This window comes from Trichogramma pretiosum, unplaced genomic scaffold, assembly GCF_000599845.2.
Source record: "Trichogramma pretiosum strain Unisexual culture from Peru unplaced genomic scaffold, Tpre_2.0 scaffold16, whole genome shotgun sequence".
Taxonomy (NCBI): domain Eukaryota; kingdom Metazoa; phylum Arthropoda; class Insecta; order Hymenoptera; family Trichogrammatidae; genus Trichogramma; species Trichogramma pretiosum.
This window is the reverse complement of record NW_019641647.1, coordinates 2,088,183-2,226,632: the sequence shown is the minus strand read 5'-3', so window position 1 is coordinate 2,226,632 and position 138,450 is coordinate 2,088,183. Positions and strand designations below refer to the sequence as shown.

The following is a 138,450-nucleotide window of genomic DNA, read 5'->3' as shown; positions in this document are numbered from 1 at the left end:
TTATTATAAAACGAAAAAGATAAAGTATATCTATTTTACACTATGCGCATAGTTGATGCACCAAAGCTGCAGCTGCGGGTTACGTTTATTATACGTATTTGAAAAGTAGCCCGCACACGGGCGCAGGTGAGCTGCCAACTCTTTCGTTATAATGTCACCCTTGCTTGAAAGGAAGTCCGATGCGCGTTCAAGCTAATGGTCTAGAATGAATTATGCGATTTAACTGAGGAAGAGAAAGATTTCTTGGGCGCTTAGCCCATAAATTAGCAAACTTACATAGTGTATAGCAGCAGGAACAGCAGTCGAGACACGACATTTATTGTGTGATATGAGTCGAGGGTCCTTTTTTTAATGTTCGCTTTATTTTTTATTTATTTATATATTTTTTTATTGTTTTATTTTCCATTATATTTTAGTGTATTTTGTTTACAATTACTAGAAACATCGATGGCTGTGTAACTAATCATTCACATGATATAATCCGATGGTATTTAAATCTGTGTCGACATTATAAGCTTTTTGGCTTTGTACTTATTACGACGAGTATTACATCATTTTATTCGACATTATAACGGTGTTTACACGCTCCGATTGATTAAATTTTTTTCTCTCCCCTTTCACCCATTTGAATTTTCTCACTTGGCTTACACGCAGTAAATCTCGACTTTCCATCTATTGAATAAGTGACCGTGGGTTGCCACGAGCGATTCCTCTTTCTCGTCCTGGCGTTACATGAGCGATCACGATGAGCGAATGTCCCACACATAGAAAACAGGAGGAAAAAAGGCATTAATCAGCGAAATAAGAGCGTCAGCTCTAGCCACTGACCCATAAATCTCTCGAGAAATCATTACTCCCTCTTGGCAATTTAACCCATATAAGCGGACATACATATCGCGTAAAAACGGGCAACATTTCGTCTCAAAAGAAATCGATTTTCGATCAATTGTACCGGCACTCGTATGCTCATATATTGGTATTATACATACCCTCGAGAAAAGCATGGAGTTAAAATCACAAAGTCGCGCAAGACGCAAGCGTGCTTTGCTCTTTTTCAAACTCGTACAAACGTTTCTTTTTCATTTTTTTTGCTTCTTTTTCTTTACACATATTATAAAGAAAGTGAATCGAGTGAACGGCTTTTACTTTCCGCATGATGCACTTTTTGCCTTGACCGTATTCGCTCACGGCTGATTGGGCAAGCGAATGTCAGACTCGGCCTTTTTCTTTCTTTTTGGCGAACGTGCGAGAAATTAAGTACGGATGTGCGTTGGCAGTGAAAATATCGCCAAATTTTTAATTAGCCGACAATTTTATTATATTATTCTCGAGAGGACGTTGTGCGCACGCGTGACGCTTCGTTTATATTTACATTACGTCTTGGACGATTTCTCAAGATGTAATATCTCGGAGCGATATGCCCACATGATATTATACAACGCTCGGACATTTTTATCGAATTTAAAGCGACTCGTAAATAGATGATAAAGCAGCTTCTTTGCGTGTAACGTATGATACATATTTTATTAATAATTCATGCCACAAGGCTCGAGTTTACACCTTTTTTGCCAGTTTCTCGTCCGATTCTCTTCCGCAGCTTTATATGTAGAATAGCGTAATCGGCTATATCAAGCGATGCGACACTCCCACGCGCGCATCCGTTCGCCGATACGAGCTTCATTGCCTACTGTTCAATGCGTAATCCAATAAATCGACGTAACGGCTTGGACCGCAGAGTTAATTTTAAAAAATTGCACATCAAGGCATGCGCATCGGGGAAAAAATAAGGTGAGACAAATGATTACAGCTTAGCTGCATATATTTACATCGTTGTATAATTGCTCAACATCGAAACAATAATCACCTCGACATTCATCACGCGAGTCTGCGACCCACACCCAAAAAACAAGTCTCTATAAAATTCCAGGGCCATGCAGCGGTATACACATACGAATGTGTATACTTCCCACTCTGCAATTCAGACTACCACCTTTACTCGTATTATATATCATTCGCAAATTAACTACCATAAAACTTGGCCATGCAGCAGCAGCAGCTCCACGCGTATTTTAATAATACAGATGTATACCGCCGAGAGGGAGAGAGAGAGAGAGAGAGGCGAAAATACAGAGTTGTGCAGTGTCCGATTGGCAATGAAAATGTTATGTTTATTCGCGGGTAGCTTAGTCGCAACTTGGTCGTGGAGCAGAAGCACCTGCTCGTGAGTCGCGATGCCGCATGTATGCTAATACCTTATAAAGTGCTTTGTAGAGCTCACATGGGCGGTCCAGTGATGCGCGCGACTTAATTTATCGATCCGATCATAGCTGCCTCTGTTTGTGTTGTCCTTCCTCCTTTTTTCTGCCTCTCGTTTTTTTCTTTCGCTAGTAACAAAACACCAGTATCACAGAGAATGAAAAATTGGACTGATTTGAAAATTTATTAGTGCATATGAGCTATTGCCACACCTGTGCTTGTGACTTGCCTGACGTATACTTTTATAACAGTACTTTTCCCACTCTTATAGATTCAACTGGAATTAATATATCGTTTCTTAATTCCATCGATTCAGTGAAAAATTTGTTCGATATGCTTCGATGCTGACACGTATGTATACGAACACACGCATTGTTGGATTAATCAGTGCTATAAAACAACACTGATATGTCCAAGTTAATCAAAGAGCTGTGAAGTCTGTCAATTTACTAATGATTAAAGCTTCTTGATTGAAAATACAGAGCAATCAAAGTTAATTTAGATATTAATTTTTAGCTGTCCTATATATCATTAACCTTTTCTACGATTAATTTCTAATCAATTAACGATTGTAAAATTTTATTAATTATTCAACGTATATCAATTATCATCACAACGTCTAAGTTCGTTCAGGATATTTTTAAGCGTTTGAAGATTCTAAATGAGAAAAAAAATTTCTTTAAGAATGTGCAATCTGCATTTTTATTTTTAAATTCGAGTATTGTTACTCGACGTAAGTACAAGCATCTGCCAGAGCTCTCGAAATCTTTTTTATTAGCATCTGTCGAACTCTTTTTATTTCGATTGCACCTTCTCCGACGATAATCGTAATAAACTTCGTCAAGTGTAATATCTTCGTGAAAAAAGTTACACATACATAAATACAGGATAAATAGGAAACCAGTGACATAAAAAGCTACATTTTATACAGCCGCTATAATTCTTGTCAACAGCTGCACGTCTGGCTCTTTCTCGCGTGCAATCATCTCATTGCTCGCGTAACATAGTCGAATAGTTGCCGCGTTTATAAATAAATACCAGGCCCACAAGTCAGACTCTGCTCTGTACAAGTGAGGTATCTCGTTGCATTTTATTGATGATCTGTGTCGAGCTTGAAACAGACACGTCTAGTTTGTTAGAAAGTATTAGCACGCGAGCCTGAATGGGATCGTAGCCTGAGTCAGAGGCTAATGTCAACGTATGACATTTAATTAGTGATATAGGGACTGATCGCGGAAATGATTAAGACTGGGAAATTTTCCGAGACTCTATGATTAAGTTATCATTAGAAATAATAATTATTTGTACGACTCGATCATGGACTATATTTCGTGTTAAAAAATCGACCATTCAAGTCACCGCGCTCTCTTTTTATGCATGAAATAAACTCTCCCTTACTGTTTTTTTTTCTCGAAGCAAATACCTTAATGAACGACCCGTGAAAAATCGTCAAAGAAAGGCGTGGAGAAAGCTTAATGGATCAAAAACTACGCGATAGAAAAAATAGGGAGATCACAATATGAAGTTGAGTTTGGGGGTGGGAGTTAGTCGAGGGAAGTGGAAAAAGCAATCTCCCCGCTAGATAATGTTAGAAAAGTTTTTACCCCATCGAATGTCCACGCGTCACCCTGCATGTACACGAATTTTACGTGCGTTTGCGTGACACGTGGGAGAAGCGAGAACTGATAGAAAGGGTGTAAAGCTGGGGGTGGCGCTTATTTGTCCAAAAACGGGGAGTTGCGAACGTATGTGCCATGATTAGAAATTTTGGATGAATCCATAGAAACGGCAATTATATCGTATCGATCTTTGCTAATTTTCAGTTGAATACGGCAAAACCAAAATAATTTATTAATTATTCGTGACAGCAGTAGATATCTCGTTGGATTGACTAACGGCAGCCTAGAGAGTCCAAATGGTTTTTCTGAAAAAGAGAGAAAAATAGAGAATTGAAAAGTACTGGATAAAAAAGCAGGCGAATAATAGGCCTGCATCGGAAAAAAGAAAAAAAGCAAAAATTTCGACTGAAAGGTGAACGACACACACGAAACAGAGCTGTCAATCGAGTGCACATGCGGCCTCTATTCGATATATAAATTGAATGCGAGAGCATAATGCCACGCTCGACGCTAGACGTCTGCACTTCAGTAGCGCTTGGTCGTAGTGAGCTGCAGCCAATAATAACAATGATGAATGAAAAAGAAGGAAAAAAAATGAAGCGGCGCTCGAAGCTGCTGGCTCAAATCGCGGAAAAAGGGAGACACGTTTCGTCCAACTGATTTTTCGGATTAATTTTCCTACGCACAGGCGCGTGCAACCTCATCGAGCCGATGCCTCGTGCAACCAAGTTGAGACCAAGTGAGATGTATTCATCAAAAGAGATGAAAAAATGAATGTCTGCAACAATTGTGCAAAGCAGCACTTTGCTCGAAGCAGAGAATGCATTTAGAGGCATGCTACGAGGCGCACGACACGAGGCTGCACTGGCAGCGAGAAAAAATAAAAGACACTGTCCGATCGAGTGGAACAATGAGTGTAAGGACGAGCTCCGGGCACTTTTAGTCTATAGGTATACAATAGGATTTGCGCGCATCGCGCCGTATTGTGCGCTCACTTGCTGGACGCTCCTTTGAAGACTGTACGCGCCAGTTTTGCCGTAGCAACATATATATACAGTCATCGAAAAGCTTGGCCTTGATTCGCGTTCGAGAGAGAGAGAGAGAGAGAGAGAAAGAGAGAGAGAGAGAGTGAGTTGAAAAAAAGGCTCTATTGGCAATAAAAGGGGTCCAAGGCCGACACCAGCTGGTTATATACGAGCTGCTGTTGCGAGCTCTTCTATTCGCCACATGGCTGGCGCGAATTAGCCCTATTATTGCTATGTGTATAGGCGCGCACGCGTCTCTGGCTCTCTCAATATGTATGTAGAGAAACGATCGGTGCGCGATAGTATAAAGCAGCCACAGACGTCGATTATAATTAGACGATCGGATAATGAGGTATATTGGCACACGCCAATGTGCGATGCGTTATATGCTGCGGCGCTGCAGCAGCAGTCCCGTCTATCCACGCAAGTCTATCCGCTCATTGTTTGGCCTCGGTCTCGCCTCCTAAGTTACTCGCTAGTTCTTATAATACGCCTGTTATAAAGGATGCACGTTACTGCAAATAGGATGTGTGCCCTGCGTATATCGAGGCAAGGTCGTAGAACAAAAAAAAATTAGCCAACGTTAGCGGTTTAGCTGAATGGACGATTTCCAACAACTGCATCAGTCCAAAAAAAACCCTAACAGCCACCGTACATAATTAAGACTTGAGCTTTTTTCGACTGTATCGACCAACTTGTACTAGTGTAGCAATCACGCGCTCGGCAGCTTATTATTGATGTCAACGCCGCAGCACGTCTCCCATACAATTCATGTGTGCCTATTATAATCTGATAAAATATAAACGTTAGCGTATAGTATCGCACTCCTTGTTTCTTTTTTCAACTCAGCAAGAGGCCTACGATTGAATTTTTCATAGCTATTATGTAATGTGTAATATATACTGCGCGAGCAACGAGCCGTAAAACGCAAATACGATCGAAATCTATAATGTCCGCATCATTTTGTGCAGGTCGATAGTTGAGAGCCTCGTCGTTCCATCGGCGTGGATTCCAAAAAGTAGATCGAATTAGCGATGCGGTTTGCCAAGAGCTAATCTAATCTTCGTGTTGTTAAGTACCAACTATACCATGGTCACATATATATATATATATACAATAGTCACTCGTTCGAAATGAGCTTAATATAGCCATAAAAAAAAGTCCCCCTCCCCCTTCTTTCTCTCTCTCTCTTTCTATAATTATACAACAACGAAGAAATCGTTGAATAGCTACTTTCGTTATCGATACAGCTTGCTCCTTGTCATCGATCGTATGTTTTTGACTTTTGGGGAAAAAATGAAAGAAAATAATGTGCCTGACGATATTCTCTCTCAACCGTTGATTGATTTTTTTTCTACCAAATTATACGCATGAGAAAAAGTATGACTTAATTGCAGCTTTTGTAAGCCAATAGTAGCTAGCAAGGGGTATATTGTACGTGTTGTGAACAAAGCCTTTTAAAAATTATTACCCGAGCTCAGCAAGCACTACCCGACTAGATCCTTTATTGACTATTGAGAAAAATTTATTGGGAGCAAAGGAGTCGATAAACATGTAATTTTTTTTTTTTTTTTTTTTTTTGAAAACAAATTTACTCATAAAGTAAAGGACACTTTCGACAATTTATTTAATTTTATCCAACCGTCTTGTACGTCAAATGCAGATAGAAAGTTTCTCGTTCGAAATTTGTCGTTAAAATCCCAACGTATTCCTTCGACCCTATGTACAAATGAAACAAAATTATAAGAAAATTTCAAGAATCCTGAGCATGATCGACTTTTAAGACGTTATTGTGCTTCTAATATTCAGTCATGCAGTAGGACCACTCAAAAAAGTCATCCAATAGTAATCTCTACCGTATGCGCTCACGAAATCTTGACGAAACATCTCTTGCGAATCTGTCAACGAGATACTGAATGAATAATTTCATTTCATTTTAGGCGAAAGTTCGAAAAGCAGTACAAATATATGTTGACACGTATCACTTCATGAATTCTCGGACGCAACATATGTACACAGGGGTTTTCTCCATCTTGATGGACTTTATTATAAATCCAAACGACGAATGCAATTTCGATTACAGCTGGAGAGCGACCCTCAAGCTACAGAGAGTTGATCGCCTGTCGTGTATCAATTTGAATGCCTATACCTATCTAAACCTGCCAAAAAAACACGACAAGACCAACTTCATTATCTACCATCGTTAGGTTCCCGAACTTTTCTAACGGTCAGTCATTATTATATATAATGTAGTATATTTTTTCCATACTTTGGTATAAAAAAATGTAACGTACAAAATGATGGATATTCAACCACTTACACTTCAATCGATTTTCAAGTACAAGTTGTTTTTCGTCGAAAGATGCGTTCGCGTTTTTTTACATTTCAACGAATTTTCAAAGTTGCACATCATCTAATTATAACAAATGAGTTTAAACCCTTTCATTGAAGTTAAAGAAAAAGACATTTATGGCCAAAGTATTCGATCGTTTACCCCGAGAAACTTTCTACGATTAAATGCATCACGAGCGTTTTGTGTCGCACGAATTTGACTGTTGATTGGACTGCGAGAGCAGACAACGAAACTAAAGGCGCTGAAAGAGCTCAACTCTGACTCTTATTTTCGTTGCATCGTAACTCCTGTCATCGACACATACCGTAGGCATATACTCTGATCAGAGCATCCGCTGCTTCGATATTCGCGGCCCTGCAGAAGACATGTCAGACTTTGAAAGTTTTTCAGTGCGTAGTGATTCTTTTGTTTTAATGAGAAAACACGCGTTAAATGATGTTAGATGTTCAGATGTATACAATACTCGCCTTTAATTAACTTTCAATAAAATCAAGAAGATCATTTTCCATGACTCTTCAATTTTCGACTGGAGCATACTCACAACTTCATAAGTGTAATACTCGATCGTCTACGTACAGTTCAACTGGTTCTCACAGTAAATTTGATTTGATTAACTACTCGATTAATTCAACACCTCGAATTATGTACTTTTCTTCGTCGATATTCACTTATGCGGTTGTCTTTTCACACAATGGCGCTCATTATAATGCGTCACCAATCAATCATTTTTTGAAACGGAAAATCAGAAAAGCACTCGATTTAATGAGGTAAATCAATGCAACTTGAATGTCAGGTGTTACCAAATTCTAACTGGTGGGAGTGTAAAAGGATTTCCAAAAAAATCGAAACAAGAAAAATGGTAATTATATAATAATTTGATGTATTTCGTTTCTGAAATGTAATGTGAAGGAAGAAAAATACAAATGAGCATGATACATGGTATATTTTTTAAAATTGCTCATATCCCCGCAGTACTCGATTGAATATTAGTCAACCTTTTCTCTTCACCTGTGCTTTTGGAATCAAGATGCATCCACAAGAGATTCTGAAAAGTAAAGAAGGGGAAATCTTACACGTGCTTAAATCTGTTTTACTTGTAGACTACTCTGCGCAGTTGTCTCTCTCTATCTCTTTGCTCCATACAATGTAACCCATTCATTCAAGCTCTTTGAAAAGGGTTGCGGCTGACTAATACATTGTGCGAACGAGCAAGAGGGAGAGACAGGTAAGAGAGACGATGTGCTTGCTATTTTTTAAAAGGCTGAGTAACGATTACCAATAAGCGTGCGGGGAACCCTTTGTCGGAAGCGACGGAAATTAAAGGAGAGGCGCCAGCGACTCGTCATTCAACACTGCCTTTCTACAGGTGTAGTGCATGTAACTTGTATGTTCATATAGCTATATCCATTTCTGTAAAGTGTATACGTTGGAGATTAATTTGTGCGCGTGGGTAGTCGGTCGGGCCCGCGCCTAAATAATTGATATTAATGCGTCGCCCGAAACATTATTTGCGTACTTTTACTTTTCCCGAGCACACGACACCTCTCGCTTGTATTTTCATGGCTAGCGATTTACATACATTTATTTATACACGCGTATATATACAAGTGTACCGTGTCAAGCGGTAGTAAAAATAAGTCGTACACATCCTGTTTTTCACTGCAAGCCAATCCGAGTCTGTTTCTATCTCTATCTCTCTCTCTCTCTCTCTCTCTCACGCCAGAGACATGTATTCAGAAAGCATCTCGTTTCACTGCTCAAAAGGATTTCCAATTGCTCAAGTACGCCCCAACTCATTAGTTTAGTATATTAGTAGATATAAGTGCATAAACGGCAAGCCTCGGCACGTACAAATATATAGGCCGGAAAAGCTAAACAGATCCACTTGGGTCGCATGGTCGATAAGTCGCCTTTAAAAAAAGTCTACAGTAGTCAAGTCAAGTACAAACTCAACTCGTTCGTATGTTTAAGCCGGCGCATCGGCGCGACATCGCTCGCGACACATCGGGTTCAATGTGAAAGTTGCGCCAATGACAAGGCATTCGTATCTTCGTAATCGTCAAGTATCTACATTATTTTCCGCACAAGCGTGTGCTCGTGTTTACTTTCTTCGTATATTTATACGGAGTCGTGTCGCCGAGTGAGTAAGCATCGTTGGCGCAGACTCTCGAGGCGGTCGAGTTTTTTCTTCTTCTTCTTTTTCCCTCCTTTTTTTTCTCTCGCTTCGAGGTAAGCGCAGACACGCGTTTCGCGCGTAAGCGAACGGGCCCCAGTCCGATTGCAGGTGAGAGCCTGTGCAGCTCGCGTAAGCCCATCGCACTATTGTACATCAGGTATACTTGCCGTCGCTTTATGTACACATGGATATATTGGCGTCGATGAGCTATATACGGCTTACTTTACACATTTATCGAAAACTAATGTACAATTCATTTATACGAATTTTCGAGCTCGGGCTCAGTTAGAAGGAAACATATAGAGCTATAATATATTATTATGTAGTTTATATACGAGTATGAAGTTGAAATTGACAAGTTTAGCGATAGAGAAAAAGGTTGCACGTGATGTGGCCTGCGCCGCGTGTATCTGCAACGCAAAGAGCTGTGCTATCGCTTCTAACGAGTATATTATTAATTAATAGTTCTCGGTATTAGCCGTGATTTCTCGAAAATAAGTTTATATTCGAGTTCTTGGCGAACGACCGCACTTTTACGGTGGCGTACGATTAGGTAGTTGCCGATAATAACTGCTTACCGTTGGCGTATCGTGTGCAGCGCATAAAGCATATATAGGCGCGATATACACGTCAGAGCACGGGGCATTTGTCATGCGCTTAATGATGGGATGGGTAGGACGCGCGAGCGTCCCCGATCGAGGCCCAAAATAAAAAAGTTATGCGTTCGCAGGGCGTCGAGTGCCGCGCATCGCTGGCCTTACAATTATTTTAATCAAACCCTATCGAGATCGTAACTCACGCGTCCGACACACGCTGACTTACATAACTATACACATACGCGTAATATCCTTTGGGTCGCGTTGTCCAGCTCAAATGACTCTCGGATCGATTGAAATAGGACGGATACTTTCGGATCCGCTTACGGTTAACCCATCTCGTTGTATTCGACCAGTCTCGTATATGCAACGAGCCATATATCTTGTCGACGCCCCCCCGTGCAGCGACCAATTGTCCATCTCCAACAACATGTGAACTTGAAGAACCCAATACTCGTCTCTTCATACCTCGTGCTTCAGATTCTTAATTTTTGTCACTTTTTCAAGGTAATTACCATTGTTATGTAAGTAAGCCGAAAGGAAGTCCAAGTTAAGTATGTAATTATCAAGATAAGCTTACAATTTAATAATAGTCGCACGACTAGTATTGATTTGCTGGAAATTCTTCTTTTTTTTTTTTGAAACGGGAAACTGCAACGCCCACAGTTTTAACCCGACGCGGGTCTTTTGTCGGTCGAGACACGCATGTGTGTGTGTGTGTGTGTTGTGCGTGGGTGCGTGCCAGAGAGCGACACTTTTCGATAGCGTTGTGCTCGTCGCGCGCATATCATTATTTTATGCGAGGTCAGAGCGTAACGTGTGTATTACGAGTCGAAGCCCTTCCAAGCGGCTCGAGGTGAGCCAAGCACGAGTAGTGGGGCTCATTGCTATTAGTCTCGAAACGTACCCCGTCCCCACCGCGATCGAGTCTGGCTTTCGCGATGTATAGAGCTTGCGCGGAGGGCTCGTGAGCGGGAGCAGTGAATGGCAGGCGGCACTGCTTACTGATGTAGCCCCAGCATGCACGTGTGTAGCTCGTACTTGTATTGCCTTGCGTGTACTGGTGGTGCGCACACGCGCACGCGGAATCGTCGTTTTCTTTAGGCGCGCACGCACACCATAGCCCAGAGCGTAGCCCAAAGAAGCCTACGCACGGGAGAGGGGATGGAGCGAATTTTTAGAGTGGGAAATGGAGCTTTAGTAGTCGGAGAATCGGCCCCAGTGACTTCAGTTTCGGGCTTGAACCACCCGAGTTAACATCGCGAGCCAGAGCCTCTAAGACTTGGTACGAGATTTTTTTTGTTTTGCGTCGTTTTGCTTTTTCGTGCACTCATGAATTAGCGGACACATACTGCAGCAGTGTTTTATTTTTTCCATTATTTCATTTTTACTTTGCGCCGTGGTCCACGTGTGTCTCCTTGGTTATGCATATTTCTTTTATCAACCCAAGCCGACCGTAATTTTACACCCCTGTGCTTTTTGTGTATGAAAAATTTGTGTCGAAAAAAGTGTGCCCGTTTTTCGCTTGCGAACAATTTATTTTCGCCCAAGATTCGATTGATTTTCACGAATCTCGCAGTAGTGTGAGCCAGAACGACCAAGTGTGACAACAACACAGCACGACGCTTCAAAGTTGATCGCTGCTTATCTCACATGCGAGCTAACTACTGCATCGGCTTATCGAGCGAGTTAACTACTTTTCTCTTCCTGTGATCGATGACTCTCATGGAGTGCGTTGCCAAAACTAACGCTCACGTTTCGTTGGACGAATCATACCACAGGAAACTGGCCATCGAGGAGTTTATTCAGAAATCCCTGGCCTTTAAGAGTGAGTAAAATTATCTCATCGTTTAATCGACTCGATTGAGCTTTTCAGCGAGCTTTTTCTTACCCACTTGTAAATTTACATTATTTAACTGATTGTCATACATGTAAACAAACATAAAAAGTTCAAAATTATCGAGCCAATGACGTAAAGGTGTTTATGCGAAACGACCGTGCTTGACATGTATATTCATCTCTAAAGCTGTTCATTTATATAGAAGGTTTACAAATAAAATCTCGAGTCCGTCGGAGAAACGATTATCGATTCCTATCGCATGTCGTATGCAAGCAAGAAATATAGCATCGAAAAAAGAGAAAGAGAGTAGCATTGAAAAAAGGCAAAAAAGTCGCGCAGCGAGGGTCGTTTGGTCGATTTTTTTTCGTACACCCCGTCGGAGTCGGTATACGTATACATTATACAACGACGATCATGTATTGCGATTTACAAGAGAGCGCGCGTGCCTCAACGAGCCGCCCTATGATCATTTTTTTAGTTTTTTTTTTTTTTTTTTTCATTACGTCGTTTCCCCAATGAAAAAACAAGAAAAAAAATCTCAGTTTGCAGAATTCGTACGTTGAGGACTGAAGCAACGTTTCATTTCTTCAATTTTTATTCCTTCTGTTTGGAGGCTTTCGCGCGCTCGAAAGTCCAATTGCGCAGAACATCCTACACGCTTAGTAAGAAAAAGTTCATTTTTCGGACGAAGCGAACGAGGAAAAAAGTCGATAAGGGCGCCGTTCGCGCAAAGACGCTTGACTTCGTGAGAAGGGGTTGTAGAAAATGGGAATTATAAGGCCAAAGGGGAAGTGCGCGCGGGCAACCAATTAGGGCTGTGCTCGTCCGCGAGAGCTTCGTCGTCGTCTTCGAACGCACACAACGTTAAGGGAACATAAGCGAGGGAGGCAAAGCTCGGCGTGTTGCCCAGGAAACGCTCTTGTACTTTCCTTTCCTATCTTTCTCTCTCTTATTCGATCTGCGCTCTAGTACATGTAAACAGTGGCGTACGTGAAATCGCTTATGATAATTGCGCTACTCCTTTCAAAATTCCCGGCAACGACGTAGGCTAATAAAATAAATCCTGATGCAAGCGCTAAAATATATTTGCTTGTTTCTTTTTTTTTTCGTTTATTTCGGACGCACCCACTACATTAACGCGCTCAAATGTCAAAAATAACGGAAACAATAAACAAGCTGAGAGTAAAAGTGAGCAAGAAACTTGGCGACCTTCGTGAATTCGCGTGGGTGTGCAACATCACAAATGAATGAAATCTTGTACTCGTGAATGGAATTGCTCCGGGTAACAAGAGGAGGAGGAGGAGGAGGAGGAGGAGGAGGAAAAGTAGAGTCGAACGAGCGAGAGAGAGAGAAAGAGTAGCAGGAGGAGTTAGATAAAAGCTCACGTGTGCAACTCTCTTGCATTTAGTACGAAGCGAAGGGAAAGCTTTGATAGTTTTTCCGAGTCAAGTCTGATTTCTCTCGAGCAGAGGTCCAGTCGAACATACTTCTTCTTTCCATATTCGGTTATATTTCCGAGAGGCACAGATTGGTGGCAAGGTCGAAACTTGCGCAATGCTCCCGCCTCACAAAAACCGGACATTCAGCTTCCGGCTGCGTACCGGGCGTCTGGCCAGTAATTTGCATATCGATCGATTCGTTAATCCGTATTTTATTCGCTCGCATCCGATCTTGTATTACACATGACACGCGTATTACCACACACTCGCCTCGATGTAACAAACAAATTCAAATATCCAATTTAAAATAAGCCGTGTAAAAAATAACGTCTGTCCTTTTTTTGCCCTCAGATTTGTCTGGTATGAGCGGCATACAGCAGGAGTCGTTGGAGCGAGGCATGCCAGCGCCCAATTCGCCACCGCTCAAACCCGAGCTGGCTACGACGGCCAACTTGTTCAACGATCCAAACTTCGCCAGCCTAGCCAACCAGATGCTTTCCCAGCACTACTTCAATCAAACTCTAATGAGCATACCGAACCTCAACGCCGCTCTGGGCAATCCGCTCCTGTTCCAGCAGTACCAGCGATACCATCAGGCTATCGCTGCTTTAACGATTCCGGCGGCGATGCCCTCGCCACCCGTGCCTATGCAGCAGCCCACGAGCCCCGTTTCACCGGCGCTCAGCAGCGCTTCTGCCAGCAGTGCTCTAGCCATCCATAACAACAACAACAACAGCAACATCAATAACAATGACAACAGCATCAGTAACAACAACAACAACAACAACAACAACAACAGCAACATTAACAATAACAACGAAGTAGTCAGCAGCAGCTGCGCCGATAAATTAAGAAAAGTCAAGCCGAAAAAGCGAGCGGCCAAGGTGGCGAAAGTCGAAGTCGCCGCGGCGAACGGCACCGAAGTTGCCGTTGCGGAGATCAAAGCACCGGGCAAGGACCGAAATTTCACTTGCCAAGTTTGCTTCCGGAGCTTCGGCTACAAGCACGTCCTGCAAAATCACGAGCGAACGCACACCGGCGAGAAGCCCTTCGAGTGCCTCGAGTGTCACAAAAGGTGCGCCAACGCCGCCAACTTTTCTCTTCGCTCGACTCGCGCGACTCGCTCGAAACTAATAGTTTTTCCCGCTTTCTCCTTGCAGATTCACCCGCGACCATCATTTGAAGACGCACATGCGCTTGCACACGGGCGAGAAGCCGTATCACTGCACCCATTGCGATCGGCAATTCGTGCAAGTGGCCAATCTCCGGCGACACTTGCGCGTACACACGGGCGAGCGACCCTACGCCTGCGAGCTTTGCAAGGCCAAGTTCTCCGACAGCAACCAGCTCAAGTCGCACATGCTCATACACAAGGACGAGAAGCCCTTCAAGTGCGATCACTGCGAGACCAACTTCCGTCGCAAGCACCACCTGGACGTGCACAAGTGCAAAGCCCTCGCGAGCGCCAGAGCCGCCCCCGGCTCCCGAGTAGCCGCCGCCGTGAGCCCGCCCTTGGCAGCCTTCTCCGCGAGCAGCGCCAGCAGCAGCAGCAGCGGTTCGGCCTGCAGCGGACGCCTGTCGCGCGTCGGCTCCTTGTCGCCTTGCAGCCTGGATCTCGACGACGAGGCGATGCTCCAGGAGAAGCCGCCGCTGACGCAAGGCCACCATCAGCCGCCGGCTACGTACCTTCGACCTAAGCAGCTGGCCTCCTCGATGATGCAAGACGTGCCTTTCTCGACTGCGAGCGTGAATCTGACCTCGGCAGCACCCGTTAACTTGGCTTTCCAGACCCCCATGCAGACCGAGCCCGAGGACCTATCGATTCGCGGCACTGGTCGAAGCAGCGATGAGACTTCGATAAGGCCCGATTCTCGCGCTAGCTCGTCGTCGCCGTTTTCCTTCGTTCAACGAGACGAGGATGTAAAGATGGAGAATATGACCGACCTGTCTGCCAGGTGAAAAGCGGCCATTTGCGAATAGTAGTTTTTTTTTTTCAAATAATAATATCTTTGTACATAACATTAGCTGGTACTCCCGCGTGTAAAAAAATTATATATATTTATTAATATAGGTGAAAATGAACCGGTGTGTAGATAAAGTAAGTGCGTGCCATTTTTCGAGCCCGACAGATTGCTCGGGTTTATTACTTTTAACGATTAGCCATGCACGAGAATAAGTTTATTGTCCGCGTCGCGCGTCTTTATATTGAAATTTAATATATTGATGAGCGGTGCAGTGCTGATAATAAAAGTTCCGGCAATCCTTTTTGTATTATAGATATTAAAGAGACATTTAAATTATTAACTATGAAATTATATTAACGGATATAGTTGTGCTATTGTAAAGAAGAAAGGGAGAGAAAATATTATTGATAACAGAAGCCATATTTTTTCAATGACGAATACACATTCGTAAACAGTGAAACTGAGAATAGTATGCGTGAATGTTGACTGGTATACAAGTTCCTCTGACAGTTGAAAGCTACGGATCGAATCAACGCCTTGGCCTCTTGCAATACTTGCCTGTCGCCCTCTGTCCGTTTGCGAACTGTGCTTTTTTTGTTAATTATTATTTACATTTGTTTTGTTTTGTTTTGTGTCCATTCCATTTGTATATAATAGATTAAAAATTACATGTAATGTACTATTTACATTACTTGCATAATTTTCTTTTTATATTTGTAAATAATACAATTATATGCAATTAAATTAGCATTTGAATTCATTGCTGGTAGTAAGCGATACAGAAACGTTGCCTATGCAGCTCAAATGACTATGATTTGTCATTAAACAATGATCTTTATTATGAATATTACAGTGCGAACTGCATGGCAATTAATATTTCACGTCATCCTTCCACAGTACATTTTTTTCGACGGACAGAGTATTTGTAAATATGTAGCATAAATATTTTTTTAGCTCGATAAGGCCTATTGTTTTTTACCATTTAAAACTAAGAATTTTGTTAATCATGCCAATTCATCTATTTCATATCGCCAAATATTTGTATGATTTTTTAAATTCAATTAACCAAACGCAATGAAATCGATTAAGCACTAATTTCCGGTTTCTGTGATTTTTATCATTATGAACGTTAACCAAAATTAGACGTTGAATCTGCGTGTAATTTGGATAATTATAGTCTTATTAATTTCAAAAGAAAATAACAATAATAGGATAAATAATCAAAATCTATATACCAAATTTCTTGTGATGGAAAGGTGGATGCATATTTTTGTTACAATTTCAAACGAGTCAAAAATACACTTCGATTTGTTTATAAATATTATGATTTGTTTTTGTTTATTTTATATATTATGATTTTCCTTATATTTTATTCCTTATTTCCTTTTTCTTTCGAGAGCGATAAAAATTATAATCAAGATTTCCTGGATGTGTCCTTTTTCACACATTGACCGAACTTTCATAACAAGTCATCCGTGTTTTGCGAATCAAAAATTAGTGTGAATTACTAATCTCTTAATTAATGTAATTATTCACACCCACGAGTTCGTTTCTCTTTTGACTCTAATCCAATTTAATTTTCCGAATATCTGATCAGAATTTTAATACTGAACTTCGCTGGGTGATATCAGTATTAGAATCCCATCGAATGCGAGCGTGAAAGATGAAAGGTAAATCAATCAAAGAATAAGCAGGATTCGTATTGTACAGAATTTTTAAGTAATATATAGTGAATAGGCCTGTGAAATATTGAAAACAAAACTTAAAAATGCAACTCAATTCATTTCCCGTAACGCTTACGCAATACACTCCTGACCACTTGAACCTTTTCTAGGATTGAATTACTATCATTTTCCATATTACCATTTCTTTTCTCGAATTTATTAATTTTTGAGTCGAGAAAATTCTTGCATGTGAGTAATACTCATTGTACACTGAACAAGCACAAGAAATTATCCAGTCAAATTTTCACGGTACATCGGTGTAACGGTGAAACCACAGAACGAAAAACAACCGCAATACCGCCCTCGACAAATTCACCTCTTTTTTGAAAAATCTCACACGACTGCGAGCGAGTACGCGTACCGCTAGATCTCGAGTTTCAGGATTTTTTCTTCCATCTTTTCTTCGGCTCGAATATAATTACGCGTTTCCTGAAGCCTGCACATGCATAACACAAGAGTTCACGACGAGAAAATTCGTGTGTGGGTATGTTGCGGGCTCGCGTGTTTGCGAGGGAGATTTTTGAATGGCCGAACTGGGCACGCACGCATCGGAATCCGCACAATTGCGCGCACAATGGCCCAACATGTGAGACGTACCGTAAGAAATCGTAAGAATCGGCGCCTCAGCATCTTCCATGCATGTATGTGTGTGTACAACGTACCTTTCCCAAATTCTCTTGTGACCGCGTCAATTATTTATCTCTGTATTTTCTTCTTTCCTGTACGCCTACACAGCAGCATCGACATTTAACCTGCTATAGTTCGAATACATCTGTGAATAGTTTTGATTCGTGTACCGATCCTCTACAATATTATTCGAGAAATTATGAATCGCCATGAGCTCGAAAAAAAGGAATTATAATGCGAGAAGAAGCAATTCTTTTGAAATAGTTTTTGATAAGAACGATAAATAACTAGCTCCAATTAACAGATGAGTCGCAAAGAAGGCGTATGCATAGGCTATTTTCATTTCACTTTCACGTTTATAGTCGTATTTTTTTCATGCTTAGCCACTGTGACATCATAGCTGTCACATGGCTCATCGATTTCGATTAAGATTGCGTCTCGCCTCCACTCGGATTTCTCTGTACGATTTTCTATATACATATACGCGCGCGCGCGTGTAATCCATATCTGAGCGCAGCTCGCAAAATGTATAAAGTAGTGTATAAACGTCGAAAAAAATGTTTTTTCTCTTTTCTCTCTGTCTCTCGGTCTGTCGAAAGCGAAGAATGAAAAAGGTATATAGCTCGCGGCTCGTTTGTTCCGCGCTGCGTGCCCCATGGTTCGTGTTTATCCGGCGTGCAGCGCTGCAATGCTGTATGTATGTACGTAACGTGCGTACATATAAGTAGGCATGTACAGCCGATCGATGGGCGCGCGAGCGCGATTCATTCACCTTTTTTTCTTTGCTGGCTCGATACATCTCTCGAAAGTCCATTAAAAAATCTTGAAGAAGCTATAATGCCCAAGCTCGTGGATACACATATCGATGTTTTTCAAAAGGATCGAGATTATAGCGTTTACTTTGGCTATGCGCCGTGTACTCTGCAGCGTCGAGCGAGCGAGCCCATCGAAATAGCGACGAGATAGGCCCACACACGTGCTCGCGTAAACAAAGATTTTATACGTCGACGCGGGCTCGATCGAACGCCTTTGACTGTACTGTGCGCGATCCTCGTTTCCAAGGTTCATTGAACCACTCTTGTACACCACACTTTTCATTGTCCTTGTTTTGATTTTTTCATGTACATATTTTTCTTTCAACTCGTTAGCCACTCTAGCGTAATCGCTCCGAGATACCTACTTATCACATAATAGGTCAAACAGCCAACATAGGCATTTTTCGGCTGATTTACATAAACAGTTTAGAGATAACCTTTAACGATCTACACCGCAGATATTAAAAAGAATTTCACGCCTTTGAGTTTATTCCATTCCTTCCTGCATAATCAAGCAAACAAACAATTGTCAATATTAGTCTGATAATTGCTTCATGACCTCTATAGTTTTTTTTCTAGAGATGATGATTTTTTACTTTTTTCTATCTTTTTCCATTTTGTTTCTTTTTTTCTTTGGGGTTTACAAAGAAACTTTACACGACTCTGCCAATAGCTTATTATTTATTCCCAGAGGGTGTCAGCAAGAAAAGAGGCTGGCAAGCTCGATCCGATAAAAAAGGCATGCCACTCCGACCAAAATACAATCCCGCTCATAATAACGATGAAGATATTATGTACATATTATAAGGAGTCAGTGCGCTTCAAAATTATACTTTTTGATCAATAATCCACAGATGGTCGATCATGAGTTTAATTTTTTTAATTAAAGATAAAATCACAAAAACCTCAATAGCCTACTGACTCCTAAACACAAAAAAAAAATAATTATTAAAGAAATAAAATCAACGAGAGCGAGAAAAAGCATCGATATCAAAATTAAACTATTCCACTTTTAAATGATTATGTTCCATGCTGGATAGTCGCTTTGATGCATATCTTGCTCAACTCTATATTACAATTCAAGTGATAATTAATTTGGCAAGTTCATGGACAGTTTCTCGTGCTTACTCGTACTCTGGTGGATTTGATTTAAAGAAAAAAAAATCCAATTAACAAGCAGTTTTTATTTTAAAATTCGATTAAAAAATTGTTATTTACGATGTAATCTAAGGTGCAATAAAAAAAGTATCGAATAAAAAACTTGCTACGATCGGTTTGTGTTCCTGCCATTGTTTTACAACTGCTAAGAGAAGCGATATGCATGTTTTCGTTTATTCGCTTTTATGAAAAAAAAACAAAAAAAAATATATTGAAGCATATGAATAATTGATTGTTAACTATGAACAAACAAAACTAAAAATTAAAAATTACTCTATAAATATACTTTTCCTGCCATCTCGTGAAACATAATTGAATCCTAATAAATAAGTATCGTCATTAATAAGTGAAGAATTTGAGGCAGTTTGCACTTTAAACATACTATAATTAATAATATACAATGTTGCAATAAATTTTTAACAAAGTATTGTAATAACATTTGTTGCATTTATCATAATATGTATAATCTTTGTAAAATTATTCATTAAAGGTAATATATATGGCACATTTGTATAATGTATTATAAAAAAACAGGAGTCACATTTGGTATGTAATCACGTCAACACGAACGTACGTACAAGAACATTAATCTTACTTAATATTATAGCTCTTATTTTTATGATATACGGTGAAATGTAAAACTATACTTGATAAATCGATGAACTATGGTTTACTAAGTGTCGATGTATAAATTGCGAAATAACTATTTTTACGATGAATAAAAAAAGAAGTATCAATAGTGTAAACGTCTATGAGAGAAAATGTCGATACTTAACGAAGTATTTTTTTAAAAATCTGACCAAAACGACTTACTAAATCAGCTTGATGAAAAATTAAACAAGAGATTTCGAGCCGTTTTGACAGATATATTCAATACCATTTCAAAATGAGTAGAAAGAAAAATTGTCCTAAATATGTAAAGATTTGATGAAAAAATCAAAAGAACCAGTATTGAGACAAGGGGATCTGCAGCTGCATTGAGCTTGCTAGATCGTGTACTTAGCGCGTTCTGTGACATACGGTACAAATTCAGACCTTACCTACGATATTTACTAATAATAAATGAATGTGAATCCTAGGACTAATTTATGTATATGGGCGATACCAAAGATAATAACAGTTTATAATTGTATGATTAACGATCATTTATAATTGTGTGATCAAAAAACTGACGTAAAGACGAAGAATGAACGAAATTCCAGATTATCTTTAAAAAAGAAGTAAATATGAATTTTTAATAAAGGTTAATGTCAAATTTGCAAGTTGGCTAATACTAACTCATAAGACCTCGCGTGTCGACAACCAACGCCGTCAAAAATCATTATTTCTTTCAACTGCAAGTTTTTATATATTATTATTTACATACAAAATGTTTGTGATTCTTTAAACTCGCTTTTAGGCCTAAATTTTTTCCTTTACTATGCTAGTGTATGCATACATGTAGTAATACATGTGACGAACAATTGGAAAAAATATATAAAATTAATGAAAATATGTATATGTATAAGTAAAATTAGATGTCGGTGCATCGCCTGTTTCGGTGGCATATTTTTTACTCGTGTATCTCGCAAAAATAATTACTCAAAGAATGAAGCTGGTTGACGAAAAATTATTTTACTAGTACGACTACGTGATCTGATACATAATAGACAATATTATTGAAATATCTAGCCATAAACTGATATTATGTTCCATAACTAAAACAATGAAGGGGAATCAATTTTCCGGCGACAAAAATATGTGTATACCACTAAATAAAACTAATGATTGTAGTTTATTATAACGATTTCCTACGTATAAAAAAATTAAGAACACATATGATACTGTAAAATATTATCTTGATCACAAGACTGATTTTTGCTTAAAGGCATTAAAAAATATTTGAATTTATAAAATCGAATTATAACGAGCAATAGATAAAAATAGCAGTAGGCAATCAGAATCAACATTTCACACAGGAGTGAACAACTTCATTAATAAAACCGATCGTTTTTAATGAGTACGTACAATAGAGTGTGTATCAATATGCGAAAAAATTGTAAAAAACACAGGGACTATTTTGATTGTGGCGGAAAAAGTTGTACTCCGAAATTTTCTGTACGAAATTTGTACATTTGAAATTTTTCATGAAAAATATTTTGATATAAAAAAAAATTAAAAAACATAATACAATTTATGGTTTGTAAAGCGCCAATTGCTGGGGTAGATCGAAGAAATTATAGTTGCAAATATTTCGAGTGCATAGAGATTTTATGTATGAAGAAACGAGCGACGCTTATAGAGTAAAAAACCGAGGGCCAATGTAAAATACTATACTATCAATTCGAAAAGTATTTCGGCCGTTTGTATATTGTTCCGTTGCCGAAAAAATTTGACAACGGATCAACATGACTGGTTATTTGTCAAACTATTTTTATTATTAAAGTGACTGTTTAAACGTTTAAACAATGCTTTTTCATTATCTCTTTAAAGTCATTGTAGTCTTTTAAATTTATCCATAGTTCTCAATTAGCCATAGAAAGCTGACGATAATCTATAATCAATGAAGCATATTATATCTATCATATTACCAAAATAGCATAGCATATCCTGGAAATTGATCCAAATTATTCAATAAATCAAAAAAAGTTGTCACTCTATTCCTTGGGACAAGACCCGTTAACCCCATCTTTCGTTCAAAAACTCTTGGAACAATTATGTATGGGATGGATCGACTGAAAACACAAGCTTCGCTTTTGTCCTGAGAAAATGGTGCGCTCAAGTTAACAGATTTTTGGAAAGTACAAATAGTTGATTGCGTGCAATTGAAGGACGTATGACACAAACCGACGGGGGTTAACTTTTTTACGTTTTTTTTTTATATATATATTTTTCATTAATCCCCCACACGATGCAATCTCTATGATGTGAGCACAATTTTTAGATATAAAACTTCAGGGATAGAGACATCGAAGGTTTATATTGTGCACATGTGTACGAGAAGCCGATCGATTATTTGTTGATCTCAACTGTGACGATTGAAGCCATGGATAGAGAAGTAAATTGTCGAACACATTGAATAACTGCATTTTAATTGACAGCCATCAACAACTACAAGCTACAATCCGTTAACGATTTTTAATTTTGAAAAAAATTTCACTGGACTTTTTTACAATTATCATCTTTCAATCGTTGAAAAATGGCCTCGAGCAAATTTACGCGTCAAGATCATTATTTTTCTATGTGATTGCACCCGAATCCCGGGCACACACGCGTACCATAGGCTCAACTGTGGCCGAGCCTCGAGTCAAATTTCTCGAATGAAAAACCTTTACAAGGCAATGAAATTTCGTGCAGAAGCAAATACACGTCGAGAGATATACTCCCGTCGCTATATATATCAGAAGAAAAAAAAACAGTACGAGGAAACGTTGAAAAGGACTCGGAAACTCGAACAAGTACCCTTAATGTGCTTGCTTATATATAAAGCGACAGATCCTGAGTGAATTGGGACTAGGTTGGTGCAAAGGTGTATGTGTTACACGTAAAAAAGTAGCGGGGCGCAGGTGAGCTGTAAAACTGTAAACTTTACGTACACAACTTTGGAAACAAATAAAGCGCGTGTGCGTTTCACCTATCCCCGTTATACATGTATGTATAATATATGTGTGTATTTGCAGGCAAAGGACAGTGGCGCGCGACGTCTGTAGTTTGTACTCGCGCCGCGTGACATACTGACACACGCTGCAGCCTGCGTCGTCGTATACTTACGTGGCTGCTGGTGGGGTGGTACGTTATAGGTACGGCACAAAAACACTATTATATATATATGTGTGTGTGTGTATTCTGGAGTCTCGACCCGCCGCGCTGGCAGATGCAACAGATCGCTCCTATATTTCCAGAAATGTGCTAGTCTTGCCGCACTCCACGTATGTATGCTGCACCAACACTCTTGCAATATCGATCACTTCATCTCACGTGCGCGTGGATGCCGCTTATACCCATACTGCCCTACCTATGCAGAGCTCCTCTTTTTATCCATCGGATTAAACAGCGCGTGCCTTGACGATCTCAATGGGCGCTACCAACCACTTCAATTCTACTCTAACGTACCCTCACATTCAAATGTAATAACAAATCTTGTTTACTTAATCAATTAATTATCCTTTGCAAAAATATATTATTTCATGCAATAAATAAATGATAAAATCGAAATGTCACTTCAGCATCCAACTAATAATCATTATCTTTTAACAACTGTGGCTATTGTTATTTTTTATCAATTAAATGGTCCTGTCGTCTAAATGACAATCTAATGGCTAGATTGTAAATGAAAAGAGAATAAAAAAAATTAAAATTTCTATATTACACTGAAAAAAATATTTGACCCGATCAACCAAGGCTTCATTGTTTCGATGAAATTATTTCTTCGTGGACAATCAATTGTTTAATTTCATTGTTACTATGAAATATTCTATTAAAATTTACAAAATATTTAACAGAAACAAACTATTAATTTGAATAATACACATCATATAGTAAAATCAATTAAACATTTCGCTGATTTGATGAAATATTTCAAAAATTTTAATAAAATAATTTCATTTGTTCGATTTCATATTTAAAATAGATTAAAAAAGAAATTCTTATTTTTTTGGTTTCGACTCCTTTGGATTCCTTCACGCTGATATCGCTAAACGGTCATTATTTCATATCTTAGATTTAATGAAATGATTTTTTTGTTTATACATACTTTTATAATTTTTCTCTCTCTCTATATTCATTCAATTATATAAAGTTAAATTATTTTTGAATTACTTATAACTAATTGTACTTTATAACTCTTTTAATATGCGTGAGTTGTTTGAAGTACTATACGTTGCATGTGCTAAAAATTTGTCAATAAAGTCAAAAAATGGGAAATAAAAGATGATGATAGAACTCGCGTTTTAACGCCTATACACTGGCAAATTTAGGCACATCGGCGTCATTGTGCACGAATGCGTGTCAATTTTTTGCAACCAAAAAGTGTGCAGACAAGATCTCTCTATCTCACTTATGGTCGCGCGTGACTCTTCGTTTAGAAAAAAGCTTCACTGAGATCCAGTTTTAGGTAAAAGGGGTTCACAAATATTCGCTCTCTTTCTCTCATTTAGGCTATGTTATACATATTTTTGGCCTTCGCGCAACCATATGTCGAAAATTGGCCGTTTCCGCAAGAAAAAAATTTTTTTTATGAATTTCGACGTGTGCGCGTCACACACACAGACGATGCTTCATTTGAATACATGTATTTAATATGCATACAGCTAAACAGTTACAAGGCATCTAATATAGTGAAAAAGTATTTCGCAACAAGCTACGTTCTGCTGTTTTTTGTTTTTTGTTTTTTTTGGTATGTTATTGTTGTAATGTGTAATGGGCGAACACACGCATGCAGAGCTGATGCGGAATATGTCAACGAGGATGCGGTTCGACTCGCGTGCATAATGTTGGTCAAGGGGCGGTTTTCTCAACTATTCTGTCGAAATGCGCAACTCTTCATATAATGTGTATAACAACATTGACCTCGCTTTTTCGTAATGATACGTCTGCAACTTTCAATTTAATTTTTAAGAATGTGTATTTTTTGTGCATGTGGCGGGCGGCGCATATTATGAGCTCACCACGAGGTCCAAACACTTAACTTGATCTCTAAAGTTTCAAGTTCGAGTGATGATAAAATGTAAGATGTACAAAAGTAAATTTTATATGGTACTGTATTAATGTAAAAGGGACATGGAATTTCGGCATTCATCTCTAAATATTTTTAGCTATTATTATAGGAAATGCATAATTAAGCTTTAATTAATTGAGAATATTACGGATCTTATTTTCGTCGAAAGAAATTATGATGCGAAATTAGGGATTGTGCAGTTCATGAAGGCAGAAAAATTTATAATTTACCTGAACGGTTTTGTTAGAAGTGGTATACGCAACTGCGCGTGCCAATTCTGATTTCATTTTATATTCATTTTTTTACATATAGAGAGATATTTTAGACATAAATATCTGTCTGGAGTGCATATACGTACAAGGTATATAAGGCGCGCGACATCTGTGGAGTTGCCTTAGCTCTCGTATGTGACCTAGTCTTTGAAAAGGAATGAAAAGAAACTGTATAATCTCTCGCTCTGCGATATATCACCCGAGGCGCATAGTTCGCGCATTTTTTTTTCGCTCTTTCTATGTGCACGCGCGTAAGACTATTTCCCCCTGCTTCATTCTGCGTTACAATATATGTGTGATGTATAATATGTATATAATTATACACACAGGTATATAAAACATATATGAAATGAAGCGAAAGAGTAGAGACGAACGAATGGTTTGTATATATATTATTCGCGTGTGCTGTATGTGTGCAGAAACGCAATGGCCTCGACACGCTTCCTCTAATCATCACTCGCTCGCGCGTATCCAGTTCTTATTCATTCTATCGCGGGGGACCATATGGTCAATCGACCATCACGGATTTCTCGAGATCAAAAAAAAGGAGAGAGGAATGAAATTCGATCCATAAAATTGAACGGTAAGCTCTGTAAGCTAATAACTTCAAGCGTTATTTTCTAGATTTGGAACCAGCAACATTCTACAAATTCATCGAATGAAATAAATAAAACTCGAGCTTTTATCCGAATGACGAATGCAGCGATGAACGATTATATGCTTTGCGTTCAGTCAGCTAACAACTATGCATTAAAAAAGCTTTGTACACGTATTTTTTTCTCTTCGAACACAACCCGACCTACCTTCAACTCCTTGGTTGGATAAGGAAAAAAAAAACAATTCACGAGTCTGGAGTTGTTTGAAGTCAATAAAAGGAGCAGAATAATCATTACAGCCGGCGCTGTGGTCATAATGAGGCCAAAAATTTTGCACGCGAATAAGAAAAAAGACGAACGAACGTGAGAGAAGAGAAAGAGAGAAAGAGAGAGAGAGAGAGAAGGCAGGATCGTCTGTTTCTGGGCCTGATGCCATGTAAACGCATACACACGTAATATATATAGTGCTGCATATTGCGCCTCGTTGTTGTCTAGGCACGTGACGACAGGTGTTGCGGGCACGCGTCGCTTCTTTCCCGCTGCTCTGACCTTCAGACGCGGCACACAACACTCAAGCTCGCACTCACACATCCATGCACATAGACTTTATCTCTTTCTCTTTCTGCGTCTGTTTATATCTTCTGGGGTTCGACTATGTGTGCCCAAGCACGTAGAAAAATGCGACTGTAAATGTAAAGGAGAGAGAAAAATAGAGAGAGACGCATCGACGGCAGTATAAAAAAGGAAGCTAAGCCTATCCACGCTTTATGATCAGTCTCGGCACCCGTGGCTAAGCGATAAGGACCTGCTGGAGAGTCTCATATGAGGCGCGCATTTGTTGGCACAGCTGTACATGAATTAATCCTCAGCTGCTATCTTTCCAATCGTCCTCGTGGATTTTCTACTGCAAAAAACTAATGAACGAAATAATTTGAGTTATGCAGCATTGCACAGAGTACATGCCTTAAAATTGTCGCACGTTATAATACATGCATATAAGCTAGATCCAGATTTGATGAAGGATATTTATAAGATAAAATGATTGCTTTCATTGCTTTTACATATTTATTTTGCATTAATAACCCTGTGAACAATATTAACACAGTTATCTGTCTAGTGGCATTCTAAATGGATACAGAAAAGAAGTCGTAGGCAAAGGCCCATATCCCCATATTATACAGTTTGAACCTTGAACGTGTATATTACGCCATCGTCACCTAAATGCATCGAAGATAGCATGAGGCACATTAATATAATATCGTTTATTACTAGTTTATATAAATTTATGTATAGCAGCTTCAAGGAATTGAGTTGTTTGTCCAGTTGCGAGACTAATTACTCAATTAGGCAAAGTTCTAACATGAAGAGTTTGTGAAAGTCTGCCCCCGTCATTTTGTCTGTAAAATAATCGATGATTCTGGCTTACTTCTTTGCGACAGACTCGCTAGATTTCACAAATATGTAATATTTAATGCAACTCACTTTTGTCAATTTTTGACGCATCTGGCAGGCAAAGGTCGCTCGACGCACCTATAACCACTTCGACACCGAAGTCCGGAACAATTGCGTAAGCATTGGCCATTTTGACAGGTAGTAGCAGCGTTACAGAGTACGGTGGCGCACGAAGAGGCACCTTGTGCAGCGGCGGGCTCCCAGATCAGTGCCAATGCCACCAGTAGCAAAAAAACTGCTATTTTCATCCTTACTTCGTAATGATGGCTTCGTAATGAAAACTGCGATTACTCGAGGAAAAATGACTCTTTTTTATCGTGCACTCCGAATGAGGAAATTCGTCGTACGTGTAGTTGTTTTCTGATCGAATTGACTGATACTACACTATCTTACGGATTAGAGCATTTGCGCGATTCAAAGAAAACTTTTCGCGGAACAAACAATCTTAATTCTCTCTCTCTCGCTTGACATTGTGTACTGCGCGTGAAGAATTGTATATTCTCTGGCAAATATTTCACGCATCTGTATTTGTGGAATATAACTCGAGAGCAGTGCGCAAGCGATAAGTATTTGTGGTAAAAAACATTTAGCCAATTTTCAAGACGTTCATGCCGTTTTTCGAGTTTAAAGAAAAGAAAGAGCGAAAAGCAGCCTGCGTTGGACTTGGGTACATGCAGGAGAAGCAATTTTCTCTATAAGCCGAGGGTATCTTCTAAACGGCCGCAACGAAGACATTAGGGCTCTGTAGCCGCGAGAGCTCGACAGGAGCATCGATGCTCGTCATTACGTACTACTTAAGGCAGTACCTATGCGCGTGCTGAATTATAGAGGCTCGCGCGTATTATATAGCCCGGCGCGTTTAGCGGAGAGCGTTACAAAAGTGCGCGCAGGTGCCAAGGCCCGATGTCAATTAATGTTAAGTTCCAAAAGTCTATGGCACCTGCGGCCCTAGCCATGCCGCTCCTGATTCAACGTCCTCGACTCGTTGCTATACGCGGAAAAAACTCCATATACATGTACGAAGCGCTCGTTTTTCGCGCAAATATATAACAAGATGATCCTCGTACTTATAAGCAAGCAAGCAAGCAAGCAATCAAGCAGAGCGGCAACTACGCATAGAGGCAGGTGCATTCGCGGCGCCTAATGCTCCATGCTTTTTCCTTGCTTGCATGCACTCTTCCGCGTCCAAAGCTTCAAATCTTTAATACTTCGTCACGGCTTGGACGCGCTGCGATGTTGAGCGTGGTATTTTTCCTTTCCTCTTTTACTCCACACTAAAGAAACTCGTGATTTGAGTTAGCTTAAAATGTTGTCCGATACAAATTGCCCTTTTATTTGTCTGCGTGCTTTTAGGCGATTCGAGTAAACTGAATCGTATAGAACTTTAAGGAAGTTAAGCGACAGCCATGCGCAGCTTGTATCGGACGAATCGATTTTTTCATTGTCTATAATAATTTTGTTTACAATTTTTTCGCGTAAATCAACGATGTTAGCTAGCTGTCTTGGCTCCACTTGTGAGCGGCCAACGGACAAGATGCTCGATTTGATACGGACACAAGCATGGCTCCGACAATACCCTCATGCGTAGAAGAGATTATAAATCCGTCGCTTACTCAGTGTTAAAAAAAAAGAAATAATCGTCGGCGGTGACTAGCGAGTATCGGTTGGCATTGTCGTAAAATATACGCATATAAATCGAGCACGAGCGAAAGGATAGAGAGAAAAAAGGCTGCTCTGCGTAGTAGTGCGCCCAGCAGTAAGTGCGAGTGCTACGCAGAGTTAAGGCTTCGGGGAAAAAAATGCTGTGCCCAGAGACGCTTTACCCCTATCGTTCGTGAGGGGGTAAAAGTTGAGAGACAGGAGCAGGAAGCAATTCTGCTGCTAGCTCATATACATGCCGCGCGTCTGCGTTGGAATACATAAGGAGCGTGTGCGTGTGTGCGTGGCGAGGGAGCTTGTGCCATGCTACTGCTTTATATACCAGTGCCGATGTAGCTGCTGGCGCTGCTGCCGCCGCCGCTGGACGCGGACGCGCGCAAAGGAAAAAAAGAGTTAATATTGATCCGCTTTTTTTCATTTCAACGTCACCCCCTGCGTTTCTTTACCCTCGCTTTTTTTTCGTTCGTTTCGCGGGGGTAGAAGCTGCTGCTGTGCTCACGGCAGCAGCTATACATATACATGCACGTATATATAGGAGCTGGGCTCAGAGCGAAGAATTAGTGTTTCTATAGCAACAACTCGGGACACGCAAGCTACTGTCTGCCGGCGGCGCACCGCGCCTAGTTCCTTATACCTCGTGCGTATATATATATATAGAAAGAGAGAGAGAGAGAAAAAGATAGGCTTACACAGCTATCTACGCATCCTTGCCGCGGGTGTAACGAGCGAACCAAGATGCTCCTCTCCATCGTCTAGTCGCGCCTGCGACATTCCGCGTTATGTATTCCACGAGCCCATCTACGCGTGTGGACAGCGGCTCCTGTAGCACAAGGCGCTTTTTCACCTCTTGTCCGAGTCTAAGACCTCGTTAAAAATCTTCGACTTAATTACACTCTCGTTCACTCGAGTTGCTATCGTAATAGCTGCTCCTGATAATCAACACTTTTCATTCCCTCTTGAGCGGGAGCAGTCTTAATGAGCCTGAATCTCGACGCTCTGTTTTCAATCAGCTGCCCTCGAGGCAGCAACAGTATACCGCCAGTTCATCTTAAAAATGGTCCTTCAATCGGTAGATATATATTATCAGGACCGAGAACAAAGAAAATGACCAAGATACATTTCTTCTCTTTCTCTTAGATATGATGGTGAAGAAGGGGAAAAATTTCGCTCGTCGGCGGGAGAAAGTAAATAAGGCAAGGGTTGCCACTTGCGCGCCAAGTTCCTATATATATACAAGGATAGATTCAAACGCTCGATATTGGCTCTCGCTCGAGTTGAAATTTATAATACACGAAAATAATATTATATATATACACACCGCGCCCCTCGCGTCCGAGGAAAACACAAACTAAGCGAGCTGGCAATCGATATTGCTGGAATTCTAGCAAATGGATTTATGAAGATGGGTCGAGAATTTCGAAATATAGCGTCACGCTACAGCCATCCCTCAGACATTCTTGTACTTGTGTGCATGAATATTATTGAGCCGTACCCCCTTCGTACAAGTGCTCGATTGTTTAGCAAGCGAATACTTTTCGCGAAAAATACAATTAATATAACCATTTAAAAATATTAATAAATTATTTATCTGTGAAAATTTAGAATTGATATTCATACACATCCAACCAATTATGACATAAATTACAAGCAGGAATTAGCTGCTAAAATTATTAATTCTTTTTCATATTCTCTTTCTCGCTTATATTGTTTTGTGAGGCGCTGGTTGAAGACTACGGATACCTTTGTTGAAGTTGGAGACGTATGTATACTTATTTTGAGATAATTTGCCAGTTTAATACTTTACACGACGGATTTCGCGTAACAGCAGCACTTCATCTGAAAACAAAGGAATTACTTATTTAAATAATAATGTTTGTGCGTAAAATAGATCGCACCCACTTTATTCTTTAACGCAATGCGGCTTTTCTCCTGGATTTTGAACACATTTCGTACCCCGAATACAATTTACAGTTTTACACGTTAAAATTTGAGATGTGCTCAAATGTAAAGCAACCACTAATAAAACCGCAATGAAGAAAATGTTTGACACCAAAAACTTCATGATCGAGTAATTTTTTCCTTGTACGCGTAAAACAATTGTACTTGTAAAAGTTTGATTTCGTTTGCTTCAGCATGCTCTTATAGGCTCTAAGTTGGTTCTGCTCATTTGTTAAAGTATTAAAATTGAAGATAATGAATCTTGTGCAAATGTATATTCATAAATAATTACTTTTAGATTATATTTTCAAAAAAATGGCAAAGTATACTTTGATGTTTATGATAAGATATATTCTTTGCTTTCAAAATATTCCATTATGTTTGTAAAAAGAAACAATAGTAACCCTTGGTTCCTATTTTCACTTCTATTTGGCAGTGGTGGTGGTGGTTGTGCATTTTCATACGGTTGTACGTCGTTTACGCCAATACATCCCGAAGAAGTACAAACGTAGCCGGGGCCACATGGTTTGCGTATGTTGCAAAAATCTTTGCCGTTTGCTTCGGTCAACTGCGACAGCGCAAAAATTCCTAGCAACGGGATGAAGCACTTGAAGAATTTCATGTTTTTCGTTCGAAATTCGTATGAATAGTTACAAATGAGCGCAGAAATGTATTAAAATGATAAAGAATCCAATCGCATTGACTCGATACTAATTTTAATTTTGCATGACGAAAAGTCGTTATTATGATTACGAAAGCAATTGCGCGAAACCATATTGGCCAATTAAAGTTAAACTTGAATTAACTTTGAAAATGGTAATTATTTTGAGTCATTTGATTGATTCACTATGCAGTTAGTAAACAATATAAGTTTTCTTATATTTTTGTACCTACCTATTTGTGATGGTATTTGTTGAAATTAAATTAGACCAATTAGCACTAAATCTGAGTTCAAATTTAATTGTATACCAACTTGGCGGATTTAATTGACGAAAATGTAATATACCCCTATAATAACTAGGTGTCTATATAATGGGATAAAAATACGCGTAGCCAAATTTCTATTTACTTTTCGATTTTAACGAGGCAATCGATCATATACGTACATAGAAAAAGCAGACCCTAGCATGAGAGAAAGGGTTAATAAGTTAGCTACGCTGAAATCAGGAAGTGGAACGACCATCGACACGCAATTCTGCTGTAACGAGTTTTTCTATGATCCTTAGTTACGAAAGCGAAATCTGCCGCACTGCTCGCCTATTCTCTGAAAAAAAATCAATGATATCGATTACATCGACTGCACATGCATGGCATATATGTACAAGCAAGCCGTAGGGTTCAAGGCCGTTCGAACTGGAATCGAATGTGTGTGCGTACTACCTCCAATAGAGATTTATTATATGTGAGAGATTCGTGAGCTAGTGTGTGTGCTGCTTCGAGTTTAAAAAAGAAACGAAATAGATTCGGGTTCCTATTGAATCGTCAATCCCCGGGTGTTTCTACTTCTATCAGCTACGTTAGGCGTGTACTCGTTTTCAAAAGGGTTAACGATTGATTTTTTTACTAAAGGGGATCTAATTCTATCGGACTGAACGAGTATGTGCAGCTACTTAATTCCTTTTTTTGAACGGCCTTTTCCAAATTGCCCTTTTTCGTATCAAAATCTTGCACTCGTTGAAATTTTTATCAAATAAATATAAAGCCTACCAGTCAAATGATCGATTAAATTTTAGTAGATGAATAAAACGATAAAATATAATTTATACAAAATTAATATTGAAAATATTTAAAATAGTTTAACCTTCAACATTGTTGCTATTAGATTGTTACTTGTAATTCATTAGATATTTTACATTAAACTTTGCTTTTATGCCTTATCTATTTTTAAATAATCAAATCTATCTTTTATTTTTTACCAGAAAACTGAGGTAAAAATCTGTCGAAAATCTATTTTGGTTTATTTTTATGACTTTTATTTAATCCTTTGCGAACGAGTTTAAAATTGAGCAATCGAGCCGTTTGGCTGCTTGTACGTAGCACTATGACATTATTCACATTTTTACCCATATAAGGCAAAAAATTTAGATTTTCAGAAAAAAAATCCGTCACATAAAGCTAGGGAACCCCTTAATGTCAAAAGAAAACTTTGACCGCATTTTTTTTGAGTAAATGTTTTTGTGCTTGGCGCATCCTGCAGCAAAAAGTACTTGACCAACCCTTCTAAAATTCTTGTTGCTTTAATAGCCATATATGTGGCTATCGTTGTAACCTCTAAAATTTCAAGAACTCCGCGTCTTAGTATTTTTTGACAAGCGCAAAATCGACAAAAAAGCCTCTTTTTCATTTTTTCTTATCGATGCCATTTTCTTATTTTAGAATAAAAAAGTTTTTTATTTTTTTACTAGTGGACTGTTTTTACTTCAATTTATTGGCTGATTGTCTTATGAATCAACTTTTTCGCGACTTTTTGACATTTCCCTTGTCAAAAAGTCGCGAAATTCCTGCAGGAAAAATCTGCAAGAAATTCTTGATTTTTCATAAGAGTTCACAATAAGTTCACTAAAAATTGTGTGTTTTCGGGCACTGTAAACTAGAATGAATTAATCGTGATATTTTACTCAAGTATAAAAAATTTTTACTGTAAACATGGTGTTAAAGTTGGTACATCTATTGATCAATAAAAAAAAATCTATAAACTCATAAGTAAAAGTGATCGTGTAAAATATTGAGTGATTGAATTTAAGTGAAACAAAATATCAATCTGAAGACTTTGATAAAACTTCAAAGATATGCTGTAGTGTTACATTATGTGTAACGTGTGAAACAGTTGAATTCAAAACTTTCATGTGAATTGAGAAAAGTACAAAAATATCTCACCTTCAAATATCTACACTTACAAATATATACATGCACAATAAAAATTAAAAGTACGAGCGCGTTCGCGCATGATATATAATAATCCGATATAGTATGATGCTTGCGTTCATGAAGCCTGCATTACACATAATATGCAGACACAATGAATCGAAGCGCCGAAGCGTGGTAAATTTCAATCCAATCGTGCGCCTATATATGGTCGATTCTCTCTTGAAACGAATGACCAAAAAAATTGTTAGCTTCATTCTTTTTCAGAGACCCAAAATTGACGTTTTTCCGAAATTCATGCTCATGGCTTATGTTAGAAAATTCCTAACTTAGCATGACTATCCTTTTGAAGCTTTTCTAAAATCTGAAATTATGGACCACAAACCATACTCTTAGACGAAAAATACACCGAAAGGGTCTGAATACTTTAGGAGCTTGCTAATGTTGAGAAAACACAAATTCCAAATCGAATCAAGTTCGACATGAACTTTTATTACTGAAGAAATTACAAATCTTCTGTGCAATGTAAATTACTAATATCTCCTGAATTTTCATTATGGGTCCTTTAGTCTAACAGTCACGAAAAATTCGAGAGTAGAAAATAACGTCAAAAAAGGTTATTTTCTGTTATTTTATACTTTTTAAAAAAACGCTAAGGTCGAGTTTTACGAGAGGACGATGATAGATAGTCCTTAAACATCTAATAAGATTTGAGGACATGTATGACACGAAAAAGGTAAAATTTCGAGATAAAAATAATTCGACCTTCCGATTTAACGGAGAATCATCCATATACACATTGTACATACACGGTTAGAAAATGCGCGATATTTGGTACACCTCGCGCAATAGAAGTATGTAAATGTATACTGCTCATTGCATTGATTGACGTGTGAACGCGCATACAAGTATGCACGGAAGTTTTGGGACGCGCTGCCTAGGGATTTTTTTTGCTTTTTCTACACTTTTTTTCGCGAAACAAATACCTACTTGGATCTCCCGGCGTAATTATGCGTAAAAAACCATAGTGTAATCGGCCATGACTTTTGACGATGTGTCAATATGTGAATACCAAATTCTTTCTCTTTTCAAAAATTTTCAACTGCTCTTACATTTCTTGCTTTGTCAAGCAGTCTCTTCCTCGGTAGACTTGTAAAAATCGTTGCAACTACGCATTCTAATTAAATATTTTTCAACAAAGAATGAAAAAGAATTTTTTTACCTTGCGACCCTTAGACGAGTACAATATCGATATGAGCCTAAGCGTAGACGTATCAGTCGTACACAAGGAAATTCGCACAATAGCAGCTCCCTTTATGATATTCATATTGAAACCTTAACGCGCTGCAGGGTGTTGTTTCGTTTATATTCGGATTATTTTTTGATAAAAATCCAAACGATTGACGCTTCAAGCAATCGTATTCAAAGTCGTATGTGCACACAGTCGACTGACGTTTAACAGAAATGTAAACTATCATTGCGAGAGCGACACATTTCCAGACTCGCGCTCTTGTTTTCATTTCCACGTTTTGTATGATTTTCAAATTACACAGTGGCCAAATACGATATCTTGAATTGGTTTTTATTGTAACGTTTCATTGTAATCGATCGATCCCGACTTGTGCCCGTCACGTTTCATCTTTATCAAGGCTTTGTCTCCGTAGCAAGTTAATTTCAAGAAAAATAACATAAAAAAATTTTTCATCGTTTTTATCGGTGCATTGCGTAACAATGTGAAGATGATGATAACGATTCCGGTTATGCTACCACCAACAAAGAAAGGTGAGCAATTCGAGAAGTTCCCCTCTTTTTTCTCTATAACTACTATAGTACAGATGAAAAAGGACGAAGCGTTTCACGAATTAGCTCGAGCTCGGAGTCGAAAAATCACAGGGAGCTGAATTTATTTTATAGGGTTTCGGCTCGTCGAGCGCAGTACGCAAGCCAACTCGAAGCTTAGCGAGAGGTGCACGGCAAGTGGGTGTAGACTGTAGACCCATGCATGCGCGTATATGCCCTTAACCCTTTCCCGTACTTCTTACACGATACAGCACGTGTAGTTCCCCTCCCTATATCACCGTGGTCTCATCGCATGCGCACTGCCTTCTGAGTATTCTCTTACGTGTACGTATGTGCATCGCAGACCTTCGCTGCACGTAAAAAACTGCAGACCTCTTGGACATTGCGATTCGCTGCGCTGGCTTAACTCGCGGCCTGCACTATTGTGCGCAAAATGGTTGCATCCTTTCATGGCGGCGTCGCTTTACTAATTACTCGAGTCGACCAACAGTAGCACGTGATTGGCGCCGGCTCAAGTTAATCCTAGTAACTTTTTACATATTTCATTTATTTACGGCGATCAATTTATGTTCATCATCGTACATGAATTCTTAATTCCAAGTTTCCTTCAAAAACTTTACTTCTTTTTAGATTCAATATTTTTGATCCGTATCTCGATTCAAGGCGAACTTTGCGATTAATTTATTTAAACCTATTAAAATCTAAAAAATCGATTTAACAAATGTATATGTGTCATGATAATTGAAAATTCAGGTAATTTGAAACTGTTTTCGTTTCACACAGCAGATTTTATTTCATTACATATAAGACAATTTTTTATGATAAAGTAGATTGATTTTTGTTCGTATATATTTACATTCTATATGGAACACTTTGCTTAAATCGAAAAATCAAGTAACTACGTGGAGAAAAATGTTTACAAAAAATTATTAGAAAGCATAATAAAAATGACCAAAAACATAAAAAAATGATCAAAATCTTAATAACTCTCAATTTTTAGCATACTTTATCCATGTTTCTTATAGACCCCCAGGTATATAAAAATACGCATGATATTGTCCATCTCGTGGGTCTCATTTGATTCGATATTATTACCACTCAACGAGATTATTTTTTTGCAAATAGCAGATCTATTGGGTAACAAAAAATTAAAAAATGCTCAGCGCGTTCAAGGGTCCTTTAGTTTTCAAACTTGTGAAGTCCGTCAACAATTACTTGCCGTTAGTTGGTGCCCGACTCGTTGTGCGCGCGACTTTGTCTTTTAACCGGTATTTCATCTGATTTATGAGGTTAATTTGAAACAAAAAAAAGTATGCAAACGCATATATAAAAAAAATATAGAAGCGCATTCGAAAGTGATCGTGCTTTTTTCATCCTAGCTGCCGAGTATTAAAACCCAAAGATTTTTTTGACCACACTATTTTTTTCATTCAGCTGTCAACACGCGCCTGCACGCTCCTAACCCTTTTTTATCTATATAGGCTTTCACCCCGCACACTTTGGAGTACGAGAGTAACCCTTTTTTTTCTTTCTTTCTTTCTTTGCATGTGGGGACCCGTTAGAGAATATAAAAAAGGGTGGATAGTGAACAGGAGCGTGGAAAGAATAAAGAAAAGATATGGTGCTCTTAGTTTATCATCATTATTGGTTGAAATAAACTTTTCACGGTAAATTAGTTAAAGTTTAAATTTCACAATTACATTGGATTTTATTGAATCGAAACCTTGCGTAAGAGTAAACTTGAAATTTAGCCCGCAAATATCTTTGCACTTCGTGAACGGATCTCTCGTGAACGTGAATTGACTTTATAATTGGTTTGATTGATTTATCGAACAATTTTTCACAAGGTCTTTTAAGTTCAAAATGTCTTGGAAGTTCATCAATGGTGATTAACAGACGCAGTAGTTATGAAGAGTGGAGAAGACAAACGACGAACTCGGTATCAAGTTATGGTGCAATAGATATTTGTACTCCGATAGGCACATATGAAGATGAAAAATTAGTGTAAACGAATTAGAACGCAGCTTACCTGCGGTTGGACTAAAGCTACGATCCGTCGAGTGAAGTCTTGGCAGGACAACGATGCATACGGCAAAGTCGTCGTCTATATATCACGTGAAAGCGATACTCCAAACTTTCCTACTCTCTCTAGCGGACAATAATACCTAGGCCGCTGAACACGACCCGTAATAAAAAAAAAAGAAAAAAAAACTGGGAGTTTCGGATGCAAACTTTGCACACGAGCAAAGGCAAAAAAATCGTTTGTGCGTACAGTGAGTGTAGGTAACAGCTGGTGGCTCAGTCGCGGGAAGGGTTAGCGAATAACGGGAGCGATTAGCATAAAGACCCTCGATTACATGCGCTAGTAGTAGTAATTCGCGTGTTTGTCTGTTTTTGTTTTCTTTCTTTTTTAAGCACAGCTTGTGTTAGCGTGCAAGAGTGAGAGAGAGAGAGAGAAAGCCGCGAGTACAAGGCATGTCCGGGCGCGCACGCGACCCCGGGACCCAGACTTGATATTTTCAATTTTTTGCCTGCCTGTCTGCCTACCACACTGCCAAAGCTAGAAAAAGCGATTAGCGGATGAAAGTTGGTATACCCTCTCCTCGGAGTCGAATATCTGGCTAATAAGACAAGCGAGTTGCGCCGTACATACACACATTATATTATCCATATAGGCTGTGGGGTCGCGCTCGCGCGCATAAAAGAGCAAAAAATCCTGTCGTACAGCTTCGGGGGTCAGGCGATAGGCGAAGAAGAAAAAAAGGTATCCTGTACTCGTAATCGGGTCTAACTGCAGTGGAAAAAACGGAGCAGCGGCTGGACTGCAAGCGAGCGCGTACCGACTTACCCGAGCATTGAAATCATAAACGCCGTGTGATTAAGAACCGAGCCTGGGGTTTTTAAGCTCGCCAATTGGAAATGCTTCGAGCAGTCCTACATGTACGCAAAACGCCGTGCTACCGACTTGTGGGCGTTTTTATTATTATATTGCCAAGTGATTAATGAACGAAAGCTTTTTCTCTGTACGGTCTTTTTAATCCATCCTGTGTAAAAAATGCGTACGAAGCCACGAACCGAGACAGCTCCTGCATTTTATGCTCTCGTAATGTATTCATGAGAGTTCGCCTAACTATTTCGTCTACATGCGTATGTATTCACGAATGAGCGAGAGAGAAATTGTCGCATTCGACGCGATCAGCACGAGTCGCAGATCGCCGAAAACGATTTTTCTGGCTCGTAATTACGTTACATAGTGCGAGCGAAACAGCTCGACGGTTCGATAGATCGACTTGGCGAATGCACGCTACTCGATACTCGTCTATGCGTTGTGACATCCACCGATGATTATTGGATACTCGCTCGCGCGCAGCTATTTTCCAGTGACGAAAATCCACGTTCTGTCCTATAATCAGATCAACGGCTTGTAGCTGCTCTTGCGACTCTCTACAAATGATATAAATAAACAAAGTTTGGGTCAGGCATTAAACTCACCCCTCTTACACGACACGCGTATATATTTATAAAGTTTGCCTGGCATCCCAAATAAATCGTTGGCTTTCATCGTCATCGTCGTCGCCGAGACTAGCTGTGATCGCGCTCAAGGAGAGAGGAGCCATCAGACTGCAAGGCATTAAAAGTAATAGGAAAAAATCGACGCTATTATACATATACTATATATACGTATATGTTGTACGTATTATATATACAAGAAGGAGCTGCTCTCGTATATAGGGTTGGGTAGCTGCTGATTACGTATTTATACGAAGAAATAGATCTTCTCTCTCGCTCTCTTGCTTGGCTCGAGAGAAAAGTCGCGCGAGCGTAAAGAAAGAGAAGGTAAGGGCAAGGAGAGAGAGAGAGAGAGAGAGAAAGAGGGGCAAGAAGAGATGGAAAAATTTCACGACGTAATGCCGCACACCCCTTTTCTCTCGCTTCTGTGTGCGCGCCTACGTATATGTATAAAGTCAGACAAGCAAGCACTCACCCTCATCAGCGAGCGAGGTTTCTCTTTTCCATTTCCCGCTTCTCTAAGATGGAGAGCGAGTAAAAACTCTTCTTTTTCTTCTCTCTTCATCTTCCCTGTATGTGTATGTGTGTGTGTGTGTGTGTGTGTGTGTGTGTGTGTGTGTGTGTGTGTGTGTGTGTGTACTTCTCAGCAACCCCTTACGCAATTCGTATAGATATACAGCAGACACACACCCCCCATATATATGTATATACGCACTCTTTTCTTTTGAATTAAACTCTCTCGCTCCTCGTGGCGCTCGTTTTCAGAGAGATTTTTTTCTTCTCTCGCCTCCTTCCAATGAAGCTAGCTATCGCTCGGGCTCTTTTGTGCAAATTTCCTCGAGCAAAGCATAGTTGAGACGCTCCTTCTCGAAGCAACGACTACCTATAATTATATGACTTTTTCTTAGCAAGAGGAATAATTTTTTGCATCAATTTTCTTCAATTATAAACTATTACTTGGTATTCTAAAACCCCATCAAATTATTCCAATTGACTATTCCGCACTGATTGCGAATAGATATCGATTCGAGCCAAGGCATGTTGTGCTCGTAACCCTCGACATGATTTTCACAGTACTCTTAATTCGAATGACTCTCCTCTTTCGATATAAGATTTTAAAAGAAAAGCTCAGCTGTTTTCTCTTTCTCTCTCTCTTTCTTCTACAGCAAAAGAAAGTTAAAAAAAAATTTCTTCCCGGGCTCGAGCGTCGTCTAGCGTTTTCTCTCATTTATTCGCCCTTCCCTCTCAAACTAATATATATAGCCGCTCTAAAAAAGAAGGGGGTGAGTTGGGAGCTCGAGACATTGCCGGTGCTTCGAGAAAACGAAGTTTGCGCTCGTGCGCGCGCCGCTTCTCGCAGCTTGATTGAAGCTCGCGGGCGGGTGGGATGTTTAATTCAAAGTAGAAAGAGAGAGAGAGAGAGAGAGAGAGAGAGAGAGAGAGAGAGAGAAGGTAAAAAGGACACGCCCAATACACGGGGTTTTAACGAGCTCGAAGCGCGAAAGAAAATAATAAAAAAAAGATTCTGTCTCTATAGATTCTACAAAGCGCGCGCAAGCACGAAAAAAAAGATTCAAACTGCTTTTATTTTCATTGCTACGTACTCGAGAGAAAAAGAGAAGGAGAGAGAGTCTATAAAACATATATGCAAGCTCTCCAAAGACATGCGAGTAATGATCTTTAGCAATGAAAGAAAAAAGCTAAAGAACGCGATCCTCGCGATCAACGACACAGATATCATGGATCAAAAGTATATTTTGACTATATAACTATTAAACTAATGATGGTTTGACTGATCATTGACACTTCTTAGTTAAAATCCAGTTAGTATTTTAAACAATTTTAATGAGATTATCCTGAATTATAAGCATCTTGATAAAGTTTTTATGCTGAGTCGATGATCGAAAACTGATATGCATTGACTGATCTGCTATGATGATCGAAAAATAATTGAAAAAATATATTTATATGACAATTACTTAGCAAAAACAATATTATAAAAAAGAACTTGGATAGATATTCTTGTAAATATAAACTCAGAAACGGTACAATGAAAGAAAAAACCTGTGCGATCGAAATCACACTATATGCGCCGCGGGCTACCTTTAAAACATGAAAAAAATTGAGGGAGTGAGACACGAGTCTCTTAGCGATCTTTATAATACTCATATACTATATATACATACTGTTGTGTATAGGTGCACAAGACGTACACGCAGCTGTGGACGATTTAGCGCTAGAGTATGGTATCGTGCCCTGCTGCAGGGGCCAATAATCAGCAGCAAGCGAGCTCGTTGGCACGCGACACTACGCGTGTGTCTGCTTCTCTACAATTCTACTTCCTTTTCCCGTTTTAAATGGAATCTTTACGCCTTCGATTCGAATCTCGAAATTAAATGAAACCTTGAGTTTATTCGTTAAAGTATGACTTGTTTATTTACATTCGCTATCAATGCATTTTTGAAATGCAATGCATATTTTGAAATTATGATCGTTAATGTTTACTTATTTGAATTTAATCTTATCTCAAGTACTGAGTGATACTGTATTTACTTGCAATAAAATTTTGTTGAATAAAATTGATCATGAAAAAAGTTTGTTTTTTCGCAAGTTTGTAAAAAAAACTTTTTTTATAATGACATTTTTTATCACTTTACAGTAAAACGTTGAGATATTTGAGTTTTTCATTTTAGTTATATATATTTTGTTATTTTACATTTTGACTAATTATTGCGATAGTAAACATTAATAAAAAAGGGAACAAATTGTAAATAAAATTTTTCTTGAAAATAAAATGATTGAAATACTATATTGATTATATTATTTTTTACAACAATAGGCTTGATGAAAATAAGTCACCGTATTGTTGCAGATGAATAACGAAACAAATGAAAATGTCGGTTGAAAATTGAATTTAAAATAACGACCAAGGCGATTCGTAAAACTATGACTGATTCGAAAACAGAAAAATTGTTATATTGTAAAATTAATTCCTTGGAAAGTCAGATTTATAAAAAGATGATACTGTGTTTTACATTATAATTTTGTTTTGGAAGTCGTCATTTTGGGTATCCTCATTAACATTAGTATTAATAAAAATTGAAAGGGTAAGTGATAACTCAAAAAATATCTCAACACACTAAGAGAAAAACGTTACTGATCATTCAATAGCAAAATTAAGTTTACATATTATTTGTCACGGAAGCTTTGAACAATAAATGAAGGCTCGAGTTGGGGATTAAAAAAGAAGCCCTCGCTAAAAGTAAGTCTGGCCACGAACCCCTCTTTCGATTATAACGCCTATCAAGATGATGATCATGAGTGCAAACGCAGCTTCATTCTTTCTAAACAATAAATTTTTCGATGAATCACCCATTCTTATCCAGACTGGCAGTGCAACGTAGCAACCGTAGGCTCGACCATGGCCATGTATACATATCGCGAGCCGAGCGAGAAAGTAATTACATTAAAACTTCTAACGCGCTTCGTGTATAAGCATAGGACGAGAGATTATTCTTTTTCTCGACTCTGACTTTGCTCTCTCTCTCTCTCTCTTTTGCTTACGCACCCCGCGAGAGAAGCAATATCAACCGGAGACACGTCTTCGTTTTAAAGCCCGCGAGCGTGTTGAGAAAAAAAAGAAAGAAGCGGAGGACCAAGGGGCTGCCTGAGCGCACCACCCCTGACACAAAAAAAGTAGCACCGTAACGATTTTTTTAAGCAGTCTTGTGCATCACCCTTGCTACCCCGGGGAAAGCCTTACGATCCACATTATTGCGCGCGTGCTGTAGCTTTATATACCCCTTCTGAAAGGCTAATTGTGTTTTTAAGCGAAATTACGCACACGAGTGAGGGAGAGAGAGAGAAAAAAAGAGAGATCTGACTCTCGCGTATGCAAGGCTTTGACAGGTTCAACGCGCTACTTTTGTTTTTTACTTTTTATTCTTATTTCAACTTGGCTTGTGTTTTTTCAAGAGCTCTTTACTAAACTTTACCCGTTGCATTTCGGGTCACGGTCGAATTTTTACACCGATCCTTTTTTGCATCTCGAATCCTAAAGGATCTCGTCTGTCTCATCCCTCGCATACAAATCCTATCGCAGCTATAAATACGATATGCACGCATGCCTATAAATAATGCTGTGTGGCAGCAGTACTTTTAAATCTATATAGGCTGGGCATCAATCAACCCACCCCTCTGCTATGATTGCTTATTTATCAGAGGAGCTTTGCGCGAAAAACTTGCACGCGCTCTATTCTTTGTTCCAAGCTAATTTGCGCAGCCAATGCGATTTCCAAAGCGAGAGAAAATATGTCGTCGAGGAAAACTTTTCAAAGCCTTTTCTTCTTCTCTATGTATAGTGGCGATTGCAAGAAAAATGAGGGTACATTTTTTTAAAAAGGCATGTTGGTAATTTCGTTCGCTGGAATGAAGAGAAAGAGAAGAAGAGAGAGAGTCATTACTGGTAGATTATTCATTTGGATATCTTCAAGAAAGTTTTTGCGATAAGGCTACGCGGTACCTGCCTTCGCGAAAATTTACCAAAAATTAAAGAACACAGCATTCGGATCAAAGATTGTTATGCAAAAAAAACGGGTTTCAGCACATAAATTTTACTTTGCCTGAATGAGGAAAATATAATTTTATTCCATTGTTCAAGTATACACGGGTCAAGTGTAACAAATTATATAAAAATATGAAAATAGCTCGTGTCAAAGTCGGCAGCAGCATTGCTTCATGAACAACGCATTAGAAATTCACCTTGGCGTCTGCTTTGGAACGAGAGATGCTCCTTGTACATTCCCCCGTCGAATGGCTAGGCAATATACGTTGTTGAATATCAGTTCGGTTGTCTCGTTGTTGTTCGCTCTTGCCCTCGCGGCAGAGTTGAAAAGGGTTTTCTTCTCGCTCGACATCGTAAGGTATAGTGCACGCGCACAGTTTTCTGCTGTTGCGAGCAGCGAAATGGACGCGCGGCTGGCGGACGAGCGAGTCATTAATCCGCGTGCCTATGGGGTAGGTGCAGCGCACCCTCCGCAAGACACTCCACTGCGACTCGTAAAGAAGGAAAAGCGAGCCGCGCCCCTCGAGTAAGGAAACACCGAGGCGGAGTGCGTATCGCGTCGTCGAACTATACATTTCTCTCGGGCCGATGCTAATTAAAAAAGAGCCACCACCACTCTGTCACTGCTCGACGCTATCTGGCGTGTCCACGAAATACGTAGGCCATGGATTTTTCTTCGCAAATGCCATTGTCGCGTTTCGACGAAACCCCTCGGCTCGAGTAAATTTTATCATCGCGTCGCAAAATTTTTGATTCCAAAGTGAATTTGGTCGCGTGAACGATTTCCAGTTTGAAAAAGTCGCGTATAAATAGCCGCGCGTCGATCGGATTACGTAATGCGTTGAAAGTCGCTGGCGGCCGATGACGAGGTTTTAATCGATGTCGAGTTTTTGTAAATTGGCTTTAGCGCGCGATCCCCCGTAGAGTTTGGTCGGATTCATGGGCTCGCCGATGCGTTTGCTCTCGTCGACTCGTCCGCTCCGCTCGTCCTCGAGGAACCAGTCCCTGTAGGCCTCGAGTTTGGCTATCTGGGCTTTGTGCAAGTCGAGCAGCGCTCCGGCCTTTCCTCCGTACTCGTTCGGTAATATATGCAGAGGGACGAATTTGTCGAGGCTCTCTGGCGACGAGTGTAGATGCAACTGTAATGTGAGCCATAAACGGTCAATGACGTTATAATTTGATAGCGATCTAAATGTGCGCTTGACTCGAAAGGATTCTTAGCATCGCTCGTCTTTGTGTGCGCGTGCCTCGAAGTTAATGGCTACAATAATGTACTCGCGAAGTCGTGCTCGGTGCTGAGTGCATAATTTTCCAACTCACACATCGCCAACACACAAGAGCCGTTGCGAGATCGGTAATGCTGACCACGGCCGTTGTGGCACTCTAGCGCGCTCGCACGGACACGCACACATACGCACACATACGCACACTAGCAACGGCAACTCGGTCGAGATACAGCAGCTATTCGTCGCGTTATGCATGACGAGGCAGTATGAACGAATAACCTTGCAATTTGTAAATTAATATCGCCGCGCAGTCACATAGTTGATGCGTGGCTTGATGTAAGGTCGCGCATTTCATAATGGCCATCGTGGACATATAGCGAGATCGATGGTCGGGCTGAAAATCGGCAAGGAATACTCACGAGATCCATCAAGCTCTTGTTCATGAAAGGCTTCATGAGCGTGAGCATAAAGTCCATGACCGAGCTCGTGTTGATGTAGTGCAGGGCCTTGAGACGCACCGGCAGAGCCTTGGTCAGGTAGAAGAGGAACTTCTTGAAGGACGAGGGGCTGAAGTGGGCCGCGTGGCCCAGACTCGCGCCCTCCACGTCGAACACTATGACGAGGCCCGGGCTCAGGCTGCCCTTCTCGTGCATCAGCACGTCCACGCTCATGCCAAAGTAGCGGATGTTGTCGTCGTAGTTGTAATTGCCCGAGTTGCGGTCGAGCAGCTTGCCGAACATGACCGCGTAGCCTTCGGGCGTCGTCCCTTGCAGCGTTATCATACACCTATGCGTGCATGCGATCGATCTTAAATTAGTGCGCAATAGATAGACTCGGACGTTCGCCCGAACGACTTTGCTTACAAGGTATCGAACATTTTTCGCAGCGCCCTCGATTCGACGGGGTCTCGATCGGCGAAAAATTCCGGCACGTGGCTTCTGAACGTGTAGAAGGTGTCGATGCTCGCCTTGGCTGGCTCGACCTCGTAGTAATTGCTGTGCAGAAAGAGGGCCAGCTCGTTGTCGCTGATGTCGCTCGGCAGGTGTGGATTCTTCGAGCACCATTCCCTCAGCAGCTCGACGTCGGCGCGCTTCAGCTCCTTGTTCCTCTCCAATTGCTCCTCGAACGCGGGAGCGTCGATGGTCCTCGTCCGAGGCATGACTTTGCGCGGCTTGTAATTTGTCCACGGACGCGACTATCGCGCCTTATCTGCTGCGAGTGCAGCACTGCTATATATATTTGCCGTCCCGATCGCGCACTGTGCCACGAGTATGTGTCTCACGGCCAATTTGATTCATCGGTGTGCGCAGCTCGACTGCAACGAAGCTAAAATCATATATAGCTTTGATGCTGCATGTGGACAATGTCTCGCGCTCTTGCGTCTGCCATCGACTCTCGAACGTGATTCTACGTTCTGGCAATGGCTGCAATTCGCTCGCGCGCTCCTACGAAATACGCGACAAATACGAAAAATTGTCTCAACGATGAACGGCTAGTCCAACTTGGCCATATTTTACCATGAGAGTGTCGACCAGCTTATTTTGAAAAATAAAAGAATACGTAAGTATCGGTGCTAGCGAGGCGAGAAATAAAAGCACGCAAAATAAAAAGAACGAGGCAGACGCGGATCTGCTCTCTGTCTCTTCTTGACTCCCTCTCTTCTTCTTCTGCTTGTTCCTTGTGTTGCGGCATCGCATAATGCGCCTGCCCTTATACACCTTGACGCAACAGCACAATGTATGCAAGCGCCTGCCCGAACTTTCATACTCGCATGTATAATATGCGCACCGTAGCCCTTTTTTTCGCGCATCGCCGCTAGGGGTAAGAGAAACGAAAAAAAAGCCAAGGGAGAAACGAAAGGATTCTCTCGCTCGCTCGCTCGCTGGCCTACCCCGCACTTTTTTCCTCGGCACAGAAGGGCGCAGAGAGAAAAAAAATTCTCTGGGGTGAAGTATAAGATTCATTCGTATACGTATACACGCGTTCTCTCTACTGTACACAGTTTGTGCATGCGCGGGTGATTCAGATAAAAGCTCTCGGGGTGCCACTGGACCTTTTTTATCTGTAGGGATTTCGACTGTCTGATGCTCTCCGCAAGGAAGCCGCTCCACCCATGTCTCTAAACTTTTTTTTCTTTTCCAACGAGCCTCGCGTACACTTATCAAATAATACCTTTTTTTTCGCGCAAATCTGCCATGCAAAAAATGATTCATTTTTTAATTCGGTTCTTTAACAATTATTACATCAAATTTTAAGAGAAAATCGAAACCTTGTCAACACTTTTACATCGCATCGCATGGTCTTCTCGTAATTAAAGTTTGATTTTGTTCTCCTTACATAGACCTAAGTCACCTAAGTAACTCTTATTTGAATTTGCAACAAAGAGTACAAATTACTACTTATGAAATGGTTGACATAATCAAAGATGTTCATGCAGCATTTGTGAGACCCTATTTTATTTTTGTTAAAATTTAATACACATTTATGATAAAAAATTTTTAACAAAAAAATAATATTGTACGTCAATGAAATAAACAGAGTATAAAAATTATTAAATGATTCTGAAATGATGATTTGAATTGTTAAAATTTTTTATTTATACTTTTGATCAAGCTGTACTGATCATGATGTTTGACATTATGTGTGATAGACAATTCAAGAATTTATGTAAGTAACTTTCTCACTATTCTAGTTGGCATGTAAATTTTTTTGTAGCAGTATGATTTCCAGATTGAAAAATATAAAGCAGATGAAAATATAGTTGTTCGTTAGAATAATTACTTATAATTTCAATAATCTGGATTTGAAACAGTTTTTTATTGACCAATCAATAAATTTGCATTCAAGTTGCTCCTAGATTGCAATTCATCTAAATGAACTATAAAAAATATATGTTATAAAGCTGCTTAATAGTTAACTATTCAATTTATTGAAATCACTATTAATACAAGAAAAATATTGTGTATCAGAATATCATAAATCAGAAATTGAAAATAAAAACTTGTGATTAATGTATTACTTATGTTTCATAAATTAAAAATGAAAAATATATAATTTTTGTATTATTTCAAGTTTTTTATAAGTAAACCAAAAAAGCTTTCCTTTAGGTAACTCTTACATTATTACTATAACTATACATTTTAAACAGGTAAATTATATGGCAAATACATAACATGAATATTATAAAAATTGTAAACCGCTATTTTTAAATATTGTTAAAAATTAATAGTAATAATCAGGTGAATTTTCAGAGTTATATTCAGAGTTATATTCAGAGTCATTGTCAGATAAATCATCAAAGTCTTCTTGAAATTCAACATATTTTTGATCTACTTCACTTCTTAAATTAATAAAGGAATTCAAAGTACGTTCCGTCATATGCAGTCTTAAAGAGGTAGATACATCGTGAAAACAAACTAAACATTTATCTTGAGTTTCATCCTTAACAATCATTATTTGTAGGTCATCTTTTTGACAAATAGTTTTTATTATTTCATTCTGTAAGCAGTAAAAAATTTTTTCCTTCGTATTTAATATTTTATAATATGCCTCAATACTGAAATCCATAAAATCAACTTGATCCTTTCTTGATCTATATCGAGTAAGTCTTAATGTGAACCACTAAAAAATTTGTTATTATTTGATTTCTTGCAATTCGAACAATTGAAAATAATTAAAAAATATTTGTTCTTATTCATATCAGTTGATAATAGAATTAACTTAGCATTAATAATGTATAACGTACCCATTCATCATCATCATCTTCAAGAAAACCAATGGTCAACATTTTATAACCTTGATTACCTGTCAAGGTAAACTGAATATAGCGATCAAGTTTTTTTTCTTCATCTATATAATTTTCTGGGTCAAAGCTCATCATTTTCTAAAAACCTGTATGAATTATACGATTTTTAACTGGTAAATTACACTAGTAAAGTTATAGAATAAGAGAATAACAATATTCACAATCGTATATATATTTTGTTAGTCGCTTACTCGTATTTCCTGTATTAATAAAATTGTATGAAACTAAAATTGTTTTTTGACCCTATGGTTAAAAATCAGATTATACTTATTGAAATTAAAATAGATCAAAAAACATAATTCTATTTCAATGCGGATAATGGGAATACCCATGGAAATCCAATCCAAGTTAAAATTACGAACGGTAAAGTATCATATAGATAACATAGATGATACAGTTTCATTTTTGTAGATTTTTATTAGTTCATCTTTATGATACATAACAAAAGATGTCGGTACAATATTATAAAATGCATCATGCATGAGAAAATGGCGCCAAAATATCGGTACGGGAGGATCGTGAACTAAGTACCGTGTATTTTGTCTCTATAAACTGTAAATATATACCTACTAATTTATTTGCAAGATGAGATATACGCAGAAAAATGTTTTCTTGTGGTATTGAAATGTAATACTCGCGTTGCTTATTTACAGACATTTTATGATCTGTTATTAAAACAAAGCATTATCATTCGGCTTTAGTGTATTCGGCGCGAGGAATATGCTTGTATAAAATTCATTTTAATCTATAGATTTTTTCAGCAACTCGGTCAGGACAGGGTTGTTGAAAGAACACTTTATTTTTATCTAAAACAATTTACGTTTACGTTTAGTATAGCTTTTATTGGCATAACTTCCAGGATACTAAGTGTAACAATAACTGCATATTATCGAGAAACGCACTAGTGCCCTCTTGAAAACTTGAATACTGATACATGAAAAATACGAAAATTTTGAATGCAGAGTTGTTCAATGAATGAATACTTATTATCATTAAACGTAAGAGTACTAAAAATGCACTTAATAGATTGACAAATAATTTTTTTTTTAAATTCGAAATCAGTATATGATAATAATTGCGTTTAAACATTCTAACCGCTAAGCTAGCATCTTTTATATATTAGAATAACAATCATAAATAATTGAGCACTAAGTTTTGTAAAATGAACGCAAAAAAGGACTAACTAAAGACTCTAAGTTAAATTTATCAAGCAAACTAAATAAGTTTTAACAAATTTTCAGTTTTGAAAAATGCATGTAAGCTACAAAATACACGCATTTTTGCAGGCATCAGTGGCCTTGGAGCGGCTACATGGTCCAATCAAACTCAGAATCTCTCTATTTTGCCCATGTTAACTCCTATTTAATCTTAACAAAACGATATTAATAATTTTTTTTAGTTTTTAGTTAAGTCAAGTAACCTATGATGCAAATTTAATTCATTAATAAGAATAAGTTCAGGTTTAAATTAAAATATCATTTATCTTTATCATAAAAAGTAATTTTGATCTTGTACGTAAATAAATTTACATGCGTTGCATGAAAGTAATGAATTTATAAATTTTTGATTCAATATATGGTACCTTTATTCAGTGATCAACTACTTTAAACCATTAAATGACAATTTTTAGGTATGCAATTATTATATTTTTATGTTTTTGCATGATACGTTAACTTCAAAAATAAAATGTACCATTTCCTAAAATATTGAAAAATTGATACACTTGTATTTCTTTTGATTTTTTTTATGACATACATTTTAAAATATGATATGATAAAATATGACGTACATTTTAGATATGATCACTTGATCAATTAAATTTAAATAAAGCCTCAAAGAATGACATATTATGTTCCACCCAATTTGCATGTATTTATTCTTAATAGTATTTGTAATGTTACATTTTATTAAAAAATTGAAAAATTAAGAAATCATACAAATAATGATTTTAATTATCCAGCAGCTAATAATAGTCACTATCAGATGAGTCATAGTCGTACGAATTATAAGTTGTGTACGAATTGCCAGTACACCCATCAAAATCACCTCTTAAAAACTTATTGTATTCAGAATATACATCAAAACGAGTGCTAATCAATACTTCAAATGTAGAACCAGTTATGTACACTCGGAATTTAGTTTGAATATCATGAAAGCAAATTAAGAATCCTGTTTTTGAAGCATGCGCAACAATAAAAACTTGAATATTTTTTTTTTGACAAATCGTTCTGGTAACACCTTGTCTAAAATAATGCATTATTTCGTCTTGTTTTGAAAATATAGTGTTGAAAACATCTATATCAAAATCAATGTAAACAAGGTGCGGAATACCCTCATCCACATAATATCGACTCAATCTTATCGTGAAGTTCTGAAAAACATTCAATTTTCATCATCTCATCTAATCCAATTCTAATACTTTAAGAAATATTTTTGAAACTTATCATGAAGTACTAACTTACCAATTCATTTTCATCATGCAAAACACCCGTTTCCAGCATTTTAAAAATGCTCCCTCTTGTCAGCTGACTTTGTTGGTTGTGATGAAGACGCTTATCATGAGCCAAAGCCCGGATGTCTTTGGGATTATAAAGCATTGTTGAAACAATTTTTTTTCTTAAAACTTAAAAATCTGAAACACAGAAATGTGTTTACCGGAGTTATTTCTATTTAAGATGATCGATAACCATGATTAGAAAACTTTTTAATATGAACATATCTTTATTTTCTTAACAATTTTTTCGACTTACACAAGGTAAACTTAGTAACATCAATAAAAATTGGGCAGGTTGTGTTATCCAAAATTGTTTGAGTCCAGTATTCCGAATCAAAGTATAAAGATAGAAGATTTGTTGTCGGTGTTAATAACAAAATAACTGATATTAATATAATAATGATTAATGAACACACTACATTCACTAAATCAAAGTACTAGAGATCGCAATTAGCAAGAGGCGCTTGCAGTCTGAATCTCATGAAAAATGGTCGATTTATTCATTGCCTTTCTTTGTCATCGTTCGCTACCTTTTTTTTGTTTTGACGGACCAATAGAAACGCAAATCCGACAGTAAGACCAATCGGCATGAAGACGCTGGTCGCTGTTATAAAGTTCGTGGTAATCATAAATGCGTCCATGATTATGACGTGTAATTTGCACAATCTATTGGCTGAATGCATTAGCTTGTATACTAGGTATGCACAAAATTATTTCGTTACAGATAATTTGTCGGGAGAGTAAAAAGAAAATATTTTAGGGCCATCCATAAATGATACTTGAACAAATGATCATGTTTATATACTTTTCAATAATGAAAATTCTTTCAAAAATTATTTTTTACTTGCCAAAGAACAATATAAGAAATATCTCAGAATAATAAAGTTCTAATTTATCATATTGGCATGAGCTTTTTTTAAATGATAGGGTTTTAATAAAATCAAAAAAAAATTTCTAGATTAGTGAGTTTTTATTCCTTATGTGGGTCTTGGAAAATTATCTAAAATAATTTCAATATTTTTATACAAGACTATCTAAAATACTTTCATGTGAAAAAGTTACATTAACTTTGCATCAGTTCATTCGACTTAACACTGTTATATATTGTTAATGATTATAAAAATTTACATAAATCTTTAGTCATAGATGTCACTAACAATATTCTTTTTTCACTTCATTTACCTTCATTTAAAGCAAGATTCTTCATTTGTTCAATATACTCTTGGTATTTTTTTGCTTGCTGTTGCTGTAACTTTTGCAATTTTTTGGAAAGACCTTTGCTAATTTCTTGGCCTTTAGCATCATGTGTAGGAAGACCCTAAAATTAGTCAATTAATTAAAACATTATAATAACAACCAAAGGATTTTACAATCACACTTAAAAACTACTGATGATGATACCTTATCATCCCATTGCGAATATTTATCCTCTTCGTTTCGAAACATTTCTTCTGGTGGAATCTTTCTTTGTGCATCTTTTATAGCTGCTGCTTTTTCAGCTTCAATTTTTTTCCTCTCTTTTTCGGCGGCTTTTGCGTTTTCAATTTTTTTCTTAGCTTCACGCTCACGCAACAATAATTCACGATCGACCAACTTTATCTGAGCTCCTGAGCCGCTGTCATCTTCCAATCGCACACCGAGATTCGGCAAAGTATCATCTCGCAAACGATCGCACTCGGTCAAAATATCGTTTGCTTTCAATGTGCGCGCGTGAGTTCGAACTTTTTCTCGAAAATCAGAAAGAATTTCGAGATACGGCATTACTTTCTCTTCGAGCTATGAAATCAAGAATTTCATGATTTTAATTTAGGTTTATATGAATTAAAAAATCACAATTACTTACGTTTGCACTTGATATATCTCCTTCATTAGGAAACCCAATTGAATCATGTTCAGAGATGGCTCCAAAAATAGTTAATATTTTCGTTATATAAACGGAAATATCACGCAGTAATAGTGTATTTGGTTTGGGACAGTCTTTCAGGTAAATATTACAGTTCGTCACTAATTCTCTAATAACATCAAGAGCCGTTCTCGTATCAATGTTATCTGATAGAAAGAAAATTATGAATACTGAATCTTTGAATGAATTTGATTTAAAAAAAAAATAAAATAAACTAACCACATAGAGCAGCATGAATATTATCTTTAGCAGTAAAGAATTTATTATTCATGTCTAATTCCATTTCACTCCATTTATCAAATATTTCAATGGTTTTTCCATGGTTAATTTTTCTAATACGACACTTTACATTCAAAAAAAATTCATTTAAAAACTTTTCGTACTGTACAGCCATTTCCATAGTAGCATCTCCATAATCCAATGTATCTTTCCAAGAATGTAACAAGAAGGCTAGTCTCAATTGTCTAGAAGTGTGTTTTTTCAGTGCTTCTTTAATTGTTATAAAATTCTTCAATGATTTGGACATTTTACAACCAGAAATTGTGAGGTGTCCTGAGTGCAAAAAATACCTACAAAAATAAGTTTTCCTTGCTATCAAAACGAATCATAATACAAAAATTTTAAGTAAGACAATTTTCACACCTGACCCAATGCGAGTTATCAAAATAAGCTTCAGCTTGGGCAAGTTCATTGTCATGGTGAGGAAATTTGAGATCTACACCACCAGTATGAATATCCAAGCTCCCACCACAAATTGCAGATGCCATAACAGAGCACTCAATATGCCAACCAGGTCTACCTTTACCCCAAGGTGAATTCCACCAAGGCTCACCAGCTTTTGAGCTTTTCCATAATGCAAAGTCAGTTATTGAATGTTTTTCCGATAATCGTTCTGCCGAAACACTTAAATCACCTAAAATAAGAAAAAGTTTTTAATTATTTTAATTAAAATATATGATTCATGAATAAAATCAACGCTTTTTGTCCTTATGCAAAACTGTAATTCAGATATAAAGATTGATTGAATGAATTATAATAAAAAAATTAAAGTGATTAAGTCACCATAAAAATTGTCTGAATTTGATCAATTAAATATATCATCCATACCTTCTCCTTCTTGTAATGAAGAAGTGTCACCATATGCTTCAGGTACTAGTTTAGCATAGTAATGTTTTTCTTTTTTATCGAAAGCTTTAACATCAAAGTATACTGAGCCATTACTTTCATACGCAAAACCATTAGCTATTATTTTTTCAATAAATGCAACTATTTCAGGAACATATTCGCTAACCCTCGTTAAAACATTGGGTTTTAAAACCTGAAAGATTAGTGATATGTTAGATTAAATATATACATGGAACAATTTTTAATTAATTATACATTTAGGGCATTCATATCTTCATGATAATCTTCTTCCCACTTTTGTGAAAGTTTATTGAAAATAGAATGTTCATCAACTGTATCTCCTTTTTTGCTATCTAACCAATCAGAAAGTGGATCTTTGATATCTTTTAATAGAGTCTAAAAATATATTTATAAAAGTTAGATTATCTGCTTAATAAATTGGCAAAAATTGTAATTTAATTTGTATACCTCTTTAAATTCTCTATTAAATTCATTATTCTTTTGATCAATAACAGAATCTAGTTTTTTTATAGACTCTTGCAACACTACTTGCATTTTTTCCAACATACATTTTTTATCAGGATCTGTTGTTTTCCTAATTTTTTCTTCAAAATTAAGCATGACTTCTGCAACATCCTTTGTTATTTGTTCAAGACTATTATTTTCATTGATATAGGTATCATATAAATGATTTTGCCTGGCTCTTTTAATTATTTTATCATCTATGTCTGTGATATTCATAACATACAATACATCATAATTGAAGTACTCTTGAAGAATTCTTCGCATTATATCAAATGATATGTATGATCTAAAATATGAATTATAATTACTCATTTATAACAAGCATACACCAAGAGGTTCAACAAAGATGATGCAATTTTTATTCAAACAAATGTAAGTGACAGGTAAGCATATTTCAAGCTTACCGTGCATGACCCATGTGAGAAGCATCATAAACTGTTGGCCCACAGCTGTACCACAAAACTCTATTTCCATATTGAGGCACAAACTCTTCTTTTTGTCTCGTTAAACTATTATAAAGTTTCAAAACCGGGACATTCTTTCGCTCTGGAGGATTCCAAGCTGGTTGTACTCTTTTTGCCATTTTCCTAATGAAGCCCCTGAGCTCAATTCAATAAGGTAATAACTAACTGTCAATCAAAAAATCTATTAGGGAATTTTTAATTTGAAAACGCTTACAAGAATTTCGATCATTATTTACCTCACAACTTTTTAACAATTCGAATACGCAGATGTGACTAAGCACGCTTAGCTGACGTCTGCTTCACGTGGGCGAGTACGGGAAAACACAACCATTTCGCCAGCGACGCAAGCGAAACGAAGTGAACTGACTATGCAAAAATCGTCCGTATTACACTTGCGAAAATTATCAAGTCAACTTTTTATTACTTTTATTTTGTTCAGAATTCTCTGTTCTCAATTAATGAAAATTCTAAATGAAAGTAGTACCTATATTTTATATTTAGTTATTTTTATATAAGCTTCTTATAATTATATGTACATTATTGTGGAATTTTTGGCGCGCATTTCTGGAACATCCATAACTTTGAGACAAATTCGACATGGCGCGCTATATGAATATCACATTTACATTGATGATTCGGAATATATAGAAAAAAAATCGAATTATAACGGAAGTAAAAGTACCATTTAATAGTTGTGAAACACTTTCATCCTTGTCAGTTCTTACGCATTTATACAAAATGTTATAATATCCATACTAGTTATCGTTCAAAAACATCTACAAAAAATGTTTCAACTTAATAGACGTCAACCATTTACCGTAACATGAAAATTATTTTTTTATAATTTAAAGAAAGCTGAATGTCTAAAGATAACAGTAGCCTCACCCTTTTTTAATGCGTGCGTTTCAAATTTCAATGTTTTGACAATGTTATTCTAAGATCTACTTCTGCTAATAAAAATCTACAAAACTGAAGTGCGCGCGTTTGCGTTCCAATGACATGTAATCCGAAGTATTCTGCTATAATATTGAACACAGTGGATCTTCAATTACATTACTACACTTATTCATAACATTGAACTGGAAACAGTCCATTTGTAACGAAGACAATAATATAACAATTAATAGAAAATAGCAATATATTTCATTATAAAAATAGTTGTGTTTATGCAACAGTATATAGTTAAAGTTTGGTTCACGAACATTGTTAACATGAGCGACGATTCAATTAGCAATGATGAAATTGACATATTTCGCGATACAAACGTTAGATACCTAGGTGAGCAATATTTAACTATTCACGTAACTGAAAAATTAACGTAAAAATGTTCAAAGGGTCAATTATATAACTTCACCGTCAGTGTTATTGTTATAAACTTCAATCTGTTGTAATTTTTTTCTTTAACTTCTATATTTTTCATGAAATTTTCTATTCATCTTTGAACTTTTTGTATGGATTTTTTTCGAATCAATACCTCCTAAGTAAATAAATTTCATTCAAGTTTATCAAATTCAAAACAATAATATTTATTGTTTTAAAAAAATTGAAATATTGCAGGTTATTCAAATGAAGTTGGAGAAGCATTTCGCAGTATTGTTCCTAAGTCAGTTGTATGGTCAAGTTACATTGCTGCATGTGGTTATGTTCTTGCTGATACTTTACACAAAGGTTATCACACCTATCAGGTAAATGTTTTTTATTTTGTCAATATAAACAATTTAACTCACACAACATTAATTATTATATATCTTTTTAGAATGAAAAATCACCAAACCAAATTAAAAAGGTTGTGCTATCAACATCAGACACTTTAATATGGCAAGGTTTTGCATCAGTTATTATTCCCGGGCTTACAATTAATAGAATTTGTGCACTGACACATTTCATTCAAAATAAAACTACTGCAAGACCATTGTTGCGAAGTCCTTGGATTTCAACCATTGTAGGTTTGGTATCTATTCCTTTTATTATTCATCCTATTGATGAATTTGTAGAAAAAACAATGAATTCAACGTACAGGCAATGGACTGGTTACAAACCAAAAAAACATTTATCATCTACTTAAAACTACAAAAATATTATCTAGATGTATTGAGTATATTTTCTTAGGCTGTGAAAAAAGATAAAATTTTTTTATTATTCATAGATAATTATGTACAACAATATTACTGAGATTGCACTACAGTCTATATTTTATAATAAGTATTGCATCGTTGAATCTCTGTAAACAATTCTGTATAAGTAAAATACAATTATAACATAGCTTGTTACAAGTTCCTAGAATGAAAGTACAAATTTGTAACACTTAGTAATGTTAATTTGAATTAATTATACTTGTTACAAAAAATATCTTAAAAATATAACATTTTTTGGTTTTATTTATATCACAAGTAAAATGTATTGTGTAAGTATAAGCTTTAAATTATTTGTTTACAAAAAACATTTATTGTGAAAAGATCATGAATTACAGATCTATGTTCAGAATAAGCAACTGAACAAAATTTAAAATATATCATTTATTATTGATGATAAAATTATTTATACCATTTAAATCGGCTTCATTGGCAGTTTTCCTACACAGCATTTTTGCCCCGATCGCAACTTTTTAATTAAAACTTCCAGTGACTTAAGAAAAATATTTTACGGATCGATTTTTGCTTGATCTTTTTGATGGTTACCATCGTTTTTTTTTCGAAAACCTTTTTCCTTGCCGAAAAATTGCTTTGAAAGACAAGTTTATTTTCCAGGAAGATCTCCAAAAATTTCACCGATTCAAATTATTTCAATAAAAAAAAATCGAATAAAGAGTATCGTGTTAAGCTTTCAAAATGCCTGGTTTTCTGATTTTTTGCGAAATTTGTTGTTTTTTTCAATTTCTTTCTAGGTTCTTCGATTTTTGAATGTTTGTGCAGTGATTATGAAAAAAGAGCAGCTAATTTATTTAAGAGCAATAACGCGAGGATTCGTATATTATTTTCAAAATTACATTCTTAGAAAGAATTTTATTTTTAATTTTTAAAAAATTATATACTTTTCGTTTTATTGATGGGTTGATATAAGCTTCTACAGTTCGTGCTACAAAAGATCGGTTAAACTTGGATCGAAGAACAAAACTGTAGGAATCTGTTAAATCTGTTAAATATTTCAAAATTTACATTCTGAAAATAAAATATGGTTGGTTTTCGATTTTAGTTTTATCGATTTTTTCATTTCTCAGACATCATTGGAACAACGTCTTATTTAATTAGTATTGTAGCATAATTCAAATCAAATCCTAGACAGCAATGATTTTCAAAGGAGGCTCTTTCGCCCCTGCTACATAAACCTGAATGATTATGAATGATCGACGATCGTGATGAAGTAGGTGCCTTTGCTAATGTATTGGCAACAATTTTCAGCGTTAAGCGCAACACTCAGTCGATAACACCAGGCTATATATATGTATATATATAATATAATCTATAATAATTATAAAGCAAGCGGCAGCCGCACGAATTTATGGATGATGATTCGTGCTAACCTGAAAATTATTCATACTTTGCAATAAAGTTGGTTTGCTTCATATGTTAAATTATATATTAATATAAAATATTAAAATACTGAAAAATACAATTCAAGTTAGTAACAAATTAATCGTTTTTTTTAAGTGTCAATAGTAGACAGTTAATTTTTTATAAAATACTTGTTTTATTATCTCAAAAGAACGTTATTAACCATGTGTTTCCATTTGCACAGATCTATTCTGTTTCAATTTTTTTCTTTTTTATAATAATGCTCAATGAGAAATTCAATATTTTTTAATTGTTTAATGTTAGTTAATTAAAGACTAAATTTAACAAAAATTAATCATATTTTCATATAGTTCAGCAAGGATGAGTCGATTTTTTGCCACTGGTTCTGATTCTGAATCGGAAACCTCTTCTGAGGAGGAGCAGGTTCAAAGAGCACCTACTGCTGCCTTCACTGTAAGAATACTTTTTTATCAATGCTTTTCTTTAACAAAAATTATTAATAGATTTTATTAATAATAAACACTATGTTGAGTAGTTCAGTGATGATGAAGAGGATACCAAACGAGTTGTTCGTTCGGCTAAAGAAAAGAGATACGAGGAGATCACTAATGCCATTAAACTTATTAGAAATCAAAAAAAGATCAAAGATATTAACTCTGTGCTCAGTAGTAAGTTCAACAAAAATTTTAATTACTTGAAAATTTAATATTGTAAAGGAACTAAACATTTTTTTTTGTTGCAGCTTTTGAAGAATTGGTCAAGGCTTATAACAAAGCCTCGTCTGTTATATCTAAGGAAGAAAACGGAAAAACTCCTAATTTTTATTTAAGATGTCTGGTTGAACTTGATGACTTTATCAAAGAAGTTTGGGAAGATAAAGAGGGACGTAAAAGCATGTCAAAAATAAACTCTAGAGCATTATCATCTTTTCGCCAAAAATTGAGAAAGTATAACAAAGATTTTGAAAAAGAAATTGAAGCCTTCAGAGAAAATCCACCTAAAGATGATGATGAAGAAGAAGAAAAAGGTATATTTTTAATTTTTTTATCAAAAAAATGTTGAAAACAAAATTCATTTCAATAATTTTTAGTTGATGAAGTTAATTCTGATGATGAAGATGATGATGAAAATCAGATAAGTGATTTCAAGAAGCAAGAACTTGTTCCAGATGTTTCTAAGTTCAAGGTAAAAATCATTTATATTTTTAACATTAGGTTCTACTTTCCCCTAGAAATGAATTCTTACACCCTATCATATTTATAGAAAGGAGCAGATGTCGATGGTAGTGATAGTGATTCAGACTGGGGTTCAAGCTCTGAAGATGAAAGCTCCAGTAGCTCTGATGATGATAAACCTCATGCTGCTGATTACTTCAGAAAAACACAAAAAGATGGAGATGATGAACAAAAACAGGTCAAAAAAGAACACCGTAAAGACCGTAAAGAAAAGGATAGAAAAAAGAAACGTGAAGAAGATGATGGTGAAGGAGAATGGGAGACTGTAAAAGGTGGAGTGGCCATACCATCAGAAAAGCCTAAAATGTTTGCTAAAGATGCCGAAATTAATACTGCTAGTGTTTTGAAAAAATTAAATGAAATCATAGCTGCCCGTGGCAAAAAAAGAACGGATAGAAGAGAAAAAATTGAACTTTTACATGAGCTGCAAGCGATTGCTGAAAATCACAATCTTAATGCTGCATTAGTTAAAATAAAGTTTTGCATTGTTTCATCTATCTTTGATTATAATCCAAAGGTATCTGATGCTATGAAACCAGAATATTGGTCAAAGTAAGTTTTGTGCTGTTTAGCTATTACAAATTTTTTTAAATTATTTAAAATCTAAAATTTACCAATTACAGAATTTTAGAGCGCATTTCTGAAATGTTAACGTTACTTTTGAGTACTAATGATATTGTCTTGGCTAAATCTATCCCTGAAGATGAGGAAGAGTATGAAAAATCTCCTTTTAAACTGCATGGCTGTGTACTCACTTTAGCAGAAAGATTAGATGAAGAATTTATCAAACTTCTCAAAGAATGCGACCCCCACAGCAATGAATATGTTGAAAGGTAAAATTTTAACTATCTATAATAGGGTAGTTTTTCTTTTCTAACAATTCAAATATTTTAGACTAAAGGACGAAAATCAAGTTTGCACTATTATTGACAAAGTGGAAGAGTACCTGGAGAGACAAGGAACTCCATCAGAACTTTGCCGTATTTACATTCGTAAAATAGAGCATTTGTATTATAAATTTGATCCAACTGTTTTGAAGCAAAAAGATGTAAATAATTGCAATATTAAAATTATAATTAACTGTTGCAAGAATTTAAATTTTGTGGTAATGTTTTCATTTCAGGGTGAAATTCCAGCTGATGCTCTCACCTCTGTAAAAGTTATGGATAAAATGTGTAAATACATTTATAGCCATGATGAAACTGATCGCCTCAGGACTAGGGCTATTTTGTCTCATATTTATCACCACTCCATTCATGATAATTGGTTTAAAGCCCGTGACTTATTCCTCATGTCACATTTGCAAGAAAACATTCATCATTCTGATCCAGCCACACAGATTTTGTACAATCGAGCCGTTGCTCATCTCGGGCTCTGCGCATTTCGTCATGCAAACATTAAAGATGCTCACAATTGCCTTCTTGATTTAATGATGACTGGCAAAGTAAAGGAACTCTTGGCTCAAGGTTTGATGCCTCAAAGACAACATGAGCGCAGCAAAGAGCAAGAAAAAATTGAGAAACAACGTCAAATGCCCTTCCACATGCACATAAATTTGGAAGTACTCGAGTGTGTGTATCTGGTTTCGGCTATGCTCATTGAAATTCCGTATATGGCTGGTAAGTATTTAAATAGCCAAAAATATAAGTTTGGGAAATCTTTTCTTGAGCTATTGCATTTCCTTTTCAGCTCATGAGTTTGATGCTAGGAGAAGAATGATTTCCAAGACCTATTACCAGCAACTAAGATCGAGCGAACGTCAGTCGCTAGTCGGACCTCCAGAATCCATGAGAGAACATGTTGTGGCTGCTTCAAAAGCTATGCGTAATGGAAACTGGGCTGCTTGCAATAATTTTATTATCAATGAAAAAATGAATGGAAAAGTTAGTCTCAATTGTATCCAATAATTATTCGTTAATTCTTTACCTGAATGGTTTTATTTAAATGATCTTAATTTTCAGGTTTGGGATCTATTTTATCAAGCCGATAAAGTTAGAGCAATGCTGACCAAGCTCATTAAAGAGGAGGCTCTGAGAACATACCTTTTTACTTATTCTCATGTTTATGATTCCATATCGATGCCAACTTTAGCCCTTATGTTCGAGTTAGAAAGGGCAACTGTTCATTCAATTATAAGTAAAATGATTATCAACGAAGAGCTGATGGCTTCGTTGGATGAACCTTCCGAGGCTGTCGTGATGCACCGCAGTGAACCAAGTCGTTTACAATCTTTGGCTTTGCAGCTCACAGACAAAGTCAACAACTTTGTCGATTCAAACGAACGCATTTTTGAGATGAAACAAGGTCAGTAGATACATTTTATAAAAATTGAATATTTTTTTCTTAATTCATCAAAACATTATTATTTTACAGGAAACTTCCGAAACCAAGGAAACTTCCGCGAGCGTAATAACTTCAATAGGCAAGATTGGGGAGGTCGTCAACGGCGTGATCGCAATCGTAACAACGATGAAGCCAGAAATAATTATTGAAGTTTTAAACATTAAATATTGTTCGAAAAATTGAATTTTGTACAAACAATCGAATGGATTAAGAAAAATTTAATATAAGTGAATGTAAGATAATGTATATAAGTACCTGGCTTGAAAGTATAAAATATATTTCTGGACTTCAGTATATTTAATAAAATATTCATTCATCTGCCTTTAAATAAAATCGTGTACATCAAAGACATGCATCGCGCTTCTAATGATTCGATACTAGTTATAAAATGTTTCTCGATTAATGATTTGAACATCGCATGAATCGATTATCCAAAGTCTAAACAAGTGCAATATTGACTATTGATCAACACATTGTTTGTATAACAAAAAATTTAATTTCTATAATGATAATGAATCCTTTGTTTGAAAAATGTTTTAATTGGTATATTAAATAATACACATTTTTTAAATATTTTTATACATTCTGTAACAAAAAAACTACTGTACATTATTGCGCGCATTCAGTTTATAATATTAATGTTTCAAATGAAAAAAATGAGTCAATCAAACTATTTATTGTTATTTACGGAGGGGCTATAAAATAATCTCACGGAAAATGTTCTACATCATTGAAACGCGAACATTCATTAAATTTGAAGTATATGTACTTATTTTGATTCATATTAATATAATATTATTAATTCATAATAAATGCCGTAGTTTTTATAATTAAATACGTTAAATAGACTATGAATGATAAATAATATGAAATAATTATCATTTGAATGCCATTGATATTGAATCAATATTACAACCTTAAATAAAGCACGAATTAATGAAATATAAAATTTTATAACATTTAAAAATAACATTTACAAAACTATAAATTTATTACGTTAACAAAAATATATTTGAGATTACAGTATTTCATCTTTAAAATGTGCACTAATCAGTCATGAAATGATTCATGACATTGATTAGATTGGATTGAACACGCATAATTCTATCTTTCTTAATCTAAAGTCTATGTACAAAAACATAAAATTATGACTTATGATTATAAATGATATTTTCAACTAATCAACGAGATCTTTCTTATTTATTACTCTCATTAAAAATGACATCAATCTATAATAAACATTTCATTATTAAAAATGTCATTTTTAATATCAACATTTATAGCAAATTTTTTCAATAAAAAAGTGTCCTTATTATAAAAAAAATTGTTCATACTAGAATTTATAAATGGAAATAAACTCAAAATTATGGTAACAGCAGGATGATGATTTTTTTTAATATGATGTATCTAGTATCCACAAGCTTCAAAAAAGCTTTTAATAAAGTATATCTCAATGTATTTTTTCATTTTCGTACGAATATTGAATAATTCAATTGATTATTGAGAGTCATTGGAATAAAAGAGTCCTGATTAAAAATCTTCTTTCACTAAGCTGATAGCTTTCCCCAATGCTTCTTCCACATTTGTACATAAAAATACGTTAGCTTTAGCAGTTGTCTTTGCTTTATCTTGAATCATATCCATTAGATATGCTCGACCTCGATTATAATCTTTTCTAGCCGTCTCGGTAAGCTGAAAATTGAACAAAATAATTCACAGAAATCTGATGGTTTCGTTAAACGAAACTTTTGACTCGTGTATTACCTTTTCGCCATTGGCGAGGGAGCTTGTACTCATGGAGATATTTTGAAAACTAATGACTACAGGTTTGACTAGTTCAATTAGATGTGCAACGACAGCCATTGTTGCAAGAGCACGTTGATCCTGTGGAATTTCCAGAACGACGACTGCAGACTTCTCCATACGTAAGTACTCCAAAGGCATGATCAAAGAATTGAATTCATCCGTACAAGGACGGTAAAAAGAGAAACCACTAGCTCTATTAAAGTAAGTATTCAATATTTTGAGCAGTTTTTAAAGGGAGAATTAGGTATTTTAGTTTTTTTGCAAATTAACTCACTCGACTAATTTTATCGATGCATCGTTATTGTGCCAATAATCATTTTCAGTTTGGAAAAATCCTAGGTACAAGTCTCGATTCGACGTAGTATCAAAAATATTATCCATCCAGTCTATGCAATTATAGAGAAATTTAGAGATCGGTAAAGACTTAAGTCAAAATATTAAAAAATTGCTCTTACCATCGCGTAGACTGCTGACAGCATCTTTCCGTATCCAACGCAACCAATAACTTGTAAAGGCAAATATTTGCTCATAACTCAATTTTTCTTTTATACTTTTGTTCATAAAAACTGATGCAAATCTTCTTAACGCGTACGTCTCGTCTGCGTATAAATTAAAAAAAAATTTAGTAAGTAATGTATTTTACTACTCTGAGTTGATGTTATTAAATCAATGAATTGTAGAAAAAGCAACAAACCTAGTACTTTCATTTCATCATCTCGTGGATTTTGCAGATCGACTTGTGGGATGCCTATAACTTCCATTAATTTTAAAAAAGCCTAAAATACATAATTAAATGTATCTTTGTAAAAATCACACGAGAATCTAAGACTTGAAAATAAAACAACTTACTTTTTTCGCATCCATCTTACAATTAGCTTCATTTATCCTTAGGTCACCGAAAGCAGCATTCATTGCTCTAAATAAATAAATAAAATTCAATAAAAAAGTTTCAAATATGATTATTGGCTCTGAAAATAATGTGAGCTTACATAAAATCATGTTCCGGAGCATTTAAATCTATTTTGTGCAAGTGTGCTTGGGGATCAGGTACATCTTCAATGCCAGTATCACCACGTAATTTCTATAAATTACAACACCGATATGAAATGAACTGTTGCCAACCCATTGGCAAGGAATTGAAAAAATATTTTTCTAATTAAAAAAGTAAATCCATCTTACCCAAATGACTTTTTGGAGGCCCATTTCGATGCTATACGTTGGATCACCTTTGCGGTTGGCATACAAATATTCCAATATCGCCATTGCGTTTACCAATTCATAATGCTCTCTAGAACGCAAAAAATATTAATATAAACTAACTTTATACCTCGATTTCTCACCTTCGCTCGCTCGCTCAGTTGTTAGGAGTTTTTGTAAGAAATTTTAGGGGAACAAGAATTTTACAATAATTTTATACATTTATAATATATGAAATAGGAAAATTCATTAGACATATAATTCCAATTAAAGGTAGCTTTTCATTAATTTTTTCCTGAAATCAATACATTAATAAGAAAAAATTCAGTTCAAAATCGTTACTTTATCAAAATTGGAAAAATGCCTAAAGGCATAAAGCTAAAAAAAGATGCGTCATAAGACATGATCATGCTCCCACAAGATGTAGAAAAAAATTACGTTGAAAAATCATTTTTTTATGGACATTTAAAAAAAATGATTCAAAAGTGCATAAAAATACATTTGGAACGTACGGTAAAATAATGATGCGTCAAAAGATATAGTTATACTCTTGTAAGATAGAAGAAAGGATTTTTGGTCATTTTTTAGTTATTTACGAGCGAGCGTTAGTGAGCGAGGAATGACGCTAGTATTATATTATTAGTGAAAATTTTCCTATTTTTTGGAAAAAAATTTCGGAGAAAGTCGGGATTTTTTTAGGATTTACTATAATAAAATTAACGACTAAAGATACATATCATCTAAACCGAGAAAAGTATATTTGATTCGTTTTAATATAGAATCGAAGAGGTACATACCGATCGGAGATCACCTCCCCGTTGATAGTCTGACCCCGTTGATGATACTTGAGAACGAGGACTGTTTGTTGGGTTCTCGAGGCGGCAAGCGCAGAAGCCTCGACTATCCCTGCACAATTGCGAGTGGTGTCGTCAATGACGAACAAAAGCAGCTTTGCATCTTGCTTTGCACTAGCTTCGAATTTCACTAGGGTCGGATTCCAGTCGTCCACTTGCTATGCGGCACAATTCCGAGATCACATAAATCGTTATAAATAGTCGAGCGAATGATGGGCGATAAAAAAGTTTATCGTTTTTCGTATTATATGCTTACAGGATTGTAGAAGCTGATATTGTGTTTGCTCAAAACTGGAATCACGATATCTTTTCGCCAGGTAGTTGGATTACACGAACCACCGAGAAATACTTCGTAGCTAGGCACTGCCAAGTAACGAAGACAAACGATTTTCAATGAGCCACGTTATTGTAATGAGAAGCTCGCAATAAGTATACTCACTCGATCGTTTTCTCTTCCTGACTGGAGTCAATAGCCAATTGTCATGCCAATTCAACTGATACGTTTCACTGAAATAAAAAAATAACAGACTTTCCTTACTTCAAATTATTTTCAAAATTTTATTTATTTCTATCTGCTTGAAAATACTCGAAGCCATTAGTGAATATATTAAAAAATAAACTGCGCTGAGGGTTTAAAATAAGTAAACAATAAGCAAGCTTGATATTTTATCTTTAAGTGCATTTTAATTCACAAAACTTGAATATTGGAATATTCTTCATTACAATTATATTGATGGAATCCATCAACTCGAATCTACTCATTTTAAATTTATCTACTTTTTCTTTCAAAAATCACACATAATTAATTATAAGAAATATAACGAAATGTGCAAAAATCCTTGTTTTGAGATTCTGTTGCGGGTTAAAGAGAGCTTGAATCAAAAAAATTTTCATTCAATTTTTGTAAAGGAATCATCATTTGCCGTAACTTTAGGAGCGAATCGTTTGAGCTGCACCTGAGAGGTGTATACTTCTTTGCAATATCAATGCTAACGGTCACTACCTCGGGCTAAGTGATCGAACCCATAAATGGCTCTGAATCAGTAGATTCATGACGGAAATAATAAAAAGAAAATGTAAAATAAAAAAAAACTAAGCTCACGTGTTTTTGCAGAGTAACCTACGAATCTAATAAGAAGCAACAAGTGAAACGTATTTTTAAAAACATTAAACACTAAAAAATGCAAAAAAAAAAAATTAAAACGAAAATTACACAAAAAAGGCTCACGGAATTATCATAAACCCAGTGAAAAATAATCATTTTTCCAAAAATTGAATACAATTTTTTTTCAAGCACCCGAGTCTTTAACAAATGGACAATCAGATACTTTATTACAGAAAAAAAGTTTTTATTTATAGCCAAGTAGTGATAGAAACTATACAAGTTTCAGTTACCGGTGATAGTTTGAAGTTACAAGAAAGAATCGACTTATATTTTTTAGTCTGTAATATGATCCATTTTACATCAACTTAATGAATTTACAATTGACGCAAATGAAACTTAGCAAAAATACGCGCTATTTTATATTCACACTATTAGATAGATTGATTATGTAAAATTTGGAAGTTCTATTGATATTTTTTTCTGCATTTTTCATTTGATTAGCAAAATGAACTAAATATTTTCATAATGTTTAGATATTAAAAGTTCCAATCAAATAATACAAGCAGAAACATCGCATTTTTCTAGCACTAATATTTCACACTTCTTCGTAATTTTTTTATTTTTACACATGGAAATATCTTTAAAAAAGCAGATATCGTTAAAAAAACATTAATAATCAGTAACATTAGTTACAAATGCACACTTAATAGCCTTGTAAAGCACATGTAATAAAGATTGCAATAAGCAAACATATAATATATGCTTAAATAGATTATTGAATTTGATTAAATGTTTTAAATATAGTCTTGAAAACTATCACGGCAAAAAAAAGGAAAAAAATTTTGCATTAGCCAGACGTACTTTCGAACATCTGATTCTGTAACAGACTTAAAAATTTGTCCGTGTTTGAGCATGTTTCTTGAGGTACACTCAATCATGAACGTTCAAAGCCTTGATGCTCCCTCACCTGCAACAGAGAGACCAGAAACATGCTCTGTTCAGTTGGGAGATCATATGAATTTTGACGATTTTCATGTATTCAATTACAATCTTGTAGTACAGATTTTTGATGAACAATCTCCAAAAATAAAATTCTCTCATACGATTTTTTAATTATATTTTTAAATAACATTGAGCTCATTTAGATTACATCATATAGGAGAAGAGAATTTTATGTTTAGTAAATTTTAAAACAATTTTAACCATTTTCAGAACATCTCACGTACGAACTGCCTAATTGTTATCAAATTTTTTTTGTTATTTGAAATATTAGAGTCTTTTCTATATTTTAAGAAAAAATCATTGATTAAAAAAATAGTTTTTGACCCTAGAAATTTCTTAGTTTTAGTAAGTTTCATCAACATCGTAAAAATATGGCAAGTTTAAATTTATCCAAAACATAAAAGTTTATTGGTCCATTTTAAAAATTACTCTGCAATTTACTATCATTATTAATTTTATTGAAATTTCTCGCTTTTATTTGTAATATACTGCTTGAATTTTGAATTATTATGAGTGTAGTAGGAGTAATCTGTCTTTTATATTCGCGAGTAAACTTTCAGAGTCATAAATCACAAACATTTTTCATGTTGATGACACAATATCTTAAAATGTAGTATAAAGTTTTAATTATAGACATGTCATAAGACTAATACAATTTTATAGACGAAACATTTGGAGTAATTTAATTTCACTTCAAATATTGAGTACTTACTTTTGTACGAAGTAGACACAGGCCATTTCTTTGGTCATTAGCAACATTTCTTTGTACATAGAGTCTGATTCTTTTTTTATCTGCACTGAATCTTCCGTTATGTGCGGCATTTTTTAACTTGATTTTTTAAATCACTATATCAAGTTTTAAAATCACTTACTGAAACAAAAAATTAGGCAAATTTGAAATAGGCAACATTGATATACTTTTTTTTCCTTTTATAATTTAACTTCAATAAAAGTTGAACTAATCAATGCGAGACATACTTTTTAATGAACTTGATAATATTTATAGATAATAAATAAACAATTATTCAATTCATTAATTTTCAATTTATTAATTTTCATTAATACATTTTTTAAATCGCATCAATCGAGGCATAAGCTACAAGTAAGATTTCTTCGTTTTAGAATTCAGAACAAATGAAAAAAGTGAAAGAAATCGATCATGAGTTTTATGAAATATCAATGAAACAAAGGTAACGTAAAGCTGAATCATCACAGAATCTTTGCTACAAAAAAACAACCCTATAAGATGATTTCGAAGAACTTACAAAAATTCATTAGGTTTATTGTAAGTTTTTAAACAAATAATTCTTTACGAAAGCGAATTTCAATTTGGAATTATATTTTTTCTCACGTAATTATATCAAGCGTCAGGTTGATAAGAAAGATAAGAACCATATGTGAGATGCAACTTTTAATATCTGAAATATAGTTTATAAGAATTGTGGAGCACATATAGTAAAAGATTTTTGTAAGGTTCCGTTTTTGTGTTTATAAATCTTAATAATAAAAAACAATTGCATCAAAAAAATCAAATTGTTTACAATCTAATCGTACGGTTTGTTATTGTGGCCAAGTTGTTTTTCTTTACGAAAACGTCATGCACCTGCGCTGAATGACTCAAACGATTAGTAACTTTTTTCCAATACGTCGTGGGAAAATGGACTACACGAGGACTGATAAAAACGTACGGTATTGACTTCTTATGTATTTATCTCATAATCTCAGTGTTGATGCGATTTGATCGCAAATTAACCCCACCAAAATTCGTTACTCCAAAAGACATTACTCTACAACTGTACCGATCGCATTGAATGAAGAAAACTAATAAGCGTTAGGAAGTAGCTGCTCTTCAAGGCCATATATTATTAAAATATCAACTATTCAAGTTAAACTCGAGTAATTATATAATAGAAGCTGAAATGTTTTTAAATATAGTAAATAGATCAATTCGATTGAACAAAAAATGTCGAAGATGCTATCTGTAACAAGTCTAATGTCTATAACCGAGTGCCCGTGTGAATAGTGTCCAGTGAAAGTGCGTTACTCTCTATTGCAGTTCATAAATGAAATTTCAACAATGGATGAGTTTGCACACGCATGTCTACAGTTAAAATATGATCGATAGATGTTTCAAAATGTAATTTTGAAATGCCTAATTAGATCAAATCAACCCTATTATTTACTTATCAGTAATTATGTATTCACCAAACAATATGCAGAGTTATTGCGATGTATTTTATTGATGACGTTTTTTTTGGATAAGGAATGGTATTAAAGGAAGATCGGAAAAAATATTGAATAATTTATGCACGAAAGGTAGCTTTAATTCTTACCAAAATAATCAGTCTTATACAGCGGTATACTTATGCATGTACTTTAAATGTTCTTTTTGGTAAAATAAAAATCGATGGTTAAGTCGATGTATCTTGCATCAAAAACGAGTATCCACAGAAAAAAACAAACAACCTATATCAATGTATACGTACATGTATATATCGCACTATCGAACCCACTTTAAACACATTCTAATCAACTTGTAGCACTGTATTTACAATAAGTAATTAGGCTAGATGAACAATCATCGCCTTATAAAAACCACACAAAGAAGCACATATATTGTATACGTCGCATATAAATAAAAGAGGAGATGTCGTGCTCACTCACACCTGACACAATGATCTAAAATAAGAGGCTACGATCCAACGCGTGCCACGCACTATGCGATCTTTTAAAGTAAATGTAATATATATAATAAACACGGCTGGCGATCTACCTATCCCGGCCAGCCTCCGCGCTCGAACTGATCGCGCGAATTCTAAGCGAAAGAGCTTATATATCGGAGCAAAAGTGTCTGCCTATACATCTCGACAACGTGTCTCTCTCTCTCTCTTTTACTTTGCAATGTTGACTCGCTCCCCCCATCGAGCTGAAGCTCTTTCTCTTTCTCAATTCAGGGTCATCGTATTCCGGTGGTCCCGGCTGCGGTCGTCGCCGCCCCCACATCCATAACCGATGCCCGATGAATCTTCATCCGCGAGCACGTGCCACCGAGTATACATGTCTATGTGGGAAAATGATGATAATCATCCAACTGCGAGCGAGCTGTATGCTTTGTATGCATGCCATCCGCTCCGGTTTATAACGCGCGCGCATATACATATTTACGTCAACGGCATAGCGAGAAGAGACAAAAAAAAACACAGACACAAGAGAATGAGAGAGATCGGCATACATGACAACAACAGTCGAATATACATATAGGTAGATCATTCGCTATTGCTCATACTTATTTATACCGCGTCGTTATATTTGAAACGATGAGAAAAAGCCAGGAACGGTGGCGGCCGCGGCGACGCGTCGTTCGACGCTCACACGATACCAACACATGGAATATAAGCAATTTCACTCGAGCTAAGCGCGCACACATGCAGAGAGATACTTGAATACCTTTCTTTCTCGGCGTCACTTTTGTAATTAGCTACCATTCGGTTTTCGCGGTCGCGCCGAGTCGGGCCGCGCGTCGCTATTATTTGATGACGTCGTTCGGCCCGACACGCTCGAATAAAGATTCGAGCGACACAAAACAACGTGCTAATGCTGTTGCCGATCGTTTACGTAGCGTCGTCGCGAACCCAAACGGAGATCGATGTACACATCGCATACGTGTTTATTATTTATAAATTGTATATCGAGTTCCGTATTGCGGGCAAGCGCATTTAGCTACACATCGCTCTTTTTGCTCGCGTATAATTTACGTATAGCGCGTTCGCGCAAATACTGCGACTTTGCGCACCTCAACGTAAATATTGATATACTTTTTAGCAAAGACAGTAGTATAGCACACGAAAACGGCACGACAAGCTATGCGGACGGATACGCTTTTTTATTCCTGCGCTTGGAGCTTTTCTCATTCGAACATACATTATTCGCGCAGCAGATGCATACGATAACGCGAGCAACGATCTAGAGTCTTGCATCGGGTTCCTACTTCCCAGTACTCGCATCGATGTTTCGAGCGATCGAAATTATCTTGACTATAATATAATAGGGTTACTTGCGGCACGTTGTAAAAATGTCTGTGATTCATTGCCGCTTCAAGAATTTTTTTTTACTGTTAAGCTAGGTTTCCTAAAATTTTGTGTACCCCAATTCACATTATCAACATAAAAATTAAAGCAATTTTGATGCTTCTAAGAAAACTCTCAATTTGTCGCGAGTATTTTTTTTTTTTTTTTATATAAAGCGATTGATTGAGACCGGTAAATGACAAATGGTTTTTTCTTAAGTGATTCATAAATAGTATCGAAACGTATTCATGACGATATTTTTTGTCATTGTTTAAAGATTCAAGATTTGTTCCAACTGATCGAGAAATTGTTTACTTGATTTACAATCGAGTTAAATGCTAAAATGACGAAAAGAACTTAATAAAAAGAATACATAAAATCTTATTGCGACATTGTTATAGGCAGATACACGTAACAAAATATTATGTAAATTAGGAAAATTTTATTTAAAAATGATTTACAACTTTTAAACGTATGCGGAGTAATTTAGCAAGACACAAGTACCTTTTTCAAGTGACGTTTATTAAAAGGTCATTGCAAAATTCGATTTTGAGCCGATCAGCACAATCTCCTCTAGATGAAACCACGTACATGTCGCCGTTTAATAGTAGCGGAGCTCAAATGTCTAAACTCATCATTACCAACTTCTTCGATTTGAATTTAAAAATATGAATTTCACGTCGACCTCGATAGCGCGTGTGAGATGTGCCGTGTATAAGAAGTGCAAACCCCACATGTTTTAGCTCCAAGGTTAATGAACACTAGTATAGCTCTCTATTGAAATTAAGAGCTTCGCTCGCGTTAACCGAGTATTCTCGTTAGACTTTTGATTGGAAAAAAACAGCGACGCGCTCTGCAAAACGACTCAAGTTATCTTGCTTCGATTGTTATTTTTTTTTTGACGATATTGTTGCACAACAGGTTGTTAAATTAAATTGATCGAATGAAATATCGAAGACCATCTCGCGAGCTAATTAATATTCTTTATCAAAGTCGGAGGCTAAAAGACACCGCACAAATGTGCAGGATGTATAATGTATGTTGCTTACACACTCGCGCTATGTATTTACATATTTACGTCGACTGTTTTGCGTAAATACGTTTTTTGCATAGCTCGGTCATTCATAACCTAGCTTGGTTTGGTGTTACTATGCGTGTGTGTGAGCAAGATCAATAACGTTGTGGCTATCAACGATCGTGAAAACAACAAAGTGTGAAAACATTGTCAACTCACCTCCTCAATCAATGATTCGATTTGTTTGTTTTCATCCGTATTTAATGGTTCGGTCGTTTGTGCAACACGTAGATGAATTAGATTAGCACATAACCTGTCGTCGATCCGATTGATTAATTCACAATTTTGTTAATAATAACCAATAAACAATGAGAGAAAAAAGTTATGATATTATCGCTCATGAGAGTCCGACGAGCAATTGAAAAATGTGCCAACATATACTGCTTTATATACATAGAGAGCTTTAGGTTATTTCATAACGCACATAGACAGCATAGCGTTTTGTTCGTATGGACCATTTTTATATGACCGTTTTGTTTAAATGTAACAGTCGCACGATCTCAGAGTAGTGCAGCTGTAGGCACAGAATATGTCAAGCAATTTCGTCAAAAGTTGCGAGCAGATATCCGATGAGATTTCGACAAATGACGTACTTAAACAACATTGTTTTGACGTTTATTTCGGTGCTCCGCGCGAGAAAGACAGTCGCGATATTAAGTATAGACTGAATACGCGACACGAAAAGCTCGCTGCTACAGCCGAGCGCGGATATCTCGATCTTCACGTCGGCAATCGCAGTGCATATGGAAGCGAAATCGCGTGCTCGCGAGTCGCTTGGCGGGAGATAGATAGAGAGAGAGAGAGAGAGAAACGTCACGAACCAAGGCTTTAAGAAATAAGTATAATGTGTACGAGTGACGGTCGAGTCGTGTGCTGTGCAGGCAACTCGGAGTCGCATGACGTAAAGCTCCAACAATGAAACGTGATGTCACTGTGCGTGTGCGGCGTAGCAGCGTATAGTGGCGCGTATACCGATCACCACTACTGCCAAGTGCTATGGCCGCGGCGACCCATGCAAATCGTATGCCATTGTGACTCGAGACTCGCGAGCCCTTATAATAACTATGCTACATTCCGACTTTTTCTTCCATTATTGTCGTTCTTTACTTTCATGCGCGTCCGAGACTGCGATTACTGCCAGTATAAACAAAAGGATTACTCGCAGCTATCGCTGAAGTAGCATCGATCATTTTTTTCCTCTTGTATATATTATACACATTATTTATAATTTCTTTCAACACTATAACCAACAACAACAGTTTCCGTAGACTGAACGGTTCTCACTTGTAGAGTTTGAACAGTGCCCTAGGCGCAGGCATCGCATGAATCGTTCATTTTTCGTTTAAATCCATCTAAGCTTTCTTCAGCTCGGACAAGTAATTTAATAAATATACTCATTTGGTTCTTTCAAAAACGTTTCGCGATTCTGACGGATACTATAAAAAGTGTATCCCGCAACTCGTGGAAAAATACCCATCTTATATGCATCGGAAATGATTCCACTACTTATTGTCACCTATTGCACCAATTATCAATACTTTTCGTTCGAGCCAGTAAATTATTATAAAATGCGGTGTATCACACGCGTAAAAATCATGTAGATAAGCAACCACTGTTCAAGTTGTAAAATCAATTGTCTTTACTTTATTCAACGAAAAATATATACACGGTGGTGAAAATGTTTTTGTTGTTCAATGATCTACGAATAAAAAAACGTTTCTTCTACAATGTCGATCGGTAATACCTAAGTTGATTTGTGTGTGGAAGTTGCTCGTGAACTTGACCCTCGACACCCTAATACGTAGAACGTTATTTTTGATTTATGATCTCATGACTATAAACAATTTTTTGTCTTACGCGTGAACTCCCGCACTCAAGTAGCTCGTGGGTAACGTCGTGGATGCAAAATAATAATATCGAGCGCGTAGGCGCACGTGCTGCGCGCGGAAAGTGCCATCGTCGGCCAGCCGACCGCACGCGCGTAAACTATAAGTATACAAAAGATGTTGGCGCAGCTTTTTATCTTCATTGGCTCGCACTTGTACGAGCAACTTGAAATCAAATGAAAGTTAATTTCATGACTTGATGGCATTTTTTACTTTGCATCGAGTCCATTACCATACAAATATACAGTATCCAGAGATGACACGATGCTGTTCTAGATTGATCTGTCAGAGTTTAATATCTTAATGACTTTCAATTTTTTCTAATACTATACTTTTTGCAAATGACCAATTTATAAAATTATTCAGTACGTCATCTAACACAACAATTGACCATAGGGACAACTTATTTCTACACAGGATTGATAAGCGATGATATATTCAAATGACGTCAAATTCTTATGACAAGTGGTAAAAATACCATACTTACTATGCACGGTGTACGTGTCCATATAAAATAAAGTGCACGGATTCATCGTATAAAAAGTCATGCATATTTCAAAAAGATTGATATTTTTTCGCAACCATTACAATGTAGAAAATATCAAGACTATTTCTAATCATCATTGGTAAAATTTAAAATCAGGAACCTCTTTAACTCGCCAACATAAAAGTATTTTCATCGTGTGACTAAACTTCAAGGGTAGCTGAGGGAATAAAAAAAAATTTCATTTATATTTTGAGCCATTGACGAAAAAAAATGCCAAACGCAGCACGATAAAATTTATATTTAGATACAGAAAAAAACCTGTCATAGTTTAAATATAATCACGTGCGTTATATTTTTTCGTATTCATTAGGTTTAATCACAGCGATGATGACGCGGGGGCGAATATATTCAAGCAACAGTTCTTATTTACGAAACATTTATTGATCGATGATGTATCGAACAAGATTGAAAATTAGTTTTATTCAGTTACCTTAATATTTAAAATGAAAGTAATGTAATTTTTTTGTGTAACAATATTTTCATAAAAATAATCAAATAAATTTTGTACTTTATTGATAGAAATATTTAAAAAATATTTGATGACTTGAATTTTGTTCAGTATTTGTCATTAACAAATTGTACAATCATTAAAAATCTTTTTAATTTTCACACTGCAACGAAAGTTCAGCCAGTCAACGTAATTTACATAATAATGTAAAATAATCTTCTTATTTTCATTTTTATAATTAAAAAAATCTTTGAACAAGCGTATTAATTGAATACATTATGATTACGTAAACTTAAAATCATAAAAAAAAACCCGATCAAAACTGACCAGTACAATGATTAAACATATTTATACAATTTAAAAAATGTCGCTCATTTTTATTTTCAGAATTGACATCATCTTTCTTCGAGACCAACGACATAATCGCAATTAATTGATCATTCGCTACACAAACTACGAAGTAATCTTTTCAATTGTGGTTTGAAAGTGATCATGCAACAATCAATACGTTTATTAATCTTTTAATTTTAAATAAAAATGTTCTGTCAAATCATACATGAAAAATTAAGACAAGAAAAATGTTTTCAAATCATGCTTGAAAATTATATCACAATATTTTATTTATAGAAAATTTATTATGATTGGGTATCGATATTTTATCCAAGTCTTTACTACAAATTGTGAATAAAATGATTGGTTATTAAAACACACAATGTATTATAACAATATCATTTTTTGTGTAACTATTTATTTATTGAACTAAATTAATTTACTTACATTTTCAAATAAATTATATTTTTTGCGTTGAATGATCATGCAACTAGACTATTCAGAATTATGACTTCATTTATGCCACGATGATTACATTTTTCTTGTATTATTTTCATTTGTTAATATTAATCATCAGAATTCTCATTTTAAGCAATACAATAAATATTTGATTCAATTCATTGAAAGCAAAAATTAATTGCTTATATTTTTTTTATAGTTATTGCCACGATTCGAAATTTTTTATAACGTAAAGTAACTTTCCATTCACAAATAAAATACTATTCACTTAATTTTCAAATTCAAACGCTTATTAATTTACTACTGTGTTTTATTACAAAGTCATATCTTGTATCATAAAATTTTTCGAATGATATAAAGTATTTTATGTTAATGAATATTAATTGCGATGGATATTATTATATTCCCATTAAAATTTTTCTTAAAAACTTATAAAAGTTCAATTATCTATCGAAATCTAATAATTCATTTACAAATTTTTATTTGAAATTTATTAACTTCTTTGTACTGTCTACAATAAGATTACATGTTAACATGTTATCAATTTTCAAAATAATATCAAAATTTTGGGTATTTACCTCAGTTGATTTTCATACCATTCAAAAGGATCTTATCCTTAATTTTGTATAAGCTTCAGATCAATCTTCTTTTTGACAAAGGCCTATAATAGAAATTCAGGATGCTGTAACACACGAATTATTCATTATTGATTATATTAGGAGTGTAATTTAATTATAAAATTTTCAATAATTTTTTTATTCAAATTATGTATAAAATCGTTTTCGACAGTTATATAAAATAAATAAAACGTACACCAAGCATTCTTATAGTAATTAAATATTTTATTTTTCCGTATAAATTAAGAATTTAATGTTACACAAAAAATAGCTGTTTTTTCTAATTTCTATAATAATAGAAAACAGTATTGAATAATAATCATGAAAATCATCAATTGCATCCTGATATGATGATGTTAATGATGATGACGATTGCAAATAAATTAATTTTTTCGATGGAAACATTATTCATCATAGTCGTTATATTTTTTAATGTTTATAGTGCGATACATTGAGCAAAATGAAGGGTTAAGAAATTGATTCACTTTTTTTGTTAATCAATTCTCACTACATTGGTAAAAAAGTGAGCTACATAGCACGAATATCCGGATTACGCATATTTATTATCACGTCTGCTGCACCACCACCGTCATAGCTGGCACGCAGTACAAGACGCGCGTAAAATATCATCACCGCTTAAAGTATCAACGCGGATGTAAATGCGGACATCGACTTTCTGGATGTTGTTGCTGCTATATAGATTTCTATAAACTACGCATGACTCATACTGTACATTTCCACATTGCACGTAAGCTCCCTTGTACGATTTTTACCATGCATACTAGGGTGTCCCAAACGTTAAAAATCCTTGCTCCAGAAGTTTAGATCACTTCTTTGTGATATAAAAACATCTTTGCACATATTTTTTTTGTTTAAACGATCATAACTTTTGAACTACGCATTGGATCTCAAATCTGAGCCCGATATTGGAAAGGGCATTACATTCTACATCAAATTATATAATTGCAAAGTTTTTCTAAAACTCAAAACATGGAAAAATCCCACTTTAAATCTCTACATCCTAAGAGTTAATGGGTTAAATGTAAATATCGATTTTAATTTTAAGGCATTTTAATTTTAACGTGTGCCTATGGGTTATAAACCGTACAAATCATGTTTTTATATCACAAAGAAGTGATCTAAACTTCTGGAGCAAGGATTTTTAACGTTTGGAAAATAACAAACACTCTAATGCATACGTTAGTTTTTTTTTCATGATTCCAAAGTTTCAAATTCATAATATTTTAATTTTATAAAGCTCACTCAATTAATTATGATTATTCTCTGCTGTTATTGTTGCAAGTAATGCGCTACTTACAAACGATTTAATGAAATATGACTTAATCACCCATGCTTCATAGACCCTTAAAAGATTGTACATACGGTAGTTTTTGATTGGAAAACACGATCATTGCATCAGTCATTTTCAATTTTATTTCAAGAATACTTGCATTAATAAATTTTCTTATTGTAGCAATTAAATATTTTTAAAAAAGTCGACAAGTTCTTGAACAACAAATATATTTAAAGAGGGTATTAGATCGGCTCTATAGAATATTCATGGATTATATTTTGTAACTTACCCGTATTTTTCTGATAAATTTGTAAAATTTTAAACTAATTCACACTGAAACCTGAAAGAGTATCTTTTGAACCTCTGAAAAAAAGTAATGTACGCAGAATACTCTTTTAAAAAGAGTAATTCGCCCAGATTACTCTTTTTAGAAAATACTACTTCACACAAATTGATGAAAAACTCACGTCAGAATTACGTGGTCAGTCAATTCGATCACAACATTTAGTATTTTGAAAAAAGCAATATAATTGTGATTTCAGAGCTTGGATGGACGTTTTTTTGACAATCCAGGATAGTATGAACGTATTTTACCATAAAAAATATATTTTAACATTCTGTGTGAAGTAGTATTTTCTAAAAGGAGTAATCTACGTTTTTGTTACTCTTTTGAAAAGAGCATTCTGTATACTCTTTAGAGGCTCGAAAGTTACTCTTTGGGATTTAGCGTGTTAATTATTAATAGTTTTTTAAAAGTTATAACGCACCAACTTCATGCATTTTTCGGTTTAACAAGTGTTACAAAAGTTTACGTTTGAGTTTGAAAAAAAATGTTTATAAATTGAAACTACCGTGGAAAATAAACCAATCATTTTATTGAAGGATAATTTACAATTTGTACGAATTTCAATATGTTTATTCACGAATTCTACAGGAATCCCGTTACTAATTAAAATTGGACCAAATTATCTTTGGTCGAAATAATCAAAATTTTTTCTTGGAAACTTGATTATTATTTCTATAAGAATTAATCCTGCAGAATTATGCGGTGTAAATTTAGCCACAGAAAATTCTCAAGAACTTCTTCAAAACTCCCTGAGGATTTTCATATTAATACTTTTTATATTAAAGTTGGTTGGTTAAAGTACTTGTAATTAGTTTAAAGTGCAGTAAAAAAATAAACAAAAAATATCTGGAGAAAGAGGAAATCCTCGTGGATCGAAATATCGAAGCGGTTTTTAGTTACAGTCTTTAGTTTATAAATGAAAAAAATATTGAAATTTCGGCTTTTTTATCTGTGATGTTAACAATAAACTCTAATAAAATAGTTATTAAAAGTGGTTTTTTAGGTTGCAATACAAACTCTCAACCGAGGAAGTTTTTATTTTTCCAAATGACCAACGAAAAACCAAGAAACAATCGTAATTTCGAAAAATTATGAAAATGATCTCGCAATCGTCTTCCAACCCAAGTCTACTGTTGGTGGAAAGATAATATTCTTTATTACGATTGTTTCTTGGGTTTTCGCTAGTAATTTGAAAAAATAAAAACTTCCCCGCTTAAGAGTTTGTATTGCAACCTATAAAACCACTTTTAATAACTATTTTATTAGAGTTTATTGACAATATCACAGACAAAAAAGCCGAAATACTTTAACCAACCAACTTTAATATGTAAAGTATACGGGCAGTCGCTTTGTTTGGCCTCCAGGCAAATCAGCTGGTCGATTTGTGACCGTCACTGATGACTGTGAAAACAGCCTATTGTAGTAGCGTATCAATTTTGAATCTAATTGTATCCTCGTCGCAGACGGCACTGTGTAATATCAGTGTCAGTGGCCCTTACGTCCGCAAACGATTATGTACATTGTAGAATGACCTTAATACCAACAAAAATCACGCTGCTTTATATCTTGCTTGTTGGTTTCAATAAGATTCTTTCAGTTTTCATAAATTTCATGTGTTTTCCTAGTAACTACTCCTAGTAGTAATAGTGTTCTCCTAGCAAGCAACCCAAGTTAGTAAAAAATGTCGCGACATAGAGATGTACGTTCTATGAATTATTCAGATGGTAAGTGAATGTTCGCAGACTCTTGTTTTATTTAATATGAACTACAAAGAACATTTTAATGACGAATGTCTGCTTTAACATTTAGAATATGATGGATACGATGACGTTTACGGGCATTCCGTCGAAGATGATTACTGTGTATCGCCAAGTGGTAAGTCTGATTTTGAAAAACATAATTTTTTTACTGTGATCTGCTTGATTCATTTCATTATTATTAGAATTGTCAATAAACTTTGATTGAAATAATTTTTTGTTACAGCTGAACAATTTATGTTTGATCGCAGTAAGCAACCCAACATATCATCATTTTTCACTGAACCGGATATCCAAGAAGATAACGAAGAAATTGAAGACATACCTTCAAGTTATAAACTACCACAGTTGTCAGATTTAGATGCAGCTAAACTTATGTCTTGTATTGAAGCCATCAAAAATGTTATAGGAGATACACATCCTGAATCTGAATTAAACAAAAAAATTATAGAATTCAATTTCAATACAGAAGCTGTTCTCAATTCGATTCTTAATGAGGAATCTTCAAAAAAGATAACAAGTATGGCTTGAATTTTGTCTATTTTGTTTTTTATGGTATGCAATATAATAAAAGAAAATTTTTTATTTTAGATAAGCCAACAACTGAGAAAGATATTGATAATTTGCGCCCAGGTAAGCTTTTAAAACATGATTCTATCAATAATTTAAGATGAGATGAAAAATTAAAAAATAATATGTTATGTTTTCTTTTTCATGATGTGATTTATTTTGTTGGTGAGGTAAGGTTCTAAATCTGATGTAGATTCTATTTTTAAAATCAATGATTTAGTTGCCAATGTATCAAAAATACAAACTCTTGATAAAAGTACTCCAAAAACCTGTGATCAAATCGTTAAAACTGCAACTAATGCAAAATTAAGATCAACGTTTAGTTCTCTTGCTGATTTAACAGCACACAATTTAAATATATCAGAGGAAAAAAAAACGAAACTCCCTTCTAACTTTTCAATTCCAAAACTGAATTTTAACAAATCGTTGAAACCATCATCTGTAAATACAAGCCCATCTTTTTCATTTGGTTCACTTGCTGATTCAAGTGCTCATCACTTGAGCTTATCAAATAGCAATCAAAAAAATTCAGCATCTGATTTCCAATTTCCAACTGCACCAAGCTTCAATTCACTTGCTGATTTAACTGCTCATCATCTCAAAATTTCAAACAGTAATATTCCATTGAAAAATTCGTTTCCTCCTTCTGATAATACAATCTCAACGGATAATCCCATTGCAAATATAATGTCAGAAATTTCTGTTACTTTAACTTCACATGAAATAGAAAAGAAGAAAAATGTTTTAGAACATAATCATTCAAAAATTCTTCTCCCAATTTTGGAGAACATCAAAAATTTAAATTTAAGTAATGAAGTAGTAAATAATGTAAAAATTGAATCTGAATCTAGAAATACCAATTTTAAAATACTTGATTCTACAGTAATCGCTTTGAAAAAAGAATCTATGTTTAATTTAAGCAAAATTGATAGTGCGCGATCTCTTAAAAAGCAAGCCTCAAAATTTGGTAAAGTACTTTGTAAAACTTACAGAAGATTCATACCCTACCAAAGAATAATTTGTTCTCAAAAAGTAAACCTTGACATTGAACCATTCGATTTTTCTAGTCCCTCTCCTGATAACATTATACTAACAAGGTTAGGAAGAAAAACTTAACGATAAAATATTTTGCCATAAATGTAGACATTATACATTGTCCAATAATTCTGTTAACTAAAACTCCTTATTAACATCCAAATTGTATGAAAAGCTTTTTGGTAATGTTAAACTCAAAATATTGTACAAAAATTATATTTTTATGTATTATATATTTCTATATTAATGAAGAATATGCACTTCAAAATTTTTACCTTGTTTTTACTCATTCATCTGCTATAATGTTTACATATATCCACTCATTCAAAGATTAATAAAACTTCATTATTTTTAAGAATTAAGAATGTAGTTGTTCAATTAAATAACTATTTTGACAAAATCTATTTTAAAACGAATTGACTTCAAAACTCAAAAATCCAACTTAAGTATAAACTCATTATTCTTGATTAATTTACATATTTAAATTTTTTATCTTACTTATTTTCATCTCATACTTATATACTTGATTTAAGCATATATATTTTTTATATTTTTGCAATCATGAAATTTTAAATCTAAAAAACTTATAGATTTTACAACTTCAAGTAAAATAGTACCTAAACTGGCTTCTCAAGTGTCTCAGCCAACAGTAAAAGTAATACCTGCAGCAGCTGCCAGAAGTATTACAAAGGGTTTTGATGTTTGTGGAACCAATGAAAATATAGAATCACTTGGAACATCGCGCTCTCAAAGTCCATGTTCAGGTCGAAATTCACCAGATCCATTGACACGGGATGATAGTAGTTTTAGCAGGAGAGAAAAGAAACAGACGGCTCTATCAGTTTTGGTTTGTAATTTTTTTAAATGACTCGCTGCAAAACATTTTTACAATAATTAATTTGATAATGTATTATAAATCAGAATAAATCTACTTCATCACGAAGTCAATCTCCAGCTGTAATTGATGAAGGACGAATTGCTGAAGATAAAAGAGATGCTTTAGCAATTTATCGAAGTAAACGAGCTGGATGTAAAGAACAACTGCATCTTATATGTGTTGGCCATGTGGATGCAGGAAAAAGTACCTTACTAGGTAGATTGCTGTGTGATTTAGGTCAAGTATCATCTAAACTTATGCATAAGTATCAACAAGAAAGTAAAAAAATTGGAAAACAATCTTTTGCTTATGCCTGGGTCCTTGATGAAACAGGTGAAGAAAGGTAGGATATTTTTCAATAAATAACAAAATCAAGTTTTACTTAAAACCTTATTGAATTAAATAATACCTCCTTGTAAAAATATATAAAAGAAATTGAAAGCATTAAGATTACAGTTATATTACAATTATACAAAAATACACATACTATTTTAGAGAGCGGGGTATCACAATGGATGTAGGACAATCCAAATTTGAAACTTCAACAAAGGCTATCACCCTGTTGGATGCTCCTGGTCATAAAGATTTTATACCAAACATGATAATTGGTGCTACACAAGCAGATGTTGCTCTACTTGTTGTTGATGCAACCAGAGGAGAATTCGAAACAGGTTTTGATAGCGGAGGTCAAACAAGAGAACATGCATTACTCTTAAGGTCTCTTGGTAAGTATGTAATGAAGTAATAGCTGTGGTTTCTCTAACAAATCATTTACATCAGGTGGAATGAGTGATCGATTTTTTTCCCAGTCTTCCATGATTATCCCAAACTCTTCTAACCTTGATAAAGTATTCAGAGAATCAATTCTGATTTTCTTATCTGAAAGTAAAATATCATTATCAATATTTCTTGCGCTCTCAACTCTTGTAATTATAAAAATTAATATGATCAATCATTCTTACCAACTTCACTGGTTCCGTGATATTGTCCCTCTATGTCCCATAATTGCTTAAGAGATGCATTATTTAAATCATCATTATTATTGTCTTCTTTAGTTGCAATTCTATGTTTAATGATTAGTTCTTTCAAAAATTTTGCAATTCTTTCATTCATGCGTTCATTTTTCTCCTTCTTTGATAGACACCAATAAGGTGTATAACTGCTTGAAGTAACAGCTAAAAAATCATATTTTCATTTGTTTTAAATAGGTAGTATTCGAATGATTATAATATTTTCTATTATTTTTTCAAGCATACTCCTTTGAAAAAAATGATAATATAATAATTGTGATGAAATTAATTCATCATTTTTTATGAAAATAAAATATGCATGTAATGATTTTATCAATAAGATAAAAAAATTATCAATCAAAAGAAACATCGAATCACCAATTATAAAGTAGTAAAATAACTAATTCGAAACCTCTCGATTTTTATCGGATAATTTTGTCGTTACTTACTATCAGCATCTCTCAGGTCGTTGCCACAAATTTTGTCCGATGCGGTCCACATCTTGGCTGACTAAAAATATGAATGAAAGAATTTTTTAAAGTAACACCTTGTACTTAAAAAAAACGATGACAATAAAATAAGAAATACTAAAAAATATATGACACGAATAAACATGGTAATGAAGGTTAGACCTTGTTTTTCTTTGGCATGATCAAAATTGATTGACGATGATTCGTCAATTTAACGTTGAAAGTGCCAGGTCTTGCTATTTCTTCCAATTGTAAACATAAACATAATGATATTCTTATACATAGATAATCATCAAATATACTATGAGAAAACGTAGACAAAAGTTCGGCGATACGCTGTAATACAAATCGTTCGCGAATCGCAAAACTGAACGTGGGTTGGATGATGCATATATATATTATATATATATACATATACAATTATGCGTATATATTCATATATTGTAACATACAGTGCATATTAATCGCAACGGAAATCTTTAGAGAACTTTTATGTAACTTTAATAAAAGGTCAAATTTCGGTCTAGTACAGAAGTTTATAAAAATTTATGAAAATTTTCAAGTATTTATAAGGCTTTTTGAAAGTTGGTTTCATGATGTACTTCGTGCTACATCAACACAATTATTATCGATTTTTTTCATGCTCAAAACCATCTGAAATTCACAAAAAACATATCAATGATTTTTTAACAACAAAAAATTAAACTTTTATAAACCTTTAAGATATATGCCCCTATTTTCGGTCAGTTAGGCCCTAATTTCGGTCAACTTTGAATTAATTTTTTATATAGGATTGAAACTTGATATCTGAATTTGAATAATATATTTCTGTTCAAGATGTTCCATTCATTCAGCCAATTATTAAAAAAAATTTTCTTACGTACAATTAAGTTGTTAATTTTAATTATTGACCGAAAATAGAGGCGTATACCTTATATGCTTTCATAAAATCTTTAATACCTTTATACATTTTTTATACATAATTCCGTTAAGAAAAAGTGTTATAGAATATCTTATAGAATATGCAGGATTTTCTGTAGGACTTTTTCATAAGGTTTTTGTTTTGTACTCACAAAAATCGATAATATTTTTTCAAAGAAGAAAGTAACAAAAAATAATTTAAACCTTTTATAAATTTTTATGAGTCCACACAATCTGTCACTAAAGTTTACAAACATTTTTAAAAGTTTAAAAAAGCTATTATGAACTTTCACGATTCTTGTTATCATATTACATAATTCATAAAACAATAATAGAGAAGCTGAATTTATGTAGTGGATGCTGTATATTTTATATTTTTTAAATCTAAACTTTGATCTGTATATGTTTTAGGAGTATCTCAACTAGCCGTTGTAGTTAATAAATTAGATACAGTTAATTGGTCAAAAGAAAGATTCAATGAAATAGTAAATAAAATCAGTGTCTTTCTGAAGCAAGCAGGTTTTAAAGAAACAGTCACCTGTGTTCCTTGCAGTGGTTTATCCGGAGAAAATATTGTGACTAAACCAAAAGCTGAAGGATTATCTAATTGGTTAGTAAAAACATATTTTGTGTATTGCAAAAGCTTTTTATTTTATAAATTTTACAATTTATCAATTTAAATCAATATAATTTTTTAGGTACACTGGTCCAACCTTAGTTGAAGTAATTGATAACTTCAAGTGCCCAGAACGACCTGTTGATAAACCTTTAAGGTTTTCTGTTAATGATATTTTCAAAAATATTGGCTCTGGTTTTAGTATTTCTGGACATATGGAAACTGGTATGGTATCTGTTGGTGACAAAGTTCTTGTCTTACCACGCAATGAGCCTGCTGTTATAAAAGGTATTTTTATTATTATCTGTAACATCATTTGAAATGTTAGTTTATTTATCTATAACAATTTTTGATAGGCATTCAAGCGGATGATGCAAACATAACTCATGCCTTTGCTGGTGATCAAGTTTGTCTTAGTCTATCAGGAATTGATCAACAAAATTTGGCAATTGGTGATATAGTTTGCAGTTTAGCTTATCCAGTGCCAACCACAACATGTTTTCAAGCTCATATTGTAGTATTTCAAATCAAAATGCCTGTAACTAATGGCATGTCTGTAGTGCTACATCAACAGTCTCTTGTTGAGCCTGCTGTTATAACTAAACTTGTTGCTCAATTAAATCGGAGCTCAGGTGAAGTTATTAAAAAAAAGCCAAGGTGTTTAATTAAAAATACAAGTGCTATTGTTCAAATAACTACTCAAAGACCAATTTGTGTAGAACTACATAAAGATGTAAAACAGTTAGGTAGAGTTATGTTGAGAGTTGATGGTACAACCATTGCTGCTGGACTTGTTACAAAAATTGTATGAAAAATTTATTTTCTTAAGTTCTATATTGGCGGTGTTCATAGCTGATGTATTAGTAAAATGGAATGTGTTGATTTTTTAATATATTTTACAAAATTGAAAAACTAAGTTTTGAATTATTTTCATTCACTTTAATGAAATAAATTAAAAAAAAAAATATTGATAATACTTTATACTATTATATGTAAGATCTTTGTATATTGTTTTGTTATCTACATATAAAATATAATCTATTTCAAATTGTATTTCAAGCATACACCTTTATTTACAATATTTACAATCGTATTTTTTCATAGCACAGCTCTATTTATGGCCATTTTGAGTTTGAAACTTTTAATGTCTTCTATTAAATTTAGGACAGAATGCTTGGAAAAAGTATGAATATTTGAGATGGCTCCATGCTCTAGAAGTTTAAAGGCTATGTCAAAATAAATGTCTTGAATTTTATTAGAATTTCTTGTTTCCATGGCATAAAATAATGCGGTTCTTCCTGATCTATCATCTTGTAGGTTTACATCTGCTCCACATTTGAGAAGTTCAGTTATTCCTTGCAAATTCCCATGAATGGCACAATAATGAATTGCAGCTAAACCTTCTTTTCCTTTTAAATTAACTCCAGTTTTGTTATTCTGGTCTATATACTTACATAATATAGGTAAATTTTTAGATGAATTTTTTGCTGCTATAATCATAGCAGAATCATGAGATGGTTTACTTTGCACAGGTTGAGCGCCAGCTTTCAGAAGGACTTTTATTATTTTTGGATTTATATCATATTCTATAGCAATTTCAAGACTTGTTTTTTCATCTTGTGTGGAAACATCAATACTTTTACCCATCATCTTTAATGTTGCAATATGCTGTTTCACTTGGAGTAAGTTATTTCTTATAACTGCGTCATGAATGCCTAATAAACCACAGGAATTAAAGCTAATATTTGATTTAAAATCTGATTGTAATATTTCTGAAATTTGATATAAATCAGACTTTTTTGCTCTTGAAAAAATTTTATTCACTTCATTATAAGTTCTATTGGTCTTGAATATATTTTGCAAAGAATCTTCAACTTTCTTTCCAATTTCATCACCTTGATTATCAGTGTCTGGATTTTTATCAGAATTATTATTGAAATTTAAAGTACTGATTGGTTCGTTAATGAATGTGCAGCTATGTTTTAAATTGACAAAACTTTCTATTTTTTCACAAAGTTTAGATACTTCTTCATCAGAATCTTCTTCTTCTGACTCAGTTTGAACTTCGTGTTCAGTTTCTATTATATTTTGATTTTCTTGAACATTCATTTTATCATTTTCCACTCTTTCTTTATTTTGAGAATTTAAATTTTCAATGCAAGTAAGTTTTTCCATTAAATCTTTACTACTTATAGCAGTACTATTAATTAAAAGTTTTCTGGATTTGATGGCTATTTCTGTAGTTGGTTTTACAATTGGTTCCACAGTTGGTTTTGAATTTATTTCTACACTTTTATGCGAAGTTCTCTCTGCAATTCTAAAACTTCCTGATATGACATCACCTGGTTTAACAACAATAATCTTTTGATTAGTTTGAGTTTTAAATTTAGTTGTATTTACTCCTTTAGAGATTGGAGTTATGAATTTACTACAATTACTATTGGTAAAGTTTTCCAATTTAATCTGTTTTGTTGATACATTTTTGTTCAGTTTCTGTTTTTTGAATTGATCAAGACTTTTTTGATAATCTATGATTGTATTACAATCTCTAATAGTATGATTTTCTACTTTCATTGCTTTTATTGACATATTTTGGCTCAGTTTTTGTCTTTCTGGTTGATCAAGTTGATTTTCAAAAGAGAATTCTCCAATATCTTTAGTTGAAATTTTTTGCAATTTAGCAGCAGGTATCATTTCTGAATAAATTATTTGTGGTTCTTGTGAATTTCTTTTCACGCCCAAAATTAATTGATTTTTAAGTTGATTATTACAGTTCAAATTAGAAGTGGGTTGAAGGTTATTAAATAATAACTGTTTCTCTTTCAATTTTGTTTGTGGTTGTACCTGAATGTTTCTTGTATCAATTTTATCAACTAATTTAGTAATACTTTTTATTCTAGGTTTATTATGACTTTTAAGTACAGTCGGTTTGAGATTTCTATTAACTGTTACAGATTTCTTTGATGAGAACTGGATGTTTGAACTCAAAATCATCTTAACTTCTCCTAATTCTTGCCCATTAGGCAGTTTGAGTTTTACTTTTTGAAATGGTGGTTGGTGGTGGTGGTGAAGTGGTTTTAAAGTTTGAACATCAGAGACTTTGATATTATTTGAGGTTGTAAGATTTGATGGTTTTTTAAACTGCATTGGAGAAAGATTATTCTTAGATTTCATTGTACGTAATTCATTAACTGTACTGGGAAACTGACGAGGCAACTCAAATTGTCGAACACATTCTGAAACTGCAACATCTTTAGAATTTGTTCGTATACGATGAAATGAATTTGACTGGTGCTCCATTATTTTTAAAATATCAAAATATTTATAACTGAAAATTATTTTTATTTCACTATGGTGAATTATTTGAATGCTCAAACATGAAATAATTGCACAGTGATTTATAAACACCAATATAAGGTACTCTCAAAAAAAACTTATAAAGAATGAGAATAACTATTTCCTCCAAAATTTCTTTGGGAAATTTCTAGAGAAAGTTGATGATTGTGAACTGCAAATTATCTTTGAAACTTTACATTGTAAATAATTTTGTTGTTTGAACTATTAATCACTCTTTTCACTTATATTTTTGACTTTTAAAAGACACTGAAAAATATCGTTGCCACGATTTGATTCTTTTTTTATGTATACCTAAGTACTCAAACTTATGAATTCGATGTTATACACAAAGGTTCTGAATTCTGATGCGGCTCATCCGGCGCTACCACATGGAAAACTATATTACAGCGCCTTAGTCATGCTCTTTTCTAAAGGTTATTCAGTTGGTAGAATTGAAAATTTTGCACCGTCAACGCATGTTCGTTTGTTGACGTCCAGAGAAGTTTGTTAAATATATTAAAATATATCGATTAAAAAATCATTTTATTAGGGTAATTTATCGCCCCTTCAATGATGTTTTCAATAAATTATTTATCTGTTCAAAATTATTTTATATATTTCTCTAGAATTGAATTTGAATAACAAGTATATAAATGCAACTACTTAGTAGAAAAAAGGCGCGATTTTACGGAAGTTTCCAGGTAATGATAAAAACCCTATAATAACAAATACCCAGAAATTGGCGCAACTTGCGTGAATCAAAATTACCTTCCGATAGTAATTTAAGCTTACGCAAATGTGTATTTATTTTGTTTTAATTTTATTTCAATTTTAAGGAATAATATATTAAATTAGAGTTAACATTTTTTACGATCGATAAAGATGAAAAAAGAAATTTTGTATTTTAGGATTTAATTATTTCACTAAGGAATTTCTTTTTCATTAAATATGCAAAAATATCGAATTTAAAAACGGGAATTAATTTTTATTTTTTAACATAACTTATTTCAGCCATTTTATGTTATACTTTTCATTAAAAAATACATCGATGTAATGCAACAATAATTAGTCTTATAAAAGTATTAATAAACTATACTCGAGTTGGGTACAAATGAACATACTTTATGATGTAAAGATATACACATTAATATTTAAAAAATATTGCATGACTTTTTTTGCTTATTGACAAGTTCTACATCCACCAATGCTCATATTTGGAGCATTGCCTCCTCCTGAACCATGAGGCCGTAGAGTTCTTACATTTGATCCAGTTCCACTTGAGCGTCCAGAATTTCCAGAACTAAAAATAATAATTAAATTATTAGATATGCATAACCTATAACGTTCCACGGCATATTAAGTGCTTTGAAACTTACTTTGTTAATCTACCATTGCTGTATCTACCTTGATCAGGGCTAATTAAGGTTGAGAAGCTAAAAATTGTTTATTTAATTGTTACAACTTTTTGTAAATAATCTAGAGAGTCATGAACAGTTATAATAAAACTATTGTGCAAAAGAATTTATCGAAATGAATAAAAAATTGCCATTAATACAATTCAAAAAAAGGTTATTGTAATGAAATCATTTATGATTGATAACTCACAAAAAATAAACAGCATCAACAATAGCTCCAACGAATCGATAAATGCTTCGGAATGGTTTAGTCAACGCAGATTCTGATGAGCTCGACATTTTCATATGTTGAGTTTACCTGTAGAGCACAGCTGTATTGACAAATGTCTTTATTTTTCACACTAGTCGTAGGCAATAAACTTCGATATTACAATCGTATTGAAAATGATGAATTTCTTTCGCGTCAGTTTGACAATTCAGCAGCTGAGCTGACGTGTGTATGGTTCTGACAGTTTAGTTTTGATGGCAACAATGTTATTAACTTATCATGCTGTTTGGCAACAATGATCATGGGTGTGAGAGGGAAATTCGAAAGGCTTTTGCAGATTCTTGAATTTTAACTCAAACGATAAAAAAAATGTTATGATAATTGAATCAAGTGGAAATGATCATAAGAGACTTTTTTTTTCTAATCACTATAGGTGTTTTATTAAAATAATCTTTATAAATAACAATGATGATAGAACATTTTTTAGGTTAGCGGCAGACAGTGTTCATTCTCTGGTGTTATTTACAACATCAATCCAAGATTTTTTCCAGACAGAAAGTGTTAAATAATTTTTATCAAAACGTCTGGCGATACGAAAATGATAAGGGCGTGCTCGAAGAAGGTGTCGTTTACGCTCTGTGAAAATTTGAAGTAATTTCCATTCTTTTTAATTGTATTCGTTTCTCGTTTCAAAAGTTTACAAATTTCCATATAATAAACTTGATTTATTTTTTGTTCTCCTGAATCTAGCCCTAAAATGTCCAAATTACGTATGAGCAACATGCCAAACCCGCTAGTTGCTGTGTGTCAAATGACTTCTACATCAAATAAAGATAAAAACTTTGAAGCTGTTAGCCACTTAGTTGCTGAAGCTAAAAGGAGAAATGCATGTGTAAGTAAATTCAATATAGAATTGTAATTGTCAGATAATTTTTATATTTTTTGTTCCTTATAGATTGCATTTCTACCTGAGGCGTGTGACTACTTGGCTGATAATAAAGCAGATGCTGTATCAATGGCTGAACCATTGGATGGCATTACAATAAAGCGGTATAAAGAATTAGCGCTAAAAGAAGATATGTGGTTGTCTTTAGGAGGAGTTCATGAAGCTGTTTGTACCATTTAATTACTGTTTTAATTTATTTTATTAACAATTAAATTAATGAGTTTTATAAATATAGTTACCTGACAAAGGAAAGACCCAAAATTCACACATAATAATCAATAACAAAGGAGAAGTTGTATCAACTTATAGAAAAATCCATCTTTTTGACATGGAAAATAAAGATACTGGTGTTCGATTAATGGAGTCAGATTATGTTCAAAAAGGTGGTGAAATAGTTACTCCGGTATCATCACCCATTGGTAGGATAGGTTTGAGTATTGTAAGACAATAAATTTTTTGATTTTTCCAACTCTAATCCAATGACATCAATAATTCATAATTAAAATGTTATAGTGTTATGATATGCGCTTCCCTGAATTATCTATTTGTCTTCGAAATATGGGAGCACAAATTTTGACATTTCCATCAGCTTTTACATACCAAACAGGAGCAGCACATTGGGAAGTTTTATTGAGAGCCCGAGCAATTGAATCTCAATGCTATGTTATAGCAGCTGCCCAAGTAGGAACACATAATAAAAAAAGAGTTAGTTGGGGTCATTCAATGGTATGGTAAAATTTTTTTTTATCATTGTTATAAAAACTACAGTAAATTCCACTCATTCTTTCTTCAGATAATTGATCCTTGGGGAACAATCATTGCTCAGTGTATGGAAAAACAGGGCGTAGCAGTTGCTGAAATAGATTTAGATATAATTGATAAAGTAAGAAGAAACATGCCTAATGAACAGCATAGACGAACAGACTTGTATCCTGCCATTTTACCATTAAAACATTGAATGTTCTATGTCATAAATATTTAGTAATAAGTAATTTTATTGATTAAATGAAAATAATGTGATTATTAGCTGAGCAATATGTAAAAACAATTTCATAATTAAGTTTTCAACTTAAGCTTGTATATATATTTTTATATTATAAAACGCAAATTTAATGGTTTTGTGATAATTTTAATAAACAGTTTTTTTCAAAGTGACAAAATACTTAAATACATCAATATATCATTTTTTTCTAATATAAATTAATAATTAATTTAAATTAAAATATTAAGTCATAGATTTAAATTAGCTAGAAGAACTTTGGGAGTACATATCAATGTCGTCTACATTTTTGTACTTTGATCCGAGTAAATCTTCATCTACACCGTTTAATGCCCAATTATGTTCACAAATTTCTAATGCTTCCCATTCTGATTTGAATGCAGCTTTTGGATCAGGAGGCATAGACATAGCAGCTCCTGATACTTGATCTTGTAAATGCCTAGAAGTGTCAGCTGCATTGTTCTCTCCGAGAACCAAAGTATAAATTGATCTAAGTCCAAAAACATTCAAAAAATACCAAGAAGCGGATGATACCCAAGCAGCATCAAGAGTTACCAGTTCAATTCCTCTTTGCAACATAGGCTTAAAACGTAAAGTTAATGGGAATGGTACTTTTGCTGAAAAATAAAAATTATAATTAATTTTTATAGAACTACCAAAAATAAACAATAATAAAAAAATTGAAAAGCAGTACTTACTTGTAACAAAACCAGAAAACATCCAATTAATCCAACCACCAATTAATACCATAGGTATAACATTGGTAAGATTTCCTTTCAACATCTCACTAATCATGTTTGGATCTGACATAGGATTTTGAGTTACTGGAGCTCTGCGTTGGGTCTTAAAATATCCAGTTTCCTCGTTATTAAAAAAGTGCCGCCTAGCTAGAAAAGCTGATTTTGGAATGTATTGGCCATTTTCTCTGAGCAGCCTTGATCGTATCATAATTTGACTAAAAAACAATCAATCAAAATCATAAAATCAAATAAACTTCAAAATTATATTAATTAGACAAAAGATCATCTTACCTGTCTTGAACTTGTGTGAGTTCAACTTTTTTTTGCGTTGAAAGCAATATTGAGACGTAATGCCTCACAATACCGACTAGGAAGGTTATCACGACTATTGGCAAAAATACCCAACCACGTATATTTGGGTCGAGCAAAAGTTCTGCCATTTTCGAGATTTAAAAAATTGTTTCTTGCTGAACAGTATTATCATAAGTTAATAAACAATATTCACAGGTAAATCTGATAAATTTTATTTGGTATTTCTTTTGAGCTGCCACAACGACAATGGCGTCAATATCAAAAGCACAACAAACTCAGGCTGCTCAGCAGAATGAAAAATGCGACAGACGACGCATCAATCATCGCAATCATGGTGCTCACGCACCGAACCGCCATGAGTTGGTTTCATTTAAAAGTAGAGTGCGATTTTTTGAATGCATTGAATTCATCAGAAATGAGAATAGTCGGTGACTTAAGAATATGCATTTCTTTATTTTGTACACAAATGTAACAAAAAAAATGTACTATGTACGACGCGTATAAAAAAATTCGGATAAAATATTTAACAATGTATAGTGAAATGTAATAATGAGCAAAAAAAATACAAAGAAATGTAAAATTATTATCAATTTTAGACACGTAATACTCTTACTTTTTATTACAACTGCAGGTTACTTATCTTCGTACCTTTTCTTTATGGAGATAAACTCTATAAATTCTAAGTAATTCAAGTTTTATGGAAAAAGTAAAAAATTAATAAACAACACAAATTTCTATGATTACAGTACACATCTAAAAAACGTTACAGTTTATACTTTAAAGGATTTTTTATATTTTCCTGGTTATTAGTTAGCCTAATCTGCAAAAATGGAATGTTGATTTATTTTAATTATTTCTAAATACCTTTAATTTTTTTTACCAAATTTTTTCAAATTTTTTAAAGCTTAATTCTTGCATAAATTAATTAAATAATAATTAACATTGGAAATCCATAAAATAATATGTGAAAAGGGGAAAAGTGTAAAAAAATGTGATTTAATGTTTTAATTCACAATAATTTATCACAATACAGAGAATAAGGCCTTAATAAATTTTTATAAATGTATCGGTTGTCCAAAATCGATTGTAATTTCATGCATTTTATGATAGTTCCTAATTTAATATGATGGTTTAAATTCTTATTTTACGTTTTTTACATTTATTTATCTGAGATGAATTTTTAACAATTTAATCTGAACAAAATAAATAATTTTTTATATTTTTGAGTGAGAAGAGAACAGGAATCATGACTGGTAAAAATAGTGGAATATACACAGCATATCTGTAAATAATAAAATTCGCTTGAGTATAACGTGTAATCAAACAATATTATACATACATTTGTTTCAGCCATAAAACGTACTTTTGATCATCTGGAAAATACAACAAAGCAAGCAAACTTGGGTCGGAGAAAGCTGCTTCAGAGACGACGAAAGCTTCTTTACTGGTAAGAAAACCATTTACCAAATCTGCTTCGTCCAACAATTGAGCCGATTTTTTAACCAAATCCAAGGCTCTAGTAATTCTATTACCTACCGTATCCGTTATGACAATATTACTGATTTCCTTGAGTAATTTTGATAATGATTGCAAAGTTAGCTTGGCTGAGGTCAGCTGCTCTATTGCTCTCATACGCAAGATATCATCGATTTCCCACAAGCGGAGTTCCAATCCGTACGGATCAGCCACGTATACTCGTGGAATCGGCATCTAAAGAATCGCAAAATTCGTGAATTTATACTTGGAACGGTACTTTACTTAAAAAAAAACTGATCATTCATTAACGCACCTTATCAGTAACACCTATGAGAAGTTTTAAATGTTGCAAAAATACTCCAGTAACAAAGAGTTCATCTGGAGTAAATACTTTGTCGGTTTTGGTTTTGGTACAAAATTCATAAGACGGGTTGACTAATACTATTCCACCCCATCTAAATGAACGTTAATATTAGCGATTTCATTTAATTACCAAGTAAATTATATGATTATTATTAATACCTTGGTGAATGGAAAGCCCTCGATCCCACGTCTTGTCGTTGACCATTTTGGTCATATATATACAGCGGTGCTTCGCTACATGGAACAATGTACATGACTAGATTTATCGTAGGGTGCAGACTCACTTGCGAAGCTGCAATCAAATTTAAGTTCGACTAAATATTAATAATTATATATATTATCGTAACTTACTTTGAAAATGAATTTCTAATTATTTGTATATTATTTTGCAAATTATTTGAGTACTTTCATCAGTTGATCACTTTAGAGATCAATGATCACTTTGAGAAATAATTACCGTGAGTGAATTTATTAGTTGATATTTTGAACATTGGCTATTGCCCAAATGCTCAATAGATTAAAAAGCTCTAACGAATTATTCACCTAATTTTAGCAGCAAACTTGAAGCATTAAAAAATATTTAATTTATACGCACCGAGTTTTTTTTCGAGTGGAGTAATAATCTGAGGCAAAACATCTTCTGGCAAAGCATAATGTTTACCCCATTTGCTGGAATCGGCTAATTGTTTTGGTTTCACGCCCAGTGGTAACAGGTACAGCCATTGTGATTTAACAGAAAAATCAGCGATGTCTTTCAATCCCTGTAGAAACGGCTCGAAGTAATCTATACAAAAAATTGCGATTGAACGAAAAAACAGTAGCACAATGAAGACGACTAATTAGGAAAATAATATTTACTTGGTACAATGTTGGCAATACTTGAATTGACTTTCATTTCTTCCGGTTGAGGATTGACGATAGTGAGGAGAATATCGTAGTTTGGACTAGCAGGAAAACGTTGACGGTTCTCCGGATTCAAGCTGAATTTTTCTGGCTCAATTATAGCATTTCGAGTCAGTGATAGCGATGGTTCCCGATAAATCCATTGACGAATTACTTTGGCCACGACTCCGCGATCTAGAATTTAAACGCACAGATTTTTAAATTTAACTAATTTTCAAAGTGAATCTTTTATAGCTTACCTGATTTTTCAGAATAATAAATGGCCCGATGGTTGGTGACCCACACATCGATATCTTTACCAAGAACTTCTGGCTTTACCTCTAAAATCATAAGATCTCCAGGCTTGAGATCGAACGTGGAAATAGATCGATCCAAATCAGCGACTGATCTAGCTCTTAGTATAGAAGTATTTTGATAACTAAAATGCTCTAGGGTCAATTTGTAAATGTCTGTAACAATTTGAAATTTTTCTAAATGAGCACTTAATCGTATATCATGCGACAAATCGATGAACGTCAAGTTTTGCTTACCGATCGACCCGGAATGCGTTAGCCTCCGCATGAATTCGACGGCGAGATCGGCGCTGCGCTCTTTGGTCGCGCAGCCGAACAACACGTGCATGTGCAGCCTGACATCAACACCTTGAAGCGCGCTTATGGCTCGATGATTAACTGGAGCTCGGGGCACAGCCGTGGTTTCCCACCAAAGAGGCAAACCGACGCCTAGAAGCAGTACTGCGAAGGATATGCTGGCGTAAATTCGGCATCGTTCTGAAGCAACAAGCGAGTTTTATTAAGAATTGGATGTTTTACCAATATTCTATATACACCGTGAATTTAAATGTTAAGCAGATTGATAATGTTTTACGAATAATGAGAAAAAAGTGCAAAACGCAGATATGAGAAGTACGCGCAAATTCGACTTGAAAAAGAAATTATTTTTGATCCGGATTGTAGAACCGCCATGAGTGTATATCCGGAACGAGCCGGATGAAATAGCAGCAACATTTTAACAGGGAGAGCGAAAGACATTCAACAAACTTGCACGCAAGCTCAGCTCGTGCGTACACTCACAATTATATATAGGCAATGCACCGCTTCGGCCAAGAATATTACAAGTCGAATTCGTTGCACGCAGACTTACGCAGACACTGGCACGAGTCTGCACGTGTGCGTACGAATGCATATACAAATACACGCTCCCTTCTCGTTTTGCAATTCGCAAACGGATTCGAAAGCTTAGCTGCTAGTCGAGCCTCACGCATTATGCGCGCTACGTGTGTATATGTAGATTCGTTTGGCGTCGAATATAGGTGCCCGCTTACGATTTTCACGAGCGCGCGCGCGAATGCCTTTGTATACGCAGCGCTGCACTCTGTCTGTGTCTCGCGCGCGCTGCATCTCGGTTTTTCTTGCGACGTTTACCTCTTTTTTTCCTTCGTAGTCATTTTTATTGAGATTGATACATAACGAAAAGCAGTGCTTATTACAGGCCGAATATAATTTAACATGAGGTTTGGACTCGCGAGCTCGCGAAGGGATGCTAAAGCTCCACGCTATCGACGACTCTTTCGCTGGTGAAATTTGTGACGCGTGAGTTCTTTCAAGTGTTATAGATCGTCGATGATCAACGACTTTGTGTAAGATGTGATGGATTTTGTTTCCACGACGGCAAACAGTTTTGATTTACGATGCAAGAGCGTGATCGGATAACACTATACTCATTTTTGATTCAATGCTCATCATTCATTGCGTTTAGTTTCGAGTTTTAATAAAAATAATAATAATCTTACTTTTTTTAACTTTCAAACCACCGTTTATCTTTGATTGATCAACGCACAAAAAATTTCATGAAACGGTATGGAGTATTTATTTTAAAAAGTTTGCTTTCTTGTACTCGAATTTTATAACATATCATAAATTAATTCAAAAATTGCATTCACTTTATTTTTGATGCTTTTTTACATTAATTTTGATAAACTTAAATTTTATTAAATATTCCAGATTTTCGATGAATTCAGTGAATGTTTCATATCGTGTAATGATCTTTCGAAAATAGCATCTTAGTAAATAATCATAACGAGATGGTAAAAAGTTTTTAAATCAAATGTCACTATCTTTTTAATTATACAGAATATTGTAAATGCAAAGATTTACGTTTGAGACAATTTCAACAAATGCATTTACCAGCATAAAAATGTTAAGAGAACCTGTCTTACGATTTTTTTAATGCATTATTCATAAGATTAATGATAATTACTCGCCTGAACTTCTGAATGAATCAAATCGCAATTAAATAACATCATCGAAGCTCGTTAAAGTTTAGTCACACAATCGAATCGACAAAAATGCATTACGCGTCGCAACGAAAGACCCTCGTAAAAGAGTCTACAACCTACATCATCGGTATGTTAAGGATACCAAGACAGTTCCCATCCACACGTAAACATCTTTTGCTTGAATTTCATTTGTGAGCACTTACAAGGATAAAAGTGTAAGGAGCTCGAATCAAATGTCCTCCTTTAAGATTCTGATATTGAAGGCTGCTGTAAAAGCCTGTTACTTTCTAAATATAACAATATCAAGTTCGTCAACTTGGTCAAATTGTTGGTAAAAGTCGAGTTCATATTTAATACGATCAACGTTGAGCGTATCCGATATATTTCTGGCGACGTTCCTAACATGTCATCATCGTATTATGCTCCGTTCATTAATAAAATAAGCGTCAAGTGAACATTTCATCTTTATGGATATCTTATGCCTATTAGAGTTATTTAGAAACAGAATTATATTTATTTATAACTTTAACAATTACGTTGTAAATCGATAAAAGCAATAATTTCGAAAATTCGTAGTAAATATTATGTATTTATCTTCGTTACAAGCTTATCATGATTCCATTTGGATTTACATTATGAACGATGCGTGACGTACACTATTCTATGAATATGTTAATGGCTGCGCTAGTCAGTAAATTCGGATCATGTACATTGTTATATTTTTGTTAATTTCACACGGTGTGGTAATGTCCACAAAGAAGATATAGTTTCAGACGTGTAATTGAGAGAATGTGATCGATAATATGATAGAATTTATCAAGCAATTATCACTGCCTTCATCATGAGCACGAACGATGATGTAAGACAAATTTTAAAAATGAAAAAAAATTCACTTAATTACCGTATAGAGGCTCGACTTCGAGGAATTCTCATTGTTATCAAACAAATAATTACTTCAATCTATACATTTTTATTACGATATTATTGTAATTTGTTGATAATGTAGCTTACTTGAGAGAGAGAGAGAGAGAGAGAGAACAAAAACAAAGTAAAATAACATATCAGACGCACAAGGCTCTTGCCTTGTGAGGTACATAATGTTTCCTTAAGTCCCTTCATAGATTAAATATCATTCAAGCGGGTTAATCCAGCTATAATTTTTCAGATAAATGGTACAGATTCAAATATGTATAAATAGTGGTGTATCTGTCGAACGTTTCGCCGACTTTAAGAGTCGAATTAAATTGACGCCATGTATATCGTCATATGTTCATAGAGGCACGAAAGTGAGTGGTATTGTAATGCGTCTTTGAATGAGCAAGTAGTATAGTAGTAGGGATCGCTGTACGCGCATCAGTGGTTCGTTTTACGCGCGGAATACAATGCTCCGGCGACGAGTATAACGAACACATAGTTTAACGACCGAAGCTCTTAGGCTGTATACCGCGACATACACACAAGCACACATACGCAAATAACACACTATTCGAGCTTCTCTATACTTTCTTTCATCTAAAATATCTTTCATAATCATATTTTTTGGTTTACATTGGTCGATTTGGTATGGTAAACGGATATATCAAATCAATCCAGAATTCGAAAGCACAAACCCTGTTGATTCAGTGAATTTCGGTGCCTTGAGGAAATAGTTTAAAAAGTGTGTATTAAAGAAAAAAAAATAGTGATCACTGACGAAAAAATTAGTACAAGTATGTTAGTAACGGTAAGTCACATCGTAGATGAGTTTTTTGAACGAAATTTCTTTTTTACTACGTAAATATGCGGGTTATTTTATATTCAAAATTTCTATTCATATTCAATGCGTTTATACATAGTTTAATAGAATGCAAACTTAATATATTTTGATAATTTAATGTCGCAAATCATTGAAATGAAAATATTTATGAAAAATAACTATTACCGCAACAGAAAAACTTGTCAAAAGATACAATTCATCGATCAAACCTCGTAAGTGATGAATGACACAATTATTTACAGATAGTGCTTACATACGTTGCCCATAGATGTTTTAGTGTTTGAAATAATAAAAGGAAGAGTCTTGAAGCTTGTATTCATGTATTACACACATCAATGCCAACTTTATTCCTCAATCATCGAATTCATAATTGTACCGCGTTAAATAATACTTCATTTTAAATTCTAACTTAATTTACCATTAATTTCGTCATTTTTCTCTATATTCGATAATTTAGTCTACATTAATAACACATTATATTAAAAATGCCGATCTCTTTGGCTTTATATCAATTTAAGGGTACAATGACTGATCCAGAAGAGATAAAAATGGATCAAAAACAAATTAATGGAATCAGTGTAGATGTTGAATCGGATATAAAAGGGTTAGTAAATGTTCCATATTCAATTCTGTTACAATTAGATATTACTATGCATCAGTAATAATGATTAGGCAATTTCACAGTGTGAATTAAAAATTCAGTGATGCTAAACATTCATTTTACCTTTTTTGTAAAGATCTAATTTGTCTGATAAGATCTGTACTTTAAAAAAATCGTATCAATTATAATTAAGGACTTTGAGTAAATTTTAACTTATTTTTAAGACAACTGATACATCATTTTTGTGATATTTTAAAGGATTGCTAGAACCGATAAAAGGACACCAAGGATTACAGCAAGAAATGCCAATTTCTTCGAGTTATTGGGGAACTTCGTTATGATCTATTGGAAATCGATTATAATCGTACTATGGCCTATTGTTTTGCTACCACTGCTAATATACACAGATCACACGGTAAATATCGCAATAGTTTTAACTAATATGAAGTGGAAATTTTTTATTCATTCCTTGAATGCACGATTGCTTTCAATTACTCTTTGTTAAAAACATTGCAGTAACACTAAAGCATTACGAATCATTGTATTAACTTCCGCATTTCAGAAACAAACGTTGGTAAAAACCAGATATGCAGTTAATTTTTATCTAGAGCCGATTTTTCATTGCTATTGTTATCGATCGAGTGTTATTGTTGAATAAAAACAGTATAAAAAATACTGCATTTAAATGGAATTTCATAAATTGTACGCGTTAGGATGAAAAAAAACAGCCTCGTTGTATGCATTCGCTTGTCGTGAGGTTTGAGATACCAAAATTTACAAAGAATGAGATACGATCGTTCATTGCTCGGCTTCTGAAATGGTCTTTTTTCTCGTCTATATAGTCATAACATGTATAACACAAGTTGCTTTCGCGTCACACGAACATATATATTCACGCAGACGCAAGAGATAATCTTGATCGACGTTGTAAAGCATGAGAAAATTCCTTGTAAAACACATGTCAGTACATGTAGGGTCAGCGAGTAATAATATACATACGCTGCTCAATTGCGCGCAATGTTACGTATAGATTCGTCTAAACAATATGAATAGCACTGGGAGTCGATCTATTGAGAAAAATGCTTGACTTTATCTTTAGTTAAAAAGATAAATATCGTGCCATATATATGCAAGTCATAAAAGCACGTGGATAAATGTATGCACATGTAAATCGGTAAAGGAATCAGCTGATTTTAATGAATTTACCTATATGATATTTTTATTGCCTACACTTACAGATGTACCGATGTTTATACACAGTAGGCGTGATGGCGATGTACTGGGTCACGGAGGTTCTGCCATTACCGGTCACCGGCCTCATACCGATTTTCCTCTATCCGCTCTTGGGTGTAATGAGCACGTCGGACACGTGTAAATGTTATATTAACGACACAACGATGATGTTTGTAGGAAGCCTGGTAATCGCGGTAGCGATCGAGCATTCTGGCGTGCACATGAGGGTTGCCCTGATTATTATCAGGATTATTGGCTGCAGTCATCGAAAGTATGTTTTTTTTCACGCCAAATTACCCACATACAGTATTTTTTATTTTCACATGACTTTATACACAGATTGAGTTTGGGCTTGTTTGTTGTGACAATGTTTATTTCAATGTGGATATCCAACACTGCTGCTACGGCTATGATGCTGCCGATCGTCAAAAAAGTTCTTACGGAATTGGAAACAGTACGATACTTATATATTAATGAGTAGTTTTTTCTTTATTTGATGAAAAATTCCGATATTCGTATTAACGATGACCTTTTCTTCGCGGTGATTTTCAGCAAGGGTTAGGAAAAATGTTCGAAGAAGAAAAGGACGAAGAAGAATCGGAACCGTGAGTAAATGATTATTTTAAATCATAATAAATTTATCGTCAGAATGACATTTTATACATTCAATCCATTTCAACAGAAAAAAGAAACCAACAAAGCTGACAATGTCGTACTACATGGGTGCAGCGTACGCCTCGTCAATAGGTGGAATCGGTACACTTGTGGGTAGTGGTACGAACCTCACAATGAAAGGATTATACGAAGCGTAAGTACAGATCGACGCTTTTATCATGACAATAGCGATTGAATATCTCAATTAAGGACATTTTTTTCTTCTTATTAGACGATTTTCTAAGGGTCCAGGTCTCAATTTCGCTGCTTGGATGGTATACGCAGTGCCAGCGATGCTCGTCATAGGCGTACTGACCTGGCTTTGGCTGCAAGTACTTTTTATGGGTCTGTTTCGCAAAAATAGCAAAGATGCCAAGGCTGTTAACATTGGCGAGGAAGGCGAACGTATTGCTGCTCGAGTCATCGACAGCAAGTACAAAGAATTGGGACCAGTCAGTTGGCATGAAGGATCTATCGCATTTCTTTTTATTTTGATAGTGTTACTGTGGTTTTTCCGGAAACCTGATTTTATTCTTGGTTGGCCAATTTTTATTACCAATCAGTACGTTCAACAACAATAAAAAATTATCATTAATATTTTTCTTTTAATAAAATTGTTTTTTTTTGTTTTATAGAGAAGTGAAAGACTCAACAGCGGCAATTGGTTTGATAATTCTGTTGTTTATCATACCAGCACGCTTAGATTTTTTCCGGGCTTTCAGTTCTGATCCAGATCGACGTCCTATCAAACCTGCACCAGCTTTGATCAGCTGGAAAATAATCAATGAAAAAATGCACTGGGGATTAATGTTTGTTCTTGGGGGTGGTTTTGCCATAGCAGCTGGTAGTCAAAATTCTGGTTTATCAAGAATGCTTGGAGAGGCCTTGAGTGGACTGAAAAGTATGAATCCTATTTGGATCATGATAATTGTTTTTATATTCTGTGAAACAGCTACTGAACTCACATCAAATGTAGCAGTAGCTAATATTATTTTGCCTGTCTTAGCAGAAATGGTGAGCTATGTATTTTTTATATTTTTATATAAATGCTATCTCTTGCAACAGCTTGAGATAGCAAATGAAAGTAATAAATAGTCAAGTGATTTATTAATGTAACATTACAGTGTGTTGCTATCAAAATCCATCCATTGTATTTGATGGTACCTGCAACACTTGGCTGTTCATTTTCATTTCATCTTCCAGTAGGTACACCACCGAATGCAATTGTTAGTGCTGCTGGAAAAATTCCTACAAAGAACTTGATTATTGCTGGATTTGGACCTAGTATTATAACAGCAATATTTACAGTGGGGACATTTGCTACTTGGGGAGTATATAGCTTTGGATTACACGAATTTCCCAGTTGGGCAACTTTATAACAAATTTTTTATGATTTAAAATGATTTTTATAAGAAATATTATTTTTTATAAAAGATAGCATGCATGCAAATATTTATGAATTACGTTAGATAAGAGACATTATAAAAAACATAATTTTTTAATGCAACTTTATCTAAATTTTTTAAGTCATGAGTCTCAGATACATGAAAAAAATTTCTGCACATAAAACGAAAATAATTGTATAACAAAAAATAAATATCTAGTATTTCAAGTCAAAAAGTAAAATAAGTGCTGTGCATTATGAATTATGAATACAAAATATTGAGCAGAAAAATCATTTATGTATCAAATAAAGTACTTTGTTTTAACACAATGGTTTTGTACATAATATACAATTAACTTCTGACTGATATTCTGTAAGTTCTTGAATAAGTAGAGTAAAAATAAACTTTTAAAGCTTAATTATGAATAAGTAAAAAATAAACATAAAATAAAAATTTAGATGGCAGTTTATTTATATTGACTTACGATCCGTAGGTGTGTCGTGTCCTACAATTCCATCAACCTCCGCTCTGTTTTCTATTTCTTCATCAGGCATCTTTATTTTGACGATACTTTCATGAATTTCACATCAACATAAACAAAAATTTTGAAATTTCTTTAAGGTTAAAAATGTTTATTATACAGATAAACTCAAATCCAACGTAGTTTTTAAAATTAATTGTTTTAGTTAAAAAGTTAAATTTAGATTACACTTCGTTCATGACACTTATTAATAATCTTATTCATACTAATTTAATAAAAGCTAATCAATCTTTCACATAGTTTTGATAGAAGTTTAACTCTAAAATCAGCTGTTTTGAAAGTACAAATACTTGATCTGCGCAATATGAGCAAAATAATGATAGAATTGCGCCATAATCATAATATGAACATAGAATAATTGCGGTTTCTGCTACACGCGACATATAGTAGTCGCTCAAAATAAATCTTTAAAATATAAGGAAACCTTCAAGAAGTTTTATCAATTTTCTTTCAAAAATGGCCAAACCATCTGATACAATCAAAATAGGTAGATGATCAAACCTTATAAACTGCATAAAGAATAAAAGATTATGTTGCACAGTAAAAAAAATTTTTCAATTGCAGAAGGTGCATTGGATGAAGAACCGAAGCGGGCATCGTTAGTAATATTTGGTCGAGATCTTTTCCAAATTCCGTGCTTCAGAACTACTTTTTTATATTCTATATCATCTTACGTTGGTGTTAGCCTTCTCACATTTTTATTTACCAGCAAACCTAAAATGTCATCTCATGTGGGTTTTGTTTCATTTATGGCTGTAACTTTTGGTTATTTTACAAAATGCAGAACTGATTTAGCAAGAGAACGACTTCAAATTGGTGAAGTACAAAAAGCTCTTCTTCCTAAATCTGAAAATAAATTAGAAGAAACAAATAGACCAGTTCTAGACGATGCATAAATCAAGATATTCAACTAATTTTTTGTAGCTTCAAGTGTTTGTTTTGATATTAATGTACAAAATGTAAATAATTATACCTTGTACAATAATTCTTAATTTTTAAATTGCATAATTGTATAGAGCAATAAAATGATGAAAAATATCATGATTAAGATTATAGTTTATTGTCATACTATTTACAACTATTTTTGCTATAACGCCTTAATTCTATTTAATAATAAAACTTGAATAATAGAATTATATGAACTTAAACTTGCTTGCCTTAAAAGAGCATTTCAAGAGGTATTTTTTTTTTATATTATTTAATACATTATTATAAGTTGCTGTCTAATGAAATGACATTTACAATAGTCCTTGTCTTTTTAAATCTTCATATGTTTTTCTATTGACCACATTACCAAGAGAATCTTCAAATTCTTCTTCTTGTTCTGGTTGCCACCTTTCAGTTTGCTTTTGTAATTTTAATTTTTCCCACAATGCAAGAGCATCTTCAATTTGTGTCACATTGGCAAAGTGGGCAGTATTAGGAATGCCTAGACATCGCATGCCATGAGCATGTCTCCATTCAGCAAAGTGACGCTGGAATGCTTTTGGTCCTTTGTACATAAAGTTACCGCAAATTTCACAATTGTAGCTTATGTTTAATCCATGCAATTTGTACAACCAATAAGGAATAGGTTTTCCATCCCAACCTAGAGGTAAATTCTTTGGATTGTAGGGAATATCACTATCATCTTCTTCTTCAGACTCACTTGCACTGGCCTCAACATCAGAATCACCTCGTTCTCCTTCTGTACGAGCTTGTTTACGTTGCACATTTTCTTTTGTAGCTGTTCTTTGGCTTGAAACCAATTCAGCAAGTTTATACACTTGTGCTTCTAAGCATGCAATTTCCATTTGTTTTTCCGCATTTTTCATTTTTCCTTGTCGTCTTTGCTTCTTTTTAGCCAAGAGATTCGGATCTAAAGATGCTTCTCCCTTAGTGCTAAATAACCTTTGAGCTCTTTCTTCCAATGTACCACCACATTTTAAACCTAAAGCCAACAGTGCTGATTTCAATCTGTCAAGACCTAAAGATGCTAGTTCTTCCCATGATGAAAAAGCTGAAAGATCTAAATGTGCTCCAATATTTGTTAAAGCACTTTCAGCTTCTTTTGGCCAACCAGGAAAAGTATTTTGTTCCCATTGCGATAAAAATTCTTTATTTGCTTCTTGTAAGTCATTGGTTACATCATGAAGAGGTCTAACTCTGCTTAAAAAGTCCATGAGGTACTCAAGCAGAGCTTCAACATATTTTTTGTATTCTGCATTCTTCTTATCTTTAGGAATATCAAATAAATGATCAAATATTGTTAAATACGTAATATAATCAACTTTTTCAACACCCTTCAAATTGATGTATTTTTCATAGCACTCATGTAGATCCAAATATTTTCCATATCCCTCTTCATCAGTAAAGTCTATAAGATTTGCATTTTCTTCAGTTGGGTTATCTCTAAGCCTAGCTAATTCTTCAAATTCTACTGACATGGGTACACTAATTTCATTAGGGTGTTTGCGATGAAACTCTTTGATACTTTCCAGACGATTGTAAAACTCTGTAAACTCATTTGGTCCGGAGAGAGCTTGAATCTGAAAATTAAAGCAAATAAAAATCAGTATACTGATAATAATTAAAAAATAAAATTTATGAATAATATGTCAGTGTAAGTCAGATGTTTGCCTGCTGAGTTAGTGTCAAATATTACAATAATCATTTTACCTCTTCCTTCCTTTGCCCATCTTTGTCTTCATACAATTCTAACAAGCTCTGTGAGCTGTCCATGTACTGGTCGAGGAGTAATTTTAAGCGATGTTCCGAATTGATTGTTTCTCTGTGACTAGGTTTTTTCAGAAGCTTTAGCTTTTCTTTAACCATAGCGTCGGTTAAACGTTCACGTTCTTCGTGACGACGACGCATTTGTTCTAAAATAGTTTCCATTATTGTTTTCGATGTTTGGTTTTGAATCAATACAGATGAATTAAATTATAGTAATGATACTGTTCACGCTCAGATTGTCTGAATTCTAGTAAAAAACTAATTTTTTTATTATAGGCTAGGTGTACAAGTACTGTATGTATAACCAACAGACAACATATATCGTTTATATCGTATTCGCTCAAACACCGGGGGGGGNGGGGGGGGGGGGGGGGGGGGGGGAGAGAAAGAGGGGAGGATTGCTCACTAGTAAGCTGGCATCGGCGATCCGGCGCTGCACATACTGAATTTGAAATTCAATAAAAGCAATAAAATAAATATAATATCATGTTTAAACTTTTTTGTTGCTGAATAATTCGACCAACTGTTCAGAAAAAATTTTAAGATAATTTTTAAATAAAATTTTTAAAATTTGTATTGTAGCACCTTTTATTATTTTCAATGTATTGCAACTTTTTCCTTAAAAAAATCCTTGATAATTCTAGAAAATTGTTCGAAATTGAACAGAAAATTTTTTAAAAATATTTTCACTTATTCATAAAAACTAAATACTAATATCACATTTATATTAAGTGCACTTCATACAGTCAATGTAGGTAGGTACCATTAAAGGATAACCATATTCAGATAACATTCGGACTTGAATATGCTTCACCATTTTTTTATATGCCTTATGCCATTGGCAAAAAGTCGATTTTGATATATACCTGGAATGAATTTAAATCAAATTTTTAATACCCTTTAGTATTAATTAATTAATTATAAAGAATAAATTAAGCTATAATTTTTCATACTAGCTGCCCGAAAGTGACCTTTACCCTCCCGCTGCGATTCAAAAACAAGAAAAATAGAAAAAGGATATCTCTGCTAGATAACTCGGCTTTGCTTCAGCCATTATAATTACACATGCCCTAGAACTTTTCTTTTTTTCATGACCTAGGGCAGCAATATAATATTTAATACTAACTAATGACTCAAAAGTAGCTTTTTCCTGACGCTGTGCAGAACGGAAAATGTTATTTTCGAGCAACAAGGTATGAAAAATAGCTCTGTGGTGGTATTTTAAATTATTGAAAATTACATGTGTAATGACTCTAGAAGAGTATGAAGATCCGAAAGCCGTTTTTTCTTTGGTAAAGTGCCTAGGTAAGTAGTGAAAGATAAAAAATCCACATCATTGATTTCTGAATTACTAATTACCCACTGTTTTATTTGCATTCTTACCTGAAAGAAAATTATTTTAATATTTAAAATTTTTATTAAAATATTTTCAACAAAGAAACCGTTTAAAACTTACATTTTCTATTGGTAAATCAAGTAGACATCGTACAAGATCTGTCAATATTTCATTATGTTCTTTAATTCCATATGATGGATCAAAATAAACAGTTGCATTTAAAGTTGACTTTGAAGTTTGACTTTCCTGTTGAGGTATATCCGCATTTGTTTCATTTTTATTTAATATTTTAGACGTGGATGATTCAACAATTAATTTTGTTTCTTTTTTAACTTTTCCTTGCATTTTAGTTTTATTATTAATTTTTCTTTTTGCATTTTTTAGAGGTTTTTTTTCTGGTTTGAATATATTCCATCTTTTAAGAACCATGTTTTGCTTTTCATTTTTAACTGGTAGTTTCGATTTCTTTTTGGCATCGCAATATGATTTGACTTCATTTTTAATATCATCTGGTAAAGCTGCTAAGTATTCTGGATCAACTTGGGAAAAACCAATATCCTTATTAATTATTAAAGTTTCATTAGGATTATTACATTCAACATTTTCATTTTGTTTTGAATCATGAATTGTAGATTCCTGTTGTAAAATTTCATCAGAATTTTCATTTTCATTATTTTCTTTATATTGATCTATTATTTCATTTCTTATATCTACTGGTAATTCGATCAGTACTTTCAAATCAATTTCTTTAATATCTGGTAACTTCATTTTACCAACCTTATTATTTGGTTTTTTTTGTTTAAAATATTGTAAGTGAGTCATTTGTTTAAGTTGACTTGAAGTATTTGAACTTGAATTCGCTACAGGTTTATTCTCTGAGATATTCCTAGTTGCAACAATGTTTTCCAACTTGGTTTCTTGTTTCTCTTGTTTGTTTGGATTTTCATAACTACATCTGTTCATGTTCATTTTATTTAATATCTGTTTTTCTAAGAACTTTTGTTGTTCTTTTATTGTATCAGATTTTGTATTAGTATTATTTGTTTCGTGTTCATTATTAGTAACTTCCCTGATATTTACTTTTTGTATTTTTGATGTACTGTTATTACTCAATTTATTATGGTTCAAAGAAGTTGATGCAGGAACATTTTTTACTTCCATTTTATTGAAATATGTTTCTAGAGTAGGACCACTGGGTTTTAGTTTTGATTCAAGTTTTGAAATTTGAATTCCTATACCTCTTGCATCCTCAGGATTCTGATTAAATTGATTCCAAAGATTTATAGTTTCTCTAGAAATGTTCCAAGTTTAAGATAAAAACATTTTTGTTTGATAGATTAAAAGATAAAAGTATATACTTAAAAATAGTATGCACGTTTTTTATTTTACCTTGCAATAATTACAGAATCATCAGTATGTGCGATAAGATTCTTAGATTTGTTAAAAGTGTCACATATACCATGTCCCATGAATTTTCTTGGCTCTGGAGCCTCTTTTGATTTGAACATTACTTTTAAAGTAACACATTTTCCTTTGCAATTATTTTTCTTCAATCTATCACTGACTTCTTCACTCAGTTTTTTAAGAAATGTATGAGCTGAATTTGTATCTTTAAATCTTATACCATAATTTACCTCAGCAGAAACAGACTTTCTTACATGTTCCAAATTTAATTTACTGTTATCTATTCCTCGACACATGTTATATAATTGTTGACCAGTTTTTTTTCCAAACTCTTTTTGTAATACATGGACAGGAATTACTTCTAAATCTCCGCAAGTTTTAACATTCAATTGACTAAGTTTATCACTTATTGAGTAACCCACACCTATACAAAAAAACTTTCAAATAAGAGAAATTCAAGTCTATTTTCATATTATTAAAATGATATTTTACCTGGTAAATCTTTAACACTTAAGTTTCGAATAACAGATCTGACTTCATTTCCATGTAAAAAGTATTGGCCATTAGGCTTAGCTTTTTTAGTAGCGATTCTTGCTTGTAGTTTATTTTCTCCAAAACCTGTTGAAACTGTGCAACCAGTTTTTTCTTTTATTTGATTTCTTATCACAGTTGCAAATTCCATTGGTGTTAAATTTGTTTCTTGTAAAATTTTACTACAATCCACATACATTTCATCACAGCTTACAGCTTCTATATCTAAAGTATAAGACGCAATTGTATTGTATAAAATTTGTGAAACTTCTTTATAGGCTTCAAAATCATATCGAATAGTTTTCAAATTTGGACATAATTTTAAAGCTTTTCCTAAGAACATTCCATTTTTGATACCAGCTTTTCTAGCTTCATATGAACATGACGCTACTTCTGACATAGATTCAATTTCATCATTGGATGAACCCTGCTTATTCCCTTTAGCATGGGCAACAGCTATTGGAAATCCTTTTAATTCTGGGTGTTTGCGTAAACCTACTGATACAAAAAAACAATCCATATCTATGTGCATTATTGTTGTAATTGTATTTGAAGATAATGATACTTTAGATTTTATTTTAGGTTTACTGTAATCATCAAAAAGATCTTCTTCAGAGTCTGAATTATTTAATGTATTATATAAAATAACTTTATCATTTTTATTGCAACTTGATTGTTTTTTCAAAGCTTCTAAGCCTGGAAATTTTCCATCACTGGCATCTCTTAACTCATTAATGTAATCTTTAAACATTGCACCCATGGTAGCAATATGATGCAGACGAGAGTTATTGTAAAATTCCGTTATAAACTCAGGATTTTTTGTACTATTTACCTCTTCTGAAGACTTTTCTACATTATCTGACATTTTGTTATGAATGTTTGTTACTTTTAAATTTGTTTTGGTATTGTAAGAAGTCGAAGTAGATGATTTTGGATTGTTGGTGATATGGTCCTGAACTTTAGTTTGCTTTGCCATTTGAAAAAGTGATGGTTGAGATTCTGTACACTGTGAATAAAGAAGATATTTTCTATAATCAAGTAATTTTCCTGCCTTGATACTGTCTGTTATCCATTCAGGTTTGCAAAGTGGCAAAGGATTTTGAGCTTTTCTGTAAGATACTATTTTTGTGTAAGGTAAATTTGAAGCAATCATATGAGTAGTAGTTTTAGATCTCAAATAATGATGATAAATTCCACCATGGTCCATCATCAAACGTTTTAATTCATCTGCCGTAGGATTAGTATATCCATTAACAAAAATTGCTATTCCATTAAAAATGTTGGAGGTTGGTTCAGCGAATTCAGATTGAGCTGCTTCTTGAAATTGTTCTTCAAGTTTGGCTTTTTTAGCTGTCATGTAATCACTCTTAAAAAGAAATATTGATAGTAAATAAACATAGCAACAATGAAAAATCTAAAAGTAAAGTAACTTACCCAATCCATCGCATACAAAAGCTCTTTCCGTTGATCAGCCCAAGCTGACTTTTTTTTATTGCGTAATGCCATAATAGTAAACTCATTAAAGCTTTTTTATTTGCCGAATTCCGTTTATTTTTTATGAAAAATTTTCAAGTTTATACATGCAACTGCAGGAACTGACATCAGAAACTTGTTTACGCGCTAGATTGACTGTTTATATTATGATCGGTAACATCGATTTCTTTGGTATCGATTAAATTCATCTGATCGTTGAATTATAAGTTGTGAGACTGGTGTCTGTGAGTGAAGTGGTGCCTCGCGGCAAAATTAAATAATCGTTCGCCAAGATAAGTAATACTGAAACACAGGATTTCAAAGCATTGAAATAAATGTAATTAAGTAAGTCTATAATTTTTGATTCTTTGACCTTTTTTTCTTATAAACTTTACGATTTTAAAAAAGATTAAAAATCGTAATTTTTTGTTGTAAATACTCTACGAAATATTTATCTTTTTTGTTAAAATAATGTTGAAAACAATAATAAAACAAAAATGGCAAATTTTGACCATCTAATTAGAAAGAAAAACTGAAAATCTTGGTTACCAATATGTTTACACATTAGTCGTATCACGCCGACTGTGAGACAATCAAAATTATTTTGTACTACGGACTCCGTCCCAATTTTCGCTCTTGTTTGAATATTCAATCAATAATTAGTATTAAAAATTGAAATTTCCACAGAAAAAGTTGAAACGTATAGTTTAGATGTCAAAAACCGATATTTAAGTTCGATTCCATGTAAATAATTAATGCGATGTTGAGTAAAAATTATGACAAACCTTACTTATGGTCCCTTGGGAAATAGAATAAGAGGTCGGTTAAACAAGCTATTCAACTATTTTTTAGATATCTTTTAAAATAATTTTCATCCACACTTCACTAGAAAATATCAATACAAATGAATTAAATAACACTGGCCATCACTACTCATTGTTAAAATTCAACAACAACCGCAAGTAATAATTGTAAATACAGATATAATTTTATTAGCTTTAAATAATTTTGGTGGCTGTGATACAAAAAAAAAAAAAAATAGGAACGAAGGAAAACTTTCTCCTTTTATAAAAATAAATATTATTCGTTGTTAGAATATTACTATTTTTATTCTAGCTATGCAAAATTGAAAACTTTTATAACTGAAATAAAATATTTTTAAGACAATATTTTTCCATTGACGAACATTCATTTTTTCCCAGTGAAGGCAGAAATAAAACTATTATGAAGAACAATTATTATCAAGTAAAAAATAGTGATATTTATTGCGATGAATATTTATTAAAATTTTAATGAAATCCCATAATCCCAAAAAAGATATTAAAATACTCGTTTCGGTATTTTCAAAATTTTGATACTTCACATGATCATATGTGAAGAATGTACTCGAGTGCAAAACTTTTTGAATTTTGAACCAGTTGAATGAATTCACAAAGAAAATGTGTTATGTATTCGATCGTGGGTCGACTGTTATATGTTTGGGATTCTGTACATAGAGAAGAAGGAAAGAAAGAGAAGAGCTGGAGAAAAGATTGGCACGAAAGCTATTATATTCGGTCTTTTGCCCTCTTCGTTGCGCCAACTACTTACATCGCACATTTTAACTTAGAGCAAAAAGAGGGAGAGAAGAAGAATCCACGCACACATACACACATGTGCGACTACTGCTGTAGGCGAATAGTTAGATGTTTGCCGGTCTGGATGGTCTGATCAGTGAGCCACGAGGAGCCGGCCAAAAACGAGCGCTTCCCCGTAGCGCGCAACGCGCCGGCGACCAAGAAAATTGACGCAAATATTCAGTTAGCTTAATTTTTTTTTGTATAATCTTTTTTTTAATAAATCTTTGCAACCATTGGATTCGCGAATGGTAGACTAAAAACATTAAAGATAATTCGCACGTGAGAATGGGGAGGTGCAAAGTAGCTACGCAAATTTTAGCAGCTCTGCTGTTGCTGCAATGCGCTCGAGTGCACGCAGAAATTTTGACGCCGCCGTACTTCAACTTGGCCGAGGGTAAGGAGATCTTTGCCACAGCAACCTGTGGTGTCGATACCCCCGAACCCGAGTTGTACTGTCAGCTCGTTGGTGCCAACTCCGACCAGGAACCCAATCACCATGAAAACATTATTCAGGGACAGGTATGTTTTTTATTCATAATTTTCTGTAAATATTTACTTTTTCATGTTTTTTCGCCACAATGAAAAAAGCAATGAAAAAAGTTTCTTTGTTCTATCAAGCGATCTTGCACATGTGGTGAGACAAAGCATAAGTGTTGAGCGCGTAGTTTCGCTAAATTTATGACGGTCTATAATAAGAAACACATGAACTTTTGAAGCTCGCCTGTATCGACTCAATGTATATCCCACCATGAGAGTTAATTTTCAGAACAAATTTCATAGTAGTGCTTGATTTGTCATCAATAACTTTTTTTTTCAAATATATTCATACTCATGGCCAATCGGATATTTTTGGAGGGGTTTTAAATATCATTTGAAAAAATCTGAAAATTCTCTCATTTATTATAATATTAGAATAAAAAGTTTCGTCGAAAATTTAAATAAAATAAAATTCAATTTAATGTTGATATTCAACTCAGTTATAAACGATAGAAATATAACAAGAGAATAAGCAGTATAAAAAATGTTGCCCTGCTGAGTGTAATTATTGCTTTTTGTATTCAAAGAGAATGCTGATTTATCAGCGTAATATAATACTCGCGATTGTCACAATTTCTTCGTCATCTCTAATATCGCAAGCACACATGGAAATATTATTTCCAATTCTACGAGCTCTTCACTCATCTCCGATTGGCCACTCGTGATATTTGATGATAGCGCAAACGAGGGACAAAAATATCTCTCCCGTGTATCTTACAGCTTGTCGATAAATTTTCGTTTTGAAAAGCATGACCTCTTAAAAGTTGAACTCTCTTTGAATTTATTCAAAAATGTATTGCAAAATGAGTAAATGAATTTCATATTTAACACAAAAATGGATTTCTTGCAGCAATGCGACTACTGTGATCCAAACGACGAAGAAAAGAAACATCCTGCGGAGTATGCTGTTGATGGCTTGCCGACTTGGTGGCAATCGCCACCTCTCTCAAGAGGCAAAAGATACGAGGAGGTCAACCTCACCATTAATCTTGGACAGGTAATTCAAACGTTACATGAATTTGAAAAATGATCCAGAATTTATCAGGAATTTTCATCGGAGCTTTTACGGTAAAAACATGTAACGAAACGCGAAAATAGCTTAACGATTTCCTGTGCGACGGCGGGTCGTCTTATCTTCATTCACAGCCATCGCGGACGGATGCGAGCCAAGCGCGGCCGATATCGTATTCAACCCTTTTATCGCTCTTACGTCTCGGAATAGATGGTTCATCGCGAAGCGAATCGCCTTTTCACATGCGCACGTATACACGCGTTTACTCCTCTATATAAATGCCGATATCTTCATGCTACCGACAATGATAAATCGTTGACTTTATTTTCTTCTTAGCCTCTCGCGCATCTTAATCGTTTCGATGAAAATTTATTGAAATGCTTCATTCGCCGATGCGATAGTACTCGAACAAAGTAAGCTCTTGTTGCGAAATAAAACAGCTTTGAAAATCTCAGCGAAATTCCTTCATCTCTCTAGAGCTTTGGGCTTTGCGTTTAGCTGCTGCTGTTTGCGAGACATGTGGTGCGATGAGAGGGAGAGACAGCAGTAAAAAATGTGCGTGTATATACGTACACAGGCGTCTACTTCTATATTACCTAAAAACGAGGGAGTCGGGTATTTCCGAGCATAGTTCTTTGTCTCGATTAAGGCGGTGGCTAAGTTCTGCCTATCGTTGAACAGGGACGTGTGCCTGCTCATTGATATGGGAAATCATTTTTAGAGTTTTAACGCGAGATCTATTTTCAGACTCAAATGGAGCGCTTACGCTTTAAGCGCTTACACTTGAGCTATGTATATTGTGAAACGATACAGAAGCCAATGGGCAAACTGCTATGATTAAATTTTTTATTTCCGCTTTATTCGCTCGTGCTAGTTTAACCCGTGCACATTTTCTGATTTCAGAGAATATTCGGTAAAATAGCAAAATGATATTTTAGCTTTTAAACGAGCTGTCCCAACTATTATTCTCAAACATATTTCGTTAGCGAGGCACTTTTTCAACACACGAGCTTTGAGAAAGCATGAATAGTGCTAACTACGGATCTTTCGCACGTGCTTTACTTCAAGGCAAAGTCTTGAAAGTGAATTCGTTATTCACACGCTATATCTCATGAAGCAACTTTTTTCCAAGACATTGCAACTTTTCTGAAGTAAAAGAAATTTTTTTCAGCTTCCCGAATACTTGAATTTATATTTAATGTTAGTAAAACAATATTTTTATTTAAACAATAAATCTTTGAATAATAGAGCTAAAGGGAATAATTAGATCCTTTCTTGATTACATAAAAATAATGAATTTGAGGCACAAAGTGTGAAAAAATAAGTCGAATGCATAACTGATCGATGTCATGTTTTGATAGGAATTTCACGTTGCCTACGTTTACATACGCATGGGCAATTCCCCTCGGCCGGATTTATGGATTCTGGAAAAGTCGAAAGACTTTGGTAAAACTTGGTCACCGTGGCAATACTTTTCCGGCTCCGATAGCGATTGTCAGACATACTTTGGCATCAACAGTCACGCTCCGATAAGCCGCGATGATTCCGTCATCTGCACCACAGAATACTCCAAGATCGTGCCGCTCGAGGGAGGTGAGATACCGGTATCCATTCTCAACAATCGTCCCTCGGCCAAGCACTACTTCAACTCGACCATCCTTCAAGAGTGGACCAGGGCTACGAACGTTAGATTCCGTTTTTTGAAGACAAAAAATCTTCTTGGCCATCTAATGTCGGTGAAACGTCAGGATCCAACTGTTACCAGACGCGTGAGTATAGGCAGCTGTTGCAGGTTTTTCTTTCCATTTGTTCTCGACGCTCACTTACATCATTGTATGATATCAACATTTTTCAGTACTTCTACTCGATCAAAGACATCAGTATCGGGGGTCGTTGCTTCTGTAACGGCCATGCGGATACCTGCGACTCGTTGAATCCAGAATCGCCCAAGGAACTATTTTGTCGCTGTCAACATAATACTTGCGGAGCGCAGTGCGACACCTGCTGCAAGGGATTCGAGCAGAAAAAGTGGCGACAGTCGACCTACTCAAAAAAATTCGTCTGCGAGCGTGAGTGTTGACGTTAGAGGAAAAAATATAATTAAAAAAATCGGAGAATCGTGCGCGCAGTAACAAGATTATCCTGTTCACAGCGTGCAATTGCTTCGGCCATTCGGACGAGTGCGAGTACGATCCCGAAATCGATGAGAAACATTTGTCCCTTGACATGCACGGTAACTACGAGGGCGGTGGTAGATGCAAGAACTGTAAACACAACACCGAGGGCATCAATTGCAACCGCTGCAAACCCAAGTTTTATCGACCTCATGACAAAGCTATCAACGCCACCGACGTCTGTCAGCGTAAGTCTAGCCACCTGATACAGTAAAAGTCAATTTTTCAGATAAAATGTCAGACTGACATTATCTTTCAGCTTGTAACTGTAACTTCTCAAACTCGACCGGTAACTGCTTCGATGGAGACGGCAAATGCGAGTGCTCCAAGGAGTACACAGCTCCCAACTGTGATTCCTGCAGCTACGGTTACTACGGCTTCCCCAACTGCCGACCCTGCGATTGCGTTCTCAACGCTACCGATGGGGATCAATGTGAAGCTATTAACGGCGTGTGCTCTTGCAAAGATAACTTCGCTGGCCATTACTGTGACATCTGCGCCGAAGAATATTATGGCTTTCCCGATTGTTTCGGTACAGAATTTCACGCTTTCAATATTATTATACATGAATAGCATATTTATTCGGCAGAAAATTCAATCGTTATCAATTGTTCCGATTTCAGCTTGCGAGTGTAACCCAACTGGCTCGCTCAACAACGTTTGCGACGTCATTTCCGGAAACTGCACGTGCAAAAACAATTACGGCGGTCGCAAATGCGACATGTGCGAGGACGGATATTACAATTATCCTCATTGCACGTGTAAGTATAAAATAATACGAGAGGGATTCTATGAAATAATATCTGTACAATATCGTATTTCTCGCATCGTCAGATTGCCAGTGCGACAATCGTGGCACGGAACCAGGCGTGTGCGACAAAGGGACTGGCCAGTGTCTTTGCAAGGAAGGCTACGGCGGACCCCGCTGCGACCAATGTCTTCCAGGCTACTTCGGCTTCCCCAATTGCGAACCGTGCAACTGCAGCAAGAGCGGCTCCACGGCGACGAGCTGCGACGCCACTGGAAAGTGCTCTTGTCTGTCGAATTTCGTTGGCAAGACCTGCAACCAATGCGCTCCGGGCTACTATAATTATCCCGACTGTACCAGTTAGTATAAACGCCTATGTAGAATTAATTCACATCCTGGAATGTAAAAACCTCGTCGTTATTTTTTCTTAATTTTTTCAGGCTGCAACTGCGACAGCCACGGATCGATCGGTGTCTCCTGCGATCACGAGGGCAAGTGTAACTGTCGTGAAAATTTCGACGGCGATCGCTGCGACATGTGCAAAGAAAATTACTACAATTTTCCAACGTGCGAGGGATGCAACTGCGATCCTGCCGGTATCGCTGGTACCTTCCAAGGCTGCGGTAGTTTACCCGTTGGCGAACTTTGCCAGTGCAAAGAACGGGTCGAAGGCCGAATTTGCAACAAGTGCAAAAAGCTCTTCTGGAACCTACAATCCAGCAATCCCGATGGTTGCGAAGGTAAACTATTTTTTCTTTTACCACTTACTCTCGATGGTTGAATTCATACCGATTAACCATTCCCACGGCCACTTTTAGAATGTTTCTGCAGTATACCCGGTGTTATTGGAAGCATCGGCGAATGCGATGGTAAAACTGGTCACTGTATTTGTAAGCCATCGGTAACCGGTAGGGACTGTACCATGTGCGTTGACGGCACTTACAACCTTCAAGAAACAAATCTCTTTGGATGCACTGGTAAGTCAACGAAATATTTCTGGCAAAAAAAAAACTATTTAGTACGCGTACTAATAATTAGTTTGAAACACAGATTGTGCCTGCGACATCGGAGGTTCCCTCTCGAAAACCTGTAACAAACAAAACGGTCAGTGTCAATGTCGCCATCGCATCGAGGGCCGAACTTGCGACGAGCCGATGCGCGCTCATTACTTCCCGACGCTTCATCAGTTCCAATATGAAGCCGAAGAGGGCCGTACGCCCAACAATCGATCGGTTCGTTACAAGTTCGACGAGGATCTTTTCCCAGGCTTCAGCTGGCAGGGATATGCCGTGTTTTCGTCGCTGCAAAATAAAATCATCCACGAGATCGACATCCAAAAGTCGTCGCTATACCGCATGGTCTTGCGATACGTTAATCCGAATAGCGAACCGATTCTTGGATCTGTCACCATCACTCCGGACAGTCACACCGAAGCTGAGCAACACTTCGAGGTTCAGTTCAAACCAACTGGAAAAAATCCGACCTTCGTCACGGTCGCTGGTCAGTAAAGTTGCACCACTTCATTTAAAAGCAATTATCAATGAGCCGTAATTAAAATAGTTACTCGAATGAATTTACAGGTGCCCAAGGCCTTCTTGCATCGGTCATGGTTATGAATCCAGGCCACTGGGCCGTAACGATCGGTATCGAGAAAAATCTCTTCCTCGACTACTTCGTTCTCTTGCCAGCCGAGTATTACGAAGCCAGCATTCTGACGGAAGAAGTTAGCACGCCCTGCGTCATCGGTTACAAAGGGCTCTGCCGCCAGTACGCTTACCCGAGTCTCCAGCCGTTCGACGTGGTACTCGGCACGAGCGGCTTCACCGGCACCGACAGCAACCGGTATCCCCTCACGGAATATCTCACCGAGCCAGCGGTACTCGACGAAATCGACGAGACCAAGATGCCACTGGTCAACGACCGTCAGAACAAGATCAACTTCGAACTACCCATCAATAAGCCAGGAGCCCACGTGATAGTTGTCACTTACGTCACGCCGCCTCCAGAAATTTCAGCGGTTCAGAACGTCGTGATCAAGGCCGACAGCGGAGAGCAGGGTAAAGCGACGCTCTATCCGTGCCCCTACACCAGCGTCTGTCGTCAAGTAGTCGTCGAGGACAACGGAAAGATAGCCGAGATGTACTTCCCGAGCAATTTCGTTAATATCGTGCTCGAGGCCGAGCCAAACGCCAACGTGGCGATCAAATCGATCGTCGCCGTTCCAGCGCAAGACTGGTCCATCGATTATCTCAATCCAAAATCCGTTTGCGTGCGCAAAGAAGGCAGTTGCATCGGCGGAGTGTTTCCCGAAGCTCCGGATGCCAAAAAAGTTGAGTTGGAGCTGAATAATCAATTACTCGAAGTTCCCGTCGTGCCAGAGGGCATTTACGACAACAGCTCCAAGTTCATTTATCTGAACGGGCGGGACTCTTCGGTGGACGTGCCTGCCAAGGTGCAACAGCCAGGCGAGTACGTGTTCGTTATCAAGTACTATCAACCGGACTATCCTGAATTCGACATCGACGTTATCGTCCAGAATGGCAAAGTTTACGAAGCCAAGATACCGATGACCCATTGCCCGAGCAACGCCGGCTGCCGCAGCCTCATGCGCCAGCCCGACGGCACCAAAAACTTCCAATTGACCGACAACTTCGTTATAACCCTCAAGGACAACTCCGACCGAGGCATTTATCTCGACTACATCTTAGTGATTCCAGCAGACCTCTACAGCGATGAATATCTCAGAAAGAAGCAATTCGATCAAACCAAGGAATTCATCAAGCGCTGCGGTAACAATAACTTCCACATCAATACCACTGAGGAAGGCTTCTGTCGCGACTCTGTTTTCTCGCTTACGGCCAACTTCAACGACGGCGCCCTGTCTTGCAACTGTGACATCGATGGCACCATCAGCTTCGAGTGCGAAAAGTTCGGAGGTCAATGTCCTTGCAAACCCAACATTATCGGGCGAAGGTGCAACGTTTGTAAAACGGGCTTCTTCGGTTTTCCAAATTGCCGGCCTTGCAATTGTCCCAGCACAGCTCTGTGCGATCCCGACAACGGATCCTGCATCTGTCCTTCGAACGTCATAGGTGCCCTCTGCGACCAGTGCAAGCCTGGCACCTACGGTTACGATCCGGTCATCGGTTGCGAGGAGTGCCAGTGCGATTATCACGGCGTTCAGGACGGCGACCTTCAGTGCGACCTGCTCACCGGTAACTGCAAATGCAAGGAGAACGTCGTCAACAGGCAGTGCAACAGATGCAAAGCCGGACACCACTCGTTCCCGTACTGCGACCAGTGCAGCTGCGACGTAGCAGGCACCAGAGCCGACATTTGCGATCAAGCCACGGCCGAATGTATTTGCAAGGACAACGTGCAGGGGGCCGATTGCAGTCAGTGCAAAGACGGCATGTTCAACTTGCAGGCGAGCAACGAGCAAGGCTGCACCCAGTGCTTCTGCTTCGGCAAGACCACCAGATGTACTTCGTCCAGTCTCATTCGCTCGCACTTGATGGAAATGAGCGGCTGGGAAGTTGTGCTCGTCAACGAGCGCAATGAGAACGTCGAAATTCTCGAACTCCTGCCTCAGGAACTCAACGACACCCACATCCTCGTAGATATGGCGGGTGGCATCGATGAGAAACAAATTATTTATTTCTCCGCTCCACCAGCTTACTTGAATAAAAAGCTCGTCTCCTACGGCGGCTGGTTCAACTACACGATTTACTACACGACTGGATTGTTTGGCCAAGCTGTGCCCGGTGGTGATGTCATTCTCCAAGGCGCTGACAACTTTTTGATCTACAGAGGAGACGAGCAACCACCTTCTCTAACTAATTTCCAAGCATCGGTCAGATTGGAGGAATCGAACTTCGTGACAAAGCAGGGCCGACGAGCCACACGCGAAGCCATCATGTCCACGCTCAAAGATCTTCGCGGAATATACATTCGGGCTACTTACTGGCAGCCGTCTTTAACTGTATCGTAAGTTTTTTTACTTCATTCAATACGCTATACAATTTTTTTTCTTTTCATTTCTACACTCGTTCATCCATTTTTCAGACTATCGCATGTATCTATCGATGTAACAACTGACGAATGGACAGACAATGCAGAAATAGCCAGCAGCGTGGAACACTGCCAGTGCCCTCCAAATTACAAAGGATTCTCGTGCGAGGAGTGCGCCAAAGGCTACTACAGAGTTAAAGGTTCCTGCGTCAAGTGTCAGTGCAATGGACATGCTGACGAGTGCGACGTCAATACCGGAATTTGCATAGTACTCAATTTTTCTCCCTTTTCTTGAATTTTTATACAGCGAATACTACTTAACTTGATTTTCTTCGTAGGATTGTAAAAATGGAACAACCGGTGACCATTGTGAGATGTGTCAAGAAGGATATTACGGAGATGCCACGATCGGCACACCGTCGGATTGTTTGATCTGCGCCTGTCCTCTGCCAATTGCTTCGAATAACTTTGCCAAAGGCTGCGAAGTTAGCGAGGACGGAAGCAAAATCAGTTGCAGTTGCCTTCCCGGGTACTATGGAGCTCGCTGCGAATCTTGCGCTGCTGGATATTACGGACAGCCAGAGAACGTCGGTGATTACTGCAAGCCTTGCGAGTGTTCGGGTAACATCGACACCAACGAGATCGGCTCCTGCGATTCCGTCAGTGGCGAGTGTCTGCACTGCTTAAACAACACATACGGAACTGCGTGCAATCTATGCAAGCCTGGATACTTTGGCGATGCCATCGAGCGCAAGGACTGCAAGAGTTGCTCCTGCGACCAATGCGGTAAGTGCCACCAAGTTATTTCGCAATAACTCTAAAGCTGATGAGCGAGATGTAACCATCGCCGCATTGTTTCACCGTCACAGGAATGAAGAGCTGTGACAACCAGAACGGCATTTGCCAATGTCATGACAACGTGATCGGCGAAGAATGCAACAGATGCGCTCCCGATCACTATGGTTTCAAATCCTGCCAAGGCTGCCGACCCTGCGAATGCGGCATCGCTTCCGAAAGCAGTCAATGCGACGACGACACTGGTAAATGTGTTTGTAAACCCGGCGTTGAAGGACGAACTTGCGACCAGTGCATGGCCGGATATTGGAACTATGGTCCCGAGGGATGCATCCCTTGCGGTTGCATTACTAAATACTCACGTGGTGCCTCCTGTAATCCTGTCACTGGGCAGTGCGTATGTTTGCCTGGAGTGCTGGGCGAAAAGTGCGATAATTGTCCACATCGTACAGTCCTAGACCCACGTAGAGGTTGCCAAACTTGCGACAAATGTATTCACGATTTGCTTGACGTTACTGACGAACTAAAGGAAAAACTTGACCCCGTTGCCGACAGTTTCCAGGTAACACATTTTATCATTTAGTTTATATCAACTTCTATGAGAGTTATGAGCAAATTCTATTTCCGTCGGGGTCATTGCATTTTTGGTTCAATAGTGTAAGTAGGATGAATTATCGCGAATTTTTCAATGTTACAGAACGTAGCTGACAGTTACTTCACGAATCAGCGACTTGACTTCATTAATGAAACGGTTAATGAGTTGGGACCCGAAGTTAAATTACTCGATCCTCGACGCGTCAACTTAGATCCTGAAAAAAACACGATCGGTCAATTGAACAATAAGGTGTTTTCGCTAAAGCGTGACATTGAATATCAAGAACAAAACAGTCACGCCTGGAAAACCCAAGCTGAAGACAGTCTTAAAGACACATACGATCTTGAACACTCAATCATCAAAGAGATCGATCTTGTGAATACCATCATAAGCGAGGTTCAGTCACTCGCTCAAAATACCGAGCAAGGACATGGACCGAAAACAGAAAGTGCTTTGAAGGAGTCTCAAGACCTTCTCACGAAGATCAAACAAGTGTCGTTCATCGAGGATCGAGACAAAGCAACGGATCAAGTTACCCAAGCAAATATTTTGAATTCAGAAATGATAGCTTACGAAGAACCCGTCAAAGACTTGGAGGATCAAACGAATCAAGTCATTGATGACGTGCATGAACTTGAATTCAAAATCGATGATATGTACAACTTGACGCACCAAGCCGATGAGCTGGCTAATGCTGCCGAAAGGATCAATTTTGAAAATAAGAAGACACTTGATTCCAACAGTTTGGCTTCTCTAAAAGACATTTCAGACCACACAAATAACGATATTGTCAAAGGTGATGAATTGATTAAAGAAGCAAGCAGCTTGGTGGCTGAAGCTGAATACAAATTTATCAATGCCAATTCGTCCATGAAACCTGGCGACAAGCCCGAGTTGAGTGAGCAACTCGATAATCTCATCAAAGAAAATGAAGATATGCTTGTCAATCATCTCCGTGAAGACGTACCGAAAGCAAGAAAACATGCTCAGGAAATGAATGAAAAGTCAATTCAAATCGAGGATCTCTTTACGAATACTCGCAATTTGACAGGTGTCAGAGCTGCATCAGCCTACCAAGACATCGTGAACAGTATCGAAGGCGCAAGAAACTTTGCTGAAGATGCTCTGAGATCAGTCGAAAGCGCTACTACTATGGTAAATTATTTTTATAAAGATGAAATTTAAATTAAGATTGTGGATCATTAATTCAATGTGTTTTTTAGGCTGTTGGGCTTGATGTTAACAGCAACCAAACTGAAATGAGAAGCAAAGACTTGTGGAAATCAGCAGTTGGGGCATTCAATGAAACTCAACGAAAATTAAAACCTGATCTTGAAAACGCCAGGAACTTACACATGCAAGAGATAGCCATGTTGAACGAGAAAAACAATGGCAGTCTCGACAAAATTCTAAAGTAATTGATTGGAACGAATTTTTCAGAGAGTATCAATTCGTCGGCGTAGCATAGGCAAAAAGAATATTTACGTACCGCAACACAATATCATGGGTTTTTTGAACGGAGAAACATACTTTTTCGCATATGCTACTTCCTCCGAATAGATATTCATTTCAAAATTATAAATTGACAAGAAAAAAAATTAATCTTTTCATTTGTTCATTGCATTTCAGATCATTAAACAGCATATCAGTTCAATCTTCCATGATAGCACAAGAATCTTTGAACAATGCCGACAAAGCCGAGTTTGGAATTGGGGACGCAATGGTCATTGCTTCTAATAATCATATCGACCAAATTCCCGATGACGTTAAAAAAATCAAATCTTTAGCTAAGGTTTTGTCGGACGCCAATCGCAACATTTCTCAAGCTACTCATCAAGTCGATACCTTTAAAAACTTCCAGCCTAAAATCGAAGGCAAATTAGTCGAATTGAACGAAAAGCAGCAGTTAAATAATCACAGTGGAAATCATTTGCACGATAAAATCGAAGATCTCAAGCGCAAAATCTCCAATGCCCGAGATTTAGCTAATAGAATAAGAATAGGTTTGACGTTCGTTCCAAATACCATGTTGGAGCTACAGAATCCAGAAAGCTTGGCTATGCAAACAACAGCGACAAAAATCTCGCTCTACTTCCGCACACCGAGAACCAACGGATTCCTCTTGTATCTCGGAAATGAAAATAGACCGACCTCATTAAGAGGAAAAACGGTAGGTTTATTAAATTAATTTTTGTTCGATTCAATAATTTATTCATCGTTATACATCAATTTTTTCAGCATGACTTCATGGCTCTCTCAATCGAAGGTGGATATCCAGTTTTGACTCTTGATTTGGGTTCGGGAACTCAGAGAATTAATCATAATAAATACGTTTCTGACAACGAATGGCGACAATTAGTTGTGGAAAAGTAAGAACTTTATTTGCATTTTTACATAATTTTAAAATATCACCTTGTGTAACGCAAACTAATAACGCAAATTTTACTCCTCAAGGACTGGCCGCAACATCAAACTTATCGTGCGCGAAGAAATGGCCGACGGGCAACCGCAAGATTATGTAATCGAGCAGTCACTACCTGGCTCGCATTCAATATTCAACTTGGATCAAGAAAAATCAAAACTCTTCGTCGGAAGCATCCCGGATTCCTTCCAGGTTCAAGAGACCCTCGATCTCTATCCGTTCGACGGTGAAATGGAAGATCTAATGATCGGTGACGCACCAGTATCATTCTGGAACTTTATCAAAGCAGAGAATAACTGGAAACCGGCTTACGAGCGTACAAAGCTCATCAATATGCAACCACCAACTGGCTATAGATTTGATCGCGGAGGCTACGCCCTGTTAAGCAAAAAGAGTTTGCAGCTTCCAGCCGATCAAAAGCGATTCCGAGTACAGTTCAAGTTCAAAACATATGTGAACAATGGTTTAATGTACTTGATGGGCGGAAAAAAACATTTCTTAGCTGTTGAGCTGAGAGACGGCCACGTTCTATACCAATTTGACTTAGGTGACGGTGAATTAGTTATGTCTTCACCTAAAAAATACAACGACGGAGAGTGGCATACGGTTGAAGTATTGAGGCTCGAAAGAATCGGTGTTCTCAAAATCGATGGAGAACAGATAAGCCAGCTAGAAGCTCCTGGCGAAAGTAAAAACCTCGTTTCCAACGACTATGTGTACTTCGGCGGTCATCTGCCAACGTCGCCACACCCGTACAAGACCGTAACCCAAATTGGATTCGAAGGTTGTATCGATGAGGTTTCGATGCAAGAGATAGTGGTAGATATAACGAAAAATTTACAGGCCTACGGCGTTGTTGCCGGTTGCCCTATCAAGGTAAGCGTGCGATTATTCTCGACTTAAAAAGTTTTACTATTTTCACGAGGCAATTTGTTACAGTTTGCAAGTTTAGTATCCTTCCATGCCGCAAATCCGGGTTACGTGAAATGGGACAAAGTTATAGTTCCCGATGCCCTGCAAATAAATCTGAAATTCAGAACGCGATCAGAGAACGGAGTTATTTACCATTTGACGAACTCCGACGGAACTCCAGCCAACACCTTAACTCTGGAGGATGGACAACTAGTACTTATAAGTCAGGGCGAGAAACTACAGACGAATACTCCCGAAATCAAATTCAATGACAACGAGTGGCACGTCGTCACAGCCACCCACAACGGTTCGACGCTCAGATTGGACATAGACGACACGGAGGAAGAGATGCTTGATAACGTAGATATTCCACGACAGATCAACGACGGAGTCTTATACGTCGGTAACGTGCCTGATAACGTTAAGAACGGATTGTCGTTCGAGCCATTCGTTGGTTGTATCGGAGACACGACTTTAAATGGTGTCATCGTCAACTTCGCCAATTCTACGGAAAGACCTCACGCACACTTAGCCCAATGCCCAAAACCAGATCAAAGTAAGCGTAATAATAAGATTTCTCGAAATCCGTCAAATATTTTATGGTATCTAAAATAGGTGGATTTTCAGCTTTGATAATAGATGAGGGATCGCCATCAATGACGTTACCACCACCCCCACCAGAACCAACTGGAGAGGATGATAGTAAATAAAATTCCAATGAACTGTAAGAAAATAGACTTTACAAGCTTACTAATTTATCGATTGAACTTGTAGATGTAGTCTTCCCTGGTCAAGATGATAATGAGGATAAAGAATTCAATCCTCGATTTGGTGAAACGACGGATTCACCTTCTTCGCAGAGTCCAGAACCACAAACGTCGCCCGTACCCGTTTGGACTACAACGTTACAATCTCCAACATCGGAAGAACCTTTGACAGTCGATGGCTGCAGATTACCTCAGTTCCCATTGGAGGATCCTGATCAGCAGGCTGAACGCGCTTGGAGATTTGGTAAATAACAATTTATTTTGAGCAGAGTAGATAGCTAAGTCTTATTTCCCAAGTCTGAAGATTGTGACGTTCTTGCAGGTACCAAACCAGAGAGTCGCTTTGAATTCAGCGCTCTTGGAGGGCGTTACAAGGACAGCTTTGCTTTCCAAATTGACATCAAAACGCTGGCGAACGAAGGTGTCGTATTCTTTGGGGCCGATTTCAACAAGCGCGATCTCATCGCCTTATTCATCAAAGACGGCTTAGTGCACTTTACGTTTGACTGTGGTAGCGGTCCAGCCGAACTGATCAGTGAACAAAAAATCAATGACAATCATTGGCACGCGATTTACTTCAAACGCGAAGGAACTCGAGGAGAATTGATCGTCGACCAAAATGAGCCGGTGACCCAATATTCCCAGGGCACCACAAAGAGTATCAGCGTCGAGCCGCCGTTCTTCCTTGGAGGATTACATCCAAGCTTCAGTAATAAAGCCACCGAAGCCATTGTGAGTTGAAGCTTTTTAGCCTTTCGATTTATTTACTTTAAACAATTTATTAACAATTTTACTCGCGCGATGCAGGGCGTAAATCAAACCTTCAGCGGTTGCATCCGAAACTTCATGCTGAATGGACAGTACGTTACGGGACCATCGGTGGTACTTGGAGTTATTCCTTGTTCAAAGAGAGTCGAGCCTGGAATGTTCTTTTACCCTGGAAACGGTAGCAATTATTTCAAAGCAGGTAATTATTTTTGTTCTCATCGTAGACGTTTATTATATTATGTCTTATTTCAATTAATTTCTCGTATTTGATTTATAGAGGACAAATTCAGTGTCGGAAAGAACATGCAAATTCAAATGGACATCAAGCCAAGATCAGCGTCCGGTCTATTGCTTGCGATTCACGGAAAGAACGATTATTTAGTTTTAGAAATGGTAAATGGCACGATCAAGTTCTTAGTTAAGGCTGCCAAAGGACAAATCGAAACATCTTATGAAGCAGCTAGTCCTAACGCTTTATGCGATGGCAATTGGCACGTCGTTCGAGGTAAATTATTACACTCATTCCATCAATGCAAATTTTATCACTTCACATTTTTAAATTTACATTTTTCTTCCAGCTGTGAAACAAAAGAACGTAGTGATTTTATCCGTTGATCATCAAAACTCGTCACCTGGAATTGGTAATAAAAATCTCATGGGCATGCCTTCAAAAAATGCAATCTACATTGGCGGTCATCCTAATCTGGAAGCAGGCAAACCACTGAAAGGCAGTGTTTCGAGAGCCCAATATGTCGGTTGCATCAACAACTTGACCATTAGAAATGTTCCTTATGCACTGGATGCTTCTCGCATTCATGGAAACGTTATTGCTAACGTGTGCCCAACAACGTAAAAATGTAACTTTTAAAAATCTCATGATTCATTATTCCCTATCTCATTATATATTATTATTTCATACTTACTTCTTTATTATTTTGATACCATCAACTAAAAAACCAAAGTTTATATAAATATAATAAAATAAAGTACAAAATTATTTAATTGATATGAATCAATCATTTCGCAATTTTTTCATTGCTAGTTATACTAAAAAGTCATGACCGTAAAGTTCTCTCTTATTATTGCTTTATATATAATTATTATTGCTTAAGGGGACACATACACCTTAAACTCAAAAATTTTTTATTCAATTTTTAGTAAGATTTTTCCATCCCTTTTCATTGCATTTTTCGAAATTCCAAAATTTGATTTTGCGTTGAGATACAGCCGTTTCCGTGAGCCTTTTCCCTATACTTTACGCGTTAAAATTTTTCTTCTTTTGCGTTTTCTCGATCCTGGTGCTGAAGCTCAATCGGTACTCTTTGAAAGTTACAACATATGACGAAAAACACTACTCGCCAGAAAACCCAAAAGAAGAAAAAATTTAACACGTAAAGTATACGAAAAAGGCTCACGGAAACAGCTGTATCTCAGTGTAAAATCAAAATTTTGGAATTTCGAAAAATGCAATGAAAAGAGGAGGAAAAATTTTACTAAATAATCGAATAAAAAAATTTGGAATTAAAGGTTAATGTCCCTTTACTACTTTCGAAAATTAAACACACAAATATCGACACAAATCAATTTAAATAAAATTTTTTTTATTTATTACAACTCAATTAATATTTTATAAAAATATCTTTAGATATACACTTAAAAAATATGTTTTTTACAATTATCACTTAAAGGTATTTCAAAGAAAACAAAAGTTTACTTTTAAAAATAACAATATGATTACCTTCGAAAACAATTACAAACATTTTTATCAACAATTTATACTATGAATAATTTTTTTGAGTATTGCATAGTTGTGATTTTTATTTATATATGGCATCTATACATTTTTTGACTAATAAAAAGAACTGATTATTCAGCGCAAAAATTATTAAATTATTAAATTTTTGCTTTAAAGTTTTTAAGATTACATTGTTCATCCGTTTTTGTTAGATTTTGTTCGTATATTTTATATTAATTTATTCCTTCTTTGTCCCGTAAAGTAAGCAAAAATGATTATGCTATGACAACTGTTCTACAGCTCTTTGTCAAATTGAATTCTAATTGCAACATCTACCGATTTAATGATGATTTTATATCAACAGAATTCAATAATTAAGTGCAACATAGAATTAAACATCGATCTCACTACTATAAGCATGCACTCACGAAGTCAAAAAAGCAGAGTAAAAAGTAATCTTATTCTTCTTTTTTAACAATTTTTCTATAATGAAGAGCAGCAAATAAGACTGAAGAACTCAATGCCACAGAGACGGTATAATTTCCTAGCAATAATATATCCGCTGAATCCATGAATGTAGTAAAGACCCGAGCTGAAGTTAAAAAAAAATTCATAATATTATTTTATTAATCTGTAAATTTTTCATGAAATCTTTTTTTACTTACTTAAATTTGTAAAAGCAGAAAGCATCCATGTTTTTGGAGAGACAGCGTCAGCATTTTTAGCTTTTAAAATAGCTAAGAGTTGAGCAACTTTGCTAGATGCAGATATCGGTGTGCATAAAGGCTGTAAATTTTTTTGGCAAAGTTTATTACTTATCGTTATAATAAAAGTACGAAATTATATTTTTTTATACAAACCACCATTATCGTTAAAATTGTTTTTGGTAATGAATTAGTCAGCAAACCAATGAAGATCAAAAAATAACCGAATACTGCCAGCAGCATGGGAGTATTTATCAGATTCAGGTACTTGAGAACTAAGAATATTAAAACATATTCTTGAATCAAGATAATTGGATAATCCATATAAGACAGAATTCCATATCCATTGGTATAATTGTAACAGGTCATGATAGTATAACTGTTGAAGGTAAAAAAACGATGTTGTGATTAACAGCGGAAAAAATTTTCATTTTTCATTGCTAATTTTAACATAATGATGATGAAAAAATTTCATCTCAATTTTAATCTTATAAATTATTCATGTCTAAATTAAAAGAAACGTTTACTTTTACTTTAAAAGCAATTATCACTGAAAAAATTTTTAGTAGCTGATAGTGGTTTATTTGAGCCTACGAAATATTTTTTTGGATCAACGAAGAACGAAAGAATGATTTAAAAATTTACTCAATTTAGCTAAATATGTTTTTTTATTAATAAATAATTAATTTGACTGAATTTTTTTTGCGGAAGTCCAGTAATTTTGTTTGAAGGAATAAAACTTTGCTTTTTTTAATTAGTAAAAGTAAGATTTTAGATTTGTAATTCATTCACAAAAGTTTTAGTAATGGAATTCAAAAATCCTAAGTTCAATTCATTACACATTGCCGGAAAATATTTTTCGTGCATTGAAAAATGGTAATCGATTTACCTAGTCAATTCCAGTAATAAACCCATCACAGATATGCCTACTGCTGATTTGCTGTCAAGTATTTTTTTTATTTGCGGAACCTTCAATACCAAACACATGGATATTGTGATGATACTCAGCCCGTCCGATAAAAGTCGTAGAATCGACATTATTGAATATTTCCAAGCAAAGTAAAATTTAAATAATATCACTAATTTACTGAAGTAAAGTTGTCAAGCTGATAGGTTAAAAGGGCAAATACTCTTATCACAGAGTAAGTTGCACGGATGGTTCTGGACGGAAGTATTTCCGGAAATGTAAATAATCGAATAATACACATTAGACAGCTAAATCAAGCAGCAACTAGGCTTCTTCGTTGCAGCTTTCATTCAATAGTTTAACTATAAGTAACTACCTATAGTTATAGAGTTTGCACTTTACACGATTAAAACGAGAATACATTGCAAGTGTAACGTCAGACGTGTTACTAAACAGTCGCCTCGTCGTATGCAAGGCTCTGTGAGTGAATCTGGACGCATAATTGACATAATGCGGTATATCTGTATTCTGCTCCACGTAGTGGCATGTGTCAAAAGCAGACGACAAGTAGGTGGCGCATGCTACCCAAGAGTCACTGTGCTGACATCTTGCGTGTTATTTCAATTTTAAAAATTCGTCGGCAAGCTCAACTTGACTTGTTTTTTTACCTGCCGGTGTGCTGGCCTGTACGCATATTGTACGTGTATAATGCCTTTCATGCTGCCTCATAGCGTATGTTTGCTTCAAGTGATTGATGTAAATATACTACAGTACTGTACTATGCGATTGTAGTGTCACTGACTCGATGCTCGCTTAATCTGAGGCCCATGTGGCATCGATTAATATACAATTTTTTGACTCTCGCGTCGTTATTTTGATGTCGGAATTTTTTAACAGTTTCCCTGCGTGTTTGTAGATTTTTATATAAGTTTATTACCACAATTTTCTACTCAAATTTAGTGATTTAAAATAATAATGGCGGTAAGTTTTATTTTTAAACTTATTATTTTGATAATAATATAAATTTATGTGTAACTTAGTTGGCATATGTTTCCTTTAAAAAAATTAATTCATACATTTCAGTGGCAATACTTGCTAAATGCAAATTTATGAAATGCAATCTAACCTACAGAGAAAATATTTAAACTCTAGCAAAAATGCTGTGTAATAATGATATTATTGTATGCTCCGATTTGCAATAGTGCTATTTTTGTAAAATTGATTTGAATTTCCTATCGGTTTCTGTGTCATTGATTTACAATTATGCAACAATTAACCATCAACCAGATTCTAATTATCTCTTAATTTTTTAGCCCCCTACAAAAAGTACTAAACAAGCTACAAGGGGAGCTAAACAGATAGTCGAAGAAAATGAGTCTACAATTAATTTCTATAGAAATATGTTACTTTCTTCAACCGTCATTCACTTGGTGGTTACATATATTTTCTTCCAATTTGATGCCCTGACAATTGTAAGTAAATATCTAGTATCTAATAAAAAAATAATCTTAAAGCGCTTGATAAATATATTACCTTCTCTCAGGGCTTAGGATTAATGAGTGGAGCAATTTCTGCAACAGGATTCTTTGGCATGAAATGGATGGCTACACCAAAATATTCAGAATCTGGTCAATTATTGGATACTGGTATTGATTTGAATATGGAAGGTGGTGTAGCAGAGTATGTATTCCTTTTAAATGATATCATCCATTCATAAACCAAACAATGGGATCATAATTTGATTATTTTAATATTATTTTAGGCATTTGAAAGATTTGATTATTTTAACAGCTAGCATTGAAATGCTTTCATTCATATCAAACTACTTTTGGCTCTTATGGATTGCAGTATGTAGTTTGAAAATATATTTTATCATTTGATAATTATTTTTGCCAAATTTCTTACTAATCCTTGATAAATTTTAGGCTCCAGCCAGAGTATTTTACATGTTATGGAAAAACTTCATAGGTCCATGGATATTTGCACCAGCACCTGAAGCAAATGCAGAAGTTATTGACAAAAAGCAAAAAAAACTGGAAAGAAAAGAAAGAAGAATGCAAGCAAAACCAGGTTCAATGAGAAGTTTTTGAAGTAAAGACTGACATTTATTATAAATATTATATGTGCAAAATGATAAGTGGAGTAAACTATTTGATAATCAAATCACTAGTAATTTTACAAACTATAATAATAATAATAATAATATTAATAATAATTAAAGACTGTTTTTATATTGTGCTTTCAAATTTGTAAAATTACGTTCTTAATTTCTAATCGTTTTAGATGCATGTTTCCAAATCATGAAAGTTTGTTGTTGAGATTGTATCTGTTAATCGTTGTTATTCAGTGTGAAATTGTTTACTTGATACACATATTCGTGTAGAGTAAGAGCATAGAACACCTGTAATTTAATTCATGTACATTAAAAACAAATGATAGTGCAGATGATCTACTTGTTATTTAGCGAAATCGATGGTGCTTCTTGACTCGCAATAAAACTGTGAATTTGGAATAAGTATACAAAGAATAAAGAAGGAGGATAAGATCGTAGAATCATAAGAATGCTCATGTAAAAATTGGTTTTTTCAATGTATGTAGCACGAAAGAGAAAAAAATGTATTCAACGTTAATAATATGCGCTTGATACGAGTTTGTGCGTGTGCGTGTGTACGTATACGAATATATTGCACGTACATATATGTATAGGCGGTGCACATGGGTCGCGGAATATTATACATCTACACAGTAAACAACTTTTCCCATCAAGTGCGTGCGCAAAGCAAAGCACTCGCGTAGAGTTTTTAAAAGGAGAACGACCGCCTCTATATACATTCATACGTAACGGTTGTATACTAATAATATTATTATATACTCGACGAGAAAAGACGCGCAATGCTTTTCTGAGGGTTGTGTACGTGTGTGCAAGTGCATATTCACAGGCACACAACGACAACGGCGAGGCAATGCTATATATGCACCAAAGTTTTTCATGAAATTCATCCTTAGCATGTAGAAACTAATGTATTATAACGTCTGTTAATTTTTATACTCTCGGTTCTGCTCGTCTCCCTGTGCTTTATGGATGTTTATTTATGACACGGCGCTGCTATATACTCACCGCGAGTCTATTTTTAATGATTAAATAGTCACTCATGCGCGAGTCTTTTTGCATAATAATTAATTCGCTCTCGTATTATAAGCATATACATAGACAGAGACGCGTAGCGCGCGCAAGTTCGCATACGGGAGTATATAATAGTCAAGTTTGCGCAGGAATACGCAACGACGACAAAAGACACCGAGAAAACGTTTCTATAAATAAGAAAATTTCACGTTTAGACAAAATTATAGAAAAAACTTTTCTCTATCGCTTTTATGCCAAAGATATATATTGTACGCGAATACACGGTCGCGCGCAAAGTATATTAAAAAAAATTTGCACGCGCGTCGCTTGCCGGCCAAAATGAAATTACAATATCTAGGCAGAAGCAGAATGCGGGAGAGAGAAAGAATCGGTGTATTTTGCGTAAAATGCATTTAGTTTCCGCATTGCATATATTTTAACACAATATCATCATACGTGTTTATCCAATATGCAGCTCGAGCTCGCGCGCCGCGCTTGAAAATATGTATTACATTCATAGCTGTGTACAAGTGTAAGTGCATGTGAATTTGTGTGCGTATATGTATACGAATACGCGCATTGCATTGCACACATGCACTGTCAAAGAGAGAGAGAGACGTTGAGCTCGCATTTAAAGCATCGCTGCAGCACCGTGAATATGCGTACTGAAATCGTTTGGTCGTTTGCTTGTGTGCAATGTCATAGTTTTGGCTGAATCATAAACTTGCTCTCTTTTTTTGTTCTTATTGCCTGTCCCCGCGATCGTGTACGTATGTAATGTATACATATATGTGCAAGCGAGCGGCTGAGACGAGTCTCGTCTTTTTTCTCTCCTTTTTTTTTTGATTAACTTACACGCAAGTCGGTATAATTTCTTGCGCATTATACGTCGTTATTGCCGCCGAAGCGATTTGCGCGATTTATCATCGTCGTCGTCGTCGTCGTGAGCGCGTGGACTGCTATAATACGTGCATAAGTATTTGTACAGCTATGGCCGTGCGTGTTATTGTGCGTCATGTATACATGTTGATGCGACGAAAAATGGATTATAATTTATAACGAGTGCAACTCGCAGTTCCCTCTCTCTTTCCATTTGTCTCTCCCTTACTTTTCTCTCGGCGACGACGGTGCAGTACGGGCGGCGCGTGATCCCTTCCATCATCATAAGCGAGCATAACGCGGCCGAAACGTCTTTTGATTTCCTTACGACATTCTTTTGATTACATATACACAAGCGGTCAATCGGCAAACAAACAAAAAACCGGAGTCTCGAGCACGCGCAAGCGTGTCTGCATACCAACAAGCGTGTACGTAGCGTACACACATATACTAACGAAAAATGCGCGCCTCTTATTATGATACGCATTATTCGCAAGAGAGAGGAAGGCGAAAGAGAGAGAGAGAGAGAGAGAGAGAAAGAGAGATATTGTAATCGCCATTCGGACCAGACAAAATAAGTCGCTCTCTCGGCCCGAGGAAAAAAAGTAAGAAAAAAAAAAGGGAAAAAAGCTCGATCCGAGAGCAGAAATATAATCGAGGCCCAATGAGGAAGAAGGACAAAAGACGAGGCGCGCGGATGACTCGATTTGCATAGATGCATAGTACGCGTGCAGAAGAAATTGGGTAAAGCGCGATGCGTAGCCAATAAGGTAAATTTATACAGGTCGATGAAGCGCCCGACGAAATGGTCCTCGTTCACGGAGTAAATTGGTAAAATATATTTAAGCAGCGCATAAACACGCGTCTCGTTCTGCAGTGGATTCATGTGTGGGGATCGAGCTGCATAATCGCGCCAAAGAAAAGCGTCGTCGCTCGAGCCCGTGTGAGTGCGTGCACGTATGGTACAGACACGCAAGAGAGCTCGCGCGTCCGTAAGTGTAAATGCATACACGTATGCGTGCGTATATTAATATACACACGGACACATACAGCAGATATGGAAATGCAGATATAGAGAGAGAGAGAGAGAGAGAGAGAGAGAGAGAGGCGAGAGGGAAGGAGTCGAGCAGGCCGTAGAGGGGCAGAGCGCGCGCACATAAGCACCTCGTCGCTCGCTCAAAGCTGCACGGCAGCAATACGGAGCGCCTCGAATACATGTGCTTATAGGTGGGATATACGCGCCTGTGTGTACGTTAAACTGGCAGTAACAG

At 35.6% G+C, this 138,450-nt stretch overlaps 20 protein-coding genes and 1 long non-coding RNA gene across 36 annotated transcripts; 9 read left to right on the top strand and 12 right to left on the bottom strand.

Moving 5' to 3' along the window:
* Positions 1-11,244: 11,244 nt before the first annotated feature.
* On the top strand, positions 11,245-16,587 carry LOC106658644 (zinc finger protein 362-like). Its single transcript, XM_014380682.2, has 3 exons — positions 11,245-11,853; positions 13,656-14,379; positions 14,465-16,587. The coding sequence occupies exons 1-3, from the start codon at positions 11,742-11,744 to the stop codon at positions 15,261-15,263; spliced, it is 1,635 nt and encodes a 544-aa protein (XP_014236168.1). The 5' UTR covers positions 11,245-11,741; the 3' UTR covers positions 15,264-16,587.
* Positions 16,588-27,206: 10,619 nt separating this feature from the next.
* LOC106659071 lies at positions 27,207-28,548 on the bottom strand. The gene is made up of 2 exons (XR_001339549.2): positions 27,638-28,548; positions 27,207-27,552 (listed from the first exon to the last, which is right to left on the bottom strand). It is a non-coding gene; the product is annotated as an uncharacterized LOC106659071 (long non-coding RNA).
* Positions 28,549-43,986: 15,438 nt separating this feature from the next.
* LOC106658964 (alpha-tocopherol transfer protein-like) lies at positions 43,987-46,562 on the bottom strand. The gene is made up of 3 exons (XM_014381194.2): positions 46,033-46,562; positions 45,589-45,955; positions 43,987-45,082 (listed from the first exon to the last, which is right to left on the bottom strand). Exons 1-3 carry the CDS (start codon positions 46,326-46,328, stop codon positions 44,816-44,818), a joined length of 930 nt encoding a protein of 309 aa, XP_014236680.1. The 5' UTR covers positions 46,329-46,562; the 3' UTR covers positions 43,987-44,815.
* Positions 46,563-48,379: 1,817 nt separating this feature from the next.
* LOC106658397 lies at positions 48,380-49,300 on the bottom strand. Of its 2 annotated transcripts, XM_023459870.1 has the most exons (3): positions 49,136-49,300; positions 48,915-49,060; positions 48,380-48,790 (listed from the first exon to the last, which is right to left on the bottom strand). In XM_023459870.1, exons 2-3 carry the CDS (start codon positions 49,047-49,049, stop codon positions 48,392-48,394), a joined length of 534 nt encoding a protein of 177 aa, XP_023315638.1. In that variant the 5' UTR covers positions 49,050-49,060; positions 49,136-49,300; the 3' UTR covers positions 48,380-48,391. The 2 variants fall into 2 exon arrangements, with proteins under 2 accessions (XP_023315638.1, XP_014235809.1); XM_014380323.2 differs by having other exon boundaries at positions 48,915-49,300.
* Positions 49,301-50,821: 1,521 nt separating this feature from the next.
* On the bottom strand, positions 50,822-55,972 carry LOC106659246 (cysteine--tRNA ligase, cytoplasmic). 3 transcript variants are annotated; one of them, XM_023459858.1, is made up of 12 exons: positions 55,722-55,972; positions 55,426-55,650; positions 54,965-55,307; positions 54,752-54,892; positions 54,479-54,689; positions 54,014-54,284; positions 53,591-53,940; positions 53,312-53,517; positions 52,870-53,244; positions 52,651-52,786; positions 51,437-51,606; positions 50,822-51,345 (listed from the first exon to the last, which is right to left on the bottom strand). In XM_023459858.1, exons 2-11 carry the CDS (start codon positions 55,602-55,604, stop codon positions 51,599-51,601), a joined length of 2,220 nt encoding a protein of 739 aa, XP_023315626.1. In that variant the 5' UTR covers positions 55,605-55,650; positions 55,722-55,972; the 3' UTR covers positions 50,822-51,345; positions 51,437-51,598. The 3 variants fall into 3 exon arrangements, with proteins under 3 accessions (XP_023315626.1, XP_014237173.1, XP_023315625.1); XM_014381687.1 differs by lacking the exons at positions 50,822-51,345; positions 51,437-51,606 and having other exon boundaries at positions 52,420-52,786; positions 55,426-55,666; XM_023459857.1 differs by lacking the exons at positions 50,822-51,345; positions 51,437-51,606 and having other exon boundaries at positions 52,420-52,786.
* Positions 55,973-56,496: 524 nt separating this feature from the next.
* Positions 56,497-57,834, top strand: LOC106659288 (mitochondrial fission process protein 1). Its single transcript, XM_014381735.2, has 3 exons — positions 56,497-56,763; positions 57,043-57,170; positions 57,242-57,834. Exons 1-3 carry the CDS (start codon positions 56,652-56,654, stop codon positions 57,548-57,550), a joined length of 549 nt encoding a protein of 182 aa, XP_014237221.1. The 5' UTR covers positions 56,497-56,651; the 3' UTR covers positions 57,551-57,834.
* Positions 57,835-58,959: 1,125 nt separating this feature from the next.
* LOC106658391 (eukaryotic translation initiation factor 3 subunit C-like) lies at positions 58,960-62,774 on the top strand. 2 transcript variants are annotated; one of them, XM_023459824.1, is made up of 12 exons: positions 58,960-59,033; positions 59,348-59,450; positions 59,533-59,665; positions 59,740-60,024; positions 60,088-60,182; positions 60,261-60,784; positions 60,856-61,065; positions 61,127-61,280; positions 61,356-61,851; positions 61,922-62,115; positions 62,194-62,536; positions 62,606-62,774. In XM_023459824.1, exons 2-12 carry the CDS (start codon positions 59,358-59,360, stop codon positions 62,722-62,724), a joined length of 2,646 nt encoding a protein of 881 aa, XP_023315592.1. In that variant the 5' UTR covers positions 58,960-59,033; positions 59,348-59,357; the 3' UTR covers positions 62,725-62,774. The 2 variants fall into 2 exon arrangements, with proteins under 2 accessions (XP_023315592.1, XP_023315591.1); XM_023459823.1 differs by having other exon boundaries at positions 58,961-59,102.
* Positions 62,775-63,236: 462 nt separating this feature from the next.
* LOC106659260 lies at positions 63,237-74,381 on the bottom strand. 4 transcript variants are annotated; one of them, XM_014381716.2, is made up of 13 exons: positions 73,841-74,381; positions 69,252-69,410; positions 66,872-66,939; positions 66,689-66,795; positions 66,376-66,590; positions 65,561-65,669; positions 65,371-65,462; positions 65,231-65,297; positions 65,076-65,157; positions 64,837-64,980; positions 64,656-64,767; positions 64,340-64,574; positions 63,237-64,267 (listed from the first exon to the last, which is right to left on the bottom strand). In XM_014381716.2, exons 2-13 carry the CDS (start codon positions 69,359-69,361, stop codon positions 64,106-64,108), a joined length of 1,503 nt encoding a protein of 500 aa, XP_014237202.1. In that variant the 5' UTR covers positions 69,362-69,410; positions 73,841-74,381; the 3' UTR covers positions 63,237-64,105. The 4 variants fall into 4 exon arrangements, with proteins under 4 accessions (XP_014237202.1, XP_014237184.1, XP_014237192.1 ...); XM_014381698.2 differs by lacking the exon at positions 73,841-74,381 and adding an exon at positions 70,873-71,933; XM_014381706.2 differs by lacking the exon at positions 73,841-74,381 and adding an exon at positions 71,026-71,933.
* Positions 74,382-81,126: 6,745 nt separating this feature from the next.
* LOC106659354 (HBS1-like protein) lies at positions 81,127-87,917 on the top strand. The gene is made up of 10 exons (XM_014381875.2): positions 81,127-81,332; positions 81,418-81,483; positions 81,592-81,885; positions 81,957-81,998; positions 83,561-83,817; positions 83,892-84,190; positions 84,343-84,572; positions 86,660-86,858; positions 86,947-87,152; positions 87,221-87,917. Exons 1-10 carry the CDS (start codon positions 81,290-81,292, stop codon positions 87,673-87,675), a joined length of 2,091 nt encoding a protein of 696 aa, XP_014237361.1. The 5' UTR covers positions 81,127-81,289; the 3' UTR covers positions 87,676-87,917.
* On the bottom strand, positions 84,539-85,685 carry LOC106659355. The gene is made up of 4 exons (XM_014381876.2): positions 85,490-85,685; positions 85,307-85,367; positions 84,810-85,022; positions 84,539-84,726 (listed from the first exon to the last, which is right to left on the bottom strand). Exons 1-4 carry the CDS (start codon positions 85,505-85,507, stop codon positions 84,560-84,562), a joined length of 459 nt encoding a protein of 152 aa, XP_014237362.1. The 5' UTR covers positions 85,508-85,685; the 3' UTR covers positions 84,539-84,559.
* LOC106659353 lies at positions 87,906-90,554 on the bottom strand. The gene has a single exon (XM_014381874.2). The coding sequence runs from the start codon at positions 90,162-90,164 to the stop codon at positions 87,963-87,965; it is 2,202 nt and encodes a 733-aa protein (XP_014237360.1). The 5' UTR covers positions 90,165-90,554; the 3' UTR covers positions 87,906-87,962.
* A 1,685-nt stretch (positions 90,555-92,239) lies between these two features.
* Positions 92,240-93,869, top strand: LOC106658797 (deaminated glutathione amidase). The gene is made up of 6 exons (XM_014380921.2): positions 92,240-92,474; positions 92,574-92,715; positions 92,779-92,934; positions 93,005-93,208; positions 93,283-93,495; positions 93,563-93,869. The coding sequence occupies exons 1-6, from the start codon at positions 92,422-92,424 to the stop codon at positions 93,725-93,727; spliced, it is 933 nt and encodes a 310-aa protein (XP_014236407.1). The 5' UTR covers positions 92,240-92,421; the 3' UTR covers positions 93,728-93,869.
* Positions 93,870-93,950: 81 nt separating this feature from the next.
* On the bottom strand, positions 93,951-95,106 carry LOC106658807 (ER membrane protein complex subunit 3). Its single transcript, XM_014380932.2, has 3 exons — positions 94,801-95,106; positions 94,468-94,724; positions 93,951-94,386 (listed from the first exon to the last, which is right to left on the bottom strand). The coding sequence occupies exons 1-3, from the start codon at positions 94,947-94,949 to the stop codon at positions 94,013-94,015; spliced, it is 780 nt and encodes a 259-aa protein (XP_014236418.1). The 5' UTR covers positions 94,950-95,106; the 3' UTR covers positions 93,951-94,012.
* Positions 95,107-95,798: 692 nt separating this feature from the next.
* On the bottom strand, positions 95,799-106,286 carry LOC106659335 (GPI transamidase component PIG-S). The gene is made up of 9 exons (XM_014381841.2): positions 105,955-106,286; positions 98,094-98,333; positions 97,803-98,012; positions 97,519-97,737; positions 97,256-97,444; positions 96,820-96,952; positions 96,611-96,752; positions 96,185-96,531; positions 95,799-96,103 (listed from the first exon to the last, which is right to left on the bottom strand). Exons 1-9 carry the CDS (start codon positions 106,022-106,024, stop codon positions 96,010-96,012), a joined length of 1,644 nt encoding a protein of 547 aa, XP_014237327.1. The 5' UTR covers positions 106,025-106,286; the 3' UTR covers positions 95,799-96,009.
* LOC106659334 (protein I'm not dead yet-like) lies at positions 98,920-105,534 on the top strand. Of its 9 annotated transcripts, XM_014381833.1 has the most exons (11): positions 101,291-101,564; positions 101,771-101,809; positions 102,116-102,201; positions 102,457-102,613; positions 103,437-103,702; positions 103,771-103,885; positions 103,984-104,036; positions 104,114-104,239; positions 104,318-104,647; positions 104,721-105,099; positions 105,210-105,534. In XM_014381833.1, exons 1-11 carry the CDS (start codon positions 101,553-101,555, stop codon positions 105,462-105,464), a joined length of 1,818 nt encoding a protein of 605 aa, XP_014237319.1. In that variant the 5' UTR covers positions 101,291-101,552; the 3' UTR covers positions 105,465-105,534. The 9 variants fall into 9 exon arrangements, with proteins under 9 accessions (XP_014237324.1, XP_014237323.1, XP_014237325.1 ...); XM_014381838.2 differs by lacking the exons at positions 101,291-101,564; positions 101,771-101,809 and adding an exon at positions 98,920-99,155; XM_014381837.2 differs by lacking the exons at positions 101,291-101,564; positions 101,771-101,809 and adding an exon at positions 98,920-99,202.
* Positions 106,287-106,370: 84 nt separating the features above from the next.
* Positions 106,371-107,024, top strand: LOC106659337 (cytochrome c oxidase protein 20 homolog). Its single transcript, XM_014381843.2, has 2 exons — positions 106,371-106,498; positions 106,576-107,024. Exons 1-2 carry the CDS (start codon positions 106,468-106,470, stop codon positions 106,905-106,907), a joined length of 363 nt encoding a protein of 120 aa, XP_014237329.1. The 5' UTR covers positions 106,371-106,467; the 3' UTR covers positions 106,908-107,024.
* A 25-nt stretch (positions 107,025-107,049) lies between these two features.
* Positions 107,050-109,043, bottom strand: LOC106659336 (splicing factor 3A subunit 3). The gene is made up of 2 exons (XM_014381842.2): positions 108,670-109,043; positions 107,050-108,539 (listed from the first exon to the last, which is right to left on the bottom strand). Exons 1-2 carry the CDS (start codon positions 108,886-108,888, stop codon positions 107,250-107,252), a joined length of 1,509 nt encoding a protein of 502 aa, XP_014237328.1. The 5' UTR covers positions 108,889-109,043; the 3' UTR covers positions 107,050-107,249.
* Positions 109,044-109,320: 277 nt separating this feature from the next.
* LOC106658381 (DNA repair protein REV1) lies at positions 109,321-113,515 on the bottom strand. Its single transcript, XM_023459817.1, has 6 exons — positions 113,432-113,515; positions 111,959-113,363; positions 111,452-111,890; positions 110,183-111,353; positions 109,967-110,109; positions 109,321-109,592 (listed from the first exon to the last, which is right to left on the bottom strand). Exons 1-6 carry the CDS (start codon positions 113,501-113,503, stop codon positions 109,454-109,456), a joined length of 3,369 nt encoding a protein of 1,122 aa, XP_023315585.1. The 5' UTR covers positions 113,504-113,515; the 3' UTR covers positions 109,321-109,453.
* Positions 113,516-115,203: 1,688 nt separating this feature from the next.
* On the top strand, positions 115,204-130,714 carry LOC106659362 (laminin subunit alpha). Its single transcript, XM_014381884.2, has 27 exons — positions 115,204-115,608; positions 116,477-116,623; positions 118,000-118,407; positions 118,494-118,707; positions 118,791-119,000; positions 119,072-119,344; positions 119,436-119,573; positions 119,647-119,919; positions 120,001-120,300; positions 120,379-120,537; positions 120,611-121,060; positions 121,141-123,547; positions 123,626-123,839; positions 123,910-124,357; positions 124,441-124,928; positions 125,064-126,116; positions 126,185-126,375; positions 126,591-127,131; positions 127,200-127,330; positions 127,416-128,259; positions 128,323-128,851; positions 128,923-128,997; positions 129,070-129,306; positions 129,385-129,794; positions 129,870-130,029; positions 130,108-130,335; positions 130,409-130,714. Exons 1-27 carry the CDS (start codon positions 115,375-115,377, stop codon positions 130,681-130,683), a joined length of 11,037 nt encoding a protein of 3,678 aa, XP_014237370.1. The 5' UTR covers positions 115,204-115,374; the 3' UTR covers positions 130,684-130,714.
* A 931-nt stretch (positions 130,715-131,645) lies between these two features.
* Positions 131,646-133,673, bottom strand: LOC106659020 (PQ-loop repeat-containing protein 3). Its single transcript, XM_014381292.2, has 4 exons — positions 133,159-133,673; positions 132,426-132,648; positions 132,231-132,351; positions 131,646-132,157 (listed from the first exon to the last, which is right to left on the bottom strand). Exons 1-4 carry the CDS (start codon positions 133,305-133,307, stop codon positions 132,024-132,026), a joined length of 627 nt encoding a protein of 208 aa, XP_014236778.1. The 5' UTR covers positions 133,308-133,673; the 3' UTR covers positions 131,646-132,023.
* Positions 133,674-133,889: 216 nt separating this feature from the next.
* LOC106659026 (transmembrane protein 208) lies at positions 133,890-135,619 on the top strand. The gene is made up of 5 exons (XM_014381305.2): positions 133,890-134,157; positions 134,490-134,648; positions 134,720-134,856; positions 134,939-135,023; positions 135,102-135,619. The coding sequence occupies exons 1-5, from the start codon at positions 134,152-134,154 to the stop codon at positions 135,264-135,266; spliced, it is 552 nt and encodes a 183-aa protein (XP_014236791.1). The 5' UTR covers positions 133,890-134,151; the 3' UTR covers positions 135,267-135,619.
* Positions 135,620-138,450: the final 2,831 nt, after the last annotated feature.

Excerpts from the sequence above, each read along its gene's own strand:
- LOC106659288 (XM_014381735.2), top strand. The coding sequence starts at position 56,652 with ATGCAACAGTATATAGTTAAAGTTTGGTTCACGAACATTGTTAACATG. Across the intron at positions 56,764-57,042 it reads TACAAACGTTAGATACCTAG|GTTATTCAAATGAAGTTGGA; the intron begins GTGAGCAATATT and ends GAAATATTGCAG. Across the intron at positions 57,171-57,241 it reads AAGGTTATCACACCTATCAG|AATGAAAAATCACCAAACCA; the intron begins GTAAATGTTTTT and ends ATATCTTTTTAG.
- LOC106658397 (XM_014380323.2), bottom strand. The coding sequence starts at position 49,049 with ATGATGAGCTTTGACCCAGAAAATTATATAGATGAAGAAAAAAAACTT. Across the intron at positions 48,791-48,914 it reads AAGATGATGATGATGAATGG|TGGTTCACATTAAGACTTAC; the intron begins GTACGTTATACA and ends CAAATTTTTTAG.
- LOC106659246 (XM_023459858.1), bottom strand. The coding sequence starts at position 55,604 with ATGGCAAAAAGAGTACAACCAGCTTGGAATCCTCCAGAGCGAAAGAAT. Across the intron at positions 54,690-54,751 it reads AAGATATGAATGCCCTAAAT|GTTTTAAAACCCAATGTTTT; the intron begins GTATAATTAATT and ends CTAATCTTTCAG. Across the intron at positions 53,245-53,311 it reads GAGATATATCAAGTGCAAAC|CTCGAAGAGAAAGTAATGCC; the intron begins GTAAGTAATTGT and ends TTGATTTCATAG.
- LOC106659353 (XM_014381874.2), bottom strand. The coding sequence starts at position 90,164 with ATGGAGCACCAGTCAAATTCATTTCATCGTATACGAACAAATTCTAAA.
- LOC106658381 (XM_023459817.1), bottom strand. The coding sequence starts at position 113,503 with ATGGCATTACGCAATAAAAAAAAGTCAGCTTGGGCTGATCAACGGAAA. Across the intron at positions 111,354-111,451 it reads GATTCTGTAATTATTGCAAG|AGAAACTATAAATCTTTGGA; the intron begins GTAAAATAAAAA and ends GAACATTTCTAG. Across the intron at positions 110,110-110,182 it reads TTGATTTACCAATAGAAAAT|GTAAGAATGCAAATAAAACA; the intron begins GTAAGTTTTAAA and ends ATTTTCTTTCAG.
- LOC106659334 (XM_014381832.2), top strand. The coding sequence starts at position 101,011 with ATGGTACAGATTCAAATATGTATAAATAGTGGTGTATCTGTCGAACGT. Across the intron at positions 102,202-102,456 it reads GTTGAATCGGATATAAAAGG|GATTGCTAGAACCGATAAAA; the intron begins GTTAGTAAATGT and ends GATATTTTAAAG. Across the intron at positions 104,240-104,317 it reads ATGAAAGGATTATACGAAGC|ACGATTTTCTAAGGGTCCAG; the intron begins GTAAGTACAGAT and ends TCTTCTTATTAG.
- LOC106659362 (XM_014381884.2), top strand. The coding sequence starts at position 115,375 with ATGGGGAGGTGCAAAGTAGCTACGCAAATTTTAGCAGCTCTGCTGTTG. Across the intron at positions 119,920-120,000 it reads TAATTATCCCGACTGTACCA|GCTGCAACTGCGACAGCCAC; the intron begins GTTAGTATAAAC and ends TAATTTTTTCAG. Across the intron at positions 123,840-123,909 it reads TCAATACCGGAATTTGCATA|GATTGTAAAAATGGAACAAC; the intron begins GTACTCAATTTT and ends TTTTCTTCGTAG.
- LOC106659337 (XM_014381843.2), top strand. The coding sequence starts at position 106,468 with ATGGCCAAACCATCTGATACAATCAAAATAG. Across the intron at positions 106,499-106,575 it reads ATCTGATACAATCAAAATAG|AAGGTGCATTGGATGAAGAA; the intron begins GTAGATGATCAA and ends TTTCAATTGCAG.
- LOC106658391 (XM_023459824.1), top strand. The coding sequence starts at position 59,358 with ATGAGTCGATTTTTTGCCACTGGTTCTGATTCTGAATCGGAAACCTCT. Across the intron at positions 59,451-59,532 it reads CACCTACTGCTGCCTTCACT|TTCAGTGATGATGAAGAGGA; the intron begins GTAAGAATACTT and ends TATGTTGAGTAG. Across the intron at positions 62,116-62,193 it reads ATGAAAAAATGAATGGAAAA|GTTTGGGATCTATTTTATCA; the intron begins GTTAGTCTCAAT and ends CTTAATTTTCAG.
- LOC106659355 (XM_014381876.2), bottom strand. Across the intron at positions 85,023-85,306 it reads CGACCTGAGAGATGCTGATA|CTGTTACTTCAAGCAGTTAT; the intron begins GTAAGTAACGAC and ends ATGATTTTTTAG. Across the intron at positions 84,727-84,809 it reads TCACGGAACCAGTGAAGTTG|ATAAGAAAATCAGAATTGAT; the intron begins GTAAGAATGATT and ends TTTTACTTTCAG.
- LOC106658644 (XM_014380682.2), top strand. The coding sequence starts at position 11,742 with ATGACTCTCATGGAGTGCGTTGCCAAAACTAACGCTCACGTTTCGTTG. Across the intron at positions 11,854-13,655 it reads GAAATCCCTGGCCTTTAAGA|ATTTGTCTGGTATGAGCGGC; the intron begins GTGAGTAAAATT and ends TTTTGCCCTCAG. Across the intron at positions 14,380-14,464 it reads TGCCTCGAGTGTCACAAAAG|ATTCACCCGCGACCATCATT; the intron begins GTGCGCCAACGC and ends TTCTCCTTGCAG.
- LOC106659020 (XM_014381292.2), bottom strand. The coding sequence starts at position 133,307 with ATGTCGATTCTACGACTTTTATCGGACGGGCTGAGTATCATCACAATA. Across the intron at positions 132,649-133,158 it reads TTATTACTGGAATTGACTAG|TTATACTATCATGACCTGTT; the intron begins GTAAATCGATTA and ends TACCTTCAACAG. Across the intron at positions 132,158-132,230 it reads TTCTGCTTTTACAAATTTAA|CTCGGGTCTTTACTACATTC; the intron begins GTAAGTAAAAAA and ends TTTTAACTTCAG.
- LOC106658964 (XM_014381194.2), bottom strand. The coding sequence starts at position 46,328 with ATGCCTCGGACGAGGACCATCGACGCTCCCGCGTTCGAGGAGCAATTG. Across the intron at positions 45,956-46,032 it reads CGAAAAATGTTCGATACCTT|GTGTATGATAACGCTGCAAG; the intron begins GTAAGCAAAGTC and ends ATGCACGCATAG. Across the intron at positions 45,083-45,588 it reads ACAAGAGCTTGATGGATCTC|TTGCATCTACACTCGTCGCC; the intron begins GTGAGTATTCCT and ends CTCACATTACAG.
- LOC106659260 (XM_014381716.2), bottom strand. The coding sequence starts at position 69,361 with ATGCCGCACATAACGGAAGATTCAGTGCAGATAAAAAAAGAATCAGAC. Across the intron at positions 66,796-66,871 it reads CAGGAAGAGAAAACGATCGA|TGCCTAGCTACGAAGTATTT; the intron begins GTGAGTATACTT and ends GTTACTTGGCAG. Across the intron at positions 65,298-65,370 it reads GCTCCGGAACATGATTTTAT|AGCAATGAATGCTGCTTTCG; the intron begins GTAAGCTCACAT and ends TTATTTATTTAG.
- LOC106659335 (XM_014381841.2), bottom strand. The coding sequence starts at position 106,024 with ATGCCTGATGAAGAAATAGAAAACAGAGCGGAGGTTGATGGAATTGTA. Across the intron at positions 97,445-97,518 it reads TATTGCCAACATTGTACCAA|ATTACTTCGAGCCGTTTCTA; the intron begins GTAAATATTATT and ends TTTTTTGTATAG. Across the intron at positions 96,104-96,184 it reads TATTTTCCAGATGATCAAAA|ATATGCTGTGTATATTCCAC; the intron begins GTACGTTTTATG and ends TATTATTTACAG.
- LOC106658807 (XM_014380932.2), bottom strand. The coding sequence starts at position 94,949 with ATGGCAGAACTTTTGCTCGACCCAAATATACGTGGTTGGGTATTTTTG. Across the intron at positions 94,725-94,800 it reads CTCACACAAGTTCAAGACAG|TCAAATTATGATACGATCAA; the intron begins GTAAGATGATCT and ends ATTGTTTTTTAG. Across the intron at positions 94,387-94,467 it reads GTTTTCTGGTTTTGTTACAA|CAAAAGTACCATTCCCATTA; the intron begins GTAAGTACTGCT and ends TTTATTTTTCAG.
- LOC106658797 (XM_014380921.2), top strand. The coding sequence starts at position 92,422 with ATGATAAGGGCGTGCTCGAAGAAGGTGTCGTTTACGCTCTGTGAAAAT. Across the intron at positions 92,475-92,573 it reads ACGCTCTGTGAAAATTTGAA|CCCTAAAATGTCCAAATTAC; the intron begins GTAATTTCCATT and ends TCCTGAATCTAG. Across the intron at positions 93,496-93,562 it reads TTAGTTGGGGTCATTCAATG|ATAATTGATCCTTGGGGAAC; the intron begins GTATGGTAAAAT and ends TTCTTTCTTCAG.
- LOC106659026 (XM_014381305.2), top strand. Across the intron at positions 134,649-134,719 it reads AATTTGATGCCCTGACAATT|GGCTTAGGATTAATGAGTGG; the intron begins GTAAGTAAATAT and ends ACCTTCTCTCAG. Across the intron at positions 134,857-134,938 it reads ATGGAAGGTGGTGTAGCAGA|GCATTTGAAAGATTTGATTA; the intron begins GTATGTATTCCT and ends ATATTATTTTAG.
- LOC106659336 (XM_014381842.2), bottom strand. The coding sequence starts at position 108,888 with ATGGAAACTATTTTAGAACAAATGCGTCGTCGTCACGAAGAACGTGAA. Across the intron at positions 108,540-108,669 it reads ATGGGCAAAGGAAGGAAGAG|ATTCAAGCTCTCTCCGGACC; the intron begins GTAAAATGATTA and ends TTTAATTTTCAG.
- LOC106659354 (XM_014381875.2), top strand. The coding sequence starts at position 81,290 with ATGTCGCGACATAGAGATGTACGTTCTATGAATTATTCAGATG. Across the intron at positions 84,573-86,659 it reads ATTACTCTTAAGGTCTCTTG|GAGTATCTCAACTAGCCGTT; the intron begins GTAAGTATGTAA and ends TATATGTTTTAG. Across the intron at positions 87,153-87,220 it reads TGAGCCTGCTGTTATAAAAG|GCATTCAAGCGGATGATGCA; the intron begins GTATTTTTATTA and ends AATTTTTGATAG.